The 144,179-nt window shown below is 41.8% G+C and overlaps 3 protein-coding genes across 3 annotated transcripts; 1 reads left to right on the plus strand and 2 right to left on the minus strand.

Moving 5' to 3' along the window:
• Positions 1-11,736: 11,736 nt before the first annotated feature.
• Positions 11,737-53,151, plus strand: Gfm1 (G elongation factor mitochondrial 1). The gene is made up of 18 exons (XM_051199464.1): positions 11,737-11,933; positions 13,259-13,411; positions 14,901-15,033; positions 17,459-17,663; positions 18,323-18,439; positions 20,446-20,596; positions 24,388-24,542; positions 26,019-26,103; positions 29,063-29,200; positions 30,708-30,809; positions 32,616-32,672; positions 35,698-35,835; positions 36,032-36,114; positions 45,715-45,877; positions 47,459-47,603; positions 51,613-51,773; positions 52,574-52,627; positions 52,790-53,151. The coding sequence occupies exons 1-18, from the start codon at positions 11,850-11,852 to the stop codon at positions 52,919-52,921; spliced, it is 2,256 nt and encodes a 751-aa protein (XP_051055421.1). The 5' UTR covers positions 11,737-11,849; the 3' UTR covers positions 52,922-53,151.
• On the minus strand, positions 36,148-42,054 carry Lxn (latexin). The gene is made up of 6 exons (XM_051199463.1): positions 41,657-42,054; positions 40,351-40,413; positions 39,355-39,532; positions 38,837-38,973; positions 36,736-36,798; positions 36,148-36,476 (listed from the first exon to the last, which is right to left on the minus strand). The coding sequence occupies exons 1-6, from the start codon at positions 42,023-42,025 to the stop codon at positions 36,378-36,380; spliced, it is 909 nt and encodes a 302-aa protein (XP_051055420.1). The 5' UTR covers positions 42,026-42,054; the 3' UTR covers positions 36,148-36,377.
• Positions 53,152-57,788: 4,637 nt separating the features above from the next.
• Rarres1 (retinoic acid receptor responder 1) lies at positions 57,789-92,088 on the minus strand. The gene is made up of 6 exons (XM_051199065.1): positions 91,624-92,088; positions 72,406-72,471; positions 67,912-68,095; positions 62,389-62,525; positions 58,804-58,866; positions 57,789-58,725 (listed from the first exon to the last, which is right to left on the minus strand). The coding sequence occupies exons 1-6, from the start codon at positions 92,071-92,073 to the stop codon at positions 58,576-58,578; spliced, it is 1,050 nt and encodes a 349-aa protein (XP_051055022.1). The 5' UTR covers positions 92,074-92,088; the 3' UTR covers positions 57,789-58,575.
• Positions 92,089-144,179: the final 52,091 nt, after the last annotated feature.

Below are 144,179 nucleotides of genomic sequence, written 5' to 3' on the forward strand. Positions count from 1 at the left end.
ATATATATATATATATACATACACACACACACACACACACACACACACACACACACACACCCTTATGTGCTTATCATGCTTGATTATGGTTCTGAACTAGTTCTGTAATTTAGTTCAGTACACAAACGTAGGATGTTAAAATAAAATTCACTCAAGCCGGGTGGTGGTGGCACATGCCTTTAATCCTCTCTGGAGGCAGAGACAGGCAGGTCTCTGAGTTCTTGGACAGCCAAGGCAACACAGAGAAGTCCTGTCTGAAAAAAAAACAAAAAATAAAATACACTCAGTGTCTGCTAACACCCACAGTAGAGTGATGCGAATCAAAATTTAGTTTTTCTCAATTTTATAATGTGCTATATACTTAGCTAACTTTTAAACCTTAAAATAATAAAACTATATTAGTCACTCAGGGAAGGTAGCTCACACCTCTGATCCAAACATCCTCGAGAGTGAGGCAGAATTGCTAAGAATTTGAAATCCTGAACTACAGAGTGTGAAACAATATCTCAGAACATTATATATACAAATATATATACACACATAATATACACCATTAGTATTTTATAAGAAATTATTACTTTGAAGAAACAAGAATAATGAGCTTGTTTTCAAGAAGATGTTTTGAATTGCTAATGTGTATGACTTTTGCTACAATTTCTGCATACAGTATAGGGTTTGTTCCATAGCACATTCATACAATTTATCATCATTTAAATATCCTTTCTCTTAAATTTTTAATGTTGCATATTTCTGTCTTGCCAGAGTTCAATGAGAGACTACATTTTCTTGTCTGAAAACTAGAATAATTGATTTTCTGAAAATTTGTTAGCTGTGTATTTCTGAACAAGTTATTAATAATTCAGCTGTTCCTCTTATAATTATACTATTTTAAAAAATCAGCCTTTTACTCTGGTATTCAAGCACTAATCTATCTTTATAGAAGTTGGGAATGAAGTTTTTAAGAATATAGAGATCTTAATTCTTTCAGAATTTTTATCAAGGAAATTATGACCAAAAAATCCAGTATCATCCTAAAAGCTTCTGCATTTTCTAATGAGTAAAACTATGCTCATATTTCACTAGCTGACTATAATATATGCTTTAATTGATCTTTGTATTATGTCCTTAATTGGTCATTAAAACAAAAGTGTTCATGTAATAACCAAAATTAATTATATATTAGTTACAATGTTCCTCTTGCATGGTTTACTAAGGCAATAACATAACATTAGGAAGTTGTTATATTGCATCAATGTATTTTTATTTTATGTGTGTGTGCATGTATGTGACAGTGCATATTTGTGTGGGGGTTCACATGCACAGGTGTTGTTCCTCAGTTGCCATTCACCTTGTATTTGAAATGAGGGTTCTCATTGGCCTAGTGCTCACCCTAAGTGCTCATTAAACCTAAGTTGTCTAGTTATCCAGCCCTAGGAATTTCTGTGCCTCCACTTCCCAGAACTTGAATTACAAACACACACCACCACCCTCATCTTTTTCACATAGGTACTCAGGATCCAGCGCAGGCCCTTGTGATCACAGGACAAGGCTTTTCCCAACTGAGTCATCTCCCTAGCTAAAAGGGAGATGACTTTGTTTATTTGGTTTTGTTTTTACATCCCAAAGTTTCCCCTCCCTCCCTCCCTTTCTCCCCTCTTTACAGTTCCTCTTCCTCCATCACAACCATACCACTACCACCACTCCACTGTTTTTCAGAAATAGGCAGGCCTCCCATGGATGTCAGCCAGCCACTGTATATCAAGTTGCAGTGCGACTCTTATTAAGGCTGGACAAGGCAATTAATTCAGTTGGAGGAAGGAGTCCAAAAGCTAATAGTCAGAGACAACCCCTGCTCCCACTGTTAGAAGTCTCACATGAAGACCAAGTTACACAACTGTAACATATGTGCAGAGGGCCTAGGTCAGTCCCATGCAGACTCCCTGATTGTAGGTTCAGTCTCTATGAGCCCAGATTAGTTGGTTTTGTGGGTTTTTTTTTTTTTTTTTTTTTTTTTTTTTGGTGGTGGTGCCCTTGACACCACTGGGTCCTACAATCCTTCCTCCTCTTCCGCAGAATTCCCTGAGATCTGCCTAATATGTGGCTGTGGGTCTCTACATCTCTTTCCATCAGTTGCTGGGTGAGGCCTCTCTGAAGACAATTGGGCTAGGCACCAATCTATGAGTATAGCAGAATATCATTAAGAATCATTTCATTGACTTTTTTCCTATTTGTGGTATATCCCTCCTCTGTGTCCTGGCCCTCAGGGGTGGGTGAGCCTCAATTAATAATAAAGCTATTGCCCTCCATTCCTAATAAGTACTAGCAAAAGCTTTTGTTTCTTTGATTAATATTAAATGATGGTTTAGCCTTTAAGTGCATGTTGGAAATACAGTAGAAAGAGGTAATTAAGCTTCATGTGTTAAATTGTTCAGTTTTAGTACAATGAAGAGATTTTCTTTGTTGATGAAAGACAGTTTTTACCTCAAAAGGAATAAGAGAAAATTTATTCTGGATCCATTTGAATGGACATGAACCAGGAATATAAATTCAGGTTACCCTGCATACCATCTTCCTACATGGCATTATTTCCTAAGTTTTGTAACTGAGCATAGAAAGCCATAAATCAAGGTGTTTTCCAAATATGTTGCTGAGTACATGGTATATCTTGCTGGGCAAGTCCGTGATATACACCTGATGTGAATATATGACATGTCTTGAAATTACAGAAATATTCTTGTTTAATAGCGACAAAAATGGGGGACTATTTGTAAAAAAGAAGGGAGGTCAGGAGAGGGACCAGAGAAGGTGAGGGGGTTAAATGTGAACAAAGTATAATTGTTGATGGTAAAAACAACTTTCTGTTTTTAAGATTTATTTTATGTATAAGTACTCTATCTGCATGTACAACTCTTGCCACAAGAGGGCATCAGGTCCTACTATAGGTGGTTGTAAGCCACCATGTGATTACTGAGAATTGAGCTTCAGGATCATCTTGAACTTCAGCTAGTGTTCTTACCTGCTCAGCCATCTCTCTGGGCCTGGAAACTCATCTGAAAAAAAAAAAAAATGGTGAGATAATTTATTCTGGAGCCAAATATGAGTGATTATGACCTGTGAACACAGATTCCAGTTTTCCCAAATACTGTGTTCCAACATAATAGTGCTGTGAAGATAAGACTTTTCAAATATGTCATTGAAAACATTAGGTAGGTGGGTTATAGCAAAATGGAGAGGAATGTCTGATGACCTTATTCTTAGCCTTTGGTTAATGGAGGTTACTGGTCTCTTAAATTTATATATTCCAAAAGGTTTCACCAGATAGCCACAAGCATGTTAAGTCAGACTCAGAGCCAGGCAAGGAATGGCTTTTAGAGGGCTAAAAACAGTCCAGGATAAATCGTGATTAGGCTCTGGACATTCCAACCCCTCCACAAACATTAACATTCTAGGTTGTTAATTGGCCTTACAAAAGATTCTGTTTAAGGTTTGGTTTTGTAACCAGGCAGAAGTGAAGATACTCTGAGGAGACATTTGTGCCTCTTAATCCACCAGGCCCTTCAAACACTGGGATTTTCCCAGGAAATCTATGCTAGCTACTTGGGGACCTTCCCTGTCAGAAAAAGGATGCCACACAATTCTGACAACTTATCAAAACACCTTACAGGATGAGAATGAAATCTGAAGGATGGCTCAGTTGTTGGGTCTGTGCCCAGATTCTGAACCCTGAAATCACCAAGAGACCCATTCCGATGCAAAAGCAAAGAGTTTTTTATTGTCGTTTGATGAGCTAACTGCATTAACTCGGGCCCTTCATCCATTCATTACTGCCGATGGTGGGAGAAGGACCCAGAGAAATTGTGAGGCTGAGGACTTATGGGCAGCATAAGGGGAGTGTCTAGGGGTCCGCAACAGTGTCAGGATTGGTACGCTTCTGGGCTTGGACTACTTGTCCTGTGCTGATCGGTCAATTGGTTGTTATGGCCTGTAGGCCCTCCCAGGGAAGTTGGTATGCTCTGCAAGTTACTGTTGTGCCACTTTTACCATAAAGCAGGCCCAGGGCTGTAAAGCACATCCAGAGTCTTGCCAGTTAACTTCTGATTGGTTCCTTGCCATGAGGAGGGTATCCGACCTCCTAGTGACTAGGGCAGGCCTGGCAAGGTCAGACATGTGCTGAGTCAGAGGACTACATGTCTTTTCTGTAGCCTGTCATGGCTACCAAAGCATGGGGCTGGTCCCTTCAGTTGGAGGCCCACTGACCAGGACTGTTCAGATGTGCATATCCTTGGTGCTCTGTAAATTTAGACCTCACTTCAATACTCTGAACATAAAGTTGAGTGTTCACTGAGTTTCTCGGTCCCTCTTCCCAATGTGGCCAAGTTGAGTAAATATCTTTGTTTTGCTTTCCATTTTTAATTTGGCTATTTTAATCAACTTTTTTAGGAAAGGTGCCTGGGCCTGTCTTGGTTCTAACTGAATGAAAATGAGGATATGTTCATCACACCGGGTAAGAATAAGACCAGCAACACAAATTTGAGTCAAATTTGAAGCAAGCTTTAATTAAATACTAATTAAAGCCAGCATAATGGATTCTGGCCAGGTCCATTCCAGAGTTCCCAGAGAATGACCCACAAGACTATGTACTTCCCTCCTTCATCCAATCGGAGGCAAGCATACATTTTGATTTACTTCCTGCCTACATACGATCAAGCACATCTGGTGCAGCTGCGGTAACCAGGCTTGTTTAGGGAAGGAAAAAAAAAAGGTGCTTGTTATCTTATATAAACCTCAGCCTTCAGCATCTCGTGTCTGTCCTTTAAGCAAGAGGTTTAGAGGGTAGAGACATTTTTGCTTTTTGGATCTCTTAGGCACATTAATTAAAACAACTTTGCCTCTTACACATGACCACTCCTAGGTGTGATTGAGGAGAAGGTTTTATTGTAGATCAGAGGCATCTGAAAAAGTCCAGACTGAACATGGCCAACAGAACAGGAAGGATACCAGGCCAGTCAGGAGCCAAGAAAGCACGTTAGAAACAAAAGAAGCTGTAGCCACGAGTGCATTATATAGGAATCAAAACTGGGGTGAAGAGAGTTAGGGTTGGGGCAGAATGGGAAGCGCTAGGAGAAGCCACAGGTACTGAGTGAGACTTGTCACAGGTTTCTTTGGGACCTGACAGTGACTCACAATCCCATCTCAAAATTTTATAAGTTTTTTTTTCTGAGAATTTTCACTCACAATATACATGTATGAAATTGCCTAAAATATATACGTAAACAACAAAGATGGACAGTGAATGGCTATTTTGCTTCAGACCTGCAGGAAATTCAGAGAACTTCTTTTTAAAAAGACTTGTAGGATCTTTAACACAAAAACTACCCCCCCCCCCCGCCCCGGGACCCTCAGTAACCAGTTGATCAAACATCACATTGTGTTTCCTATGGCACTAGGAAGGCCTATTGTTTGGATTTTTATTTATATTTTTAAAAAGCAGTCTTTAAAACAGAAACAAGTGGTAAAGTCACTAAAAAGAAATCCTTGGATCACATCAAATCTGGTTACCATGACCCGAGTCTGGATCTTTCTCCTGTCCTCTATAGCTGACATATTTGATTGTGACATATAATAGGACTATTACACCAAACATTGAAAGACTCAAGTGTGGCTGCACATAAAGATGGCTGCACTCCATCTTGGCACAAGGACAGAGAGTTCAAAGCTGTCAAGTCACAAGACCTAAAGGTCAAAGGTGTGGCTACAGAAGGATGTTTTTCGGCCGTCTTAGTCTAAGTAACAACAGACCTGAATCTGAGGTGTGGCTACTCCTGACCTCAAGGCCAGGGAAGGAGAAGTTGAATCTAAGGTATGGCTACTCCTGACCTCAAAGCTAGGGAATGAAGTTTAGAGCTAAGGTGTGGTTACTGAACCCTTAGAATAAGTGAGGAATAAAAGTCTGTTTGTTCCATATGCATGATACTGTTTTCCACTTCTTGGTTATGGTATATAAGAGTGGTGAAAAACTCATGACATGTCAGTCTTCCCTCCTGACATTTATTCTGTCTCTCTGACTTTATTGTCTATAGCTAGCCTTTCCCTCATCCATACTCCCCCACTCAGGTATGAACTTGGGGCTGCACGGCTGGCTCCAATTACAGCCCTGCAAAGACCGTTCCAAACACTCAAGAACACAATTACCAAAGAATAAAGTTAGCAGATGAAAGAAGCACATTTTAACCAGTTAAAACTCATGCTTTTAAACTAATGTTTCCCAAGTGTCTATGTGTTTTGTACTTTATGAAATATTTTGTGAGGGGTATTTAAATTATCTTTTCAGTTTTCTCTTTGCCACTTTGATTCAATTACTATTACTTCATATGGAGTAGCTGGGGTTTTTTCCACTTTTATTGAAACCAGTTACTTTTTTCTCATATACTATATCCTGGTCACAGTTTCCCCTCTCTCCGGGTTCCTCCCGACTTCCCCTCCCATCAAAATCTAATTCCTTTCTGTATTTCATTAGAAAAACAGGCTTTTAAGATAATATACTATAATACTATACAATATAATACATACCACAATTATATAATACAATACAATAAAATATAACAAGATAAAATGAAAACTGCACTGGAATTGGACCAAACAGAAGGAAATATCTGGCTGTAGGTCTTTATTTGTTCCCATCTTGCAGGAGGAAGCTTCTTTGCTAGTGTTTGAAACAGAAATGGTATTAGAAGTCATTTTATTGCCACATTCTTTTAGCAGAGCAGTAATACTTGGTTTTTACCCAAAGGTCTCTGGACTATCTAGTCTCAGGTTCGTGGTCACTCTAGCAGTGTTAGATATATATTCTATCTTGTAGAATCGGCCTTAAGTCAAATCAGATATTACCCCATGAGTTTTGTGCCACCACTACACTAGCATATCTTGCAGCCAGAACACCATCATAGATAAAATTATTTGCGGCCGAGTTGGTGTTTATGTTTCTCCTTTGGTAGCATCCAGAATGGCTTCCTATACCAAAGATACTAGAACATAAGGGTGAAGACTGTTCATAAATCAAACTATTTGTGGCCGAGTTGGTGTTTGTTTCTCCTTTGGTCGCATGCAGAATGCCTTCCTGTACCAAAGATACTAGAAATACAGGTGGAGACTGTGTAGGCACCACCTTGACTTCTCCATATTCAATGAATTGTAAATGTGTTATCTGCAAGAATGGGGTCTTTCTGTCAGTTTTTGAGAGCCACCTATAGTCTTGGCAACAGTCTGGATTGTCCAAAGGGACCTTTTCGGTCAACAATTCAATTAGATGTAACCCGGTCCCTAGACTGGAAGCTTCATTTTATATAAAGAAGTTGCCAGTTGGGGCTCTGTCTCCCCCATTATCTGGTGATTTCATTTATATCATATGTGTCTATATTTTAGGAAGTTTCTACTGTATTTGGTTTCCGTACTACCCCTCAAATGCCCCTTAACTGTCTCTCCACACGTTCCTTCCCCTCCGCACTTGACACTCCCATTACAGCTCCATCATCCATCCATCCATAACCATCCATTCTATTTTTCCTAATGAAATCTGTTTTCTGAGTCCCTTACTCTATTTACCCTCTGTGATACTATAGATTGTAGCTTGGTTATCATTGATTTAAGAGGTAATATCTGTATAAAAAACACCACATTTCTCTTTCTGGGTCTGGGGTAACTCTCAGTGCCACAGTCTCACCTGCAGCTGGAGTTGAGGCCCTGAGACTGAGAAGGGGCATTGGCAGAACAACTGTCTGACCACCTGATCAATTTCACATAAGTGGCTGACCCTGGCCTCAAGCCATCTTTATTTATACTTCAAAAATAAGCATGCTTTTTTGACCCTCCAGGATTAACCTCAGGCAAAAACAAATGTGTAAAATATGTTTTTTTTTCTCTCAATTTTTATTTCAAAACAACCTTTAAACCCAAAACACTAAGCATTTTGCTAGCTTGGCTAAATATTAAGATGGGCATAGCCTGTACTTAAAAAAACAAAGCTAAAAGATGATAAACATAGGCACACATTCTCATGAACAGTATTGTTCAAAACTTAACAAAGCATATTTACTTGCATACAGTTTGTATTTCTCTATTCCCTTGTCCCACAAAAGGGTTATACTGTAAGACCTGCAGAGCATGGACCTTCACTCTCCCACTCAGGAAAGGTGACAGACACCCCAAATCACTCAGGAGAAGCAGTCCTGATGCAAATAGCATGAGGAGTTTTTATTCCAAGTGCACTGGGGTCCGCAGACACATGCCACTCGGGTAGAGGACTGAGGACCTTGAGGGCAGAATTGAGATAGCTTTTATAGGATTTACATCAAAGCTAACAAGGCCAGTTTCAAAGCTAGCCTGCTATTTTCACTAGGCCTAAAAGCAAGGTTATGGGATAGTTCAAAACTTGGAATGGTTAGTAAGGTTTCCTAGGTTACAGAGACTTAGCACATCTGCAAGGTTAGGGGTTTTTTCTTTCTCAAGAACCAGCGGGCTCAGTAGCCTTGTCCTTGAGCGGCTGGGAGAATGTACTTTCCAGTCAGGGAGTTATCTATATCTATTGGCAGAGGCTCTTGTTTTCTCTGTCTTTCCCTTTCTGCTATGAGTTCCATCTTTTAGTTATTAATTTTCTTTGTGAACAGGGTGACCCATAATAGTTCCCAGACTGTTGTTGTGGATAACAACATTCTTCAGAAACTAGGTGATTATTATTATTATTATTATTATTATTATTATTATTATTATTATTATTAATTAATCCAGAAACCAGTCATCATGATCAAGCTATTTCATGTGTTTTTCTTTTTTCCTGAGCTTTGCATGCAGATAGGGTGATTTTTAAATACATGCTGATGGACTTTTTCTAAATTTCTAACTTTTAGTGGTCCGAGAGTTAAGCTGTATTTTCATCCTTTCAATACATGCCTGAGCCTCCCTATAAGAGACCTGAGGAGCATCAGTTCCCAAAGAATTTTAGGGGGAATTATTGGAGAAAATAAAATAGGTTTCTGGGAATGATCAAATTAGTTCCATGCATGACTGACAAAGTGACACTAAAAATCACAAAGAGAATCAACATAAGAGAAAAGAGAGTGTACAGGTCATGCAGTCCCAGCAATATTTTACACTGTCCCAAAGTCTACTGGTCCTTGCAGAGTGAGAAACCATCTCTATGAGCTTTGTCTCATGGAGACCCATTAAATAAGCATTTATATGATAATCTGAAACTTGGCAAAATGGCTCCCAACATCTCAGGATGATTTACCTGTGAATTTCATGATTTCACTTTTTAAAAGACTGAACATTCCTACATTATGTAAACATACCACGTTCTCTTTACCACACTTCAGGTAAGGGATATCTAGTAAATTGGTAAAGGGTTTCCAGTTTCTGACTGTTAGACTAGAGCAGCAATGAACATGGATGAGTAAGTGTGTCTGTGGTAGATTTAGCATCCTTTCGATATATGCCCAAGAATGATTGAAGGGACCAGACCCTCACCCAGACCCCTGTTAGCAGCCATGATAGGCTGAATAAAAGACTCAGCAACAGGTGTTTGCCTGACCTAGCCCCTCCTCCCAGCCACTAGGAGGTCAGATACCCTCCATGTGACAAGGAACCAATCAGCTGGCAGGCTTTGGACATTCTTTATGGCACTTTAAAAGTGGTGGAACAGTGCTGTTCAGAGCATAGCAACCGCCCTTGTGAGGGCCTACAGGCCATAACAATCAGTTGACAGATCAACACAGGATATGTTGCCCAAGCCCAGAAGTGCAACAATCCTGAGACTGTTGTGTAGCCCTAGACACACCCCTCTTGTTCTGTCCAATAAATTCCCCACCTCTTGGCCCCTAGGGGTCCTTCTCATTTCACCTGTGATGGCTGTGATGGACAAACTAAAGGCCCGAGTTAATAGTTAATTCCTTAATAACAAGACTCTTTGCTTTGCATCCGAATGGGTCTCTTGGTGATTTTGGGGGTTCAGAATTTGGTCATAACATGATGTAGCTGGATCATGAGGTAGATCAATTCCTATCTTCCTGAGAAATCACCACAGTGATTTCCAGAGTAGCTGCACAAGTTTTTGCTTCATTAGCAAAAGTGGGTAAGTGTTCCACTTTTGAACAGTTAATTTTAGGAAAGATTCGGACCTGGACTCAGGTAAAACCTTAACCTGGCCACAGAAAAGAATTTTAAGATGGAGGAAGCATGTTCCTGCCCAGAGCCATGAAGACGCACATGGAGGAGGCAAACCGTCCAGGGCTCTAAGTAGAAAAAATGGGCCCATCTGGTACCTTGCTGTTGGTGCCCTGCAGACAGGAGCACTATTATGGTGAGCAATTGTGTAGAAGAGAGAATGTTTCATTTCCTGTGGACAGAGGCACACCTGAAGAGGTGAAAGTAATGAGGTGTGGGCTGAGGTGATTTCTGGGCCAGGACCATGGTGACATCTGGGCTTGGGCTGCTGCTGGGGTCCATGTCGGCGTTCAAGGCCCTGATACAGCCAGGCTGTGTTGATGTCTGAGGCTCCTGTATCATGAAAGGTCAAGAGGACAGGGCTGTACACGATTAGCCCTGCCCCTCAGTGGCTGCAACACTAGGGAAAACTGGGGCTAAAGCACCCAGGAGAGAGAGTCTTACACCTCACCTGCACAGCACAATAAAGCTGATCCTGTTCACAGGCTGAGTTCTTTTGTTACAGTTATTGGAGAAAGGGGGGTGGTGGTCCCGAGTGGGGGTCCCAAGATAAGGGACCACTTGGGAGAGCATAGCAGGTTCCATAGCAGGTGAGGGTGACCCAGGCGGGAGGGAATAACAGGCCAGGCAGATAGAGCTTAAATGAGTTTATTTAGAAGGGGGAGTGAGGGGGAAGGGAAGAGACATAGAGACATGAGAACAGAAGAGAGGGGAGAAGAGAAAGAGCAAAAGAGAAAGTAAAAGAGAATGTAAATGAGCAGGGGTCTGACTTTTAAAGGTGTCCTTTACACCTGCCTGCAGACTAGTACTCATGGAATCCTGGGCTGACCAGAGAACTGCCTGCTTGCATTCTGCCAGGTGACAGGGGCAGGCCAGCATAATGCCTGAATCCTTCCAACAGGGGCATGAGTGAGACGGCCCTTAGGGAATGAGAATGGGAGAGCAGGTCACACCCTTTTGTCAGCCATGGGGTGACACTGGTGAGGGGAAGATGGTACCCTCTCCTCATCCCTTGACACCTGCAGCAGGTTGGGGACCTGACACAACCCATCACCAGCTGCAGCACTAAGGCAGATTGTGTACTTCTTCCACCTAAATTGTGATAAGCATTATCTTCATTGTTATGCTGGTTAAACAATCATATTTAAAATGTCCTGCTTTTTCTTTTTTCTTTCTTCTTTCTTTCTTTCTTTTTTTTTTTTTTTTAAGGGTCTCACTGTCTAGTCTTGTCTGGCTTGGAACTCTCCGTAGATCAGGCTAGTCTGGAACGCACAGAGATTCGCCTAGCTCTCCTTCCGACAAGTGGTTAAAGTCGCGCGCCACCACGCCCGGCGCAGTTTTTATACAGCGACCACTTCTATTTTATTTTTTTCCCTTTAGCGACAAAGGGACCAGACTACCTCCACTGCACCAAGCGCACTTTCTCCTCCTCACCAGGAGAGAGCGTGCTGCACCGGGAGAGCCTCTCGAGGCGCCTCTTCCTCTGGCGGCTCTCCTGACCTTCCTCCCGGAAGTGCTCTGCGGCCCGGGCTGCCGGCGTGACTTTGAGCACTTCCCGCTCTCCTGCCGGTGCTGGGCAGAGCACAGCAGAGCAGAGCCGGAGCCCTAGAAGTGGGTGGTCCAGGATTGCCATGCGGCTGCTGCGGGTCGCCACGGCCCTGGGGCGTGGGCCCCTCCCTCGGGTCCCTGCCGTTCTGGGCTGGCAGGGGAAGCAGGTACTGGTGCCCGGCGACCCCCTTTCCCTTACCCGGGATCTTCAGCGGCGCTGTTGGGAGCCCTGCAAGTCCCTGGGTGTCTGCACGCCAGCCCAGCCTTGAGAATTGCAGCCCTGTGCTGGGGTCCCCTGCTTCTTGATGGGTGTGCTCTACCTTAGAGAGAAGTGCCCGAGTGGAAGTCAGATGAGAAGTAGTGGCCCCAGGGCTCGAGCCCCGGACTTCTGACTCATTTCCAGTGTTCTTCTGACTGTTGATTATGGTTAGATGCTCTGAGCAGGTGCTGTGTTCTTAGATTGGCGCTCAGCTTCCCGGTGCTCTGCTCAGGTCATGTTTCCCACTTAGGTGTGTAAATTAAACTTTGTAAGCCTTTGGAATGAGGTACTCCAGGCAGGGCAGCCACTGGTAGATGGGGTGCTTTACCTGTTCATGGAGCCCTCGTTTGTTTTGCTGTCCTCTGTCCCTGTGGCTTAATCATCCAAACACTTGTCAACTGTTTGCTTTTCCATGTTGTCAGTTTCCCTCTTCCCAGAGGGAAGCATTTGAATTCCAAAGCATTTGAGTGTCAGTTTTGTTTTGATTCAACAAATACGTCCCCTGTCCCCGATGTAAAGTTAGCAGGAGCTACTGCAACAGGGAAGGGGGGGGGATACTTAACTGTTTCTTGCATATGAACCTAGGGTTATCTTGGGCAGTTAATTGTGTAGACGTGTATGTTCTCATATACCCTTGCTAGCTGTGAACCACAGGAAGGGGGAAGACAGAAACCCCAAGGTACAATTTAACTTAAAACTTGTATTTCTTACTAAAGTTCTTGAGAGATGTCGTTCTGATTTTAAAACTATGGTCTGGAGAAGACAAGATGGGCTCAGATGTAAGGGCAGTTGTCAACCATGACAACTTGAGTATTAATTAGTCTTAAGACTCACATGTTGGGGGGGCCTGATCGGACTCCTTCAAATTGTCCTTTTGACCTTTGCATGACTTCTCTTCCAAAGAAAGAGTTCAATTCCCAGTTTTCACATGTCTGCTCAGAATGGTTTATAACTCCAGTTCCAGGGGACCCAGGACCCTCTTCTGACCTCCTCCACAGAAAGACATGCAAGCAAAACACACAAAATAAACAGATCTAAAGAGTTTAAAACTAACCTTTAGCAATAGTGTCTGTCCTGCCTTTACTTTTGAGTATTATTGAGAATTAATTCCAGGGTTCTATATATAATACCCTTTGCATTGAGATTGAGAAAAAAAATCCATAGTTCCCATTTTTACTATGATCCCTTATGAAAGGTATGTTAAATTGAGCTTTAAAAACTGTTGTTTTTCAGGCAGATTGGAAGGCCTACAGATGGTGTTCATCAGGAATAATTCCTAATGAAAAAATACGAAATATTGGAATCTCAGCTCACATCGATTCTGGGAAGACGACATTAACAGAGAGGGTGCTATACTACACTGGCAGGATTGCCACGATGCATGAGGTGTGTGGCCAGTGGTTGGTTCCAGAGTGATTAAGAACTTAATTGTTATTGTTTTGTAGTTACAATTGTATAAGGGTCACAAAAACTGGGTCATAGAGTTTTGTTGGCCAAAGTCAGATGTACAAAGAGGGGAGGTCAAGCTGGCCTTATGTTACTGTGAATAATCTCCCTAAAAGAGAGTACCCTGAGTAAATGTTGAGTCAGTGTTATGGACTCTTACACAGCTGTTATAATAGCCTTAACCAATTAAGGAAGGATACTTGTTTATAAAGTTAAATGGGGAGTGAAAGGGTGCTGTTGACATTTAAAAAACATAGCTCTCATCTTAAAGGACATACAAGTTTACTCTAGAGCCATTCTGAGTGACCATGGCCCAGGACCACAGATTTAATTTACCTTGAATTCCATGTTCCGATATGGAAATAGTCTCATAATGTTTTAGTTATATAGAACAAAGAAAGCTGTATATCAAGGCAAGTTTAAAGTGCATTGGTGGGTACCCCAGAGAGGCAGCCATGGTAAAGTGGTAAAGTATGGGTAACTGTTCTATAGGCCCAAGATGCTCTCTGAGAACATTCTTTTATTATTATTTTTTAATCGTTTTTCAAGGCAGGGTTTCTCTGTGTAGCAGTCCTGGCTGTCCTGGAACTCACTTTGTAGGCCATACTGGCCACAAACTCACTGAAATCTACCTGCCTGTGCCTCCTGAGTCTTGGGATTAAAGGTATGCACCACCATCACCTGGCCCTGGTAACATCACCTGGCTGATCTTCAGGATCAGCAGACGCTAGTGTCCTGCTAAGGTAGTAGCTTCTGTGGGGTTTTATTTATTATCACAGGGTGTTAGGGCAGATACAGAGTGGGGTAAGGAATGGCTGGCTGTTCCAGAAGATTAAAACTAGCCCAAAACAAGGTAACTGACTTCTGAACCTACAAATTCCAGTCTGTATCGTAGTGAAATCTGATTGGTCCAGCAGTCTCTGCAGGCACAGACTCCTTCAGGCACATCGTTGAATATAAGCTATAATAAAAACCCATCAGAAAAAAAAAAAATTAAAATGTTGACATTTTAAAGATACTACCATACCATAGAGTGACTTAACCCTCCAGTAAGCTATTCTTCAGGTGAAGATCACCTGCTAAAGCATACACTTTAAAAGCTGGGCCCTAACCTTTAGTGCCTCAGAATCCACGTGGGACAGAGCTGATAGGTCCTGCTTCCTGAGTCTGGATTCATAGACTGTGCAAAGCCAGCAGACCGCAGTCTGGAGGGGAACTGGAGCTGATTGCCCCAGATACTCGGCAGCTGCTGAAGAGAAAATGCTAGCGCTGTAGCTGAGACACGGAGTCGGTCATCAGTTTGTGAAATGATACGGTTAAAGTACCGGGCTTACCTAACCGTTGTGTATGTTAGCTTCCTTGTCTGTTTCCATTTCAGTAAGGATTTCTGGGGATAAAAGAAAACTCTGAATTTTTGTCTCATGTTCAGGTGAAAGGTAAAGATGGAGTTGGTGCTGTCATGGATTCAATGGAACTAGAGAGACAGAGAGGAATCACTATCCAGTCTGCAGCCACCTATACCATGTGGAAAGATATCAATATCAACATTATAGACACCCCTGGTAAGCGGCCCTCTCTTTCCTACTTCCACTAGGCAAAAGTATATGCAGTTTTTTCTTCTGTGACACAATCCATCTTCAAGTATCACCTTTTAAAAGTACAAAACTGAATTCCTGTCAGATTTGGGATTCATCTGTATGTGGCCTCTTTGAAAAATAACACAAGTAAGTTGCCTTCAGCACATTCTAGCATTCCCCTAATATTCTTTAGAAGTAATCCTATTGAGCCTTGAACCTGATGCTGGTGTATAAAATTAGTGACATGAGGAGTCTGCATTACAATTTATAAGTGGGTGTAATGAGCATAGATTAAAAACTTTTAATTATGCTGTGCCCGGTTAGGTTAGTTTTTGTTTTTTTTTTTTTTTTTTTTTTTTTTTTTGTCAACTTGACACAAGCTAGAATCAATAGGAAGATAAAATGCTGCCATTAGATTGCTTCTGGACATGTCAGTGGGGCCTTTTATCAATTGCTGAGTGATAGAGGGCCGAACCCACTGGGCACAGCCCCCAACCCCCTCCTCACATGTGCTAACCAAGCCAGTATACAGCCTCCGCATTCTCTGCTTTAGTTTCTGTATCCAGGTTCCTGCTCTGAGTTTCTGCATGGTTTCCCTCATGGTGAACTGCAACCAAATAAACCCTTTCCTCCCTAGGCTGCTCTTTTGGTCATGGTGTTTTATCAAAAAAACAAAGAAGTGGGGTGGGAGGGGTCAGTGACTAATACAGATCTTGGGACAGGTTGTGGTTACTGCTGTGATAGACCTGACCTGTTGTTTCAGAGAGGATTATGGAAGGACTTTGGAACTTGAAGCTGAGAAAGCCATTGCGTGCTTAGAACTTAATGGGCTATTGTGGGTGCTTAGAAAGTAGGAATGCTGAAAAAGAAGTCGATGAGGTGTGGCTTGTGAGGTTCCAGAGGGAAACAAAAGCTGCATCAGGACCACTTATGTGATATTTTGAACTAAAAATAAGAGGGCTGAGGACTCAGTTGTGATTAAGACATATGACTGAAGTAAAACTTTTGCTCTGAGACAATCCATGCTGGTCAGCAGGAAGTGAGAGCTTAGCATGCTGAGGTGAAATCTTCTGGTAGTATTTCCCAGGCTCAATACACAAAAGCTGTGGTCCAGGGAGGACCAAGATTTCATGTCATGTTGGCACTGAAGTTGCTGATATGTAAGAGTCATCCAGGTAGAGCTGGTTTTGACAGCATGAAGGGGTCTTGGAGACAGCTGAAGCTTGGCTCTGTGAGAGGCCATTGGTGTGAGTGCAGCCCTAGGTGCAGTAGAAGACCCAGGATTGACAGGGTCATGAGGAGAGGTTGAGGCTTGACATCATGTGATAGGGTTATCCCTGAAGAGAGGAGAGGCTTTGGTGGGGTGCTGTCCAGTTTCAGTGGAGGCCCCAGCATTTTGGAGATGCCAGTACTGCAGGATGACTGCAGGGACAAATGGCAGCTGTGGATTGAGCCAGCCTGAACCTAGGAGAAAATCTGCGTCTGCTGTGGATGGTACAGCCGGATAAGTGGAGCTGCCCAAGCCCTTGGGGACTTTTACCCTCTTGAAGTTTGTTTGGTTTTGCTCGGATTTGATTGTGCCTGTGTGCTAACTCTTCCCTCTCAGAGTAAGAAAGTATGTAACTTGTGTTTTTACTTCACAGAACCCACAGTTAGGAGATAATGGCTATTTCAGAGAGTCTTTAGACTATTAAAAGACATGCTGCTTTGAAAGACTAAGACTTTTAAGTTTGTATTCATGTGCTAGGTTGACAAGAGATCAGTTGGTTGGTTTTTTTTTTTTTTTTTTTTTTTTTTTTTTCATGTTGACACAAGTTAGAGTCAGGTGGGAACAAAGACTTCTTTACAGAAATAACTGTCAGATTGCCTTTGGAAAATTCTGTGGGTGATTCGTGGAGATCAAGATTCACTAGACCAGTATAATTAAGGTAGAGTTCAGAGAAAGGACTTACACAAAACAAGTGACTGTCCTGCTCCAGCGATGCCAACTCTGCCACCCAGATGCTCTCTACAACCCGAAAGGGGCCTCTGAGCCCCCCCCCTCCTTTTCCTTTTAACCAATCAGGGCTGCACCTGCTACATGTGGGGTGTGGTGTGTGTGTGTGTGTATGTCACTACATGTGGGAGCATTTCTTAATTTCTACTGGGTAGGAAAGCCCAGCCCCCTGGGCGGAGGTCACCCCCCCCACACACACACAGGTGATTTGGGGGGTTATGGTCTCAGCCTCTGTTCCTGCCTTGAGTTTCTACCTTGGCTTCCCCAGATGGTGGGCTATAACCTGTATGCCAGGTAAACCCTTTACTCTCAGATTGTTTTTGCTTAGTGTTTTATCACAGCAACAGGAAACCTAACAAGGACAAATAGTTTGTATATTAAGTATTCAGACTGTTCTTTAAAACCCTCATTTAGGCCATGTGGACTTCACCATAGAAGTGGAAAGGGCCCTTCGAGTGTTGGATGGTGCGATCCTTGTTCTCTGTGCTGTCGGTGGAGTACAGTGCCAGACCATGACTGTCAATCGTCAGATGAAGCGCTACAACGTTCCGTTTTTAACCTTCATTAATAAGCTGGACCGATTGGGCTCCAACCCAGCCAGGGCACTTCAACAGATGAGGTAACTGAGCCTCCAGAGTGCTGATATAGACAGCACACCTTATGGTCATGACAATTCAGTTATTCAGTTGTATCCTAATTTTTTTTTCCTTGTTTCTAAAATGTGTGCAAATACTAGTCATGTCCTCTTAGCTCTCTGTCTGTGGTTACACATGGGGCCTTAGCTTACACTGAATGGTGCCACCAGAATGTATCTCTTCTCAAGGTGGCGCCCCTCCTGGTGACTGTGGTTTGTTCAGTGCACATGGGCAGTAGTGGGCTGATGTTTTCCTCTGGGAACTCACTCTCCAAATGATTGAATGGCTGTCTTCCTGTCTCTTGATTTAAGAATGAGAACTAGGCTGCTATCCTGCCGTCTTTAATTTCCTGGCTGTTGGTTTTTCTGTCCTTTTTCTGCTCTGGGTGAGCATATTCAAGGAGTCTGGGATAAAGGTTATTTTGGGTTCTTTATTGTTGGGGTGGGATGGGGTGAGGCTCTTTTTTCTTTTTAGCTCCTGCGTTTACTGTTGCAGGTACTTTACTTTACTTCTCTCTTTACCTACTGCTAGCATCCTGCTCAGTAATCTGATGTCTGCCATTCCTTTTTTGTTTTTTGCCTTTTGTCATTTCAGAATAATTTTGAGAGAAGAGTCAAACAAATTTTTTTTTTTTTTTTTTCAGATCCAAACTAAATCACAATGCAGCATTTGTTCAGTTACCCATTGGTTTGGAGGGTGATTTTAAGGGTATTATAGACCTCATTGAGGAACGAGCTATATACTTTGATGGAGACTTTGGGTAAGTGCTAAAATATACTACAAAAATCTTATATTTAAAAAAAAATCAAAGAAAAAGAAGATATAAGTTAAACATAGACTAATGATCCTTTTGAAATGTGTCTGAATGTCATTCTTTAAGGTTAATGACTTAGAATTAACTGCTTTTAGTATTCATTCTAGAGAGAGTATTAAGTCACTTCTTTGGAATACACTCATTTCACATTACATTGTCCATGCTTGAGCCCCTACTCCTGTTTGGGGGAGGTATTTCTGCTTAGCTCAGACTTAGCTTAGGCTTACTGTGTTGGGCTGGGAATGTAGCTCAGATGAGAGAGCACAGGCTAGGCTTCAACTCATTGTCCTGCCTCAGCTTCGCAAGTGCTGGGATTACAATTTGGAGTAAGAAACTGACAAAGCATAATGTATTCTTCAACCTTATCAGCAGTTCAGTTCTTGACTCATCTAGAGCCATGGTTCTCCACCCTTTCATACAGTTCCTGAGGTTGTGGTGACCCCCCCCCCAATGATAAACTGTTTTACTGGTATTTCATAAGTGTAATTTTGCTACTATTATGAGTCATAACATAAATATCTGATGTGCAGGATATTTGATATATGACCCTACAGGTTGGGAACTGCTAGCCTAGGGATTGAAAAGGAAAGTAATAAAATACACCAACCTGTAATAACTGAAAGTTATAACACACTTGGTATTTAACATCACTCTTAAAGTATTTCAGGCTATTTTTTCTAAAATGGAAAGCCAGATCTATGGTACAAGCCTATCAGCCTAGCGCTTAGGAGCTGAGTCAGTAGCAAGCTTAGGCCAGCTTTGGCTACATAGGCAAGATTCTGCCTCAGTCCACCCTACCCCATTCCACCCCACTCCATCAAGACAGGTGGCAGTAGTTCAGAATAGACTATAGGACTATTTTTACTGCTGTCTAACTGGAAAAAAGGCAAAGAGAAGAAAACACCATGTATTTAATACCTGAATTACAGCAACATGAAACTTCTGCTATTACCATGAGACGTTTCTAATATCTGCACTTTAAATGAGAAAGCTGGTTTAAACAAGCCAAGTCAGTGTCAGCTAACTTTCAAGCTAACCTGTTTGAAGCCTAAGTTTTTGAAAACTATGTTAACAAGGGAACTAAGATTTGAAGGCTGAATTCTTTTGTTTGTTTGTTTGTTTGTTTGTTTGTTTTTCGAGACAGGATTTCTCTGTATTGCTTTGGAGGCTGTCCTGGAACTAGCTCTTGTAGACCAGGCTGGCCTTGAATTCACAGAGATCCACCTGCCTCTGCCTCCCGAATGCTGGGACTAAAGGTGTGCACCACCACCGCCCAACTTAAAGGCTGAATTCTTTAAGATACTGAAGACTGTTGTCTGTTCTGAACCACTGCCCCCTGTCTTGATGGGGTGTGGTGGGCTCTGAGGCAGAATTCTGCTTGTGTTCTTTTTGAGACAGGGTCTCTCCTGGCTGGCCTGGAACTTGTCATATAGGCCACGCTGTTCTCAAACTTGCAGAGATCAGACTGCCTCTGCCTCCTGAGTACTGGGACCAAAGGCATGTGCCACCACACTCGGTTCCCAAGTCATTGTTTTGACCTCATGTTCTATGTCTCATTTTAATCTCTGGAATAAAACAAGCCAGTTGGTATTAAAATGGGTAGGATTTTATTTTTCATCATGTATCTATCATTCTGAAAAACTTGATATTCAGAAGAATAGGACATGATGCCTTATAACATCAAGGATACTACTTGAGTTTAGTTATCCTGCTGGTACATTCTTGAGCAAATGACTTGGTCTGTGTAAGTGGTTTTGCCCACTTTTTCTTCTGAATTGTGAAGAAGCAGTTGACGTATTTGCTGTTGGAGTGCTGATATACCTCAGAGCTTTTGTCAGAACAGCAACAAAACACCTTAGCTGTTAAGATGCCTTGGATGTTTATGTTTGACTGAACATTCCTAGAGTTACTACAGTAAAGCATTCTTTTTTTTTTTTTTTTTTTTTTTTTAGTCAGACCGTTCGATATGGTGAGATTCCTGCAGAACTGAGGGCTGCAGCAGCTGACCACCGGCAGGAACTTATTGAATGTGTTGCTAATTCAGATGAGCAACTTGGTGAGCTGTTCCTGGAAGAAAAAGTCCCCTCTATTTCTGATTTAAAGGCAAGTAGTCTCAAAATAGATTTTTAAAAAACATTTTTTAAAAATGGGTGTAGGTATTTTTTATTTTTGTTTTTGCATGCATGCAGTTCCTATGGAGGCCAGAAGAGGGCATTGTATTCCCTGGAACTGGACTTGCAGGTGATAGTGAATGGTGCTTAGATTGTGGGTGCTTAGAATTGAACCCTGGTCCTTTGCAAGAGCAGCCAGTGCTCTTAACCAGAGTGCCATCTTCCCAGCTCCTCAATTCTTATATAATGCAAAGGAGGTTGATGTGGAGGCAGGGGACATGGTTCTTTTATTAATGGGTTTTATTAATAAAATCTGATTTTAAAAATTAATATAATTGACTTTCATAAAAATGAAGATTCTTGCCAGAGACTTTTGAATCAGCATTTCGCCAAAGATATTCAAGTGTCAGTACATGAAAAGATGTTCTCCAGTATTAATCATTGTGATACTGTTTACTCCTATTGTTGGAAAAAATGCAAATCAAAGCCACAGTGAGATACCATTCATACCATTAAACTGAATCGTATAAGACCAACCAACCAACCAGCAAAAATCCTAAAGAACCCACATGTATTGATGGGGATGTGCAGCGCTCAAACCCTTGTGCCTTCCTGGCGGAAACATGACAAACACCCTGGAAGACAGCGGGGCAGCAAGCCTCTCCCTGGAGGCTCATTCTGAGAAGGAGGTGTCCCAGCTAGTGCAGGTGTGCCCAGCATCGACGGAAGCACTAACCATCTCAGTCAAGAAGTAGAGATGATCCTGGAATGAATGTCCATTAAAATGAATTGATTGTATGTGTATGAATTATGCTGTTTACACATATAAATAATTTTCATATCCAAAAATTTCTGAGGAATGTGACAACATAAATGAACTATGAAGACATTCTAGTGAAATATGCCAAGTTTCTAAGGTAGTTATTTTATGGTTTCATGTATATGGTATACCAAGAATAGTCAGATTCATAGAAAGTAGAACCCGGAGCTGAGTGTGGAGGCATGGGCCTGTAATCCCAGCACTTGAAAGGATGAGACAGGACAGTTCCTACTAGTTCAAGGTCACCTTGGGCTACACAGTGAGTAGCCCAGTCTGTGTTGTGAATACCCTGTCTCAAAAACAAAAGTAAGTAGTGATTGCATGAGTTAGAGAGAGCCTTTATTTGGGGGGATTATTGTTTTAATTGGAGAATATAAAAGTTTTGAAGGTGAATAATGATGAGAGCTGTATGGACAGAATGTGGTTGAGCTATATGCTCTAGATTGTTAAAATGGTACATTTTAATATATTTTTAAAAAGATATTAATCTTTTTAAAAACTTGGTATGCCTGGCAGAGATCAGATAGGTAATTATTGTATGTAAGATGTTATATTTAAATGTAAATTCAATAAATCAAAAACAAGAAAGGACCCTATGGTGGCTGAGGTGCCTTCCTGGTTTTCTTTGAAGTGTAAACTGGGACCCTGTCTTGTAATGTGAGTTCTTCGATGTTCTTAAAAGAGTTACAAGTTTAGCCCCGATGGGTAGGAAATACACGTAGATCATATAGGTCTAGCCCTAGATAGTCAAGTATTGTATATTGGAAACCACAATAGAAAGGGATGTGTGTATGTATGTCTTGTTATTAAAATGTTTCAAATTTTTAAGATTTTTCCATGTTTAGTAACTCCCTGGGATTCACAGAATTTAGTACATGGATGTACCTGCAGCTTTGATCAGTCCATGGAGAGAAAACGAAGTGAAGGGAAAAGGCACAAGAGATAGTCTGAAGGAGGCCATGTGTGAGCTTCCAGAGGAATCTCAGAATTTAGTCCTCCAGCAAAAGTTGTGACAGTTCCTGTGGATCTACCAAGGAAGCTCAGGCTGTCTGCTGTAGACACTGGTAACCCCTGCCCTGGGAGACTGAGACAGGAAAATCCCAAGTTTGAGGTCAGCTTAGGCTGCATAGGTAGGCCATGTCTCAAAAAAATCTAAACCAAACCGAACAAAGTGAAAACGAGAGAAACTCAGTGTCGAAGATGACTGTTGGGGTCTACTCAGCATGTACACAAGTTCTGGTCTCCTGAAGGAGAGTGCTTAATACCTCCATATTGTACCAAGCATCAGCTGAGCAAACAATTGCCTTCTCACAATGATTCGGATCTTCCTGAGACCTGTGTTCCCGGGTACCAGGGACTGTGCAGGCTGTGCTGTGCAGAGTGCAGTCCTGCATCTCCTCGGGTCATATAGACGCGTGTTAGCTTCTGTGCTGTGGTTGGATGGTTATTGAGGTATTGGAAAATGGCAACTTTAAATGTGAAAATGATGGTTACAAAACAGGGAGAGTTTTGGAAAATGGAAACTTTGTTAGACTGTTTTGTGGGATGGATTTGACTTATCTTACTTTCCCCCTATTTACCACCCTCATGTGATTCTGTGTTTTGTAGATGTAGACTAAGTATTGTAATGGTACTATGCCCCTATTTGCATATTAGGGAGAAATGGCAAGCTGTTATGATGAAATGACTTGTGGTAGCCTAATTGCTTGTCTCATAGTCATGTATGAGTCCTAGAAACAGCGCAAGTGTTTAAAGTAATTTCAAGCAGTAATTGCTTACTCTATATCTCTCCCTTTTTACATCCCTGTTCATGTGATCAGTTCTTATCCAACTTTTATTATAGTGATATTTAGAAATTGTGGCTATGAATGTTTTGTTTTAAGGTTTTGTGTTCATTCGTGAGTATATGGGTGTGCTCCGGTGCCTGGTGGTGCAGGCTTTTTATCACAGCACTTGGGAACAGAGGCAGGCAGATCTCAGTGAGTTTGAGGCCAGCCGGGAATGTCTAATGGGACCTAGTCTCAAAAAACAACAAAAGCAGTTTAAGGGACAAAGGGGTTTGGTTTATTTGCTTACAATTTCAGGTTCCAGTTCATTCTTACTGGAAGTCAGCTGGAACTTGGAAGGGCTGCTTATAGTATGTCCATTCATAAGCAGAGAGCAGTGGATCTCACAGTACATCCATTCAGGCATGAGCAGTGGATCTCATAGTGCATCCATTCAGGCATGAGCAGTGGATCGGTGTATGCATGCTGGTGTGCAATTCAGTTTTTCTACTTCATTAAGTCCAGGCCCAGTCTGTGATATGGTACCCACCCACATTCAGTGTGGGCCTTCCCACCACAATTAATGTTATTAAAATAATCCTTCAAAGACATTTTCAGAGGTTCACCCCTCCTGTGATTCTGACCTGTGTCAAGTTGACAATTTAAACTACCTTTCACAAAGGATTACAGAAATTCTCCCTTATCCCGTAAGACCATTTCTCTACCCAGTTCTAAAACATGTTTCTGATAAGTCCAGAAATTTGATTCTTTCTTTCCTTTGTTTTGTTTTTGAGGCAGGGTCTTACTATGTAACCTTGACTGGATGGCTTTATACTCATAGAGATTCACCTGCCTCTGCCTCCAAGTATTGGGATTAATAGTTTATGTTACCACACCCAACTTTGTGTGTGTGTGCGCGCGCGCGCGCGCGCACGCGAGTATGTGCTCGCACCTGCCTTTTTTAGTATCAAATAAAAAGGAACAGCCATCAAAAGTAATCATTCCATAAATCACTACTTGGCCCTAAGGAAAGCAATATTCTCCCTGTTTTTCAATACGTTGACTGAGTTATTGGGATGTTATTTTGTGTCTTCCCTAGAACCAGCACTCTGGAATATCAGTTCATTTTGTTTGTTAATAATAGACCTGAAGCATAAGTTGTTTTGCTTAAATGAGTCATTTTCTCTATATTCTTAGATGGCAATCCGAAGAGCGACTCTGAGTCAGTCCTTCACTCCTGTGTTCTTGGGAAGTGCTCTGAAGAACAAAGGAGTCCAGCCTCTTTTGGACGCGGTTTTAGAATATCTTCCCAATCCATCTGAAGTCCAGAACTACGCTATACTTAATCAGGAGTGAGTATGGCCACCTGGTCCTTGGTTTGTAAAAAGACACTTTAATACTTAAGACACTATGAAGAGGTTTAAGGTTCTGTCTTTCTTGTTTATTCTTATGATTTTCTTTCCTCATTCACAAAAATCACAATTTTAGTTGGATGTCAATTTTGGTGTATGGGAAAATATTTACTAATGATGTACAGATTAAGATGGATGGGATGAGGATAAACTATGGGTCATATATTTTATTCGGGGAGAAGTCACAGGAGAAACCAATGACCTTCAAGTCCTGCTCCAGTGATCCACACCCAGGCTGCTCTCTGTGACCTGACCAGAACCAAGAGAGCAAGCCTGTCCTGGACCTCAGACCAAATACCACACACTCACCTACACACCTGAGACCACGCCCAAATGGGCATGGTCAGTGCCACAGGTGCGGCTGGGTGGATCTCTCACCACAATTTACTATATGAGTACCCATATTATTTGTGATTTAGAAGTATGATTTGTGGGCTAGAGAGATGGCTCTCAGGTTAAGAGCATGGACTACTCTTCCAGAGGTCCTAAATTCAATTCCAAGCAACCACATGACGGCTTACAACCATATATAATGATCTGATGCCCTCTTCTGGTATGCAGGCAGAACATTGTATACATAATAAATCTTTTTTTTTAAAGTATGATTTGTTCTATTATCTCTCAAGCTTTATAGTATTAACTTCTTTTCATTTGGTATCATTTATTTTTAGTTATAGAATTTTTCAACTAAAAACAAAAAAAATGAATCTCAGGCCAGTGAGATAGAGCATAAGATAAGGTGTCTGCTACCAGGCTTCATGACCTCAGTTTGATTCCCATGAGCCACATGGCGGAAGGAGAGAATCAACTCACAGAAGTTGTCCTCTGCACTCTACATATATACCCATAAAATAAAATAAATAAAATGCAAGGCAACAACAAGGAGAGAAACCTTTTTTAAGGCTTTCATAAATATTACTTTGCATACTCTGGGGTGTTTGAACCCACCCTGGTTCCATCTATAGAGTTACAAAGCCTGCAGGACCCAAGTCTTATTGAATGAACCCTTCCAGTGAAACTCTGTAAATCAGAAGCTGTTGCCACTTTCCCAATGAATGAGAACACATTGGCATGGATGAAATATTAAGAGTGGGTAAGGTGTGCTTGCTGCCCAAGTGAAGACCTATGTAAGAAGCCATGTTTGATAGTGTGCTTGCATAGAGCTGTGGTAGTGTGGGAAGGGACAGTGTGGAGACAGGAGGGTCATGCTAGCTGGCTGCCAGCCTACGGCAGGTTCTGTGAGAAACCCTGTCTCAGAAGAACATGACGGAGTGATGGAGCAGGACAGCTGAAGTCATCCCCTGGCCTCCATCCGTGCATGCAGATACATACATACACACACGTATGTACTACCACATGTGCACAACGTATACAGATGTATTATGTTTTACAGCATTATATTTCTTTTATTTAAAGTGACTCAGTAGAGAAGACCAAAATCTTAATGAACCCCACAAGAGACAATTCCCACCCATTTGTGGGCCTGGCTTTTAAGCTGGAGGTAAGATGCTATCTAATGTATTTACTGTTGTCTGTAGTTTTCTCTTACTAGGCTCTTAACTCTATTATAAAATGACTCTGTATGTCCTTATGAAATACTTAGGGAAGTAGAAGACATAAGAATGGCCAGAACCTTTAACGGTAAGTTAGTAGTTCCTTGTTTTTAGATGCAGTAAACTTTTTGCAGTTTTAAAATGTAGTATTACAGAAACCGTACTCTGCATAATTTTACCTTGGTTTTTCTATTTAGCTATAGACATTATCCATGTTTCTATAAATTATTGGAAGATTTAATTTATTGTTTTGTCTTTTATATAGCCCAGGCTGGCCCCAAATTCACAATCCTCTTGCTACAGCCTCCTGAGATGTAGTATTACAGGTGTGTGTCATCATGGCCTGCTTAGTTTAAACATTTTAAATCGTGGTTTAAAATTATATTAAGTAGCTAGGGGGCGGTGACAAATACCTTTAGTCTCAGCATGGGGATTAATGCCAGCCAGAGATAGGCAGGTCTCTAAATTTGAAGCCAGCCTCGTCTACATAAAGAGTTCCAGGACAGGCAGGGTTATTCTGTCTCAAAAAACAAAAGTAAAACAAAAAAAGGCATACTAAGTAAATATGCCATAATTGACTTAAAATTATCCAAGTTTTAGACATTATTATAAATAAAAGTGGGTCAACTTTTAGAACAAAAATTTGTCCTGAGTCACTTATGAATGGAGTCAACCCAGCTCTGTTTTTAAAACCGAAATCTATAGATAGTTGTAAATGTATAGGTATTGCTGTTTGTGTAAGTAAATTGCAGTGTATCTTTACAATGTAATATTATTTAGACTTTTAAAATTATTTATTTTAATGATTGATTTATTTTTAGTTTATGTGTTCTGACTGCATGTATGTCTGTGTACCATCTTATGTGCAGTACCTATGGAGATTGAAGAAGGTGTTGATCCTCTAGAGCTGGAGGTACAGACAGTTGTGAGTTCCCATGTGGGTGCTGGGAACTGAACCTGGATTCTCTGCAAGAGAAGCAAATGCTCTTTGCTGCTAAACCATCACTCCAGCCAGGATACCAACCTATTTTTTGACATGGGAAGTTATTTGTGAATTTTAAAAGAACATATTTTAGATTTGCAGAAGAATCATAAAGATTTATACAGAGAATTCATTCATCCATTTCTTCTTAGTAAACATTATTACAACGAATGGAATAATATTAATTTACTATTAATAAAATGAATGGAATAATATTAATTTGCTATTAATATTATCAAATATTTATGGCTATTTTGTTTATATTCCCCTTTTGAAATCCATTCAGCAAGCACATTAGATTATGTTATCTTGTTTCCTTCAGTTCCTGTCATAGCTAGTTTTATGTCACCTTGACATAAGCTAGAATCACTTTGGAAAGGGGAACTTCAACTGAGAAAATCTTACCAGCTTGGCCTGTAGTGCATTTTCTTGAATGATGGTTATATAGGCAGTGCCATCCCTGAGCAGTGATCCTAGGTTCTATAAGAAAGCAGCACTACTCCATGGCCTCTGCATCAGCAACTGCCTCCAGGTTCCTGCCCTGCTTGAGTTCCTGTCCTGATGTCCCTCAGTGCTGGACTGCTGGAACTCTTTAAGTGGAAGCAAACCCTTCCTCCCTAAGTTGCTTCTGACCATGGTGTTTATCACAGCAATGGAAGCCTAAGACAGCTCTTGTAAACCATCCTTAGAATTCTTTTTTTCCTTGCTTCCCATGTCCTTGATATTTTTGAGAAGTGCTAGTCCAGGATGTCTTCAATTTGAGGTTTCCTGATGTTTCTGTGAGGATTAGATTGGGGTAAAAGGGTGGTAGGAGTATGACTGCAGAGGAACATATCATCCTTGACACCTAGCAAGCATGTAGCTTTTTACTGTTTTGATGACCTTGCTCACCCAACTTAGGTAGTGTTTGTCAGTTTCTTCCCTACAAAATTGCTCCCTGTTTTCTCTCCCTTTCTTACTACAGGCCTTAAAAAGAGGTTCTTGTGTTTGGCTGTTAAGTGACTTCTCAAGAGGAAAGAAACAAGCATCTGTTCCCCCCCAGATAGGGCACCAATGATAGAGGACAAACACATTTGTCCTCCTAAGTCTGTCTAGCTCGGTGAGCCATTGAGTTTCCTGGGGCAGCCTATAGGAGCACTGGGAGGGGAACGTGGCTAACACCAAAATCTGTCTCCCCCCCCCCCCCCATGGTGATGCCTCCTAAAAGCCATGTCCCAGGAATCTGCCCAGCTGGCAGTCAGATGCACCAAGGCATCCTCTTCCCCAGATACTGTTTCTGCTTAACCACAGGGAGGCACTTGTGATCTTAGAACATTTGGAGCTCTCTGCGTGTTGCAGGGTTTATTAGTTTCCTGGTCTCATGAGCTCAGCTCTTCTCTCCAGGAGGGAAGGTGGAGAAAATGCTTCTCTTTAGAGGAAATGGCTGCTTTCTATACGTTTATACTACAAATAGATTTAGTTTAAGATTTAATTAGCATCTGTGTGTGTGTGTGTGTGTGTGTGTGGGGTGTATGCAAAAGGAGTGCAGGGGCCTGCAGGGGCCAGAAGGAGAAATGAGATCCCATAGAGCTAGAGGTACGGGCGGGCAGCGTAAGCTGCCTAATGTGGGAGCTGGGAACTAAACTTGGAGAAAGCAGCAGGTGCCACTAGCAGTTTCTTTGATTTTGTATTTCTTATTTTGTAAATTTCAATGTCTTTTATCCTTTTATTATTAGTTTTACTTATGTATATAAACTTGTGCTAACACTTGATTTTTTTTTTTTTAAAGCAATTGGCTGCTTAAAATTTGTAATAAAACATTACTATTTATTTCCTGGTTCCGCTTCTTCATTGTTAATATATAGCTGGGATTTGTTTTGATCTGTGAGGCTGAATCTTTCTCTTTCCGACATTTGTTCTTCTAAAAATGCACTCTTGACTTGTAGGCAGGCCGTTTTGGACAGTTAACGTATGTCCGCAATTATCAAGGTGAACTGAAGAAGGGTGACACCATCTACAACACGAGGACAGGAAAGAAGGTGCGAGTACAGCGGCTAGTTCGCATGCATGCCGACATGATGGAGGCAAGTATATCCCTGCTGGCTTCTCCACCTGGGTGAGGCGGGTGGCCATCTGCGTGCCTGAGCTCCCCCAGAGCATCACCTTTGAACACATGCTTTCCTGCTTCCTCTGGACTCGGCTGCGTGGTAACTGAGCTAGCTAGCACCTTGTTGTAGGTGAAGTAAGTTGGCAGATGTTAAGAACTTGGTTTATTCCCCTAGAAGGTACCTCTGCTTCTCAGAGACCCTAGGATTCAGAGACTCTAGGATTCAGCCCAAGTACTTCCTCCAGAGCAATGAAAATACCAGCTGGAATCAAGGGCAGAATCACCAGGCCAGCCTGAAATGCATAAGGGGCCTTGTTGGGGGAGAGAAAAAGCATTAAGGCGCATTTAGAAATGTAGTTCTTGAAGATAATGAGCAATAAATTCACACAGTTTCCCACCTAGTTTGATGAATTTGCTTTCTGAAATTAGGTTGCAGTGAATGTACTGTTCAGTGTTAGAACCTATATCCCTGTTCAACATGGGACTTAGTACTTGACTCAAGAGCTACAAAGATGCTGGCAGTGAAGGTACGTGTGTTCAGGAAGCGAAGTTACGATTATAAGGCCAGCCTAGATTACATAATGCAAACTCTTGCAGGGCCATATTGCTTCCAGAATCCACCTGAAGATCTGTAACTTCTCAAGGTAAAGTCTAGATCTTTGACTTCTGTCTTGAATTGGCTCTGAATATGCCTTAGCCTTTTGGAGTCCTTATAGACAGGCCATGGCAGGAATGCTGAGTGGTAAAGCCACTCCTCTCTAGTCTAGCTCTGTATTGACAGCCTATTGGTTTAACTAAAAACAGGAAGTTTTTGGAAGATGTACTTTTTGACTCTTGGAAGATGAAATGGCAGTCACTAAACTTGATAGCTTTGCAAATTAGGCTGCAGGGGGCAGGCCAAAGGCTTAGTAATTGTCACAGATATTTCTTGCCAGCTTCAAGCAAATATGTGTCATCAAAGAAAGACACTCACCCCACAGCTATTATGAATGAACTGTGAGTAGGAAAGGACAATAACTCGGAAGCTTGGAGGCAGCGGTGCTTTGTTCTAGCTTTCCTGTGTTTTTGTAGTGCTCGCATCTGTGAGAAATTAAAAATATTTTTAGTACAATGGCTTCCATTCTTCTACCTTTGTTTACCAAACTTCCTTTGTAGTTTCCCTTGTATGTACGTCCTGCTGGGTCTCACTGTCCTGAGGCAGCAGAATGGATCCCCTACTTTTAAAACAGACTTAATTAAAGAAGCCATAGCTCTGGAATTTTCCACTGAGCGTAAAATCTTGTCTATTCAGATAGATATCATTTTAAAGACCATTTGAAGACATGTCTTGGCATGATTGATTGTTGGTGTTGGATTTGCTCATTGTAGAATTCAGGAAGACTTTCTGCATTGCTTATGTGCAGTGTGTTTACAGTGCAGTTGCTTCATACTATGTCTTGGCTCATTTTATGTGCAAGTATAATTTGCATTATGTCTTTATTTAGGATGTTGAGGAAGTGTATGCTGGAGACATCTGTGCATTATTTGGCATTGACTGTGCAAGTGGAGACACATTCACAAACAAAAATAGCAGTGGCCTTTCTATGGTAAGCCACCAACTGCAAAGCTACTCATCATTTGAATTTTAAGTGTGTACTTTTATATAGTATGTTTTATATTGCAGCAAAACAATGACAAAGGTTTGCATTGAATGCCACAGGCGAGTTCATCATGACCTGTGTTGGTGGTAGCTCTCTGAATATCAGCTAGATCAGTGTTTTGTGTGGGCTTACTTACCTACCTGGTTGTTCTTACTAAAAACATTTCACAATCTTCCAACATTTTAATGTGGAAGAAAATCTCTACTAGGTCAAACCTGGAAAATGTAGCTCCGCTCTTCCACCCTGAGGTCTGCTGCCCACTCTGGGAACCACTTTAATTATTGTCCCTATACTTACCAAATCAGTGACTGGAGCATGACCTCTTTCAGAAAGCTAGGAAACTATAAGGCCAGACTGTAATATGTAGAATAGACTTGGGGACAACAACATGTATTTGCGTAGAAGGGGCCTTAGTGCCAGGCAGTGCTTAATTCCAGCACTCAGGAGACAGATGCAGGTGAATCTCTGAGTTTGAGGCCAGCCTGGTCTACAGACTGTGTTCTAGGAAATCCAAGGCTGTTATACAGGGAAACCCTGCCTTGAAAACAAACAAAGAAACAAACAAATAACAGCAACAAATTATTCTCTGGGTTTAACAGATTATTATAAGACCATTCAAAACCTATAAATCTGCAATTTTAAGATCTCAGAAAGGACATGTTATATTTTAAATTAGGCCTATATAAGTGCTTGTCATGATCTGGAGAGATGATTTAGTTAGTGGGTGAGAGCTCTGTCTAATTTTGCAGAGGAACTAGGTTGGGTTCCCTGCATCCATATGGTGGCACACAGCTACCTAACTCCAGTTGCAGGGGATCCAACACTCTTTTCTGTCCCTTCCCAGGCACCTGCACAAACTTGGTGCACATACATACAAACACGTCCACAAAACACTCATAACTTATATACATAAGTAAATGCTTGCCAGTGCATTATGAAGTGGCTGGTTGTTGGGATTTGTTCACTTTTACACTGAAGGAAGTGGGTCTTGGTTAGCCTTGCTTCTGTCCAATTCTGCTTGCATGGTCCTTGGCCAAATACTTTCTTTTCCTTTCAAGCCTTTAGTAACTTGACTTGTAACATGAGGAAATAGTTTCTGCTTCTTAGATCTGTCATTGATCAAAGAAGATGTGTGTGTATAAAGACTGTGGGTCCCCTTTTGTTTCCCTTATTATAAGTAAAACATAATAAGATTGCAACAGGCAATGTAGAACAGGCAATAAGAATATATACCCACAAGCTGGGCAGTGGTGGCCCATGCCTTTAATCCCAGCACTCAGGAGGCAGAGGCAGGCAGATCTCTGTGAGTTTGAGACCAGCCTGGTCTACAAGAGCTAGTTCCAGGACAGCCTCCAAAACCACAGAGAAACCCTGTCTCGAAAAAAACAAAACAAAACAAAAAACAAACATACATACATACATACATACATACATACATACATATACACCCACAAAAAAGAAAAGAGTTCCATATGCCAACATTTAATTGACGTCATTGTAGTGATTATGTTAAATAGTTAGGTCAATAAATTAGAGAAGATAGTAGTTCATGTAAATGTATGTATGTATGTATCTGTTTACTAATGTTATATTCTTAATTTTTACTTTAATACAAAATAGATGAAGACTCATTGTCCAGCCTAAGATGTTGACTAGTGTTTGCCCTTTGTTTTGTTGTTAATGTAGTACGCTAGTCACTGAGTCATAAAACTGCTTTTTATTTTATGTTTTCTCTAATTTTTTTTTTTTAAGGAATCAATTTATGTTCCTGAACCTGTCATTTCAGTAGCAATGAAGCCTTCTAACAAGGTAGGAGTTGAAGCCTCACCAAATTGCTCTAAGCTTGTCGTTCTCCATGTTGTGTGTGGTGTCTTGCAGGAAACAGCACTGAGCTTGTTTCTGCTCCTGTTGTTGGTACTGAGATGGGTCTTTTCATTTAGTAGTCGGTCCTGATAAGAGAGTACTTTGTAATTCTTTATCGTTAACACTGGCTTCTGAATGGTCAGTTTACCTTCTTGGAGTCTTAAATTATTGAAAGGGGAGGAAAAGGTGTTTGTCTCAAGTTGTAGTGAAGCTTCATTGTCAGTACTTTACTACGGTGTTGATCAGTTAAACACTCTGTGGGTTATAACACATTTCTGGATTTTGTGGAAACATACCAAAGTGTCTGATGATGGCACCACTTCTGCTATAATTTCATATTTAGACTCTACATTTGCATAATGTTTTTACAGTTATATAATTAGGTTTGATATCATTTGGCATTCCACAAAGCTAAAATTGCTTGAATGCCTTGTGTGCATATTGCTCACCATTGGAATCAGTTCACTTTTTTGGTTTTTTGAGACAGGGTTTTTCTGTAGCTTTAGAGCCTGTCCTTGGAAGTAGCTCTGTAGACCAGGCTGGTCTCAAACTCAGAGATCCGCCTGCCTTTTCCTCCCAAGTGCTGGGATTAAAGGAGTGCACCACCAACGCCCAGCGTCAGTTCACTCTTGAACCATAATTATTTGGTTCCTAAATTGCCTTGTTGGAGTTAATTCATTATGTATTGAGTGAACACTTTAAGACATCTTGCCATCTGAGAACTGTCATTTGCATATTTGGGTATATTGTCCTCTATGATACATTATTAACAGCTGAGAACCTGTGGGATTTTTCCAGATCACTTTCCAATATAGGAAAAAGAAAGTCGAGGGGGGCAGAAGCCGTGAAAACAACCCATCTTCTCATAATCTCATGGGGGTAAACCTCTTTGAAAGATACCTTTGCTTGTTTCAAGTTCTTTCTAAGGCTCACTAGCAAGGTTAGGTAGGAATGCAAGGTGTCTCTGTACCGTCCGTTCCTACAGTCAGAGCTTCCAGTTAATAGCTCACAATGACAGAGGCAATCAGGTGAACCAGGGGATTTTTGGTGTTCTTGCCTACTTACACATGAAAACATTTGAAAGTGCCTTCTCACAAGTGAATTGATTTCAATCAACTGATGACATGTCTCCCACTGTAGAGCCTGGAGTTTTGAAAGCGACCAGGGCCGATGCTTCTGCTGAGTGGGGAGTGTCTGGCTAGTGAATAGAAAAGTCAAGAGTGACTTGAGTGTGCTAACCTAGAGACTGGCTGCCCTTGTGTGTGCTTCCTGTGTGGCCTTGAGCAAGTCCTTTAACCTCTGTCTACATATTTATGTTACAGTTGAATTTGAGATATCATGCACAGTAGGCATTAGAGCTCCGAGCATGTGATTAATGCTGCCACTGTTATTCCTCATACAGGACCTGTTTGTTTTTTATTGCTACCATAAGAAATGTCCAAAAATGTAGTAACCTAAAAATAACACCAATGTGTTTATTTTGTAGTTCTGTAGGTCAGAGACTGATATGATTCACTGCAGTTTAAATTAATCAAGCAGGGATGTATTTGTGTGTGTTTGTGTTTGTGTGTATCTGTCTGCCCCTTTTAGTGTGAATGCAGGCATGTGTTCATGAAGGCCATAGGACAACCTCGTGTTTTGTCCATCGCCTTCCATCTAGTTTACGAGAGGTTCTCTCAGTTATTCACCTGTGTGTGCCTGCTAGCTTGCCTGCTACCTTCCAATAATTCTCATGTCTCTGCCACTCATCTGGCCATGGGAATCCTGGGATTGTGCAGCTGGAACCAGTGTCACATGGGTTCTGGGGATTTGGACTCAACTCTTCAGATTTGGGAAGCAAGTGCTCTGTCTCCCCAGATCAGGGTTGTTCTTTTTGGAAGTTCTAAGGGAAAACCCATTTCATTGCTTACTCAAGTTTGTGGGGAGAAGTTGGCTCCTAGGGCTGTATGGTTGGGGTTCCCTTTCCTTTCCACCTCAGGGTCATTCCTACCTTCCAGAGGCTGCCCACCTTTTTATTTATTTATTTTTGGCTTATGACCTCCTCTATCATCTTTAGATGTCATGGATTTATTTTTAATTATGTTTATGTGTGTCTATCTGTGTATGGATATATTCATGTAGAAGCCAATGGCATCTGATTCCCTGGAGCTCTAGTTACAGGTGGTTGTGAGCCACCTGACATGGGTACTGGGAACTAAACTCTGGTCCTCTGGAAGAGCAGGGAGTCCTTTTTACCACTGAGACACCTCTCCATGGTTCCCTTTCCTCCCCCACCAATTTTAGCTGGCAGCAATGGGTTTGGCCTTGTTGCTGTTTCCCTCCTGCCTTTCTTTCATCATCGCATTGCTTTACACTCCCATCCGCTTCCTTCTGTCTGTAAAGACCTTGCATTATGTTGAGCCTACTCTGACCGTTCATAGAATGCTCCCTATCTTAAGAGTTGGGAGAAGTGGGTGACTTATCCTGCTTGCGGTGTAGAATTACATTAAAGTACAAAGGTGTATCAGATAACCAAGGAGATTGTTTCGAAACATCTTGCTGTGCTATTTACATTGCTGTTGGTCTTAACAGAGTAGTTAACGCTCTTGACTCTACAGAAAAGTCCTGGGAAACATGCTGACTATATTATATAGAGGGTCTCCAAAAGTGTCAGGCAATTCCTTTCACTAGACAGTTCCCACAGATGGATAGTTTGGTCTGTGTGATACAAAGTGACAGCTAAGCCTTGGACCCTTGTTTTCTGTCTTGGTATGAAGAGAAAATCCTGTTCAGCTGGCTGGGCTCTGGTCTTGGCTGTGGTGACCAAGGTTGTAGTTTTTCCCAAAAAGGCCTCAGTAGAACTAGATATGGACACTCTTTGTTTCTTAAGTGCCAAATGTATATGGTTTTATCCAGTAAGATCTTCTCAAAAACTGCAGGTGTTTTTCATGCTTAATCAATCATCTAATGACTTTTCTTCCTCTTTTTAAAGAATGATCTGGAAAAATTTTCCAAAGGTATTGGTAGGTTTACACGGGAAGACCCCACATTTAAAGTCCACTTTGACCCTGAGAGCAAGGAGACGATTGTGTCCGGAATGGGAGAGTTACACCTGGAAATCTATGCTCAGGTATGGATCACAGAGCAGCTCCGTGCAGCTGCCTTGGTTACTGTGTGTGCTTTGTTAAAAGTCGGTTATTAGATATCACATCTGATTGTCGTCAGTGTTCAGTTATTTACTGTATTTTATTGAATGCTACTAAGGTTTTTTTTTCATTTTACTTTATAAAATATAAACAATATTACTCCCTCCCCTTTCATTTTAGAGAATGGAGAGAGAATACGGCTGTCCTTGTATTACAGGAAAGCCCAAAGTGGCCTTTAGAGAGACCATCACTGCCTCTGTGCCGTAAGTATGCAGTTCAATCAAACTCCATGAGACTGAAGTGGACCTTTTATTAGGGGATATACATAGTACTGTTACTGTTGGAAAGACATCTTTATGTAGTAATACTCTTTATTATGGAATCTACACAGCTTGGAGCTGTAGCCAAGACAAACAAAGAGACACTGTGGGATTTACGTGGCTTATTAGGCTAGATGCCAAACGAGGACAGTCATCCACTTCATTAGGAACATGTTTCCATTTCATCTGGGTCTTAGGGTCTCTGTTTACTCTGCTCCTATTTCCTTTGGGAGACGGCTATTGTGCTTTACTTTTGTGCCGTATTGTGGATGCCACAAAACTTGCATTTGCCAGGGAATAATCTCCTGCAAGTAAAGAAAGTTAATGCTGTTATGAAATTAGAAGACATAATTGAGTTTATATTGTTGGCAATATTTCAAATGCCTTCATCAGGAATAGCAAACAGGTTCAGTTGGTACAAAAATGATACAATTTTAGTCTGATACCTGCCTGAATTTTCATTAACTCTTACTTAGAATCAAAAGGAATAAGGTAATTGTGTGACTACAAAAGAATTCTTGATTTTCAAACTAGCATCAAATAAAGGTAAGTCATATATGTTACCTGTGATGCAATGTCATGAAGTAGAACGGTATAGTCTAATTCAATGAAGTCATCATTTCTTGGCTAAGACAAAAAAAAAAGTGTTTAAACAATATTATGGCAAAATGATGTCTTAATTTTTTGAATTAATGTTGATTTAAAAAAAAAAAAGGATTTGAAGTTCATAATTGACTTCAATTTAGCCTGACAGAAAACTATTTTCTTACATTGAAGAAACAAATACTCTTTCAAACAGCATCTTAGAAAATCATTATTATGTATTTGTTACTCTAAAAATTGCTTTTTTGTGTTTTTACTTTCCAATTTGTGGCAGCTATTTGAGAGCATTATTATATGTAGCTTTTTATTTATGATCCCTTAGTGTCAACAATGGCAATGGGAATTCACATGAAAAGAAGCCAATTATATAACATTCTTTAGACAATAGACCATAGTTAAATGTAATTGACTAAGTCATCTGATTTTAGAATAAAGCTTTGGTCTATAGTGCTGTTACTTTAGGAATAAAAAGCATGTATGCAGTGAGCTACACAGAACCATCATCAGAAATGTACTGTGCCCATGAGGCTGACTGAGCTTCTCAAGGTTTGTCCTTTCTGTATTGAGGCTCCAATGGGCAAGCATGCCTGTGGGCTCCTCCAGTTAGCAGTGCTTATAAATGTAACCCAAGAATCACCATTCTTTCTTTTAAAATCATAATACAGTGAGATGTCACAGATTTTTTTTTTGTTTGCTTGTTTTTATTTTTAATAAGCTAGCTGGATATAGCTCGAGAATTCATAAGTATGGTTTTATGGCCTATACCTGGCCTGGCTTGATAGTTCAGTCCCCTCAAAGGAATGTTGTAGTCAAAGTTGGTATCTGGGAAATGCATTTGGAAAGCAGACTCTGTTTCTCAAAATGCTGCAGCATTTAGTAGGTTTGTGGCCTCTCACTCCGAGTGCTATAAATGCTGTACTACTAGCGGTTCTAGGTGTAGTAAGCGGTTACAAAGGTCCCTGAAGACACAGTGCTCCAGCTGTTTGCAGTGTGTCGCCTGCTAGCGGAAAGAGGTGGCAGGAAGCCATTTTCTCTCAGTTTATGGGAACTATCTTTTATAGTTCTTAGTACTCCTTCTTGTTTCCCATCAGATACTATTTGAATATCCCCCATCTTACCTCCAAGAGGAAAAACTAAAGAATTTATTCATATATATATTTCTGGTCTAGGATGATACATTTCTACATATCCATGGTATTAGGCTTAAGAAAGCATGAGGCTGGTAATAGGATGTGAAGTCGTAAACCATGACTAAAGATATTAGAGAAAAGAATCACGCATGCACCAAGGAATGACTAGACCTACTCCAAGCTTACAAAGACCACAGTGCTAGGGTTCTCTCTGGGAAGAAATGCAAGTCCTGTCTCTAGGTAGCCAAGGAGCCCCATTCAGTAGAGAAAAAATGCAGTTAGTTCAGAATACTTGACAATAGCAATTCAAATACACTGTTTGGGTTGTTAAAAAGGAAATATTCTGATTAAACTGAATTAAAAGAAATTAAAAAGCCAAATTTTAACCCACAGCTTCACAGTTTTAAAGTGCAGCTTTGTGACTGGGTAAAAAACAAAACAAAAAAAAAAAAAAAAATGGCTCTCGGGACTTTTGTAAAGCAAATTAAAGACAGGATGATTCATTAAAAATGAATACTGTGCCTGAGTCTTTGTCTAGCATATTTAACCCTTTTTGCTCTGGAAAAGGGGTCTGGATTGCATGAAAATGCAATCTAGAAACTACTCATTAGAAGATGTTTCCTAGGAAATCCATAGCTTGGTAATACTCACTGCCTGTGATATGTGACCAGGAAAAGCAAATGCAGCAGACACAGTTGTTGGGAAGATAGATGTTAGGCAGAGAGGCCTGTGTCTGGGCTCTCTCATAATAAGTCAAGAGACTTGGGGACCAGTGCTGTTGCTTTGGATGCTTCCCTTCAACTTGCCCATCATCAGTACCTTCACACTACCAGGTTCACTAGTTTAATACAAAATGGTAATAGGAACACTATTCAGTTATAGACATCAGTATTAACTGTTAAGAGAACGCTTTGTAGAGAGAAATTACATACCACTTGCTTGACGGTTTGAATTTGTGCCATTTTATACCACGTGTCTTCGGTCGAATTCTGCCACATTATATAACCACAGGCGACCCAGGCTAAGTGTTGAACTGGCTTCATTTGCGGAGACACATTTCCATGACTGTCTGGTAGAGGAAACATTTATATGCTAATGTAATATTAACCTTTTAGATTAAAAAAAAATCTTAGTCATGCTTCCTAGTGTTCTAATGTGTGTGAAAGCTAAATTATGCCATAGATGTTTAAAATTCCAGATTTTTTTTTTTTTTTTGAGACAGGGTGGTTTTGGCTGGCCTCGAACTCAGAGATCCACCTGCCTCTGCCTCCTGAGTGCCTCCCAATGCCCGGCCAGATCCTCATTTTTATTGCTGGATTAGATTAAAAATAATTATTTTGGTAAAAGTCAGTTTATTTCCAACATAGTTAACATCAAATTATTTTGAGCATGGGTAATAGAGATACATCTCAAGTTTGAAAAACAGATTTCCCATGCTTTATGTGTATACCTGGAATGTTTTGTGCTTGTAGTGGTTCCTTCATAGACATAAGTCTTTGATAAAATGTATTATCTTCTTCATCTGGGTTCTTGCCAATTTCTCCTTCAAATGTGAAGTTGACCTCTGGCGCAGTCCCTTGTCCCATTTGAGGGTAAAGAACTTCGGCTGTGCAGTTCACTGTAACTTGCTGTTAGAAACAGTTTTACAAAAGGTCAATCTTACAGATGGCCTCTTAAGTGACTAGGTGTCAGGATGTTAGGGATGCTAACCCTAAGACTGCTTATATTTCACTGTTAGTGGGTGTTGGTTTGCCATGTCAACTTTTAGTCTGACTACACACCAACACAGGACTGGACCCTTCTAAGTTTGTTCCTTACCCCCTTCCTCTCTGCTTCTGAAACCACTGTCTTTTCTAAATGCAGACACTGCAGGATAGGTGGTTGTCTAGCAGCTCCAATGCCTTGTAGGGAATTTCCTCTTCAGGGAGGGAGGGGGGAACTTTCCACAGTTTCAAGATGGCTATGGCACAAACTGCAGTTCTTTCTTTTAAATTTATTCTGTTAATAATTTGACAGGCATAAAATTTTTTCAAACTTCCCTGCCTCATTACTGAGAAATTATTGGAAGCACAGTTGGCCATTCTATTGCTCCTGAATTTCTAGGTATTTAATTTGAATACCCAATTAAAAGGCAGGCATAAAAAAAGCAATCATGACTGGAGAGTAAATCACTATATTCAATCATACAAGGCGTAAGTTCAGACTGTTCAGAATGTGTGATTTTTTTAAGGGTAATTTATTTGAACTGAAATAACTGATCATTTCTAAATAATTCAATAGAAAGAAAGAACTGAGGCAGTATGTGGCTTTGCCTGCAGGGGGGCTACCATTTATACTCAGAAACTTCTCAGGAGCCATAGGAAAATCCCAATATCAAACCCTTCAGCAAAAATAATGAGAATATGCTGATTCGAAATTTATTCACTAGACAGAGCATTTAACTTACTTTCTGGATAATTTCTTCCACAGAAAATTTAAGGTGATACTTGTGCCCTCTTCCTGGAATATCCTAAAATTAGGAAAAATGTAGCGAAGAAGATACTGTATTAAGTCAAATCTTTTCAGTTAGGGCATTCTTCTTCTTCTTCTTCTTCTTCTTCTTCTTATTATTATTATTATTATTATTACATGGCTGGGAGGGTGGCTGGTGTGAGGAAATGCATTTCAGCTTTGCATCTCTTTAACCATAACAATGGGTTTCATTCTGCCACTTTTCATGACTTGTATATATTGCTGTACCTCATTACCCCTCCCCCCAAGCCTTCTTGAGAAGGCCATGTCAACAAATATTTAGCATCTAATTTGGCAGTCTCTAATTTATTTTAGATTAGAGTAGAAGATGGATAGAAGCATACAAAGTACACAGATTAAAAGACAATAGTATACACCTTTGGAAAGGCTTATCTTAAAGCCCAGGGTCCCAGAGGTCCAGCGAATGAACTATTAGAGGTAGATTACTGCCCAGTGATGAAGACATTGTGTATATGTGCTGTTTGCGCCTGTGTCTCTTGAGCTGCCAAATGATACTTCAACAAATCTTATTAATAGATTTAGATATTCCACTTTTAATGAGAAAATAAATTTGAAGTTTACACCTAATTTATTGTATCTAGTACAGCTTCAAACATAAAAACCGTTTCTCTATAAGCCAAAACAAATGTTTGAGCAGTCGTGTCAGACAGATTATGGGGTGTGGTGGGGGGCACTCAGTAGGTGAGGCCTTAAACATTAGCCCAGCTTCAGCCCAAGGCAAGCATCATCTCAGACAGGATGTGGGTGGCCAGAGCCTGGCAGTAGCACACAATGCTTTTGTCCTCTTACAAGGGCTAGTTTCTCATGGTTTCCCATCGTTTTGGGTTAAGGGCCTATAAGCCTCTTAAAGAGTTGCCTTTAAAGTTTAGTGAGTTGTTTGGAGGCCATGAGCTTCTGCTGGCCAAGACAGTCAGCCAGCAGATTGAGAAACAGTAACAGCTTCCAGGGTACTGAAGATGCCTTCCCTCTAGACCTCATCTCCCCACTGGAAAGGGAAAGATGCCCCCACCTTGTGCATCTCCCCAATACCTTGAACTAATATGCGCAAAATCTGGGTCTGCGTGGGTTCTCTGTGGGACGGTGAAAGCAAATGTTTCTGGGCTGAGTCCCATACCGGGACCCCGGAGGAATGCTAGGTTCGGAGGCAGAGCCGCGCGGGCTGCAGCAGCAAAGGCTGAGAGTAAGCCCATCCCAGATCCCAGCCTGGACCGAGGACTTACCTCCTTGCTGGCCTGCTGGACCGTCTGCACCTGGAATACCTTGTGGGGGGTCCCCTGCTGGTAGTTGATGCAGTTCTCTGCCACCGAGGCGGCCCTGGAAGCTGCATAGTGGGTGGCTGGGATCTCCATCTTTGGGACCGGGGAGTGCGGGCTGCCTTGGTTTAACGGGGTCGCAGTGGATGCGGTGGGTGGTGGCCTTGTCTCCGGTGTGTAGAGAAGCCCAAAGCTGGGCTGGGCGTGTGTGAGCCTCAGCGTCTTCCTTCCCTCTTCCTCCTTCGCGCAGGAAACTGTTTGGGCTGTGGCTCCGCCGCTAGGAGTCCGGCCCCGCCCCGGGGTAGGCGGGTGCCTTCTGGAGAAAAGCCAGGGCATTCCCTCTGCCGGCTCTGGCAGGTGTAGGAAGGAAAAGGGGAATTCAGGAGGCAAGGTAGGGTCTTTCCAGCTTTGCCTCCGTGGGTCCTCTAGAGACCATCAGCTGTTTCTGGCTGTTTCACATACAGATTCGAGTATCTTTTCTCAAATGGGCCTCACAGGGCAAGGTACAAAGTGCTCCAGGTGTGATTCACCCTTACTTTTCCCGTTGTGAGCCTCCAGGAACTGGCTTGCTCACCCCAGCTTTCTTTGGAGTTAATCTAGAGTGGAGAGGCAGAAAAAACATGCTATATAGTTGGGGAACTAATTGGAATCAGAGGAAAAAATTTAAAATGTACGTGCAGACCTCCCTTTTTGCACTGATCTTAGAAATATGAGGTTTAGTAACTCTCTTAAGAATTTAATTTTATGATGTTTAATTATGTGTAAGTATGTGTATATGCACACATGTGTGCGGGCATCAGATCCCCCTGGAGTTGGAATTCTGTAAGCTACATAGTGTAGGTGCTGGGAACCAAACTCAAGTCCTCTGCCGTGCGCTCAACTACAGAGCCATCTCTCCAGCCCCATCTCTTTTTCTTAAAGGGTAGATTATTGAAGGCTTTTTTTTTTTTTTTTTTTTGCACAGACTACTATGTAAGTTCTCCTATAAATGAGGACTTTCTTTGGACTAAGTGGGTTTTTAAGAAATAATAAGCAATATAGCATTTCCCACTCTTCCCCATTACAATAGCCAATACAGAGTAACTAGGGGATAACAAGGTTATATTTTCCTCTTGAAATTGAAGATATTTGTCTTTTTCTTTTCCTTTGAATAAGTCATTTCTCTATGAACTGGTCCTTAAGAAATGTATGTGTGCTTGTGTGAGTGTGTGTGTGTCAGAGAGAGAGAGAGAGAGAGAGAGAGAGAGAGAGAGAGAGAGAGAGAGAGAGCGAGAGCGCCCAGGAAGGAGTGACTGTGTAGTTTGTGAGTCAGAAGGGACTCTGCAGAGCATGCAGTGTCATAAGCTACTAGATGTATGTCCTGTAATTACTGCAGACTTCTAGTCTGAGCAGTCAGGGCTACAGTGTGGGCTTCCCAAGTCAGCATTTTGGGTATCAGAAAGGTACTTACAATATTTATACCAACTAAGGATCTCTTAAAATTATAATTATTACTTTAAAGGGGAAGCTTATTTTCATTTAGCTGTGAAATAAGCTGAATTGCAAGAATATCATTCCTATATTTACTTTTTTCTAAAATGTTTTTAGAATATTTGCTTGCACATTATGTATGTGTACTGGTGCTCAAGGAAGTCAGAAAAAGACATCACATCCTCTGGAACTGGAGTTAGGGGTGCTTGTGAACCACCATGTTTATTGATTGCTGAGAACCAAACCCAGGTCTTCTGCAAGAGCAGCCAGAACTCTCAATCGCTGACCCATCTCTCCAGCCCCACTTGAGTCTTTAAGTCTTAGTTGCCTACTGTAACTTCATCATTGATAAATAAATATTCAGTCCGTTATACTCATTCAAATAATGTGTTGATTGTATTATAATATGAGCATCGAACAGGATAAAAAAACTGTGAAATACTGTGGCTTGTAACTTGAGTGTGAATATAAAGTCAAAATGGCCAGGCATAGTGGCTCACAGTTTTAATCCCAGTACTTGGGAGGTAGAGGCAAGGAATCTCTTGAGAGTTCTAGACTACCCAAGGCGACATATTGAGACCCTGTCTCAAAAAAATGAAAAAAATAAAGTAGTAAAAATGAGTCTATAAACTAGAGATAACAAGAAATTCAGCAGAGTTCTCATTAACATCACATTTGATATGACGTGGTTTTTGACGAAGCCGCCTCTTGCTGGTTGCCATCCGTGTGACTGTAGACTAGAGATTCTTTGGCCTTCAGCATGGCAGCCAACCAGTGTCCTCTTTATCAATTACTGCAAAATCTGTTTTCATCGAGTGCCCGCTTGGAGACCCTGCAGTGAACACGTGAGTCAGGTCCTGTTGGTTTACATTTTCTTACTAGCATTCTAGGAAACTGTTTGGTTAAGGGTATTGTTTTTGATGTAAATCCAAGCTGTGGTATTAGGTAGCAGTGACATTTGTGCAGTTCTTTGCTTCTCTGACCCTCAGGTCTTACACCTACTTATAAAGAGATGACTGGAAACAGGGATGCTTTCTGGGTTTAGTTCATGCAAAATGATTAACACAAACCTGGCACTTACATGTTCTATCACTTGGCCTCCTCTGGTTCATAAGTGACGTTGTTGCTAAAACTGTGTGGAATTACTTGGATGTGAGCTGATTCTTAGAACACTGTGCCTGAAGAGCTCAGCCATGCTGGATTGCCTTGTGTCTGTCCTGTGCGGTATTGTGGTCACTGTCTCAGGTGCTTGAGCACTTGAGTTGTTAAGTTGTTGAATTTTCCAGTTAGTTTTAAATAACTGTGGTTAGATTTACCCCTATAGCTAATCTATATAGTGCAGATACAGACTATTTTTCATTACAAGTTTACATACTTTATTTTGTTTTGAATGAGTGCAGGAATATGTGCATGCTGTGGCTGGCAGGTTGAACTCAGGTCGTCGGACTTGATGACGAGCTCACTTCCCTGCTGAGCCCTCTTCAGCCTCTACTATTTTAGAGAGGTAGTGTTAGATTGAAAACAAATGGCCATCTTCAAAACATTGAGCATGTGACAGGACCTTGGTTCTTGCACCTATAAACCCCTCCACTGTGGTGACTTTGTGTTTGTTTCACCCTCTGCTAACCTTCTCTTGCTTCCTATAGATGTTTTTCCCTCCCTGGGAAATTAAGTGTTTGCTCTCTGGGGTTTCCCAGCCCATCCTGAAGCTCTTGGCCAGCCGAAGGTTATTTATTAGAAGGCAGTTAAGTTAAACACTCACACTTAGGCTCTTTAGGAAGTCTGCCCTTCGAGGTGGGCATCTCCTGTCATTGTTTACATTTACGCCTTCTAAGTCACTTACAGACTTACCCATAAGTATCTGTACATTCAAAGTGATTGTCCTCTGAAAGTTTCAGGTTGAAAGAAGGAGCAGTATACGCACGCATCAGACGTTTTTCCTATGAAGTAGTCGCCTGTGCGCTTGCGTCTCCATGTCTGATAATTCTTGTAAAATACGCATTCCATCCATTGGCTCAACTTAAACACTAACTTGTGTTCATTTCTTTTGGAAAGCCTTTTTTATGCATTTTGTCATTAATTATTTTTAGGTCTTAATTATTACATCTGGTGCTGCCTTTTAGTTATCTATGCTTATAGTGCCAAATAGCAAAATCAAGTAGAAACTGCCTAAATAGATTAACAGTAGCCATCAGAATTCTTATTTTAAGTAACCATCATTGTTTGCTACCTTGTGTGACATGTCAGTGTTCCTGATTTGGATGAGCTCTTTGGATAGAGGTTATTAGAAGCCTCAGACTGATTCTTTTAGAGCAATGGAAAAACTTGATTGCTTAGGTGGTATGTCCCTCTTTCACCCTGAATAAGAGCAGAAAAGAAGAATCTCTTCTAAATAACTTCTGTAATAAACTCCATAGTATGGCCATCATAGTCAAAGGGAAAAGGAAAAAAAAAAAAAAAAAAAAAAAGCTGGATTTTTGTGTATTAGTGGGGATTTATTTCATTTTTCTAATTACTCATGCTCTGTTCATTTTCTCCTCCTAAATCATTTTCAGGTTTGATTTTACACACAAAAAGCAGTCAGGTGGTGCTGGCCAGTTTGGAAAAGTAATAGGTGTGCTGGAGCCCCTGGCCCCGGAGGACTATACTAAATTGGAGTTTTCCGATGAAACATTTGGGGCCAATGTTCCAAAGCAGTTTGTGCCTGCAGTTGAGAAGGTAATGTTTAACAAAGCCCTGGAGCATTTGTCTCTGTTTGAACGCAGGTTATTTGCTATTAAATCATACTTTCTATTCTGGTGTGCTTGTGTCTATCGTGGTTGCTTTTAGTTAAACATCCTTTTGTGTGTGTGGACTGTCAAATTTTCCATCTTCGAACCTCTGGTCCAGTTGAGGGCTGCAAACACATGACATGACAATGGTGGCAAGTTGCTCTGTCATCATATATGTCATCATCGCTCTTCATGAATTGATGCTACTGCACTGATTATAGTCAATCATAAAAGTATGGTAGTCTTTGGGTTATGAGAAGTTTGTGTGCACTGATGTAGGAATGCTTGTTTGTTAAGATTCCTGGCACCTGGGTACTTCTCTGGCCCATTTTTGCTGCTGGTGAGGGTGCTCTTGATAAATAAAGAGCTGCTTTGTTTGATTGTTTGTTTGTTTGTTTGTTTGTTTGTTTGTTTTGAGATAGGCAGTCTGTATGTAGCCCAGAATGGCTTGGAATTCAAAGAGGTCTACTTGCTTCTGCTTCCTGAGTGCTTTGCTTTAAAGTGTGTGTCACTTCATCCAGGCAGAAATAGTTAAATTGGGAGTAAACTACTTGCCTATCCCCTTCAAAACTGTTGAGGCCAGATAAGCTTTATGTGTGAAATGGCAAAGAGCTGTGCACACTGACAAAGTGTCAATGCTTACCTTGCTTACCCCTTTACTTGCTCTGCCATCTAAGCAATTGTTTAGTTTGTGGACAGCAGATTATAGTTTTGGTTTCAGTGGTGATAGCATTTTGTTGGTGGTGGTAATGTATTTCACTCTTACTTTAAGATAATCCTTTGCCATTCACACACTTCTCAATACCAGATGTCTCAAATTCACAGACGAGAAGAAGACTTTACATGTTTTTCAGCATACATAGTTTGCAGTTTTGAAATGTCGGAAATATAATCTGTTGGGTGTGTAGCTATGTGACTGAATTAGAGGAGTTCTAGATGTATTTAAGTGACTGAAAATGAGTTGCAAACTTGTCAGCTCTTCTTTAAACATACAGTTTGTTGTATGTAAATTATACCTTAATGTAACTGTCTTTTAAAAAAGAGAATTGCATTCGGAAAAATGAAATTCCCTTCAGTTCTAGTTCTTAACAACATCATGCAACTTTACACAGTGATTTTTATGATGTGATCTGCCAGCACAACAAAGTAGTAATGGATCTGTAATAGGGGCTCAAGCCACAGCTACTGCCTACACATATATTTTGGAAGAATTGATGACCTTAGTTTGCCTTTACTCCCTTTCCTCATTGTGTCTCTGTAAGAGAGTGAGTATTAAGTCATTCCTGAAGTTGAGGTTGTGGGGCAGTGGTGATAAGTGCCTTTAACTTCATTTTCCAGCCATCTCATACCTCCATGTACGGTCCTTTTCCATGGGATTGTTCATCTAAATGCCCAACTTACTCAGAAAATTTTCGAGAGGTGAAAGACAGCTTATATCTTAAGAACACTGCATTTCTGAGCAATAATGTGTTTTGGAATTTCACTCTGCAAGTGAAATCTCATTGTAGTTATATTCATTCATTATTAGGGGTTTTTGGATGCCTGTGAAAAGGGCCCTCTTTCTGGTCACAAGCTTTCTGGGCTACGGTTTGTTCTGCAAGATGGCGCACACCATATGGTTGATTCTAATGAAATCTCTTTCATCCGAGCTGGAGAAGGTGCTCTTAAACAAGGTATGCTGTGTCCCGGTGCCCTCCATATCTGTCTTCCCTGGGGGACCGTCATAGTAAGAAGCAGCGCTGTCTGTATTCTCCTCCATTTTGGGGTGGAGTATGGGAGATAAGGGACAAATATTTACAGACTAATGTGATGGGGATGGTTGTGTTCTCTTTCTTGAGTTCATATACAATCTGAAGTTCTGGTTTTAATAGAGAAGACAAATGCTCAGAACTCTTTAAAAGTATTTTAAAGATAATTTAACTAGTCATGTTATTTTTCTCATTTATTTAAATGTCAAGGAGTTCATAAATTTGTAAGTAATTTTTTCATATATCACATTTTAAGCTGTTAGGCATTATTAGGAGAATGGAAACATATTTGAAAGGATTCAGTAAACTTTATGCATGGGATAATACATTTTCTAAAACTGAACTATAACTCTGAGCAGTTGCAGGCAGGCATATCTGATTCTTTCCCCTTTTTTTCTTTTAAATGTATATGAGTGTTCTACTTTCATGTATCCTTCATGACAGAAGAGGGCATTGGATCCCATTATTGATGGTTGTGAGCCACCACATGGTTGCTGGGAATTGAACTCAGGACCTCTGGAAGTGCAGCCAGTGCTCTTAACCACTGAGCCATCTCTCCAGTCCCCTGGAAAGTGGGAAACAAATGACAACAAAGCTATTTGACATCAGAGAATTAATTTTCTTTGCCTTCTCATCCATATCTGCTATTTGTCAATTTCTTAGTAATATACATAAGTGTCTTTACATAATAAAATTAAGATTCATAAAACATTTCAAAAAATATTTCCTTCAAATAATTAAAATAGAGAGTAGAGAATTAATATTTCTTAATTATTAATTCCTAAGCATTCTGTAAATCAGAATTCTGTTGATTCTCTGTGAATTTTGAGCTTTTTGAACTCCTTTTGTTCTCAGTTTGCATCTGTGATTGATGTTAGGCAGTGTCTTGGAGGGCTGCTGTTTTCTAGACTAAGTTGATAATTTATTATTTTATTTAAAATTAGCAATTATCTTATGGTTTTCAGTTATGGAAAGGAATGGTCATTGTCCATTTCTTATATCAGCTGTGTGTTGTGTATTGGTCAGGCTGTGCAGTCTGCGATGCAGGGATTTCCTCAGTCTGAAGAAAGGAAATGATGTGGACTTCAGAGTAGACCGCCACATTCTGACCTTGAAAAGTCCACTTCTTTAATACATTTTAAACTAAGCGTTAAGTCACTTTAATACTTCTTAGAAATACAGTTGAATAAAAAGCACCAATTGTTTTATTGTGGTTCTTGAGTAGAAGCTTATAACTTTCTGGAAATAGAGGTTAGGTAAAGGTAAGATAAACTATTTGCACATCAGTTAACATATAGCTTCATCATTTTTAACTCTTCCTATATTTACAAGTAAATATAGATGCATATGGTAGAATATATAAATATACCAATGAAAAAGTGTGTTTCTGTGTCTGTGTGTTTAACCAAGTTGTGCAGACAAGCAAGGTGCTAGCATGAAAATAACTGATTCGGGGTTCCTCCATGTGATTCTTTTTTCTTTATGTTAAAGACAAAAAAAAAAAAAAAAAATGAAGCTACATTTTTCCATTAGTAAATACAAATAATTGCCAAATAGAATGCAATTTTAAAAAGAAAAGGCATTAAATTTAAATGTGGAATAAAAATCATGATTGGTTTTTTTCAAGTCCTTTAAAAAAAAAAAAAAAAAAAGAAAGTTTTAAAATGTTAAAATTTGATGCCATTAGCCCTGGCAGGCAGATCTATTAGTTCAAGGACAGCCTGGTCTATAAAGCAAGTCAGTACAGCCAGGGCTACCTAGAGAAATCCTGTCTTAAAATACAAACAGTTATAACTAATTGATTGATTGATTGATTGATTGATTGATTGATTGATTAAATCAGGGACAGAAAGTGCTCACCAAACAGTAAAAGAACTGATGCACATGTGTTGTTGATTGCCATTTGAGGGCATTGGGGTAAGACTGATGCTTGCTAAATGAGATCAGTATTAGAGTAGCCTGTGCTTGGGCTAGTGTGTCTGTCATGATATATAGTAAAATATGTAATGTAGCATCAGGGTTAGAAGATAATTTAGATTTTCATGTATACCAGTGCAAACCAAATTTTAACTGAAATACAAAACCAAATGTGCTTGGCCTGCTTTGGCCCTCCAGACATGAGTGTTGCTGTCACCTCCATAACTAGTTTTTAGTTACACTCCCAAGCACTGGCTTTCCAGCCATTTTAAACATCGACAGAATTGTTAGCTCATTAAACCCAGAGGGGGTCTTCTCTGGGATCTGTTGCCATTCCATGCTAGGGTGTGAGTTGGAGTCTTTCTTTCTCTTCTCCTTACTATATAGAAGTAGGTCAATCACTTGAACTTTCCCAGGCTGTCTGGGAACATTATTTGGAATGTTACTTGATAATGTACCTCCTGTTTGTGTGTGTACGTACGTGTACGTGTACATAGGTACATACACTTAGGCACACTGAATACAATTCTTCCTGTTATATTGCCTTTGACTTAGCATTATGCTATGCCCCTCATTTTCCAGCATGTTCACCTCGGTTGTTGTTGTTGCTCATAGCATTTATTGGTCCCTTGGGTATATTACAATTACTTAGCACAGGGCAGGAGAGGGTGGTCATTTGTAAGCTTCCCCTTTTCTAGGCTGAACAGTTCCGCTGCCTGACTGAAACTCAGGTTTTTGCTTCTGTCCTCTAACAAGTTATTGCTTCTTGTGAAAAGTCTGTCCAGGTCCTAAGCTTCTTCACCAATAACTAGAAACTACCGAACTACATGTTAACAGCCCCTTTAACATAAAACTCATTGTGTATTTTTCTGTCCCATGTAATACATAACCACTATACTTCTTAGTTACAAATACTTGCTGATATTTACGGAGGAAGTAAAATAAAACTTCAAATATTTATACTTAATTTAGTAGCTCACTAGAGTAGAATGTTTAGCCTCAGACCAGCTGCACTGTCCCCAAATAAAAGCTTTTGAGGAAAACACAGAAAAGACAATAAGAAGTTATTTTGTTTGAAAATAACCATAGTTTTCCCAGAGGCATCTGTCTGCTTGTAAGGAATTAATTAGCAACATCTCTTGTATATTTATTTAAGTCCCTCTAAAGACACCAGTCTTGAATGCAGTAACTGTTAGAGTGACAATGTAACACACTCCTTAATACCATAGGGGATTGGCACACCTCAGCTATGTACTAAACTCCACAGATGTTCAAATTCACTATAAGTCTATGTAATAGCTTCTGTTAATAACAATGGTGATTCCCTATTTCAATCCACTAGTAAAAACACTAGCATCAGCAGGCCAGGTGCTTAAGTGCCTGAATAAGGAGATAGTCAAGGGCTAGGACTAGTCTAGGTTTAACTTTAAGCTCCACCAAAGTAGTGTGTCAGCTCTTGGGCTATGAAACTAAATGCTCCAAACCTCAGTTCTCTCAGCTCTAAGGTCATTGTGAAGAAAGTACTCTCGTGTACACACACACACACACACACACACACACACACACATACACACACACACGCCAAGGACCAGTAAGGAAGGGTGGGTTTGTGTTGCTTTCACTTCAGAGCTTGTCTGTATGTGAAGATTGAAGAGATATCGAGTAGCACTGCTAGATAATTTCTCATAGTGCGGGATGCACTTGATGATTGATGTTTTCTGTGCTCTACAGTTTAATGAGATTTAAGGATTTTTTTTTAATAAAGTATGCTAATCAAAATGCTAATATCCGAATGAAACATTATCTCTTGGAATTTCCACAAAGATAACTATTACCATTACTATATTTAAAAAAAAAAAAAAAAAAAAAAAAAAAAAAAAAAAAAGAATCTGTGGGAAATTTGAAGCGTGCTGCTTGTGTACCTTTGGGAAAGTGCCACCTGTCACATGTAGAGCTGGAGAGAGTTCCAGTTTAATGACTAATATACTTTTCTTGTTGTTTTCATTTTTAAACCTAGCCTTGACAAATGCCACATTAAGTATTCTTGAGCCTATTATGTCTGTGGAAATTGTAGCTCCAAATGAATTTCAGGGAACAGTAATAGCAGGAATTAACCGACGCCATGGAGTAATCACTGGGCAAGATGGAATCGAGGACTATTTCACACTGTATGCAGATGTAAGTATGGTCACTGATGGTCTCCCAGGTTTCTTTGTTTTGTTTTTTGAGATACATTCTCACACTGTAGTTCAGGCTAGCCTGGAACTCACAATAATCCTGATGCCTCAGCTTAATGAGATAACCACCTCATGAGATATGTCTTTTTAGCCACAGAAGGAAGCCAGTTGGCTTTGGTTTTGGAAATTATAGAACAAAGTAAGGTATAGCTTTGGGTTTGTGGCTTCTGTTTTGTGGCAATTTGTATAATTTTCTATGAGAGCAACTCTTGTGCAAAAGCCAAAAGGATTCTTTATATCTTGGCTATGTGTTTTTGGTGAATTTGATTTTTTTTCTTAGATGTATAGATTTTTTTTCCTTGTTAACCTTATGTGTATAGCTGCTTTATTGTGTTGTAAGACTAGTATTTACTTCCCTGATCCGTACCCTGACTTGACTTCAATCCAGGGAGGAGAAAGTATCAGTCCCGTTGTAAATTACTCCAGAAGGATCTTGCTGTCATTGTATCATGTCAGTACCTAAAGGAGGGCTTGGTGCAGCTCAGTGGGGGTGCACATGCCAAGCATGCATGAGCCTCTGCCAAGGGGAGGCATCAATGGGATGCACTGTGAAATCAAAGATTTACTCTAATTATGCCTGTCAAAGTAATTTTAAAGTAGGGTTTCCTATCTGGGGTAAGACAGAAGCAACTCCGCCTCTTGATTCTTTTAAACCTAAAATTTTCAGTAGAAAACTAATATATTTTCTTCAAATGTTTTTCAACAAGGGGTACTAAAATATTTATTATGTTTGTTTTTTAGGTCCCCCTAAATAATATGTTTGGCTACTCTACTGAACTTAGGTCTTGCACAGAGGTAAGCAACATTAAAGTGGAGTGAAACCTCACTTCCTGGCTCTTGAGGAGAGCACCCTGCAAAGTAACTGCATTTGTGAAATCTAGACTCTCTGTGCTTGAGAGTTGTAAGCAAATAAATCTCTTCTCTCATCCTCTCTCTCTTTTCCCCCCAACCCCCCAGGGGAAAGGAGAGTACACAATGGAGTACTCCAGATACCAGCCGTGTTCACCATCCACACAAGAAGACCTCATCAATAAGTATTTGGAAGCTACAGGTCAACTTCCTGTAAAAAAAGGAAAAGCCAAGAACTGAACTCTGCTCACTTTGAACATAGTGACTGTTTGACTATTTGACTACAAGATTCAGAGATGATGGATTCCAGTGAAATAAATTCAGATGGCTGAAACAAGTTTTAGGAGCTCTTGCTGTTTCACATTCAGAAGCTTCTATGTATATGCAAAGATAATTATATATATATTTAAACTATTTACTATTTTATTGTTTAATGAAAGACCTTAAATAAAATTAGAGTATTACTGAAATATATTTTAATATTTATTTAAGGGGAGAAGATAATAATTTCAGCTTGGAATATATTTAAATTTACTTTGCAATTTTTTTTTTTTTGGACAAGGTCTATGTGTCTAGCTCAGATTGACCTCAAAATTCACACTCCTCTTGCCAAATGCTAGGACTGTGGGTGTACAGCACCGTGCCCCCCCCCCACATGCTAGGGCTGTGGTTTTGTGTATGAATGTACGTTCCAGAGGTTCTTTCTAATTGTCTTCCAACTCAGTTTTGAGATAACATTTCTCCCTAAGCCCCAAGGGTCCTCCTGCCCGTTTCCTTCCAGAGTGACTGACCAGCAGCCTGGGGTCCTCCTGCCTGCTTCCCCAACACTAGGATTGCAGCTGTGTGCCATGCCCAGCTGATTTTTCATGGTTCTGTGGGACTGAACTTGGCTCCTCATGCTTGCTTGACCAGCATTTTACAGACTGAGCCATCTCTCCAGCTCCCTAAATCTTTTTATCATGAGTTTCCAACATGCAGAAAAGCTGCAAAAAACAGTACGAAATAGCCATATAGTTTCTTCCATTTGTAGTCTAGAGTAAACACTTTTTTCAGTGGTTTATTTTTCAAATAAGTTGTCCATTGTCTCTGTGGCATATATTGATACTTTACAAGTTAATCTATTGAGACTATGAATGTAAACATTGTACATCATGATGTTTCCTGGAATGCCATTTAATGAGGCTTTCTGTTTACAAGTGAATCATGGTCTTACTAGAGAGCATTTTCAGATTCTTCCCTAGGCCATTAACACGATGAAGATGGCACTGGGCCATTAGCATGCTGAAGGTAGCAAGTGGTTTCAATTTGTGGCTTCTCCACTTGTGACACCCTCTGTATTAGAAGTACAGTGTATTTGTAGTCTTGCATTAGCTAATAACAAGGTGCTTACCTAAGTTCTCATTTATAGATTCTGATAAAATATAATTTGTAGAGTTGCCCCGCCTACATGCAACTCCTTAAATTTTCTCTCTCTCTTTTTTTTTTAACCTTAGGCATATTTATTTAATTTAAATTGAAACAAGTGTGTTTTACATGTCAATCCCATTTCCCCCTGCCCACCCCATCCCATCCCCTTTCTGCACCACAGGGAGAGTGATGCCTTCCATGGGGTAGCTTAAAAGTCTGTGGTGTCATTTGGAGCAGGGCCCAGGCCCTCCCCAACGTGTCTAGGCTGAGAGAGTATCCCTCCATAGGGAATGGGCTCCCAAAGTCAATTTGTATACTAGGGATAAATACTGATCCACTATAGACTATAGGTTTTCAAATGGATACTGTGGTTACAATTATTGACTAGCTCCATTTCCTCATGAATGCATTTTTCTGTACCATATCATCAAACCTGGGAAGTGGTTTGCTTTTGCTACTGTGAGTACATTCTTAGTAAGGAAATACTGCCACAGAATTTAGGACAGTCTTTGGATATTGAGAATAATCAGAAAAATTGATAAAACTGAGTGTTAAATATTCTTGTTATGCCAGAGGCAGAGGCAAGTAGATCTCTAGGAGTTCAAGGCCAGCCTGGTATCATAATGAGTTTCAGGACAGACAAGGCTACACAGTGAGACCTGTTTCAAGATGGGGGGGGGGAGTGGAGGGCTGATGGGGGGGGGAACGGGGGAAGAGAAGAGGTAAGTATCCTGGGTATCTAATCCATCAGCAGCATTTCATAGGCAATGGCATGGGTCCATGTGGCAGTGTGAACGGAACAGGATCCCATAGGACAGGAACAGAGCTTCATCTGTTGTTAACTTGTTAAATTAGTGATAGATGGGTAGTAACAACCAAACAGCCTATAGCTTGGAAAAGATTAATGTGGTGAAGATTTTTACACTACTATTATGAAGGATAGGTTTAACTAATTTAAAGAAAGTGTTAAGCTGGGTGGTGGTGGTATACACCTTTAATCCCAGCACCTGGGAGGCAGGCAGATCTCTCTGAGTTTGAGACCAGCCTGATCTGCAACAGCTAGTTCCAGGACAGGCGCCAAAGCTACATATTGAAACCCTGTCTCAAAACAAACCAAAAAGTAAAATAAAGTGTTTGTTTGTGTTGGGAAGAGGCCCCACTAGCCGCTGCTGCTGCATGGCTGCCCTCTCCTGACTCACTTCAAAATCCCCTGGAGCTTAAGTGAGGACCCAGTTCCATCTCTAGGTATCGGGCTCCCTAAATATTTCCAGGTGATTCCATTTGCATTTGATGTTAAAGACCACTGCAACGTCACCTGCACATAGACCCACAACATGAAATTTAAGCTTTTTTTGTAATTCTAATGTATAATATCAATATTCTTTTGTGAGATAACACAGTTGGGCTATTCTTTCAGCTTATAATTGACATTTAAAGAAATACAGTTATTTTTTCTGTTATTCTTTCCCTCCTTTTGCTTGTGAATCAACAAAATTTAGCATTTTTGAAAATTAGGAATTTTGTATTTTAACATTTTAATGCATTCTTAAATTTGGCAGCCACCAGAAAGGAGTGAATTGGGACATGTTGGAACTATCCCATTGAAGAAGGTAGCTCATTGCATTGTTGAAACTGTTGCGTGAGAATTTGAAGTCTTCAGCTGACTTATCAGTGCTTCACTAAAGACATCATGTGCTTCTAGAGAACCTGCTGGTTCACTTACCCATTCACATGTAGGCTGGGAAGCATGGCAACTGAGTCTTGTGTTTTGAAAGCTAGGAAAGGTCACAGAACTGACCAGAATTTTCTAAACTGAGAAAAGTCAGTGTGATAAACTATGATGTCTTGAAGGAATAACATTCAAGTCCAAAAATAGACATTTCAACTGACTTTTTGTTTTGGTTTTTCAAGACAGGGTTTACTCTGTGGCTTTGGAAGCTGTCTTGGAACTAATTCTGTAGACCAAGCTGGTCTCGAACTCACAGAGACCCACCTGCCTCTGTTTCCAAGTGCTGGGATTAAAGGCATGTGCCACCATTACCTGGCCTCAACTGATCTTTAAACAAACTGTCTTAGTGCTCTATTGTTGTGAAGAGACATGATCACAGCAGCTCATAAAAATAAAACATTTAAATAGAGTCTGGTTTATAGTTTTAATGGTTTGGTCCATTATCATCATGGCAGGGAGCATCGAGGCACAAACAGACAAGATCCTGGAGAAGTAACTGGGGGTTGTACATCTGGATTCACAGGCAGCAGGAAAAGGGGGACACGGCTTGGCTTGGGCCCTTGAAACCTCAAGGCCATCTCCACTGACACACTTCTTCCAAGGCACACTTGCAAATCCTTTCAAATAGTGCCACTCCCAGATGACCAAGCATTCAAATCCATGGAGCCTGTGGAGACATTCTCATTCAAACCTCTATCTAAAAAATTATCATTCAAATAGGAGAAATCGAAACTGAGTAGAATAGAATGAATTGCAGACAAAATCCTGGCACTTCTTTTGGTATAGCTTGAAATCCCGAAAGTTCTAGAGAAGCTAGATGAATGTGATGGTAAATATAACTGTCACTGACTTGGTGACTCGGAATTTACACTGCTAAAGAGGGCTTGGGGAATTTTGTTTTTCATTTTATGCCGAGGTAAATGAAGCACTTGCTCTGTTGTTAGCCAGTGAAATCAATGTTAATTAAATCAAGCTCGAGATCTCAGAGCTCATGTTAGAAAGATGTTCTGATAATGACACTGAGACACATTTAGTTGCTTTTACTTTGTGGCTTTTGCATATAATTCCTCTCCACACTCTATAGCAAAATCAGTCTGCTTAAGGGTTATATTTGTTGCTCACTGGCTGAGTTATGGTCACCTGTAAGCTTAGTGGAACATCTTTGGGAAGTAAGATCTTGGAGAAAGTTGAAATACCATTTAGAAGGATTTAAGGAATGGTTAGTGATCACAGAATGGCAATGTGTTGCAGTCTACATAATGCTCATGGGATCTATTTTGAAAGATTGTTTAGGGAACTAAAGTTAGAAAACTTATCTTTTTGCTTGATTCTGGCTTGATGCAATCATTACATATTGCTTTTTGGGTGTTTTGAAAAAGTTCTTTGTCTTTGTTATTGCATAAGTGGGAAAGCTGCTATTGCCCTTAAAAGATCATGCAGAAGGTTTAGGACTTGTTAAAAGGAGTGGATATGGGAGAGGTAAATGCAACAATTTGGGGTTTTAAATAGAAAATAAAATACAATTAGGTCTGCTTCTGGCTATTTTGTTAAGTGTCTCTGTCTAAAACCTTTCTCTGAAGTGTGCATTTCCCATTATCGAATAGTGCAGACCAAGTAATACACTCCAGTTTTAGTAGTTGTCTTGACACTGCTGTGAAAATGACATTCTTTCTGGAACACCATATGGACAGTTTTGGTCTTAGCTAGGAATAGATCATATGAGACTCTGGAAGTCTGGGACAGTGGCAGCAGGACACAGCTGTGCCAGCCACATGAGCACAAGGGTAAACAGCAAAGTCTGTGTGTTGTCAGGCTGGGTGTCAGTTAGGTTGATGAACTGCATTTCCAGCTTCATTGCGGACAACCTCATCCATCGTGAGGGTGCTTCTGTATGCTTTTTGACTGGGAAGCTGATGCCCCCTAATCAGTTACTGGCCAAGGAACCTGGCTCAAGGGTTTAAGACAGTGACATAAGGGTTCCATTAAGTTTTAATAATTGTGAGAGGCAGCTGATGGCAACATTTCCTGGATCAGTTCTTCCTGTCTTGAGGAGGTACTTCACTGAATTTGATTATTACATATTATGTTTGCCATTATAGATTACTTACACCAACACTGATACATAAAAAATACGTATCTAATGTACTCTGAGCTAGATCAGTGTTTGGTTAACTTTGTTTGCAGCTTTATGATGTGAGACCCTGTGTGCTGTTTGTGAGATTCCAATCAGGCAATATTGGGAAGTGATGTAGTTCTAGGTTAGTCTAAATTTTTCAGTGCATACAGAAGCTTGCAAACACACTTCATTATTTAGAAATACGAACATTTATTTGAAAGTTAAAATGGAATACTTGCCTGAAATTAGCAGTTAATATTCCCCTGCAATTTACTTTCATTGAAAAAAAAATGCTTGTTGTTGACATAAGTAGGAATGATTTAGCAACATAAAATAGCTATAATATGTCTAAAATGATGAAAAACACAAATTCAGAGATGAAACCTTTCCCCCAAAGCAATTGTTCACCCACCTGCCCCAAGCCTCAGCAATGCGCTCTGACTACTAAGCTCTGAGTAGATATAGGTACGCATCCACTCTCAGAGTTAAACACCAAGGCTGATCAGGTAGGACACATTTGCCTGTATCCACAGGTGTGCCTCGGTGCTAGGATGCCTGGACCTTTGCTTATATACAGCAGTGATGAAGAAGGCCAGTGGAGTCGTCTTGTTGGGAATGTGATAGGAGCAGATCTTTTTCTCTTTAGAAATTACTGAGCTCTGTTGGTGCCATGGCTGATGCTTCATCAGTTCCAGAGGCTTCTTCAGGGTTCTGCAGCTCTTGACAGTAGTACTGTACTTTCAGTGGTTTGCCAGGGTACCAGAACAAGTGAATCCGACAGGGAATGATTTCCTAGGAAATAAAAGCCTAAATATTGTAACTTGAAAAACTTGAAATAAAAACAGTTTGACACACAACGTTGATTTTTACCTGTGTTGAAAATTCATGAAGTAGAGCGGTGAAATCAAAGTCAATGCCATCATCATTAGTTTTCTAGAGGAAGGAAAATAGAGTTAACATAGTAAACACCAGGGGTTTTGTAAGGTCAGAGTGCTAGGCTGTGTTGTGTGTTCCTGTGGGTGGTGACACAACTCTTCTGCTGAAACACCTTGGCAGTGCCCGGATCCACTCAAGAAGTCATGGATCTATCTGGTTTAGGTTTTGTCATCCAGTTCTACAGAACTCCGGCTGAATGTCCTTAAAGCTTTTTTCTGTCTGGCATTTGTGGCTTTTGTTGAAGGCTGAAGTCTGTGAGGATAAGGAGACTCTTCTAGCAACCTCCGTGATGTATGTGTGCCTCTGACATGTTGGCCCTGCTTCCCTCTGAGAGACAAGAGAAAAGCAGAATATTTCTCCAGTGCTTACCCCATATGGGCCAGATTTTACTACTGGCAGTCAATACACATGACTCATGTGATTCTCCTATCTTACAGGATTAAAACTGAGGTCTGACCCCAGCCTCCACAGCCTTCATACATGCTGCATTAACACGCTCCCATGATGTCGCTAACCATTATATCAAAACCAGTGTGTTAGGTATGTTCTGGTGGGCGGGCATTCATCCTCACACCATTTACTAGAAATTTTAATAAGTCAATTTCCTAGTTCCCTTTTTATGTTTTTTTATTTTTATATATGGAAAGTACTTTTTAATAATAAAATAGTATTATTTTTAAAACCTTTTGTCTTTAGAATAAAATTTAGTCTACCAGGTTTTTAGTGAAACTACTAAAGAATATATGATATGACAGTGTGGGGGGGTGGACACTGAAAAAGAACCTGGTTTTAGGCTTTGTCTTTGCTTTTCTTATGGTGATGGAGATGATCACAAGCCGTGTGCAGTAGGTGAGGAGGGACTGTAGAAAATGCAAGAGAGGCTGGGGGAATCAGAAGCAGGCTGTTCTTGTATGGTGGCTTTCTTTCGTTACTGGGTAGGTTTCCCTCCAGCCTGGCAGGATACACAGGAGTGTTCAGACATCTGAGGCACAAGTCACAAAGTCGGAATTCATCAGGAAACCAGTCTTTCTCAACAGAATTAGTTACCAGCACTTATTACAGTTACCCATCCGAATCTGTAGGCTCTGTACCCATGTGCGCAACCAACTATTAATAGAAAATATAAATTCTGAATGTGTGGGCATGTTTTCATTTCTGTCTCCTAAACAAAATACAATAACAGCAGTTGACATAGCGTTTACAATGTACATAGGCAACCTAGAGAGAACGTGCGTGGGAGAATGTGTGGGGCTCACAAACACTGTGCTCTGTCAATCAGGTATTCATTTGGAGGTGTGTTTTTGCCCTTGCCTGGCCTTCATTTGTATGTTTTATCTTGCAAGGAAATGCTGACCTTTCCTAAGTTGTTGCTCATCAGTGGACTCCTGTTGACTGTCTAGGACTCCACTACCCTCTGTAATGTTCTCAAGGGCTGGCTTTACAATGTAATCTTAATTTTTTTAAAAAATTCTTTGCTTGCAGACATCCTCTCAAGGCAGTACAGTACTTTTTTATTCTGCTTTTGGAAATAGCATATTTTTAATGTGTATGTGTTTTGAGATAGGCCACACTGTCCTGGAACTCTGTAGTTGAGGTGGGTCTTGAACTCCTAACCTTACACCTCCTAAGTGCTGAGATTATAGGCCTGGCTTTCAAAGCAGCATTCTTTTTAATGAAATTATGGTAGTTTTCAAGTTTTAGGTAAAAGGGAGCTGAGCTGTACATAAACAGTACAACACCAATTTCATTTAATAAACTGTTTTGCTCAAACCACAGAGTAGGGCTTAGACTGTATGTAGTTCAATGGTAGAGTGCCTGCCTCGCATGTGTGAAACATGGGGAAGGCTCATTCCCTAGCAGTGACAAAAAGAAAGGTATTACCCATGTTAAATGTGTAGGTTGAATTATAATCCCCCCCATACTTGTATTTTCAGGAAGAAGAGCCCTTAAACCAAACCCAAAGCACAGCTGTTATAGAGCTGCAGAGGTAAACAGCACACCTCACAGTCTGCCCTCACCATGTCAGGCCCCGCCAAGAAGTCATTATTTTTAATATTATTCAGAAATAACCTCTTTGAAGGGGAGGAAAAAGCACATGGGACTAGGAAGATTTAGTCAGGGGAGGAATAGACTAGAGAGAGAGAGACAGAGACACAGAGAGAGACAGAGATAATAAAAGAGGGAGCCATTATATGTTTGAAGAGAATACTGACTCTAGAGAAATGTCCAGAGACCCCCAACTAGCAATTTGAGCAATAGTGCAAAGGCTACCATAAATGCCCTTCCCTGATAATGAGATTGAGGACTAACTTATCCACCATCATGGAGCCCTCATCTAGCAGCTGATGAAAACAGAAGCAGACACCCACAGCTAAACACTGAGCTGAACTGGAATCCAGATGCAAAGATGGAGAACAAGACCAGGCTATAGAAACCCACAGAAACAGCTGACCTGAACAAGGAGGAGCTTACGGGCCCCCAGACTGATAGCTGGGAAACCAGCATTGGGCCGACTCAGACCCCCTGAACATGGGTCTCAGTTAGAAGGCCTGGGCAGTCTAAGGAACCTCTGACTGTGGAAACAGGATGTATCCCTGGTGCAGGAAAGGACTTTGGGAGCACATTCCCCATGGAGGGATACTCCCTTAACCTAGAGACTCCACATGACTTGACAGATTTAGATGACCCCTCCTGGAAGGCATCACCCTACCTGTGGAATGGGGGGTGTGTGATGGGAGGGTGGGGGGATGGGAGGGTGGGAGAGAGGGAGAGGGAACTGGAATTGATATGTAAAATAAGAAAAAAAAACAATAACAAACAAACAAAAAAAAGAAAGAAAGAAAAGAAAAAGAAATAACCTCTTTGGCATCGATTCAAATCATCACAAATGCCAAGGGCTTATATTCCAGATTGATGGTGATTATTATTTTTATTTTTGTAACTTAGAACTTCAATCTTCCTGGAAACCATAGGGAAGGAAGCCTCTGATTTTTCACTGAGAGCACAGCAGAGAACTTAGACTGGCTCCCACCTGGGCAAGTGTCACCTGGCGAGTGTCAGCTGTGCAAGCACTGAGGCTTGCTGCTCCCTCAGCCATCACCCTGCTGCTGCAGTTTCCTGTCTCAACTAGCCTTCTGTCGCTCTCAGAACCTCTTGGCTTCTGTCCCAGCGACATCTACTTCCATTCGCCTTACTTTGACTAGGTAAGCTGTCTATCAGGGTCTTGTGTTTCTTCCTCCCCAGTTTGTTTCTCTCCACAGCGCTTCCCACCACTACTGGATACATTCTCATCAGTGCATGAGCTCTCTGTCTGGCTTCTTTCTAGAATTAGGTCTCACTGAAGTCAACAAATGTAGTTTTGTTTACTGCTACCTCCTCAGTCCCTAAAACAATACCTGAGCCATTGGAGTCATTCAAAGATTTGCTGAATGAATGAATGAAATGTAGTTAAAACTCTTGCCATGAAGGTAAGTATTCCTGCTGGGACTCCCCTGACCCAGCTAATTTTCAGCCTCTTACCAACTGCTTCACACTACTGATCTGGATCAAGTAGTAGTTCAGAAGCTGTGTTGTCTTCTCCCACATCACATAAGAGCTGCCGAGTAAAGCCAGGTCCCACAGGGGTCTCAGTGAGGGATCGATATGTCCATGACTATCTGAGAAGGAGGGGGAGAAAAGCACATTTGAACTAAGACATTTTAAAGAGAGAATCTGGGATATTTCAGTAATGAAATGAGGGATGTGGTACTAGAGCATCTCACGCAGTGTGTTGGTCTGGACATAAGGTCAAGATGGGAATTCTATGTTGCTGTGCCAAATGAGTATAAACTGACTTAATGGAAATTTGTAGCACTATGTAAGTGTGTTACAACAGTCACAGTACTAAACATTAATCTAGACATTTGTTGACTAAAAGTCCACTGCCCATCTTCTTACTTGCTAGCTTGGCTTAAAAGTCAGTGCCATTGTGTTCTTTAACCACTGTCTTTAAAGCTAATCAATGAGTTGGCAGCTTCTCAGTCAGGTTTTGAACACATGAAAAAAATTAGATGGATTTTTTTCCTGTATTGTTTGTTTTTTAACCTTTTATTTATATATTTTTAATTCAGCAAACACTGAAAACCCACTCAACATCAGACTTCAAGAGATAGGGAGGCGACAGTTAATTATATTTAGAAAGTCAAACCTCAGTGAATAATTTCTAGGGTACTATCACAGATCACCATTGTGTGCAGTTTAGTGGAGAAGCCTGTGTCGTGGCCCACCAGCAGTGTGGTACTCCAAGGAGAGCTTATTAGGAAACATTCTTCAGGTAAAGTAACATTTAACATTCATCCTGTTGGTTGGTAAAGCAGAGTTGCCTGATCTTGTGGGGACACCCCTTCTGCGATTATCCCTGGATGGCTGTGGGGCAGGTGGGTGACAAAGAAGTACAGTTGTTGCACTCCTAGAGACAAGTAGGCAAGGGCGCGGGTTATTTGGCTGGAGAGTTTGGGGGAAGGCCCCACAGGAATGAGACTGTTTTCAGGGCTTTGAATTCCAGTCTTGTGGGTGGAGGTGCAGCGAGGGGAGGAGTGAGCTTAGGAGGACACAGGCAGGCTCAGCCTCCATGGCTGGCCTTGAAGGAATATGAATATATGACATCATACTATGAATGCCATCCTGTGCCGAGCCAGGTGGACGTGGACTCTGTCTGTATTAAGTCTGTACAGGACAGACAGAAGGACAATGAAATCTAAGACCTGGGATGAACTGTTGCTGTAGTCCTATGGAAAAGGACCACAACAGTTGGCTGACCAAATTTGAAAACAGCAGAATGGGTCCCACCAGATGTTTTGTGGAGGTCATAGAAAGTGGCGATGACCAAATATTCTAGTAAACCCTATAACAGTAATGCAATTAAAGGCCAGAATATACAAACCTTGTTGGAAGAGAGGGACTTATTGAGGTTGGTATTAGATGTATGAAGTATGTGGTTAAGAAAAGCTACAGGAGTGGATGATGTAAAATGCTACAGACACATTAAGAAAATCCCAACAGAGGAAGTCCTGTTGGGTTTGGCATCAGCAGTCCTGGATGATTAGGGGCAGTTTCAGTTACAGAGTGTAGAAGATGCATTAGGAATGTTTGTATCTTAGCAATGTGAAGAGAGTCTCCTTTTGAAGAGTGAGGAAGGAAAGGGACAATGGCTCTACAAAGCACTTGGTCAACAGAGTCTCTGGAGCAAGATCAAGAGCTACTGGTGGACAGGAGTTTGAGAAGGATACTGATGGAGAAAGGAGAAGGATACTGAGGGAGAGATGAGAAGGATACTAATGGACAAAATCATGGGAGAAGCCAGAAAAATCAATCAAGGATATAAAGAAAATGATCTTGGGTTGGATAGTTGGTTCAGCAGTTAACAGCACTGGCTGTTTTTCCAGAGGACCTTGGTTTAATTCCCAGCACCTACATGGTAGCTTACAACCTCATGTAACTCTAGTCCCAGGGGATCTGATGCCATCTGGCCTCCATGTGTGTGCCCACATGTGCATAGATAGATAGACATGCAGGCCAAACACTTACATGCGTAAAACTAGAGTTTTAAACATTAAAATAAAGATCCTTGGATGAGAGAGTTTGGGGACATAAGAATTGGTGGAGCATAAACTTGTGGAAGCAATGGGCTGGGCATAGTGGTAGAGAGGAGAACTTGCCATGCAACCAAGAAGACCTGAATTGAATCCCCAGGTCCCATATAAAGGTGGAAGGAGAAAACTGACCTCATAAAATTAACCTCCATGTGTGTGTCCCATCATCCCTTCACCCCCACCCATGGAAATCAAAATGAGTGGAAGCAAATGCTCATGCTGAGTGAAGCAGAAGTAAACTGTCTCATTGCCCTGGCTGTTTTGTAGAGAGCAAGAAGACGTTAGACATAATGGGTTCACTGGGGGCCTGGCACTTGGCAAGTGCCTTTAGAAGAAACCTTGTTGAGAGTGAAGCTGAAAGGCCTTGGTTTCCTGCTCTGCCATCATCCACTGTTACATGATTCCTCTAAGGGTTTGGTCTCATTGTTCTCTTCTGTTGACATCCAAGCACCTTCCCGCTTAGAACTGAGCCCTGTGGTACTCCTATGACTTCTCAAGCTAACTTCTGTAGCCCAGTTGTCATCCTGCCAGAACATGTTAGTCCACAAGAAGCTGTGACTTTATTAATGTTATTGTAGAGAGGTTTCAGACTTCTGCTGCCTGGAAGAATTACTAGTACTTTATGAATGAATTTGTGGTTTCCCCTCGATGTGAGAAGCTAGCTAAATCATTAGGGTTCTAGGACATGTAATGGAAGACACCAAAGCCAACACAGTGATAGGAATGTCTCTGCCTTGGTCTACTGTGACAAAGTTCGGGCATCCTTTCCCCCTCCTCTTTTCCAGGGATTGAACCTTTCTTCATGCAGCGCACCAACACTTTCTTATCTTACTGTGGCTTTAGATTTGTGATAGGCAAAGATAAATGCATTACACTACTGTCAGTAGTGAGGGCATGTGACAGGATATGTGTGCTTAGCAACAAAGGGTGTTACCGATAATTTGAAGCTCCTCGGGTCTTTTCCTCTGCTCATACATCTGTGGGAAGTTTGTGAATTGACTGAAGAGGGAAAATGATGGGGAGCAGGATTAGATTGTCTTGCTTATTAATTAAACTGTGAATGTTCAGTGCTGTGGACTAACTAAATGCTGACTAGAAACTGCTAAGGCTTGAACTAGCTACTTCAAGCCTGTCTCCATAGTTGGACTCAATCTAAAGCCAACGCTTTGGTTTATTTTTCCTTCTAGAAATTTATAAATTAAATTTATTGCCATACATCCACTGTGTTACTTGCTTTTAGCTACTCAATATACCAAAAGTCATTTCCTATTGGAAAGTAGATAAGTATATTAAAAGGGCAGTAACAATGAACAAAAGTATATTTCTCAACAAATAATATAAATAAATTATAAATTAGAATATTAAGTAGGACTATATTGCATGACTTATTGAATCATAGCATTATTTTATAATAAAATTCATGTCTTTTAAACAAAATAATTATATTTTGTACCTTCCAGTGATAATTAGTACTTTCTAAGAATCTAGGGCAACTGCCTCATCAAGTTTTATCCTGCACTCATTCAGTGAAACTTGATACTATGAAACAATGAGTCTGTTAAAATACAGCTCACCTTAGAGATCTGTGAACTTTGAGCACAAATGTATCTGGTCACACTCAGACTAACTCTGGTGTATCTGTGTAGTAAACCAAGCCTTTAGATCCTAAGCAGATAGTTTTGCATACATGAACAGTAAGCACCACTCAGTGTCTGCTGAACTTACAGTCAGTGCAGAGCTCAAGTTCTGTTGATGAAAAGTGCTCACCACTATGAGTGAACTATTCATGTATGTGTGTGCATGAGAACATGCATGTATCTGTGTTTGTGTATGCACAGAATGTTCTGGTGTATGCACAGAGGCCAGAAGAGGTATCATGTCCTTTGGAGCTGGAATTAACAGGCGTTTGCAGGATGCCTAGCTTCCTACATGGGTGATGGGCTCCAAACTCTGTTCCTCTGATTGTGCAGCAAATGCTCTTCTCCATCTTTCTAGCCCCAAGACTTTTTGGTGTTTTATAGTAGCCAGCTTTAGGTATACTGTAGAATGGCCCCTGTGAGTACATAGGACTTAGTAAGTAAACAGGATCCAGTTGAATGGTTCTACTGAAAAGTATCCCAAAGATAATGATACTGTGGCAAATATTCTTGGGAAAGTTCTATCCAATGTCAGTGGTGAAGAGCCTGTACTGTTCTTGCAGAAGACCCTCACCACGCAGTCCCCTTCCACCTGTAACTCTGACTTTGGGGAGCTGATGCCCTCTTCTGAACTCCATGGTCACATGCTCTCCCATGTGCACATTAGTGCACATGCATGCATGTACATGTGAACTCTCACATACAAACACACACACACACACACACACACAATTAAAAATAAATCTTTTTATGGAGCAAATGAGCCCTATTTACCAAACTAAAGTGGAAACAAGATCCTCATACAACTGTCACTTTTAAAATATTAGTCACTAGTTCACTTATTCCAAGTATAATGACTATCTTCAACAATGTTCTTAATTCTCATAGTTCTTTGGCTTAAGGTTTGATCTTTGTCAATGAAGCATTAGGTGTGAGAATCATTGGAAGCCATGATATTAGCAGTGCAAACATTTAGTCAGTGTCAGTAAGTGGGGGCAGATGCAGGGAGAAATGGAGCCTGAGGTTCTCAGGTGTTAGTGAGGACTTGCCAGATATCTGGGCCAATGAGCAAAGTGAGAGAGTGTGGGAAGGAGAGTGCCAGAGTGGTCAGATGTCACGCTTATGCCCAAGTGCAAGTCCAGAGATGACTTCTGTGGTTTGGGAAATTGGATTTGCCAGTAAGTGCTGAATGTCTACTGCACCCACACACTCTGTTGAGTGCCAAGACAAATGAGCTGTCCTCCACTCCAGCTGAGTCACTGCAAAGGGCAGGGCACATCTCTTGGAGACGGCTCCACTGCCCATTAGCCACTGACCTGAAATGAGATAAACATGACCCCACTGCAGCATCCCAGAATGGCCGATGCAGTCCTTTAGCGAGCCCTGGGGCAGAGAGACTGAGCACAGAAATGGAGCATCTTGTCAGCTAAACCTTCCAGGGCTATCAACAAAAACTCCAGTCTCTAGACTCCCCTGCAATCTGCACTCTATTCTATGCTTTCTGTTTTTGTTTTGTTTGGTTTTTTTGTCTTTTACTCATAGAGTCAGCTCTTGTGTACTCATTCTATGATGTAAAATGCTAAACTAAAAGGACTCAGCTTTTGGTAGCTTTAGTATATTGTAGACATGAGCCTTGCTTAAATAATGAGATACATTCCAACCTATAGCTGAACTTTAGCACCTCTCCAGACATGCAAATGTAAATAATCATTCTTTTTAAGGTTTAGTGATTATATGTATTCCTGAATATAGGACTCCCAGCTACTTATTCTTACCAGGTATACGGATGATGTCCAGAGGATTCTTCAATTGCTTCACTTGTTTGTAAAGCAGATAATCTTTTTCTTGTCTCTTCATTTTCTCAGTGAGCCCCATGCAGGTGACATTAATGGCTGGTCTGGGTTTTTGATTCTTGAAAAACACCCTTGCAGAACACTTTCCCAGTTGTTCCTCACCTTCCTGAAATAAAGTTTTGAAGTTACCCAAGAAGGTTCCTTATCAACTATGCCCACTGTAATTCCCACAAACATGCAGATTGAGAATCCATGGCAGGCTAGCATCAACAGAGGGAGAGTAACTTTATAGAAGGTTATTTTTGTGCTCATGGCTTGAGGTTAGTGTGAACTGTAAACTGGCTAGAATACAGAATTACCTGGATCACAGAATATAGGCATGCTGGAGGTGGGTTATTTTGGTTGTATTAATCAGTATACCTGTTGTGGGTGTCTGTGAGCCTGAATTGGAGAAAGGGAGTTGAGAAGGCCACATAGTCATCATCCTGCTTTCTGATTGTGGATGTAGAGTGATTCCTACTGTGATGGACTTCCCACTGTGATGCACTTCCCACTGAGATGGACTATGTCCTTGAACTGGAGACAGGCAAACCTCTTTTCTCTTTTTGTTTTTGTATTTTAGCACAGCAACAGAAAAGAAACTAAGACACAGCAATGTAGTAGTCCTTTAGTTTTTCTGCCATTTCAACTTTTTGCCTTCTGATTTTGTCTTTACATAATAATGCTGCGCCTCTTGCAAAGAAATTGCATTGCTATCTATTGAGCCCTTCTTGGCTCACACTTCTAGGGTAGTGGCTGTTTCAGTCATTATGGAACTAACACAATGGTACTTGGACATTTTGATTATTAACTTGAATCAGAAGACGAAGCTGGTTCCCACTGACAAAAATACCAGCATGTGCAGGCATGAATTAGCTCCTTTCCTAAAGACCAAAATGCTATATTCTAAAAAGGAACTCACTCCATGTCTTTAGCTTGCATGACTCAAATTGGTTTCTATCTGAGCTCAGCTACTAACCCAGGCCATAATAATTCTGCCTCCCCATTCTGAGATCTCTTCCAAATTAAACAGCCCATTCATCCAGATAGAACAAATTCAGCCATGCTTGCACTCAGACTGTGGATTCTGTGACCATCTTTACTTATTTCAAATCCAAAGACTTCGGGTGTATGCTCATGGATAGTGATTCTTCCCCCATTTTGATCAAGGTTCTTTAACCTGACCAAAGCCAAGGACCTATCCCCAGAAAAACGCACATGTTATACCATCAGCATTAAACTTGGAACAAGGAGTTTACAGTCACTAGTCGAAGCCCCACCCACACCATGGGCTCCTAGTCAGGGTGTCCTATCAAAATGTGGCTGGTGGAAGAGTTGAAGCAATAACCTTCATTTCTTTTTAGTGATGTAAATGGCATCCTGGTTTTGAGGCAAGAACCAGAAATAAACCCGAAAGGTCCACAGTGAAAGAAATTATAATCAAAGTTCAGTCTTCAAAATAAGCCCACTTCTAGAACTAGTTCAACAAACTGAAACATTTCCATTGGGCAAAATTTTTCTAGGAGAGTTTATTTCAGATGGGAGGAGGGGTTTCTGGAGTGCATTAACTAGCAAGCTAATGATTGGTGCAGCATAGAAAAACTGAAAGGCTCTTTCAAGCTCCTATCAGAGAAGCACTCCCTCACTCCATCCTCTTTTGATGTCAACCATTTCCAGGGAAGAGGATGAGAGCCAGGTATTTATGTCCCCTCTGTGTACCTCCCATTGGACAGCTTTGTGGAAGCAGTGCTGTGAGATAAAAGTCTGACCTTCATTCCAGTTAGCTAGCTGCACTCTTAGAGTACAGTCCATCAAATCCAGAGGAAAATCCAGTCGTCATTAGCATTCAGCTTCAATACTTTAAATTTGCAAAGCTAGAAATCAAAGGCATCTTCCTCATCCTTTCAGAAAAATTAACTCTACAGTTAATAAGCAAAGTCTGCATGTATCGTGCTAGAACTTGCTTCTGAATCCTGATGAGCTTTCTTCCAGGGGCACTGGGTTAGGGATGCCATGCTTTCTCCTCTGAAGCTCTGATTCCCTGTGTGACACTTTGATGTGGGGCATGAGTCTTCAATTCCCAGGCTTCTGAGCCTCAGACCACCACTGCTGACAATCTGGCTGGTCTCACCACCCATGTTCTGGTTGCTGCCGCTCAGTCTGACTCCGCACAAGGACATTCATCTGCTTCTAATTTCCACATAGGGTTTCTGCTTACTCCTGTAAATGCGGCGAAGGAAACCCAGCAAATCACGGGCTGCATGCTGGGAACTTTAGGGAAGCAGACAGTGCTTGTATGTAGCATGCACGGGCACAGCCCAGTGTTTTATGTAATGCCTCTGTCTAAGTGGTTCTTTAACCTGATATGGAATTGGCCTCATGCTGTGCCAGCCTGCCAACTAGAAATGTCACCAGCTGACAGGAAAAAGAACATAATGGCATTTTATAGTGAATCATTCTAAAGACTATGAAGTGTGAGGAGGGACACCCAAGGGAGTGTGAAAGAGGGAAATGACAGGTATGTGGATGGTTTTAAGTGCAGACATATGAAACTGGTAATTGTTGAAGCCATTAATGAGAGATAAGAAAAGGGGTCCCCAAGCATGGTTCAGGAATTCCACAGAGCTCTGCAGCCCGGCATCTGTGACCTGAGCCTTTGCCAGAATAGACAGGTGGTCAGCCAGAATTCATCTAATTTGCATGGCCCTTATTTACATGTCAGAGATTGCACAACTGGAAATTATGTGCAAAGTGGCTCACAATAACTTCCCAGAACTGTACACCTGCCAGTCTGAACTGTCTGCCTTCACATGACAGGAGTTACACATCATGCAACGGCTCTCAAACATCATCTCCCAGAAGAAATGGGTTATTTAAAGAAGATGTAAGTGCTGAACATAGGAAAGCTCCCTGCAAATCACTGGTCAGGGAGGCTCCAGAGGTACTCAGAACATGGTAAGTAGCTGTTAGGACTCTACTACTGAAGGCTTCAACTATGGTTGCAGGGCATCAGGAGATCATTCTCAAACTGACCATGAAGCTCTCCCTGCTGACTGGTTTCATAGTACCGGAAGGTGCCCTGTAAGCTGCTGAGGGGGAAGCAATCAATAGCCTTACTGAGCACAGGATCCTGCAAGCGACAACACTGACCTGTCAGCAAAGCTGTACCCACTGGTACAATAGTGACCTGATGCTTACAGAGGCACCCAATCAGCTTCTGCTAGAATGTGAGGCCTGCTTCACAGGAGTGATTTCATGCCTGCTACTGTAAGCCTTGCCAAGAGCCCATGATAGAAAATCATAGGCCCCAAGGATGCTGTTTTGATAAATGGTTACATTGTCACTGTAACACCATCTTCTTAACTTTTAGCCTCGGTCACGGAAGCTTTTTTTTTTTTTTCAGGGAGTCTCATGACTGGTCAAAGTGCTGAGAAAAAAGGACTGTAGAGCTCAGCCATAGATGAGTAGGCAGGGCATCTATGTCAACTTCCCCATCCAAGGCTCAGGGAACATCAAAAAAGTGCACAGAAAGAATGTGAGTGCCAGAGGGTGAGGATGAAAGCTATGAAAATGCCGTTGTCCTAGAGAGATGCGCAGTGTTAGAACACAGGCTGCTCTTGCAGAGGACCCAGCTTTGATTCTCAGCACGCACATGCCACAACTGTCTATAATTCCAGTTTTAGGGGAGTCCAATGTCTTCTTTTAGCCTCCAAGGGCACCAGGCATATACACAGTGCACAGACATACATGCAGGTAAAATATCCATACACATGAAACAATTTTTTTAAAGGCTGACTTCCATGACCAGGCTGGTGCACACATCAACTCAACTCACAGCAGACTGTGACTTGACCCACACAGGGTCAAACCAGTCAAATTCTCACATGGATTGGGGCCCCATCTCTACTTGAGGGGTTACTGGCAATTAATAGCTGCTGGAGGGAGACTCACTTTTCTCTGGTGATGGGGCCATTAGAAGGCCTCACACACATCTGCACATGGTCAATACTAATTAGACTCCATGTGCAAACAATAATAATTACAATAGTAATGATGGACATGAGGTCTAGAGGGAGATAGTTGGTGGGTATTGGAGGGAATTGGAGAAAGGCACTAGAGCATGGAGAAGATCAAAACATGTCATAGAACTTTCAAAGAATAAATTAAAATATTTTAAATGAAAATTGAACATAGTGACTTAATAAAAACTGTAAAAGTAATTCCCCAGTGAGGCCCCACATCCTTACAGGCAGGCTAGATTCTAGTTACTCCAGCTTGCTGCCCTCTCTAGCATACTTGATTAGCTATTATCCTACTGTCCTGAGGCCTTTCCCCACTACTGTGGTGGGTACTCCTATTAAGATTCTCACTTTTTCCATTAAAGGTTGTATTTATAGATGTTGCTAATAGACTACACCACTAATTAGGGCAGCTTACCTCCTCTGGGTTGTAGCGCTCTGTGCTAAACACCAAGTTCACTTCACATTCCTCTTGAGAGTTGACCTGAAATACGGAAATACAGTGGAATCACTCACATTTTCATATCAAGAATCTTATTCTTGTTGAGTTGTAGTGTGGCACACGCCTTTAATTCCAGCACTCAGTAGACAGAGGGAGGTGGATTTCTGTGAGTCTGAGGCCAGCCTGGTCTACAGAGTGAGTTCCAGGACAGCTGGGACTACTTGTTTTAAAATAAAATAAATCATGTTCTTGAGGCTGGAGAGATGACTTGTGCTCAAGAGCAATTTCTCCTCTTTGAGGGAACCCAGGTTCAATTTCCAGCACCTACATTGTGGCTCACAACTGCCTGTTACTCCAGTACAGGAGATCCATGTGCCCTCTTCTGGCCTCCAAGGGCACCGGACATGTATATAGTGCACATACATACATGTAGGTGAAACACTCATAAGCACAAAAAAATTAAAAATATTACCAGCATCATGTTCTTGGCATGTCAGGCTGTCAAAAGGAGAGATCTCAGGCTTTGTGGTTTGAGACCCGCTCACAGAGTCAGAGCTGGGAATGGGTTATGGAGAACTTAGAATAGTCATTCAATGAGAAACAGGTGTGTAGACAGGCTGGGTGAACATCAGTTCTATCATCCCTTGAGTGTTGTGCACCTCCTGGTCCTGACCTGGGCACCCAGGCAACATCAACAGGAAGTCCAATAAAGGCTTCCTTGTATCATTATTGGCCAAACAGAATGCAGGCAACAAACGAATAATGAATAAAAAAATAATGGTGGTCAAGGGAGGTGCCTGAGATAGTGTAGTCTCCCAGCTCAGGGCTGAAGGGCAGTAAGGTAGCTGCCACGTCTAGCTCTGTGGATGTCTTTCAGGCAGAAATAACGAAGTTGTCCACAGGTCTTACGCTTCCTGGGGTAGTCTCAATATTAAGTGTTCCTCAAAGATTTTGTGCTAAGGCTTGGTCCCTCCAGGTGCCATTGGGAGAGGTGGGACTTTAAGAGGAGGGTCTGTGACACATCTGTAGGCCTGAAACATGCCATTGCAAGGTCTCTTCTCCTCTATCTCTTTTCCTTCCTGTCATGAAGAGGACAGTTTTGCTCAGTCACCTCCCCCCCCACACCCCACCCTTGCTGTGATGTGCTTTCTCCCCAAAGGCCCAAACACAGTGGGATGGAGCCATCGTGGACTGAAACTCTGAAACTTTGAGTCAAAAGTAAAACTTTTCCCTTTACGAGTTGACTGCCTTGGACATGTGCTGTAACAAAAAGCTATTGACACTTGTAATTTTCACAGGCAGACAAACAGACTCTCTAAGCTTTTCATATGCATTTTCAGATCTGAACTGATTCTAGCACATATTTTGTTTGAAGTAAACTTTTTTTGTTTTGGTTTGGTTTTTGTTTTTTTGAGACAGGGTTTCTCTGTATTGTTTTCGAGCCTGTCCTGGCAGTCACTCTGTAGACCAGGCTGGCTTCAAATTCATAGAGATCTGCCTGTCTCTGCTTCCAGAGTGCTGGGATTAAAGGCATGGGCCACAACACCCGGCTTGAAGTAAACTTAAATTATCTGGAATTTTTTATTATTTGCCACCATTTTTAAAACATACCAAAATGATCATTCGATAAAAGGAGTATTATTTAGAAAAAAAAAAGGGGGACCTTTGTGCTTCATAGAGCTGAAGTTACTTCACATAAGCTTGATTAAACGGAATTTTATAAACATCAATTTCCTTTGAATTTTGGCCCAAGGACACAATGACTAAACATGGCTATTTTACCTAAAAATAGATCATTCATTCCTACTATTAAAACTGAATAAGAGATAAGAGTGAGTAGCAATTATTTATGTAGAAAATATTTAAATATGAAAATGTATGGTTGTTTCTGGAAGAGAATGGTGTTTGTCTAGAGTTCATTTTAACCTTTTAACATGTTACCAAAGGCACACACAGAAATCTGTCTGTTCACCCGCTTCTTCTTTTCCACTTCTTACACCAGGCACTGGGAGCTAAAAGATAGACTACCCTGGCCAGCCTTTCTTTGGTGTGTGTGTGTGTGTGTGTGTGTGTGTGTGTGTGTGTGTGTGTGTGTAGGTCAGGGGACAACTTGCAAGAGATGGCTCTCTCCTTCTACCATGTGGGTCAGTCTCAGGGGTCAAACTCAGGTCTTTAGGCCTGGTAGTGTGATAGCTAAGTTAGTTAAAGCTACATCTTAACTTTAAGTTACTGTGTTTAAGAGATCTATAAAACAAAAATACCTGTAACCTGTAAGCCCTACTTGCCCAAGGACAGATAACTTTATAGAATGTTGGGGCTATTCATGCAAAATATAAGCCTGCCCATTTTTTACTTCTGTAAACAAGTTTGGTTGCATCCACTGCATAGGATATGTGCTTGATCATACGAAGGCAGGAGGTACTTAGGGAGGAAGTATGTCAGGGTGTATGCTTGTCTCTGACTGGATGAAGACAGGAAATACATAGTTTTTCCTATGAGTTTTTCCTTTATAAGCCCCTGCCTAATGCAACTTGGAGCCATACTCTTGGAATCCCAGGTATGCATCTGGTCAAGATCCATGGTTTTGGCCAGTATTTAATACAGCTTGCTTTAAATTTGGCTCAAAAATTGTGATAGTGGTCTTATTTTCACCTAGTTGGATTAACAGTGGCAAGCATTTATACCCACTAAGCTACCTCACCACCCCCTGAACTGAGGCCATTATCAGCTAGACAAAAATGTGCAAACACATATTGGGGGAGTGATCAGAGCCCACAAAAGACAACCCTCCTTACCCACAGAGTCTAGGCTTTAATAGCTTGCTGCCCTGGCTCTGGTCTCTGCCCTCCACATGTGACTTTGAGGATCTGGTCCCAGGCCCAGCATGTCCCTTGGGTGCTCTGATTACTGAGTGCAATTGTATCTGTGGGATCCAGAACCTCCCTCGGGTTTCCAGATGAGGGGGCAGAGATGGAGGGGGAGCCCTTTAAGTGGAGAGGATTGGAGAGGGAGCCAAGCATCTGAAGTATACAGGAGGACTTAGCAGAGGTGGCTGAAGTATGGAAGTGGATAAGGTCCTCCAGGGATGATAGAGAGAAAGAGAAAATGCAAGAGGAACATCCCATCATGTCAGCAACTGGTTGGAGCTGCTGATTCACCAATAGAAGTATTATTGAGGGTTTTTCTTATCCTTAAATAATTCTTCACATTTAATTTGTTTCTTGTTTGCTTGAGTTGGAGCCTCAATTGTAGCCCTGGCTAGTCTGGAACTCACTATTTAAAACGCACAAAGACCCACCTGTTTCTACCTTGGAGAGTCCGGGTTAAAGGCAATAGGGGACCATAAAATAGTCTTTGAATTACCAGATTTTTTTGAAACACATGAAGCTAAGTGAGGTTCAAACAAACTATTGTTTGGCAGGACGGGGGAAGTGACAACCATGGCCAGGTTCATCAAGGCTCCGATTGTCATAGCTAGTCTGTGTTCCATAAGGAAGGAGAGAGGCAACACTTAGGGATTCCAAGGGCTTTAATAAATCACCACACATTTGGGCTCGATGATAGGTCAGTGCCACAGGACAAGGTCTCGGGAGCCTTGCTTTTTCTGGCAGCCCCGTGCAGGAGCAGAAGTGCCGTGTAAAAGCATGAAAATCATAAACACTTGTTGCCAAGTTACAAGTAAAAATTTCTCCAATTAGGAGTCATAGACCAGGGGCTTTCCTTGTGTGTTCCATCATTGTCAACAGACACAGAATGGAAGCTTTTCAGTTCAACCAATCAGATTCATTTGTTCTTTCTTTTGTTGAAACAGTAATAATGTCTTAGAGAACTAGAGGCATGACAGACTGCTTCTATTATTTAAGGAGGAGGTTGATCAGCCATTGAAAAGTTCTCAGCTCCCCCAGGGCTTGGGAACCTTCACCCTATAGGTAAAATGGGGTCTGAAGTCAAAATGGCAGTACTTAGGACAAGATACTTTTGCCTGGTCCCTTCACAAGCTGAGTCAGTCCCTCTCTGAAGTGTTTCTGTCTTTGCTGATCAGATTGGCTTATTTTAACCAGGCACCCTTGAAAGCCTCCACTTTTCATCTCAAATAGGATTTTAGTACTTTTTGTTTTTGTTTTTTTTTTTTTTTTTATCGTGTATCAAGGCTGTCACTCTTATCTAATCTCCCCAAAGCCTCTCCCTCTTCCTTACCCCAAGTCACAAGCTGCTTTGCTGGCCCATGTGAGATAAGCCCCACAAGGCCTGGCCACCTTCAATTGGCAGGCAGCCTTTGCTCTTCCAAGGCACTGGCTCCAGAGTTACAGAGCAGCTGCCTTACCCCAAACCCTGTGCTAGGTGAGGGGAAAGCAGGCAAAAACAATACCATCGTCTGCCCTTAGGTAGTCTAGAGCAAAAAAAGATTAATTTATATGACACCGTAGACATGATTGTCTGGTTAGAGTTGACTTATGGGATCTGGATGTGACATTTGAATTCAACTCTGAAGATTGGCAAGGAACTGGAGGGGAGTGGCTGAGTCATTTCATACAGAGGGAGAAATCTAAAGGATTCAGGTATTATGTTGACCTGCCCCTGTCACCTGGCAGAATACACTCAGGCAGTACCCTGGTCAGCCCAGGGATCCATGGCAGCTACATCAGTAAGCAGTCTGCATGCAAGCACAAAGGACCCTTTAAAAAGAAAAACACCCACCTACTTCTGCTGTTTCCCGCTGTTACCTGAAGGGGTAGTGAGGACTTTTTCTGTCTCCCTCTTCTCTTCTGTCCTCTCTCTGTCTCTATATCTCTTTACATTTTTTTCTTTCCTTCCCCTCCCTCCCCCTTCTAATAAAACTTCTCACTTAAGCTATGTCTGCCTGGCATGGTTGTCCCTCACCCACCATGGAATCTGCCAAAGTCCCCACATGTTTTATTATAATGAAAGGGGCTGAGGAGTAGCCAGGCGAACTGGAGGACAGAAAATCTAGAGTCAGGGCCTAAGCAACTGACCAGGTGGGCGAGGGCTGTTCGGATGATGATGGAGTGGGGCTGGACTTTAAGAAGGTCTCTGGTGGGAGAGCAGAGGGGATACACAGGGAGAGTTCAGGAAGTTTCCTGAGGGGACACCAGTGGGGAGAGGCTTGAGCCAAGGCAGGGATTCCAAATGTGGACAGAAGTGCGTGCTGAGCTGCCACAAGTCCCATTAGAAGGTACATAAGTGGAGCTGGAGATGTGGCTTGGAGATTAAGAGCACTGGATGCTTTTACAGAGGACTCAGGTTCAATTCCCAGCACCTACTTGGTTCCCAACTATCCTTAACTCCAGCTCCAGGGGCTCTGACAATCTCTTATGACTTGTGTGTGCATCAGGCATGCATGTGATACACAGACACACACACATAAGTAAATCTAAACTTTTTAAAAGAAGGTACAAAAAGTTATGCACAGTAATATTTGGTTAACCATGGTCCACATATATGTGGTTCTATAAAATTATTATGCCACTCTATGTCAGATATATATATATATATGTATATACATATATATACATATATATATATATATATACATATATATACATATATATATATATATTGCACAGGAGCTTGGGAAATGGTTCAGTGATTAAGAGTACTACTGGCTGCTCTTTCAGATGACTCAAGTTTGGTTCCTAGCAGCCATAGCAGGGTTGTAACTCCAGATCCAGAAGATCTGACTCTCTCTTTTCGTTTCCAAAGGCACTCGACACACATGTACACACACACGCACATACAAATTTAAAATGTTGAAAGTGTAGCTTATCAAATTACATATAATCTGTGACCCTTGATAATAAATGACCATGTTCCCAGGTTATGTGCCTATTGTGATTTCATCATTTTAGAGTGTATTCCACTTATAAAAAGAAGTTTGTGGCAGAACTCTATGATGTACTAGGTTGGCAGCAGCTGCACACTATTTGTCTTCGTGCATCTCTTGGTTGCATTAACGAGCCACACCGAGTGACAGTACCATCTAGCTTTTTGTGATGACATACTCTGATGTTCATTCAGGGACAAATGGCCTCAGCATATGCTTCCATTGAACCTATGAGTGACCATAATTAAACACCAGAAATATATTTTACATTGAGACAACATGCGAACATCAAAGGTCATTTGAGATGTTCATGCATGCAGAATAGCAGACATCAGACTGACTGGGCCAGTGCCGGGTACCTTGTAAACAGTCTCCATGAGGTAAGTATGCTTAGGCAGCTCTGAAGGCCTGTTTGAGTGCAGCAGAAGGAAATGCTAGGTGAAGAAACTGCGAGTTGTCCCTTTACAGTTTCTAGACTACTAGCAATGGGAAGGTAGATAAGATCTATTGCAGGTCATGACTTGGGGTTACAACTGCCTTGCCTGGCTGGTGGGAGGCTAGTACAGCCTGGCGAGCAGCCATCTTCATAATTAATCAAATCAAATCTGTATGGGCATTCTCCAGTCTAGAAACCCTGCTCTGGATATCTCAAAGAAGCTGTGAGCAGGTTGATGAGGGACTGACTCATGAGTGTGTTCACTGAGGCACAGTGTGGTACGCAGCTACTGTGGGGGTGCCTCATGGAGTACTATACAGGAATCCTTGGGAACGAAGTAGGCACATACATGGCAACATGGAAAAATCCTAAAAACCTTGATTTATACACAAACCAATATAATTTCCCTAAAAATATGGTTACAAATAGAATATGAAGCTTACATTTGGAAATTGCTGCCAGTAGGAGTGATTTCTCCCTCACCGCTAAGGAAAGGTAAGTACGAACCTGAACCAGAAAGTTGTTTCTTTAGCATCGCACCACCACACCCTTCCCAAAAAAATTTACAGACAGGCCTTTAAAAAGATTAACAACAAACATGAAACCAACCCAAAGTGACTTGGTACAGGTGTCCCACCCCATGGCTAAGGTTTATATTTTCATTAGTTTTCTCATTGTTAGAGTGACTGGATCCAGGGATGTGGTAAACACAATGCAAGGTTTTGAATCTTGACCAATTCTCAGGTCTTGGGACAGCCCCTCATGGTCACCTCGAACCCCCTCTTGCCCACCATGCAGTCTCTCTGCATCTTGCACAATAGGCTTCTACATGCATGATGTCAAAAAATCCAAGAACATTCAATTCATTTTAAAAGAATTGAATTCAGCACTGCAGAGGCAAGCCAGACCCAGCTTTAACACCACAGGGAGTAGACTGCAGGAAAGATCTGAGTGTCTAACATGCCATGCCACCCAAACTGACCATCTGCAAAACAGATGAAGATGCCGTGCCACTTTCTTAAGCAAAGCCAGAGGTGGAATGCATTATTCCCATGTTTTCCAGAATAAAGTTCTTTGCTAAGAAAAGGCAAACAAAGCAAGTGGCCATGTGACCATAACACAAAGGAATTAGTAGCTTGCTACTGCAGACTTCTGCAGTAATTAATTGTGTGAGAAAGGAGAGTTTGTGTGCTACAGCCTAGAAGGAAATGCCTTACAATCTGGATCACTAGTGGCGCAGAGTTTATATTAAGCCCAGACTTAGTATAAACTCTGCGTGTAGGAACTTATATCACAAAGCCTTGAGGTAAATATTTCACTATTGCCAATTAATAAATGAAGAAACAGGCAACTTGTCCCAGAACAAAGAATTGTCCAATCAAGAGCTGTCAGTTGTAACATGTGACCTATCCGGAGCCTAGCCTCCCAAGACTACAAGCACAGAAGTTAAAAAAGCAAATGCCAGCAGCCCCTTCCAAGAAAAGGATGATGGCAAGCCTGCTGCTGGTGTGTGTACACCAGAGAGAGACAGAATGAACCCTTGGTCTGAGGTGGGCCTTGTGGTGGGAGACAGTCGCCAAGGAGGGCCTATGTGCTAGTTTGCTTGGGTTTCATAGCAAAGGACCACGTACAGAGTGACTAAAAACAACATATAGTTTTCCTCTCACAGTTCTGAAGACTGGAAGTCCAGGACCAAGCACTCAGCAGGACCAGCTCCACTTAAGCTGCTAGTGACATCTACCCTTGCCTCTTCCAGCCCCAGGTGGTAGATCCCATTCCATAGCATAGCTGGCTTGCAACTGTGTCACAACCTCTGCCTCTGCTCTGAAATGGTCTTCTTTCCTCTATCTGAGCCTTCTCATGACCCTTTTATAAGGACAACTGGATTTAAGGCCAAGGCTAATACAGTATGACCTCATTGTCCCTGGACTACATCTTCTAGGATTCTCTTTATAGTAAGGGAATATTCACCAGCTGGGGTAGGACTTTAACAAATCCCTTTGGGAGGAGGTGATACAATCCCTAACAGTTTGGACCTAAAGATGCTCTGAGACTGTAGGAGGAGCCCAAAGGGAGACCCTTTTGGACAAATTGTGAATGGAAGCATGGCTCAGGGTAGGTGTAGGAAGTGCCAGAAAACATTAGGAACAAGACAAGTAAGAGACAGAAAACCTGCTCCAAACAGGGTAGAGTGTGGCCCAGTGCACAGGAACAGCCCAGCTGGAGAGTTAGCACAGCAGCAAGGGATAGACTTGAGGTTGAGGTCATAGTGCTGGGCAGGGGCCAGGTTAGAAGAGGTCTCTTCTAAGGGCTTTATTCTGGTATTGTGGCTGTTCACCAGAACGCCCCAAAGGGGCTTGCTAAAACACTATGTGCTGGGCCCACCCACCATGTTTTAATCCAGTCAGCCTGGGGTAGGGTCTGAGAATTTGCATTTTAACAAATTCCAGCTGATATCAATGCTGCTGGTTGGTCCTGGGACCACACTGGGAAGTTTTTCTAGCTGCTGGATGGCTGAAGGGTAAGAAGTGACAAGTGCTTCGTTCAGTAGTAACGTGAAGGCACCATCAGGGTTGGTGATTTAGAGGAGTTATTTCAAAGTGTGGTCAGGGTAAATGCACAGAGTCTCCAGAGAATCAAGCCATGAAACTTCAGAAACCAAGGTGGCCAGTCTACCCTCTGCTCCAGCAGCCACAGATGGACTCTAAGTCTAGGATGGACTACTTTCTGAGAAGAGAGATTTGAAAAAGGCAGTCTGAAATAAAAATAATTTTTAAAGAAAATGTACTTCTTGCTTCCTGCTACAGGGGTAAGCACCTTGCTATATTGTAAGGAGGTACTTGCCCATGTTACCATGTATAGCTATGTGTAGGTGTCTTTGCTACTTTTTTATTGCTAGGACAAAGTACTGTGACCAAAGCAATTTATAAAGGAAAGAACTTAATTTCCTGCTCATGGTTCCAGAGGGTTAGACTCCATGGCCCTCATGCTGGGGAGCCTTGCAGCAAGCAGGCAGGCCTGGTGCAGAAGCAGGGGCTTCATCTGGATCCACAAGCAGAGAGCTAACTGGGAATGCTATGACACTTCTTCTGGTGAGATAAACCCTTGAGAATCTTAGGGTTCAAAGTTCTCTGCTCAGTAGGGTCCTCCCACACATCTCCATCCTAAGTTACAGGATCCCATCCCTTACTAGTTAGTGGCCTTACTTTCACTGGGCACCTTCTGAGGCTGGGATTTGAGTTTTTGTTGTAATTCAGCCAATCTCATAATGAGGGGGTTGGCTTGATTTTCTACAACTCGAACTAGGTGGCTGCTGGAGATTCTCTTCCCAGGAGCACTTAGAAACCTTTAGACTGTTTATACACACCCAGAGCCAGGCAATTGTATTACTGAGTTCATTCTTTCCCTTTGTTACTGTAGCCTGAGATACTAGACAGTGGGTTAATTTTATCACAGAGCTCATTCTTTTCTTTTGTTAATTTCTCTAGGGACACTAGAAGCAACCAGACAGAATCATTATTTTCTTTATTTTTTTCCCACAAATTGTCATGATTTATGTAGAGTTACCAAGTTCTTTGCTTCTCACAGTATGTGAATCAGGATAATGAAATGCATTTATCTCAGTTTGCTAATCATTTCACACCATGGACTTTCCATGCTCTTCATGCTGCTGCTAGGAGAAGCTGCAGTAACCAGAGCTATTGGTGAATTGGCAAGTCTATTCCAGAGGCTTTTAAATGGGATTTAGGCCAGACATGGTGGTGCATACCTTTAATCAAGGCAGAGGCAGAGGGGCAGAGAGGCAGAGAGGCAGAGAGGCAGAGTCAGGGGATCTCTTTGAGTTTGAGGCCAGCCTGGTCTATAAAGTGATTTCCAAGGCAGCCAGAGCTATGTAGAGAGATCCTGTCTCCAAAAAAGATTTGGTGTAGCCAGGGAATGGTGGTGCATGCCTTTAATCCCAGCACTCAGAAGGCAGAGGCAGATGGATCTGTGAGTTTGTCAGCCTAGTCTACAGAGTGAGTTCCAGGACTGCCTGTTGTTACACAGAGAAACTCTGTCTCAGGAACAAAAAGGGTGGAGTGGCTGGTGTTATTAGAGTGGCTTATAGGCTATGGCCCAGCTAGTTCAACAACGGCTGTCCCAAATCTGGTAGATGTTTAGCCCATGGGCCTGGCTGTCTCAGCAGTCCTTGCTCTATTAGTGTCCTATATGATCAGGTTTTAACACCAGTGAAGAAATGCCTCAGTGTCAGGGTGGATGGACTTGCCAACAAGAGTGAAGACAAGCAGGCAGAGTAAAAGCTTTCTTCTCCCATGTCCAGCAGGTGTGGCTCAGATTTAGGGTGGGTCTTCCCATCTCAACGGTCCAATCAAGAAAAATACCTCACAGGTAGTGCTTTGGGTTTTAGTTAATTCCAGATTTATTTAAATTGGCAACCAATATTAGCCACCACAGCTTTGAGTGTTCTAAGACCCTGACTGGATGCCTGAAAATACAGATAATACCAAGCCCCATATGTGGTATTTGTCCTATGAGTGCAGGCCTATGAAACTGTCATTAAACTAGGCACTGTAAGGGATTGGTGGGTTAATCTTAGTTATCAACTTTATTGGATTGAGAAATGGCTAGAAAATTGGTGTGTCCATGAGAATGTTTCTGAGGATAACTGGCATGTGCTGAATGGAACAGAGAAGAGAAGACATCCCGAACATGGGTCTAATAAGCTAGAGGTGCAGACGGAACAAAAAGATGAAAGGAGGAGGAAGCTTACATATTTGATGATTTTTCTTCCTTATAACCTGTGTAACACTTTGTTTAGAATTTATTTAAAATTCTGAAAGAAGTTGAGTGACTATTTTCAGTGGTAAATTTTGTTCTTTGATAATTCCACGTATGTACACTGTGTTCTGGTACATTCAGCATCCTGAGCAGGCATTCTTGTCTTGGCCATTACCTGTGGACTAGATTGTTCAGCCTTTGGATATGCCTTTGCATAGTCATTTTCTGGGCCTTCAGCCTCAGATTAGGACCATAGCCCTGGTATGTTATGTTCTTAGCTTTCAAGTCCTGGAAATGAGCAGCCACTGGCTTCACAGGTTTCCCATCCTACAGGTGGCTATTGTGGGACTATCTTGCCTCTAACTGTGTAAGACAACCTAATAAATCTCCACTTAAATTACATGTATATTCTATTGGTTCTGTCCCACTAAAGACCCCTGACTAATACAGCAAAAACTAACAATAATGAAATAGAATAATTGTAACATTCTACAGTAACATTTTATACTCTTGGGTCATTAGTAAATATTAGTTAAAAAAATTGCTTCAACACAAGCCCCATGGTACTGTGACCGTTGATCTGGTAACTTGTATAGCTGCTAAGTGACCAGCAGGAGGGTAGCATACACAGTGTGGATGCACTGGACACTTGGATGATTCACATATAGGGCAGGATAGAGTGGGCTAGCATGAGATTTCATATTATTAAGATAGCATGTAATTTAAAACTTAGCAATTATTCATTTCTGAAAACTTCCACTTAGTATCTCTACTATTGACTCTCAGTAACAAACCACAGAAAGCAAAAACCCACCATGGTAGTGTCACTGCTATATATAGCACTTTTATGTGGATCTCAAAGTAAAAGCACATGTTCTAAGTGCAGTTCTACCAATCCATGTCTTATTTTCAGTAAAAAGCTGTTCATCATCAACCACAAAGTTATTTTCATCCTAATGGATCAGAGACGTTTCCCTCTGTATCTGGAGCAGAACCTTATTAGGCTCTGACCAAGGTTGCAGGTTTCTTCTGTTCTGCTCTCTCTCTCTCTCTCCCTCCCTCCCTCCCTCCCTCCCTCTCTCTCTCTCTCTCTCTCTCTCTCTCTCTCTCTCTGTCTCTGTCTCTCTCTCTCTACTATTGTAAAAAAAAACATTGAAACATGAGGTATGAGTATTAAAAAGAAACCAAGGAACTAGAAGATGAATGACAGATAGTTATTTATTCTAAGAGCACAATTTACAAATGTAACTCTCCCTTTAAACTCATTTGCAACACAAGAACTTGGGTGATGAGACACCCAAAGCTCACAGGTAAATGGAAGCCCTGTGCTCCAGCAAAATACTCCCCCTTTCTCGATAAGCCCTGTTCCCATCATTTTGCCTTAGGGCCACAGCTGAGAACTGTCCACATTCTTCATGCTGGGGCAGTGGGCAAATGAGAAGTAGGTTATACTGTCAAGGGCTCAGAGGGGTTCTCCCCCTCTGAGTCTCCCCTCTCACCACACCAGGACTGCTTCTAAATGTCCCCTCCATCTTTATATTTGGTGAGAAAAAATAAATGTCATGCTATTCCCCCCAAAAAGCACACATCTCCACTTTATAAGGTTACTTTTATGAGTCAGACTTAGTTGGAAAAAAATAACTCATTTGTGAATAAAAATTGTTGTGCCATTCTTGGGTTCTGGATAAAGTGCATATTATATTATGCCCTGGAATTACATTATTGCATTTCCTCCTTTCAGGCGAGGGCAGATAAAGCAAACTGAGTTCATATTATGAAAGTCAGTTACCTTCAGAACAGGCCACAACCAGTGGAGTACAGGGAATCTACCTGTGGACACTCTGCAGTAGCTGCCTGACTTAGTGGTCCCAGACAGAACAAGGTTGACTTCCATTTGGCAGAATCTTGGTATGAGTTCTTGACCTGTGGTAGGAAGCTGGAAGGGAAATTGCCAGAACCTGTTCTCAGCTTGGTTCATCTATCTGTGGGCTCGTGCTATGACTAAGAATAAAAGCCTAGATGTAAGAGGAGCACAGCTTGCAAGGTCTCCCCTCTCCACTGAGCAGAAGGCAGAGGGCCTCGGCTTTCTCCTCCAAATTTCCCATTGATCTCAGCATCACTATTGTGATTTCGTTTAACAGTTATCTGAAAATTGTCTTCAGCAAGGCTTTGTGCTAGTGTAGTGCAAGAGCAGAAGTGGGGTGACACCTCCTGACCTACAGAAGCTTATAGTGTAAACCAAGAGGCAGACATGATCACAAAGAAGAGGAAAATGAACTATTCAAGAGCCAGGTCAAAGCAGTTTCTGATCCATCCCAAAGGGGGATGGGCAGAAGACAGATGGTTCCAATGAAAGCCTGCCATGGCTTCAAGAGCCAAGCAAACGGAACAAGGGTAGCCCTTTCCCAAGAACCCTCAGTGCCTGACAATGTGGGAAGTACATTCAAGGGTCCCAGCACTGGCGTGGTTGGGCAAACAATGACCCTACAGATTGTATGTAGCAAAATGGCATTTTCTCCAAGGTCATTCAATCATTATCATGAATAATCATTACATATGGTAAATCATCCTAATATGTCATAATCATTATGATGAAATTATCCTAGGTTATTCTGAAGACAGGGAATGTGACTCTGCTGGCTTTGAGGATAAGAGATAGGAACATGAGCCAAGGAGCACAACTGGTACCAAACAGAGGCAAGGGAATGGGGCTTCCCCTCAACCTCCAGGGCAGTGAGGCTTTGCTTTCAGCCCAATGTGACCCACTTCAGACCTCTGGCCTCTAGAACTGCAAGTGAATGTATCTCATGTTTTGAACCCACAAGCACTATGGTAATTTGCCATATGGAGATAGGAAGGAATATAGAGAATTAGTTGTGATCCCTAATGAAATGTTTGCTGTGGACGTGTGTCCTTGATGTGACTGTGGATTCATAGACATCTTCTTTACAAGCACACACAAGATTCCCTTTCATAACTTGGTTTTGGTGGGAATGATTTTAGCGGATGATATCCTGAGCAACGGTAACAAATAACCCAAACTGGACACGGGTCATGGCTACTAGCCTTAACCGTGTGGGGCTGGCTTTTTGCAGCCTGCAGATGACTTGCTCTTGCCCTGGCTACATGTGCTTAGCAGTCATTTTAGTATTAAAATGTAATCTTTTGGGGATTGAATATTTGTATTCAGTTTCCAGTGGAACCATAAAGAGCCTTAAAGGAGGATTCTAGGGTAAACTCATGTGAAGAGCAACCCTCCCTCCAACCAATAGTCCTTATTTGGGACACTATTAATACCACATGATTACAAACACCCTGGTTTTCCATGCAGAAAACAAAAAGTAAAATGTGTGGACAGGGGAAAGCATGAACAAAACCAACATATTACAGGGTAGTTGGGGGCATTCCTTCTTGCCTTCTCGGTATAGTCACTTGGGTGACTTGGAGCAAGGGGCAGTGAAAGCCACATCAAGGTTTTATACCACTGGCATTCCCTGCCCAATGTTGGTCACAGACTCTGCCCTCTAGGAGCTGGGTTGGTGAGGCAAGGACTGTAGTCTGTCTGAGCATTTTCAGGCCAGGGCAGGAGTGTGCCCCTCTGGTCTGTGTTACAAGGACTCCGCCTTAGGCAGTGCAGGCCTGGAGACAGCATGGTCCTACAGGAGTGCCTCTGATTTGGCTGCTGTACCATGACAGCCCTAAAGGATAAGACTTTTTTTCCAGTGGAAGAAAACATGACTTCACTTTGCCCTTTTATTATCTTTCCTCCTGTATACGCGTTGCAGTCTCTTTAATTCTCCAATTTTTGTTTCCACGCAATACGTTCTGCATAATGCATTGCTTTCCTATTCTTAATGATTGACTCTGAATTATTGACATTAATGGAGAGAAGGATTCAGGAGGAGTCGTAATTAGGTGTCTAATATTGTACTAAAGTGCTTCGTAGATTGAAAAGCGACGAGTTTCTTTCTTAGTGGAGTGCATGCACTTGGATCTGTATGGCCCAGGAGACAAATTCTACTCCTACTTCAGACCTGTGGTAGTCTGAATCCTGCAAGAGCAGCTGCTACTCTACCTTCGGACCTGACAAGAGTAACCTCATGTTTTCCAAAAACTAACTGACTTTCTTCCAGACTAGGTATTCAGGATGCACTTAACTACCTGATCAGGCACTGAATGTTGGGTGAGCTGTGAAGGGCAGGTACAAAAAACTGTGTCATGCCCACTGACCTATTTGCTTCCTATTGCTGTGACAGAGACCATGGCCAACTTGGGGAGGACAGGGTTTCTTTGGTTTACACTTTCCCATCATAGCCCATCATTGAGGGAAGCCAAGACAAGAACTCAAGGAGGGCAGCAACCTGGCGGCATGGACTGGAGCAGAGCTCATGCTGCCTTACCAGCTCCCCATGGCTTTCTCAGTGCCCCCCTCCTTCTTAAATACAGCCCAGGACCACCTGCCCAGGGTGGCACTGTTCACAGCGGGCTGGACCCTCTCACATCAACCATTATTCTACAGGCCAATCGGATGGAGACATTTTCTCAGTTGAGGTTCCCTCTTACCAGATTTGTGTCAAGATGACAAACAACCAACAAGCACACTCACAAAGTCCAAGTTCAGTGCTCCAGAAAGAACTGATGAGGTTGTATCTGCAACTCGTTGTTGTTTGGAGTGAGCCAAGATTGTGGAAGAAGAAGGGGAAAGGTAAGAGAGAAGGGTTATGATTCATGTCCTTTCTATGGTTCTGGCAGTGAATCAAGGTGGATTCTGAAATGATTGGTGTGTTTTCTTACTAGAAAGACCCCCATGGAGCTCCAGTTAAACAGCCCTATGCTAAAATAGAAGGGATACATTCATACTCACTGGTTGTTATTGGAATATAGCATGGGCAATCCCCTCTCCCAAAATACCTTGCCCAGCTGTTCAAATTGTTTCTGGTCCTGGATGGGAAATTGGGCACTTACCAATTTCCAAACAGCTGATTCCTGAATGAATTGGCTTTCTTAGGAAGTGTGTGCACACAGACATGCCCTCAAATGCACATCTCAGTGAAAGCAAAGTGTCCAGAAGTGGAGAAACCCCAACAGGCCTGACCCAGGACACGCAGTAGCGTAAGAACTTCCAGCACCCACTGGATTCTGCTCCACTCCAACTGTGGTCTTGAGGCTGGTCCACATCATAGCAGAAAAGTGGAAATTTTTTGGTCATGGAATGGTAGTGTATGACCAGGAACAAGGTGACATCAGGTTGGGATAGCAGAGAACACAGGCTGCTGGAAGGTCTCATCTTCAATCAGAAGACCAGAGACCATTTCCTTGCATGTTCTTAAACCATAATCTACATGATTACTGCATTTGACCACCAGAGGGCAACAGTGTTTCTAGCGTGAGGAATCTAAGAAAATCAAGGAAATCTCCCAGGTGGGATCTTTAAACATCATTTGGTTCCCCAGCATTCATGTTCTTTGTTTGTTTGTTTTTTTTTTTTTTTTGGATGAAGTCTACATCAAGAATCGAATCCCTCATGATGACCTAGTTTATGTGCGTATATTTGGATCACAGTGTTAAATACCACTCTTGCTTTTGTCATTCACTCTCATGATGTAGAGTACAAGTCATTTCATTACCTAAGTAAGACATTGGAGGTAGCAGCAGAACATGTGCCTAGCATGTACGGAGCTGTGGAATCAATCCCTGGAACCCAAAATTAAAACAACTGGACCCTCAGAAATTGATTTCATAACTTGCTGGTATTCTCACCCCTAACAGAAGAGGGGTGCCTATGGAGTTTTACTCCTCTCACTTAGATATCCACTTGTTCCCCTAGCTCAATCCAGGGTGAAAGACAGATACAATATAGCAACCTAATACTTTATCCTACCAAAGGGCCTATGGGATGCAGACTGTACCCTGACGGTACCCCTCTACCAACAGCAGATGAGTCCTCTGGGTACTGTGGCTTCTCTTGTCATTGAAGCCCCTGCAGCCACCTTTCTGGAAGCTGTCCTCATCAGGCTAAGTTTGTGTTCTTTTAGGTGGATGAGCACTTCAAAGCAAAAAGAATGCCAAAGTTGCCTTTCCTGAGGATGCTACCCCACATATGAATTAAGGTCACAAAATCTATCTTAATGCCTAACACAAAGTGCTCAAGAAATAGCTACTGGGTGATGAAATACCCAGGCCCATATTTTGATACTTTGCCTGCTTTATTATATGATACAACTTTTATAACTGCCTGGTGTTGGAAGAATTTTGATAGGTAGAGAATGCTTACATATAGGTTTCCAGGTTGTATGGCTCTTTGGAGGTAAAACGGAGCCAGTTTAAAGTATAAACCTATTGCTGATCCCAGGAAGCCAGATCAATGCAATTCCCCATCAGGAATCAGGGCCTATTCCTGGCCACTCCCCTTGGTTTCTGCTACCCTCATAGACCTTTGCATGCCCTTGTCAGATCTTTATCACCCCAACACTGGCCTGCTTGATCAACTTTTGTAGTGGGCCTTTCTTTAGTAACCTTTTAAGGAAAACAATTTCACTAGATTCTTGGCAGAAATTAATTCTTGGCACACCGACCTCTTTTCCTTGGCTCCTGCAATCACATGAATGCTGAAAACCATGGAGATAAGGGGGATTAAGGGGAAAGGAACATAACATCAGAGAATTGTTTCTTAGGGCTGGTGTCTTAGATCCACGTTTCATTTACTCTCTCACACACCCTTTGCAATTAAGAAGGGCCTCCTTAAAACTCAGGAACATTGTGCTATGACAGATGATAAACAGTACCAGAGCTCTTAGTGAAGGCAAAGGGAGTGGTTTTCCTTCAAGTTTTGAGAGTTAGTTTATTTCTTAAGGATACCAAGGAGTCCTTTTCTAAGAGGTGGCTAAAAGTACAAAGATATTTAATGTTTTTTCTTTAAATTTGCATTTATTTCTTATGTGTGTGCATGCATGCCATAGCAGGCATGTGGAAGTCAGAGGACAATTTAGGGGACTCAGTTCTCTTCTTCCACGCCCAGGCCAGAGGACCAAAGTCACATCATCAGGCTTTTCCCAGTGGCCATCTCACTAGCCCTATTTTATGATTCTTAAAAATCATCTTGAAATGATGGGAAATGATCTCTGATCTTTGAAAACTGGTGTACTTTGTCAGTCTGGGGTTTTTTGTTTTGTTTTAGTGGAGAACACTCCCCCAGCTAACCAGGGAGGCTGCCTTCAGGGATCCTCTTTCCTCCCTGAGAGGAAGGCAAGCTCTTAATGCGACCTCCTTCCTCTGGTGAACTACTGAAGGCCAGAACTTGGCGGAAAGGAGCATATACCTGAGACAGTAAAGATTTTTGTTTTTAAACAGTTACAGTAATTTGCCTTTTTCTAGAAATAAGGAACAAAGCTGACCTTCCATAGGGCGGCTCACATCATCTGATCTAGACAGAGGACAGTCTTTACCATCCCACCGATTAACACCTTATGCTCAGCGCCACATAAGGTTTATGGCCATGGGTCTGTGGCTTTGTGGAACATTCAGGGAGCCTCATTGCCTTTAGGCCTCTGCAGTTGAGTAAACTTTTTAAATCTGTTTGAAGAAGGGAGCCATGCAGCAGCTTCACTCACACAACTCTGCACCAAAGTCACAGCCTGGAAAGCACAGCTTTCAGTAAGTTCTGGCAGACTACTGTTGTGGCCCTGTCACTGGCTGGTTAGATGAGGACGATGCCAGAACTAAGTGTTCCCTGCCTATGAGGAATCTTTATCCCGACACCATACACAGTAGTCTACAATTAACAACCAAACAGAACAAAACGCCAGAAACTTGTCTGCATGCTGAGAGCTGGCTTAGACTTAGGACATAGCCTTTGGTAGAAGCCATTGAGTTTAAGCCACAGGTCGGTTGGGTATATAGTGCGCATCCCAACAGCAACACACTCTGGGTACCCCAACCAGGACTGCAGTTTGTGGGACCCTTTTCTCAGTTCCCCCAAACGTCCTTATCAAGACTTAACATGTTAAGTATCCCTGGCTTAGGAAAAGTCGGAAAGGCAGAGTCAGCGTTTGAGGACACCACACTGCCGCATGGCACGATCTCGGACTGGGAGCTCAGCTTTCCCTGCGCTTGTCCCTCCGCGTCGCGGCCCACTCACCCACGCGCGGCCCTCCTGCACGGCGGCCAGCACCCGCAGCGCGCTGGGCGAGCCGGCGCGGAAGTTGTAGAAGTGCAGCGCAGCGCGCGCCGCCAGCTGCAGGATCCCGCGTGGCAGCCCCGCCGCCTGGGGACGCGCGGGGACTTCGGTGTGCTCCCAGTCCCAGGGCGCCACGGCAGCCGCCGGCAGTGCGAGGCTCAGCAGCAGCCAGAGGCTCAGCAACAGCGCAGGCGGCAGGGCTCGACGAGGCTGCATGGACGCGGACGGCGTGGGCCAACGGGACTGCGTGGATGCGGGAAGCTGGCGTGGGGCTCCCCGAGTGGAGTTCGCAGTGCTCGCGGAAATAGGCCGCGGCGGCCACTCCCCTCCGCCCCCGGGTCGCCGCCCCTGTCCAAACAGAAGGACCAAAAAAGCGCCTCCGGGAAAGCGGGTCAGAGAGCGTGTCCCCATTATGCTTATGCGGTGAGAGGGGCCAGAGGGTAGTGGGGCGCCTCCTCGAAGGCACACCCCGCCCCAGCTCTGGGGACCTGGCTTGGTCGCCTGTGGCTGCTGCGATTTCGTACCCCTCTAGTTTTAGAGCGAATCCACTCCAAAGGTTAGCTGCAGGTAAAAGAGAGGGGTGACAGAGATGGGCTGCTTCAGGCCTTGTTGGGGACTTTCAGAAGAGACAGTTGGGGACAGGGAAAGTGTGCTGAAGGCATGAGCAGGTAGTGAGTGCTTGTGAGCCAGTCTGGAGGCGAGACAGGGAGGAGGGGCGGTGGGCAGCAGGACAGAGGATCTGAGAATCCAGTAGATTACTTAACACTGGTGAGAGGCCTTTTGTTGAAGCCAGATTCTAGAGCAGTGAGATGTGGATGCAACGGAGAGAAAGCCCCTGGGGGCGTGGGATGTTAGAGATAACTCAGTGAATTAAGGCTCTTGCCATTGAGCTGGAGTTTCTTCCCAGGTCCAGCATGGTGAAAGGAGAGAACACACTCAAGCAAGTTTTCCTCTGACCACCACCCATCCACCCACTACACAATAAAGTAAATAATAAGTGAAATGTAAAAGAGAGAGAGAGAAAATGAGAAAGCCCAGGGCAACCAAAGATACTCAGAGGTCTAGCCTATCTCACCAACAGTGGTCGCCCTACTGAAGGGCCAAAGAATGTTTGAGACCTAGCTTGTTAAAAACTGCCTGCAATGCTGGGGGAAACCTGACCGAGAAAGGGGAAGGCTGTTGGTTGGGTAGTTTCCCCGCCATTCTGACCTGCAGCCTACTATCTACCATCTGCCTTGGACTCCAGCACTCACAGATGAGATTCTGGAGCGAGCCATTCCACAGTCATCAAGCCACAGTGGGCAATGAGCAATCATCCAAACAGCACTCCGGCTGTTGCCTGTCTGTGCACTGTCGTTCATTCTGCAGATTTGTGAGACACCTGGGTCATGGGGAGATGAGGATGAGCAACCAGATGAACATCTGAAGCACGCCTAGGCAGGTGGGGCTCAGACAGTCAATGAGGCCAAGAGAATGTGTCCTGTGCTGTTTGCATAATACACTCTGCAGAAAATTGAGGGCAGGGCAGGAAGCCCTAAGATATTTAACCCTGGTCAGAGCTGGAAGTCATATCCAGAGGGGGCAGCAGAATCATTGGGGTAGAAGGACTGTTTTAAAAGGCCCATACATCCTTAATTTTCACTTCATTTTGCTCTCTTTCCTTGTCCCTATACTAAGCATGCTTAGTACCCACGTGTACACCTGGAAAGCAATCTGCTGTCGGAAAACATTTATCTCCTACATGGGTGAGAGGTGGCCAGATCACCTATCTCTCTCCTCCTGCCACAAATGCCAATGAGCAGAGACAGAACTTGGATCTTTATCTTGCACTTTATTCAGAGCCAGGCAGTTTGAGAATGCAGCAGATTAACACGCTGAGGACAAGTTGCCTTCCAACTCACTGAGCCAGGAGGAGGGAAACAAGCAGCCAGTCACCCTAGAGCTGTCATGGCCCTCTGCTCAGGTAGTCAGCCACATCTCTTCCATCGAACATCTAGGCTTGAGAACTGTCTTGGAACATGGACTCTAGTTGATGTTTTCTGGAATCCCCTGCATTCATCCAGGGTTGGGGAGTTAACATACAATGAATAAGCTATTCACTTTGTGTGTGTGTGTGTGTGTGTGTGCGCGCGCGCGCGCGCGCCTGTGCTAAACTGTTAACCATACACATGCAGATTCTTTTTGATGATACAGAACACAAAAGTGTCTGTATTTTTATCTCCTGTCCAGACCTCCTAGTGCCCTTTGGATATGCATGTATGTATAGAATACCTCTGGAAGAACCAACCAGAAACAGTCACAGTGGTTGTATTTGAAGAACAGAATGGAGAGGAAGCAAGGGGTTGGAGGGCTTATAATGTCTGCCTTTGGTCTGTGTTATTACCTCAGGTAATCCAGAGCCCAGAGCATGCAGTTGGAGCCAGGAAATTTGGGGTAAGGTGATTTTCTCCTGTTTATGTGTGAGTGACACTTCCTACCTCACTGAATGATTGTGAGGTTCGAGTATGCTAACATGTATGTGCAGATAACAAAGTACTGACTACTTGCAATTGCCATTGTTATTGTTGTTACTATCAAATGAAAAAGAAGATGGAATCCTGACAAAGAATAAACACAGCCATGGCTTTATTTTCATAAATGATAAAAGAGGTTGTGCTAAAAACAGATGGGCTGTTCAATAATGGCTTACACATTTCCTCCATATAATCTTTTATAAGCACTGTTAGCAATCAAGACATATATAAATCTATATTAGTTATTTCTTTCCTCTGGCAAAGATGAAGGTAGATGGGTTAAGCAGAAGGATAGGGGTAACCCATTTACCTTCATCTATAAACACCTTTCCCATCCTGTCTGACTTCAGAGAGTTGAAGCCTGTTGAAGCCCAGGAAGAATGGGGAAGATGTTATTTCTGAACCATGGAACCAGGGACACTATTGAGGAAAATGCAGCTCGTCTGATTCCCTGGGTCTTCGTCTCATATTTTAAGAGGACTTGGCTTTTGTTAAAGTTAAACCCTATGAACTTACACATTCTCTATAATGTGTTCCTAGCCCATGATGCCTGTCTCAAAACCCCTTGAGGAAGGCACTTGGCTGTTCACAGAAAAATAGGATTCCTACTTGATAGTGCCAATTGCTTTTCTAAAAGATATAGTCTTTGGTCTCTGCTCCCTGACCTCTGCCATGAAGGTACTTTGGGTTCATGGGGGACTTCATGACGTCTCCCACACTAAGCTCTTAGTGGCTGCAATGAAGCCTTAGGGGTACTCCTTGCTTAAGAGTAAAACCCTGAGTTTGGAGGTTCCGGCAGCTACCCACATGATCCCAGACTCCATAAGGGAGTCAAAGCCTGCAGTGCAGGCTGCTGACAAATCACTAGCCAGAGTCCTCTGAACTGTTGAAGGTAAGAACTACAGAGAAAATTCTTTCTGAAGGCTGAACTGGAGCCAAAAAAGGTTCATCCCAAAGAGATGCTGTAGGAAACAAGGAGCCTTGCATTGTTTTCTGCTACCAAGGAAAGATTTCAAAGAAGCTAGTATTTAGTCTTTGTACTTAAGAACCCAAGCAGGCAGGGCACGATCCAGTAGAATTATTTGGTGAAAATATTATATCTGTACTAAGTATGTGTAATTTCAGCTGTGTTTCAGATATGTCAAATCAGCTGAAGAACTGAAATCCTAATTTAAACTGATTTAAATATACTTGTTGCAGAGGTTTTTTTGTCCTGCCAGGTTCCATCACTTCAGCCCCAAAATGAACACACGGAGACACTATATTAATTATTAAACTATTGGCTGATGGCTAGGGCTTCTTATTGGCTAGGTCTCTCTTATTAACCCCTATTAATCTAAGTATTTCCACATGGTCTTATCTTACTGGAGAATGCCTGGCACGTCCTATCTTCCCAATTGGCTACATGGCCTCCCTCTTGCAGGCTCTCCCTGCCTACCTTTCCCAGAATTCTCCTCATCTCCTAGCCCTGTCTATCTTCCTGTCCCTACTGGCTATAGGCCAAACAGTGTTTTATTTGTTAACCAATAAGAGAAGCATATATACAGAAGGACATCCCCCATCATATATTTAATTATTTGTGGCTGGTGACAACTAAATTTGACAATTGAAGAACTGACTTTTTGTGGCAACAATTCTTAATGAAATGGCAGGTGGTATTTGGGAAGCTGTGCTCTATTTTCTCTCACTGGAGGATCTTGTAAATCTACAGTTTGATGGAGCGCACTGAGAACTAGAGAGGTTCTGTCACTCACTCAGGGTTTGTATCAGGAAAGGATGCCAGGTTCACTCCAGGTACTGTCTCATCTCTTCCACAACTGCAGGTGTCACCAGGGTTGTTTGGGTCAAAGCCTGAGCCCTGACAATCTAACCAAGCTAGACATGACCACCTGTCCTCAATATGTCAGTTATAGAGATAATAGTGAAAAACAGAGAGAGGAACTTAATGTGACCACACTGGGTGGAGGAACAGATAAAGAGGTCTAGTGATCTCCTAATCATTTTTCACAGTCCTGATCTAAGAGTTAGATTTGAATAGAGGGCAAGAGGTTTGTATCACCAAGCAGTCCTCTTCAAGGGGTGATGCTGCCCATGGCTTACCCGTCACTGTCTCTGCAAGGTGGCCTTATAAGGTGGACAGCCATGTGACATTTCTTCTTGGGAGGCAAACTCCTATGGTTTGTACAGGCATCTGCCAGAATGAGATTCCCTTGGGGGAAATTGTAACTCTCCAGGGATCACTGTTTCAATACTCAGAAACAAAAGGAGGCAAAAGTATCTCTCTTTTGTAATATATATATATATATATATATATATATATATATATATATATATATATAATTTCACATACTAGTGTGAGGGTGGAGTGGGGTGGAGCTCTACAGTCCTGACAGTTTTCACACATGCATATTTCCTGGCTTTGTTTCATCTTTTTTTGTCGTTGTTGCTTTAATAAAATTATACTACAGCAGCAAAGGTAAAAACTAAGAGCTTCTCCAGTTCTGGCTAAAACCTGAGTAAATTCATTTCATTTTACCAAATCGTGTTTCCTAATTCATTTTGACTTTAAAAAAAAAAGGCACTATCCTAATTTCTTTTGAAATACAGGGAAAGTAAGGTGGTAGGTTTATGTTCCCACCCAGGTCCCTAGTGACAAGCCTGCCTGGAGTCAGGTCTTCATGAGTCTAATCATGGTCCAGGAGAAGCTCACAGACTAGCCTTCAGGCACTCTGGGATGCTGCAAGACTAACAGACATTATAGAAACACCTATAGTTTCTACAGAAGATGGAAGTATTAAGATTCCTATGCTCAAATTGTTTCGTGATCTCACTAATTCAGGCACATCAAAGCTCACCACAGAGTCTGCATTTGCATGCCCCTGCTCTGGATGTAGGAGCATCTCTAAACATTTGATGATTAAAAGCCTTGCTATGCAATTTTGTACTCCGCTTAGCTGTGGACATGATACAATTCGTTTAAAATCCACATGTATTCATGCCTGAAGCTAAAAGTAACTTAAGTTATATGGATTTCAGAAAAAATGGTGTTAATTCAGAACTGATAGACCCATTTTGAGGTGTAATTGCCAACAGATGGTTTTGTTTTGTTTTTAATATAATGAAATGGAAATAGCCAATAACCTCTGTTAGATCTTGCAATTTGATGACGCAAGCCCTCAATTTTGGCATATCATGCTAGTTAAGAAGATGGTGTCTCTAAAGCCAAGTCATATGATTCTGGTGAATTTGGCATAGTATTTTGTTTTCTACCAGTCACTTAAATCAGGACACTCACCATTCTGAAAATGAATCAACACTACACCTTGTCTACATTACACCTTGTCATCTATAAACTGAGATGTCAAATATGTTATTCATTGAGATTACTTTAATTTTTGAGTCAACACTGAAATAAAGCTTGAAAAAACTATTGTTTTCTGGTTAAGAATCTGGCATATTCATTACAGAGAGGATTAATAAATTACCCACCCCCCCAAAATAGTATAGAACTTTATGTTCTTTAAAGAAAATTCTAAAGAAAGATCATGAATAATTTTTAATATTTGGATGCATGACCTTCATGGATTGGTTGATTTGGGAACTGTGATATTAGTGCTCTTAAGTTAAATTTGCATAGATTATGTTATCAAGGTGAATCAAAGCCAGCCCTTCATTCCACAGAGGAAGGTAGCTAACTGCCCACGTTCAATGGCCTAGATAGCAGCAATGGATTAGAGAGTGCATGATCTATTTTTCTCCTTCTTGCCATTCCTTCCACAGTGTGCATTGCAGGGTGTGTTTACACTAGTGGGAATAAACACAAGTGGCACTGATAAGGAAACCATCTGGCAAATAAGGAGATGACACAATCCCCTTGGTGACTTAGGACACACAGAGACTCCAGTGGGTTGAGTCCCTTTCAACGTAATGACACCATGGGTGGATCTTCATGTTAGGAAGCTAGTCAACAAAATCTGGGTTCAGGTTCCAGACAGAAGAAGGGCTGGAGAGAACTAGTTAAAGGGGCATCTGGAGGGATAATAATGAGGTTGGCTGGAACAAGGCTAGTAGCTTCCTGAGGTAAAGGAAAAGTTGAACTCAGGAGTTCCACAATGTATACTGTCTGGCAGATCTCAAAGGCTTCTATGTACCCAGACTACAAGAGCTTACACAAGGTTAACTCCATTCTGTGAACGCTGAACTCCAGTTCTAGGGGACCTGATGTATTCTAACCACTAAGGGGCCCTTGCACTCATGTGCACCTCACCTCCCATACTTGAGGGGAAAAATCACTTACAAAGAAAGAAAAGAGCTGAGAGCATGGCATAGCAGAATGGGGTCTGGCTCCAACACAGTTAACCTGATTGGTTCAGCCTCTTCTGTGTGGGGTGATGGATGTGCAGTGGATCCCATGATATTTGGAGGGAATGTCCACTGTGAAGCATCTTCACTCAGCGGTACCAACTCTCTGAAGAGAGCTTGGTTAAATTGTCTTTCCTTTGGACTAAGTAACATTTCCCATCTTCTTCAAGAAGCTATATTCTGACCACCATGCAGGTGCCATACATTGCCTTATTAGTAAGATATTTTAAGTTTTCAAAAATCCAAACTCAAAAAGATCAATAATTTTGATATGTCTATTGTTTAAATTAAATAAAGCTATTGAATGTTGGAAATTTGATGAGCTATACAACTCATTTTAAACTGTGTGAAAACTGATGTTGCAATCCAGACAGGTTAGGCTTATGCTAGGATAACATTGCCTGTATGATGGGGCTTATTAACAAAGGCCCATTGTTTATCTTACCACGTGTACATGGTAGTTTGGCTAGAGGCATCACTGTGTGATTTCCCATTGTCTTAATTTTATGAGGCAGGCTGATGGAGCAAACTTTAGTGGAGTATCAATCATTGCTATGACCAAATGAAAAAGGGAACATAGTCAAGGATAATTAGACTCTTAATGTTCCTGGCTAGTGGTGAAGCATGTTGCTTCTGATCGCCTTCTGTTATTCAGGATCAGCAATATGGCTCAGTGGGTAAAGGTGCTTGCTGCCAAATACCACAAGCTGAGTTCATGTCACAAGACCCACAAGGTGGAAGCAGAAAATCGACTCCCTCAAGTTTTCTGATTTCCACATGTCACATGCATGTGTGCACATGATAAGTATAAATATATACTTATATAAATATGTGTGCATAAATAGAATACAAACCCAGGTATCAAAAGAGACTGAGAAATAATACGAAGTATATTTAAGATTTTAAAATTTGCCTTTACTTCATGTGTATTAGTGTTCTGCCTACACATATGTAAGTGCATGGCATTCATGTAGTACCTGAGGAGACCAGAAGAAGGTGTTGGGTTCTCTGGAACTGGAGTTGGACTTGTAAGCTGCCATGTGTAGATGCTTAAAAACTGAACTTAGGTCCTCTCAAAGAGCAGCAAGTGATCTTAATCATTGAGACTTTTCTCAAAACAAAAACAAAAACAACAACAACAACAAAAGGAACACTTCAAGAATTTGCCTATAATTCTCATGCAGGACCCACACTAATCTCTGTATAATCCCTATTTTAGTATGCATTATTGCCAAAGTGAACACAAAAATATGAATTTTTTTTTATAAAAAGCATGTCACATAGTTATTGAAGTTGTCACAGTCAGAACCTTAGCTCAACAGTCCTAACAGTCGCCTATCCTCAATCAGCCAGTAAACAGACAACAGTAAAAACAGAGGAAGAAGGTTATTAAATGTAACAAATAAGGAAATCCAAATGACTATTTCAGTCTATCTTTGGGAGTCCATGTATGAGATTCAGGTTTAAATGGGGGGTGAGAGGTATTTACAACTAAGGAGTTTGGACCATGGTGTGGTCCTGCCCATCACTGTTACCCAACATTATGTCAGCTCTGGTCTCTCCTCTGAGGGGGGCTCTCACAACTTGTCAGAAATCTCTTCCAGAGAAGAATTCCTTCCCCAGCTGACATTAGGTTTCAGCCTTTCCTTCTCTCAGAATTGATAGATCCCTGCGGCTTCCAATTTCTCAGGCACAACTGTGTCAGTGGTCTGATGCCAAAGGGATGTGTTGTTATGTCTGCTCTGACTGATACAAAACACTGTGCTCATGACACTGCTGGCCTCACCTCCAGTTACCGCAGCTGAGCATTTGTGCTACTTAAAATATTATCAGTTCTCCACCTCCTGGAAAACAATGACACCTGGAAGAACTTAGGCATTGTCATAAGCCTGGAAGAAATGAAGATATTCTAAAGAAAACAGAGCAAGTAGGGGGGTCATCAGAGGCCCCTTCGGTACAGGGATTGCTGAACTACCGTTGAGCCCTTTAGAAATGATAATTTTCACATATAGAGCATGTTTAAGATTTAAAAATTTGCCTTTGTTTCATGTGTATTAGTGGTTTGCCTACACATATGTAAGTGTATGGCATCCATGTAGTGACTGAGGATGCCTTCAAACCTTCCTCTGGCTCATATGATCATTCTGTTTTCTGAGCACTTCTTTTCAGAGTTTTCAGAAACTCTGAGAAGTGACCTGAAACCTTCTTGTACTCCTCTTGCAAGGGATACACATACAGGTGGACATACTGATCTCCCATCATTAGGGGCTCTGCAGTCTCTCCCAATGCCTTCACCTGAATCTTACATGTGCAGTGTAATGGAGGAGAACACAGTATAATAATAGCCTTGCATCATCTCCCATTCCATCCTTCGTGGTGGTTATAAAGAAATGCTATGATTGAAATGAAAACAAATAATTTAACTGCAGGTATGAAGACTTTTTTCTAACTGTCTCACACTCCAAACTGTCTCTGAATAGAACAGATACAACAAAAATTCAAATGATGGGTGTACATGTAAGGGATTTTCTGGCACAAGGGCATCTTGGCTGTTGGGAGCCAAGGAATACCACAAAGTCACACTACAATAAACCCCAGACAAGAGCCTTATTGGAGAAAAGAACAGAATGGTGCCTGTCTTTGACCAGGCACAGAGACAGCAGAGGGCTGGTGAGGGTGGGCAGCCGTTCATAGGGTCTTTGAGACATGCACAGTGAGCTAGTGGGAAAGTACAAATTGGTTGGAGGTATTGCTTGGCTATTCATTCACATATTGTTTGCTGTTAACTAGCTTGGGGGCAGGCCAAGGGGAGGGTGATTTTACACTGGTTGGTTACTCTACGTACTTTTGTTTGTTTAATTGATTTTGATATTTCTTTTATGCTATATGTTAGAAAATCATAGACTGCTTATTTTCATTGAGTATTTACACTTAGACACTGATTTCAGCTAGTGCCTCTTAGACTTGAGTGTGCATCAGAATCCCTTGCTGAGCAAACCCAAGCTGCTGAGCCTGTCTCTGGGCATTCTGGGTCAATGGGTCTGGAATGGGATAAGATATCACATTTCTGGCAAGTTCCCAAGAGATATTAATACTGTTGGTCCCAGTTTGGCTACAGGAATTCAAGGAGCATGATGCAGGAAATTGTAGGGGAACTGCTGGGAAACCAGAAACCATATTACTATGTTTCCCCAACATTGGGTGTTTGAGGAATGGGGGTGGGAGGATGCCTTAGGCAACAGGACAAAAGCATCTAGCCAGAACTGTGAACTATAAAGGACCCAAGCAGGACTAGCTCTTCCGCATTTCTCAATCCCTCCACAAACCATTTAATACTGCTCACTCTTCACAAAGCCTGCTTCCTCTTGGCTGGCCTTACAGTTGCTTTGTTCTTGTTTATAGAACAGAGGGTTTCAATAAATCATTCTTTTTAAATATTATGCAAATTACACTAAAGTCTTGAGGGGAAAAAAAAAAGACTTAATCCTTTTTCTAGTTCTCATAAACAAGGCCAGAGTAAAAGCTAACTGCACTGGCTTCATTGGAAGTCTTGCAGCTCCTTGCCAAGCACAACACTGTGGCCTCTACCTGACTCCCCTCTTAAAGTCCTCTTTGGGATGGTATTACAGGGGTGCTCTCCAGGGCCACAAGTCCACATCTTAAAAGGAATCTGGGAGAGAGTTAGTAAGGGAAAAATAGATTTATTTACAGTTTTGTCAAACCAAGGGTTCTTTCTGCTTCTTGTAGTGTGAATTATAGCTGCAATTTTGTAGGGAAAAAAAATGAACCAACGCTAGGAAAATATTCATGTCAATTTGTTATCTTCCTGGGAGATAGATTCCCCTCATGGAACCTCAGTCTTTCCTTTTAACCAGCATGGGATTCTAGAGGAATTCTTTAGGGCCCATTGTTTTTCTAGTCTGATAGTGAGAGGGAGGAACCCAATCATTTCTCTTTAGACTGCTTTTCTTACCAGGGCCACAGTATGTTGCTTGCAGACTCTGCCTTGCCAGTATGAAGTCAACAGAAGAAGAGAGGGGTTGTAGTGTCATGAGAGTTTCCCTACCCCTGAGTAATATGATAAACAGCAGAACCATGTCAATGTTAACCAGGACTCCTTGGTTGACTTCAGGTTCTAAGGCTTAGAGGGTTTTTGTTTGGTTTGGTTTTTCAAGACAGGGTTTCCTGGTGTAGCTTTGGAGCCTGTCCTGGAACTAGCTCTTGTAGAAAAGACTGGTCTTGAACTCACAGAGGTCTACCTGCCTCTGCCTCTCAAGTGCAGGGACTAAAGGCATGTGTCACCACTGCCCAACCTAAGATTTAGAGTATTGATAGCATAGTCTCACAGTGTGCTCCATCCTGATGCAGGATAGTCTCTTGATCCTTTCATTAGCAGATAAGAACTGTTCTTTCAGGGCTGGACTGGGGTATACCCCTGTTATGAGTAAGGTTTTTCCCACTGCCTGGGCCCACTGCAGCACCAGCCCCAAATAATACACAGAGACTCTGTATTTGATATAATTCTGTTGGCCAGTTACTAGTTTCTTATCAGCTAGCTATGTCTTAATTATTAACCTATTTCTATTCATCTAAGTATTTCCACATGGTCTCATCTTACCAGAGAGAGGGCCCGGACCTCTGTTATCTCCAGTCTCTACATGCTGACTCCTCCCTACTACTTCCTGGAATCCTCCTTGTCTCCTAGTCCCACCTATCTTGCTTTCCTATTGGCCAAAAGTGGTTTATTTATTAACCAATACGAGGAACATATTTACAGAATGACATCTTCCATCATACCCCTTCCTCTATCTTTGAGAACATAACATTAGATCCAGCTCTGTTCAGTCCACAGAACCTGCGGCATCAGCCATTTCTCTCACACACATACTGGAAAGCAGCCTGCTGAGACATTGCTTGTGAATCTCAAGCGGATGGACTTCCTGGGGCCAAGGTTTCTTACCTGGGGAAGTGAATTGACACCCAAGTACATCCCATTCCTTGATCTCTTCCTTGCTTCTCTCCTGAGTCTAAGAGAGCATCGTTGTAGAGCCATGTCTGTATGTATAAGGTGAGAGTCAAACTTCGGCCATGTGGGCTCTCTTCAGAGCCCTTAGGATACTGTTGTCTCTGGTTCCAGAGCCTGAACTCTCCTCAGAGTCCCACCATGCTGTTTGTCTATCATGGTGTTAATAACTTCTCTTAACTACAATAGTCCATCTCAATGTCCTTGAACCCTTATCCCAAGACCTTTCATATCAGCACCACTACCATCTTTCTGGCTATTCTTGGAGGGCAGAGTTCATCACTTCTTCTACTTGTTTGCGTCCTTGCTCTCTCACCAGGATTGAGGACAGGCTGAGATCTGTTCCATGCTCCTATGCTGAGAGAATGGCATAGAACCCTGGCAAAACAGAAGAGATATTCTAAATTCTAAGATGCTTGTGCCTTCCACACAAAGCCTCCAGAGAAGGGAGATACCTGACAGCTAAATCTACATGTTTTCTGGCCTTTGTCCTGACAGCTAAATCTACATGTTTTCTGGCCTTTGTCGCATGGTTTTCTATCGATTGTAAAACAGCCACATGCACATTAAAGAGGAAATAGATTATTTTTCCTCTGGCTAAACTGTAAATAAATCTGCTTTCTTCACTAGTTTCTACTTCCTAATGACTTTTGGGATTCAGGGAATCTAAGATTATGGTTATGGATGGATCTGAGTGCCCGATAATGCTGTCTCTTAGAATTTTGATTCTTTGGTGTTACAAACATGTCTGACTGTCACCCTGTATCTTCCCTCTTCTGTTGGATGGCACTTTCCAGAACTCCTAAAGGTTTTGTGTAAAAAGAAGCAGCAAATGGAGACTATGTAAATGTAAAACACATGCAGCACACGGAGCCTGTGTATGTTATGAGGGAAGACACATGCTGCAAATGAAGCCTTTGTATGAATTAGACAGGCCCATTTGGGTATGCAGAAGATAATGCTCTATAATGTCACCTTGTAAGGACCATTCCATGTTGGTCACTATGTGAAGGAAACTCTGGAATGAGGCAATTCAAATTTGGAGTACTTGGGAAAGGGAGCAGCTGCTTACCCAATTCCAGCATGATTAATAGTTAATATTCCGTTCTGTGATGACTGTTTCTTGGTTGTCAACTTGACCACATCTGGAATTACCTAAAACCCAAATGACTGGGTACACTTTTGGGGGACCCTAATTAAATCACTTAAAGTAGGAAGTTTCTAATCTTGATCTTTGAGTTGGGGAAACCCAGCTTTAGTCTGGGCCACACCTTCTAATGGAAGCCTATATAAAGGACATGGAAGAAGGAAGCTTGCTTCCTCTGCCGGCTTGCTTTCACTCTTAGTAGCAAGTCCATCCCTTCATTGGCATTAGAACCCACTTCTTCAGGATTCTGGAATATACTAGAGGCCAGCTGAGACATCCAGCCTCATGGACTGAACAACTACTGGATTCTTGGACCTTCCATTGGTAGACAATAAATGTTGAACTAGCTGAACCACAGCCTGTAATAAGCCATTCTAATAAATCCCTTTCTCTAAATAATACAGATTTGGTACCAAGAGTGCATCTGCAGCAGCAGAAATGGAAGTATGACTTTTTTTTTAATGATCTGGAATAAGCTTTCCATTTGCCAATGGCTAAAGTTACTGAAGCCTCTTCTGGAAGCTCAGCGTGTGCTAAAAGCCCATAGTGTGAACTAATTTACAGACTTAGGGAGCCAAATGGATTTGATTATTCCAATTCACCAATTGTGAAAAGCAATGGATTTGGTGACTCTGTATATGAAACTTTTAACACTTTGTGGTAAGATGATGACACTATACTGGCTGGTTGCTTTTAACATCTCTGGATAAGTTGACAAAGGAAAGGAATGAACTCCATGATAAAATTAACTGACTTCTAGCATCTCAGGACATGGTGAAGGACAATGAACTCAGTGATAAAATTGACTCACTCCAGATACTCATCAGTGGTCTGAAGGGTTCTAAGTGTGTCCTGGGAGAGAATCACTCTCCAGCAGCCACAGAACTCTAAGTTTTGGAAAATCAAACCCAAACCCTCATTATACAGTTGGCTGAATTACAGAGAGAATTCCAGTCCCAGCCTCAGAGGATGTAGGCAGTTAAGGGCATTAACTGGAAAGAATGGGATCCTGTAACTTGGGGTGAGGATGTGTGAGGACCATATAGAGCCTGGGAACTTTGAACCCTCAGATTCTCAAGGGTTTATCTCACCTAAGGAAGTACTCACTCCAACCCTAGAAGATGTCCTCCCACCTCAATCCCTGAAATATTGCCTTTTTCATAATCCTTCAGTGTCTGCTAAATCAGCAATGACTTTCTCTGAAGTAGATTCCAGGCAAGACAACATTGATGTCCTTCAGCACCCACCAATATTTGCCTCTGGACCTATAACCAGACTTGAGGCTAAGCAGGCTCCTAGAAGGGAGATAGGAAGTGTAGCCCATGAGGATATGAGCTACGGTAATAAAGAGCTTAATGAGTTTGCTAATTTATTCAAGCAGAAATCTGGGGAATACCTGTGGGAATGGATTTTAAGGGTGTAGGACAATGGTAGAAATAACATAAAGCTGGATCATGCCGATGAGTTGAGATTCTAGGTTTAATGTGGAAGCTTGCACAGTTAAAGAAGGTGTGAAAAGCTTGTTTTAAGCTTTTGTCAGAAGATGGCCTACTGAAAAGGAGCTGGAGATACCTGCTTTTCCTTGGCTTAGTGTTGATGAAGGGATTCTAAGGCTTGAGGGAATTGAGTGCACTGCAAAACCTAGTCTTCCACAGTAGGAAGGCTGAGAAGACAGGCCATTCACCAGCACATTTGAAAACTCTGTTGTCACCCTTCTCTTAGGACTGGAGACACTGCTGCTCAGGTGGTTGAATTAAATTGGGCCCCAAAGAAGCAGAAGCCAGGTGGTAGCACTGAACCTCCAAAGGCAAGGTGATTGTAGTTATCTTAATGGGCAGCAACAGCAATTTTCTCAAGGCCTAACCTGTAATGGTCAGCACAGACAAAGTGAATTTTATGGTGCCATCACTTATATGGACCATTGGTACTAGCTGACCGATCATGGTGTTTTCCAGGCACGAAACCGATAAGAAGCTTACTGAATTCTTGTTTGAGCTATGTGAGTGGGAAAACTCTCAAACAAAAGAAAGCCCCCACTGGGTCATGACAAAAGGGAATCATGGCCCATGAGCCAATTTCCAGACTTGAGCCAGTTTGCAGACCCAGAGCCCCTTGAATGAAGGGATGGCCAGATTAACCTGAGAAAGGACCTTGATAAAACACCTAAGAGTTTTACTGTTAGCCTTTCTCCAGTCCTTCCACAGAGGTGCCTTATGGCCACTTACAAGGGTGACTGTACATTTGGAGAAAGGAAACAATCCGACTTTTTTTGGTCTACTGAATATTGGGTCTAAATTGACACGGATTCCGGGAGATCCCAAGAAACACTGTGGTCTTCCATTTAAAGTGGGGTCTTATGGAGGTCAGATGAGTAATGGAGTTTTGGCTGAAGTCTAACTCACAGTAGGTCCACTGGGGCCTGAACTCATGCTGTGGTTATTTTCCTAGTCCCAAATGTATAATGGGATAGATATACTTAGAAGTTATCAGAATTTCACACTGGTTCTCTGACATATGGAATGAGTACTATTATGGTTGGAAAGGATAAATGGAAGCCATTAGAATTGTCTTTGCCAAAGAAAATAGTGAATCAGAAATAGTATCACATCCCTGGAGGAATTGCAGAAATTAGTGCCACCATCAAGGACTTGAATGATACAGGGGTGGTGGTTTCAATCACATCTCCCTTCAACTCATCTGACAGTTGACTATCAAAAACTCAGTCAAGTAGTGACTCCTATTGGAGCTGCTGTTTAGATGTGGTGTCCTTATTTGAGAAAATTAACACATTTCCTGGAACATGGTATGTAGCTATTGATTTAGCAAATGCCTTTTTCTTGGTTCCTGTCCAGGACCACTGGAAGCAATTTGATTTCAGTTGGTAAGGTCAGGAGCATACCTTTAGTTAATATACCTCAAAGGTATATTAACTCTCCAGTCCTATGTTATAATTTAACTGTGGGATCTTTGTTGTCTGTCTCTTCCACAAAATATCACATTGGTTAACTATATTGACAACGTTATGCTGATTGAACCAAATGAGTAGGAGGCAGTAACTACTTTGGACTCATTGGTAATGTGTATCAGAGGATGGAAAATAAATTCAACCAAAACTTAAGGGCTGCTACTTTAAGAATCAGTGGTATGGTGCAGAGATATTCCTTCTAAGGTGAAGGGTAAGTTTGGCTTCTTACACCACCAAGACAGAAGTATAATATTTAGTGGGCTTATTTGGATTCTGGAGACAGTACATTCCTGATCTGGGAGCTACTACAGCCCACATACCAGAAAAGCTGCTTTGAGTGGGGCCTGGAACAGGAGAAGGCTTTCCAACAGGGATAGGCTACTGATGGGAGATGTCATTCTGTAAATATGTTTCTCATACTGGTTAATGAATAAAGCACTGTTGGCCAATAGGAAAGCAAGATAGGTGGAACGAGGAGACAAGGAGGAAAGAGGAAGTAGTAAGGAGGAGTCAGCATGGAGAGACTGGGGAGATCAGATGCCGGCCCCATTCCCCGGTAAGATGTGAAAATACTTAAATGGGTTAATAATTAAGACAGAGCTAGCCGATAAGAAACAAGTAACTGTCCAACAGCATTATATCAAATACATCGTGTCTATATGTTATTTGGGGCTGGCGTGGGACAAGACCATCGGAGGCCGGGGGGGGGGGGACCTACTCCTTACAGGCTACTTTTCAGAATACCCTACCACTTGGACCATATGATACAGTAGACATAATGAAACTTGAGGTATCAGTGGCAGATAGGGATGCTATTTGAAGCCTTTGTTGGGCCCTTTGGAATTTTGGAGTAAGACTCAACTACTCTGCCTTTGAGAGACCACCTTTGGGCTGCTATTAGACCTTAGTGGAAACTGAACATTTGACAATGGACTACCAAGTTGAAATGTGACCTGAGCTTCCCCTCATGAGCTGGGTTTTATCAGACACACTGAGTCATAGTGTAGAATGTGCACTGTGTCTTGCATTATCAAATGGAAGTGATATATACATGATCGGGCCCAAGCATGTCCTGAAGGCAAAAGAAGGTACATGAAGTTGCCCAAATGGTTTCTACTCTGGTTACAATGCTATCTGCTGCTAAGCATGTGCCTATAGCTTCATAGAGTGTTCCCCATGATCTGTTGACAGATGAGGAGGAGACAACGGCCTGACTTACTGATGATTCTCTGTGTTATGGAGGGACCACTCAGAAGTGGACAGTTATAACATCACAACCCTTCTGAGACTACCCTAAAAGACATGGATGAAGGGAAATCTTTGGGCAGTACACATGGTCAGACATTTTGTTTGGAAGGACAAGTGGCCAATGTGTGATTGTTCACTAATTCATGGGCTGTAGCCAATGGATCGTTTGGATGATCAGGAACTTGGAAAGAGAAGGATTGGAAAACTGGTAAGAAAGACATCTGGGGAAGATGTATGTGTGTGGCTCTCTCATAATGGGTGAAAGATGTGAAGTTACTTGTGTCTCATATAAATGCTCATTGATTGGTGACTGAGCTGAGGATGAGTTCCATAATCAAGTAGAGAGGATGATTTGTTCTGTGGACAGTCAACTTCTTTTCCCCAGCCATTCCCCTCATTGCCTCATGGGCACATGATCAAGTGACAATGGAGGCAGAGATGGGGGTTATTCATGGGCTTGTCAACACGGACTTCTACTCACCAAGGCTGACCTGGCTGCAGCTACTCCCGAGTGCCAGATCTGCCAACAGCAAAGATTAACACTAAGCCACAGATCTGGCACCATTCCCTGGCATCAGCCAGTTCCCTGGTGGCAGGTTGACTATTTTGGACCACTTCCTCCATGGAAAGAAAAACACTCTGTTCTTACTAGAGTAGAACTTATTCTGGTTATGGATTTGCCTTTCCTGCATGTAATGCTTCTGCTCAAACCACTGTCTGTGTACTTACAGAATGCCTTATTCACCATCATGGTATTCCACACAGCATTGCTTCTGGCCAAAGCATTCACTCCACAGCCAGAGAAGGGCAACAGTTGGCCCATGATCATGGGATTCATTGATCTTATCATGGTCCCCAACACCCAGAAACTGCTAGCCTCATAGAATGATGGAATGACACAATCACAATGCCAATTAGGTGGTAGCAGCCTGGAGGCCTGGACAGGGTTCCTCAGAAAGTGTTTTATAAGCTTTGAATCAACATCTGATATTTGGTATAGTTTCTCCCACAGCCAGGACCCATGGGTTCAGGAATCAAATAGTGGAAATGGAATAGTTTCACTCAATATCACTCCTACTGATCCACTAGGAAAATTTTTGCTTCCTGTTACTGCTACCTTAAGTCCTTATGGCCTAGAAGTTTTGGTTCCAGGGGTGAGAGCACTCCTGCCAGCAGTCACAACAAACATTCCATCGAACTGGAAGTTAAGACTTCCCCCTGGTCACCTTGGATTTCTGATGCCCTTAAGCCAACAGGCTAAGAAAGGTATAACAGCATTAGGAGGAATGATTGATCCAGATTATCATGGGGAGATTGGATTGTTTCTCCACAATGGAGAAAAGAAAGATAATGTCTTTAGTTCAGGGGATCCTTTAGGGCATCTCTTGGTGCTACCATGTCCTGTGATTAAAGTCAATGGGAAGTTACAGCAGCCTAATCCAGGAAGACAAAGGGCACAGACCTTTCAGAATTAAAGGTATGGGTCACACTCCTCCAGGAAAAAACCAAGATCTGATGAAGTGCTTGCTGAGGGTGGAGGAGGTACAGAATGGGTAGTAGAGGAAGGTAGTTCTAAATACTAGCTAAGACCACATGAACAGTTGCAAAAATGGGGATTATAATTGACATGAGTGTTTGTGCCATATTTTGTTAAAATGTGTTTGTACAGATATTTATGTTTTCTTTCCTCTACTTCCTTACAATGTGATGTAATATCAATTAAGAGACTATCAGTGGTTATCATGTTTAAGTTTGAGATACTGAAGGAATGTTCCTCAAGAGACATTGCCACCTACTGTAAATTTCTGATGTGTTTGCAGTTGTATGAGTTGTATATCATGTTAGGTATAATTACAACCTTATTTTTTTTCATTTGGAAAATAAGCATGACATAAAGAGATACGATTATGTGTCAAGTTAACAAGGAGTGGACTTGGATGGCTATTCTTGGTTGTCAACCTGACGATTAACTAAAACTCACAAATGATGGCACACCTGTGAGGGATTTTTTTGGCTTAATTCAAATATTTGAATTTCAAATATGGATATTTTGAAGTGGGAAGATGCATCTTTAATCCCAATTTTTTTGAGGTAAGAAAATCCACCTTTAATCTGTCCATACCTTCTGCTGGCAGCCTATGCAAAGAACATGGAAGAAGGAAGCTTGCTCTCTTGGCCTGTTTGTTCTTGCTAACAAAATCATTCCTTCATTGGCTTTAGAGCTTACTTCTTCAGGATTCTGGAATATACTGAAGACCGTCTGAGACGGCCAACCTCATGGACTGAACAACTACTTAATTCTTGGAACTTCTGTTAGTAAACAGCCTTTAAGCTGACACACAAACACACACACACACACACATACACGAATATTTATATTCGTGTATGTGTGTATGTATGTATGTATGTATGTATGTATGTATGTATGTATGTATTCTGTTCCTTCAGAGAACCCTGACAATACACTTTCATGTATAAATATTTTGTGGTAAGGAACAATAAACCAAACTTAATGACCAAAAGAGGATGACCTTGAGTAGAGCCTTGTTCCTTTTTCTGACATTGCCCAAGACCCTCTCAAAGGACAGTTAACTGTTTATAATAAAGGTGTGCTGCCTTCTTGTATCCTTATGGGTTAGATTTTTACCTTACTGATTATAATCCTGTCAGTTTTCTTCTCAGGAACCACTTGGGATCTGATTTAGATTCATGGGCATCCTTTTGAAGATGGTAACTTCCCACTTCACAGATGGAAGTGCCATCTGTGACTTCTGTAAAGACATCATGGAGACCCAGAAGATGTTCTGGGCCATGTCTTCATTCTGAGAGCCCCTCTTTTTGGGAACACAGAGGATGAGTTTTGCTATTCCTTTTCCTTAAGATCTACCCCCAACACACATGGAGTATTTATTTATCTTGAATAAATGTGGAAAAATAGTTTTCCCCAAATAATTTAGCCAGCCTTCTCAACATTATTTATTGTTCTAAATAATGAAACCATTTCTGTCATAATTGTTTTTCCATGTGTTAAGAACCCCATGTAGACCATTTGTGTCTATTTGTGTGCCTGCTCCATTTGTGATAGGATGCCCTTTAACGTCATTGGACTTTATAATGAGCCATATTTTCTGGGTGTGCTCCTCTTCCTCCCACTCTTCCTGTTCCTCATCAGTGTTTTTTCTTAGTGATTCTTTTCCTATTATTATTATTATTTTACTATTAGTTTGAGAATGAACTTGGCATGTTCTCTGGAAGAATACCTATTAAGATTTTGGATGGAATTGCTTTTCATTTAATGACTAATTTAAAGAAAATGTATGCATTTAATATGCTAAGTTTAATATTTCTTACCATGATGAATGGATTCACTTGTTACAGTTTGCATTCTGTCCTTCATTAATCTGTTTCATAATGTCCTCTGGATGTTACACCTGTTTGGTTGAGAGATTTCCTACTAGGTTTGTGATGATTAATTTTAACCTTGTCTTAGGATGAGAATTTCCTCTTCTGTTGTCATTTAATTAGTTGATTCTAGTCTAAATGTTTTTCTTTTTGTCCATTACCTATTTGGCAGCCCTATTAATCTATCACCTTAGTTATAATCATTTATAATGTATTTCTATGGATTCTTTATTTTGTGGTAAGCCAGAACAGCACCCAAGATTTTCTTACTGATATACACATACTACATAAAGTCTTTCCTGAGTTTATTATGGGATAGCCACTCTTGTTTTAGCCTAAGAACCCAGTTCTAACTGTGAAGGTGGGGGTCCCCCTGGTGGCTGTGAGAAGGTAAGCTGATAATGGACTGTGGGCAGCTTCAAGAGCCTGTGGAACAGGCAACAACAATTTAAAAAGTGAAAACAATTGTCTGACAAACACAAGCCACCAAATTCTGCCACCACCAAATAAACCTGGCCAAAGACAGCTGTTTCTAGTTGAGAAAAGAAGTCAAGTCCACCTTGACTGTGGACTTTGAGACCTGGGGCACAGAACAGATTTCTGGCCTATATTACTTTGAGATAATAAGAACATGCTTTTTTTAAGCTAATAAATTCACGATAGCAAGGGACTGGAGAGATTGCTTTGTGGTGAAGAGCACAGACTACTCTTCCAGAGGACCAGGGTTCATTTCCCAGCTTACATGGTGGATCACATACTTTCTGTAATGCTAGTCCCAGGGAATCCTGTGCTATTTCTGGCTTTCACTAGCACAAAGTAGGTACACACGTGGTACACAGATAAACATGCAGACAAAACAACTATAGACATAGAATTAATAAATCAATTTTTAAAAATACATGTCAGTAAGATGACTCAGGAAGTAAAGGCTTTTACTACACAAACCTGAGTTTGATCCCTGGAACCTGTATAAAAGCAGAAGGCAATAACCAACTTTACAAAGCTGCCTTTTGACTTCCACATTCATGCCGTGGCATGTGCACCTTTCTTGTATGATAGATAGATGATATGTAGATATTTAAAAGGTGTTAAATTTGTGATTTTTAACTCCGCAACAAAAAGCTACACATGTAAATGCAAATGTCTCTGCCATTAATAGTAAGATTGGATCTTCTTTTCTAACTGATGGTTGGTCCATCCCCTGCACTGAGGTCCTAGAAGGAATAAAAAAGAGAGGAGAGCTGAGTGCCAGCTTCCTGCTTTCACTTCTTCCTAGTGTGCAGAGATGTGAGCAAGCAGTTGCCACAGTTCCTGTCACCATAGAGCTACTGGCTACCATGGCTTTCCTGACATTGTGGGCTATATCCCTTTAAACTATGAGACACAAGAAATGCCTTTTAAGCTAGGTGTGGTGGTACACATGTTTAATCCCAGCACTTGAGAGGAAGAGGTAGGTGGACCTCTATGAGTTTGAAGCCAGCCTGGTCTACATAGCAAGTTCCAGGCCACCCAGAGCTCTGTAGTGAGACCCTACCTCAAAGAAAAACCAAATAAATCTCTTTTTTTTCTTAAGCTCCTTCTTGCCAAGTATTTGCTCAAAGAGTGGAGAACAATAACTCACATAGAAAATTGGCACCCATAAGTAGATATTAGGAAGAAACTCCAGAGACTGGAAGGGTTAAGAGGCAAAGAAAGTGTATTGAAGGGACAGAGAAGAAAAGGAGAGAAAAGAAAGTAGAGAGACAGAGAGCAGAGAAAAGAGAAAGAAAAAAAGAAAAAACGTGACAGAAGACAGGAAAAGAATTTGACTAAAATATCTTGGCTGCAGTGGTTAAAAGAAAAAATAGAGAGAAAAAAAAGTTAAAATATTTAAAACAGGCTAGGGAACCTGGGCAACAGTACCCCACTGGACAAGGAGGACCAGTGTGCATATTGTAAAGAAAAAGGACACTTGGCAAATGACTGTCCCAAGAAGACAAGGTATCGAAGGTCCTAGCCTTAAGAAAGGATAAAATTAAAGGGAGATGGGGTTTGGACCCTCTCCCTGAGTCCAAGGTAATTCATGGACTACCTGAAGAACAGTGGACCTTGGCGTGGGCTGGGTATCCCACTCGTTAGAGGTTTCATCCCACCAGCCAACTGCTTTTTGCCTTTGAATGGAAGGACCCTGACATGTGCAGAACTGGGCAGCTCATCTGGACCCAACTGTCCCAAGGGTTTAAAATTCCCCAACGATGGCCAGGCAAGTAAGAGAATTTCTGGGGACATCTGAGTTTTGCAGGCTGACTAAGAAAAAAAAAATTCTCCTGGACCCCGGAGCATCAGGAGGCATTTGATGCCATTAAAAAGGCCCAGCTGAACACACCCACTCTAAGCCTTTTGATGTAACTAACCTTTTACCCTTTATGTGGACGAGTGTAAGGGGGTTGCCTTTTTTTTTTTTTTTTTTTTTTTGTTGTTGTTGTTGTTTTGTTTTGACCAAATCCCTACGGCCATGGAATAGACCAGTTGCTTATCTGTCAAAGAAGCTTGATCCTGTAGCCAGGGGATGGCCTGACTGTCTAAAAGCTATTGCAACTGACAAGTTGACTTTGGAGCGTAAAGCAACTATAATAGCCCCCATGCATTGGAGGTCATTGTCCGGCAGCCTCCGACTGACCAATGCCTGCATGATGCATGACTCACCACCAAAGCCTGCTTCTCACTGAGACACTGAGAGGATTGTGTTCGCTCCACCAGCCAACCTCATCCCACCACTCTTCTGCCTGAGGAGACTGGTGAACCAGGGACTCAAGACTGCCATCAACTGTTGGTTAAAGAGACTGGGGTTTGCAAAGATCTTAAGGACATCCCGCTGACTGGGGAGATGTTGACTGGTTCACTGCTGGGAGCAGTTACGTTGTAAAAGGTTAAGAAGGGGTTGGGGTGGTGGTACTGCTGCTAGATGAAGAGAAGTCCATAAACATTAATGGGCAGCAGGTATGCTTTTTCAACTGTTCATGTGCATGGGGCTGTCTCAGCTGTGCTGGCTAAAAAATTACTGAAGAAAAATTTTCCAAAGATTTAAAATACCTAAGGTAGTAAAATCAGACAATGGTCCAGTTTTTTGTTGCCCAGGTAAGTCAGTCACTGGCCAAGATATTGGGGATTGATTAAAATTACATTGTGCATGCAGACCCCAAAGCTCAGGTAGAAAAAAAAAAAATAAAACCATTAGGGAAACCTTCACTAAATTGACCGAGGAGACTGGCGTTAATGATCGGATAGCTCTCCTACCCTTTGTGCTTTTCAGGGTTAGAAACACCCCTGGACCGTTTGGGCTGAACCACTATAAAATGGCTCTATGGGGGGGCCCTCCACTGGTGAAAATTGCCTCTGTACATAGTGCTGATGTGCTGTTCTCTTAAGCCTCTGTTTGCTAGGCTTAAGGTGCTCGAGTGGATGAGACAGCGTGGAAGCAGTGGCGGGAGACTTGGAAGTTTCACGTCACTTCCAAGTTGGAGATGCAGATTACTTTAGATGTCACCACACAGGAAAACTTGAGACTCAGTGAAAAGGTCCACTTTGCGTCTGGTCCTCCTCCTCTGGACCCACCCCCACGCCACTTCAGGTTATAGGACCCAGGGGCAGCCTCTTACAACTGCTCAGTTTTATTCCTCTCTTGTTGCTTACTGTTGGAAAAATTGTTACTTTTGCTAAAAATAATAAGTGAGTACAGTCCAGATTATGCTACTAACAGTACAGAACCCTCGGAGCTAAAAGGAGGCTGCCTCTTAATTTCCATGGCTCTAAGATTAGAACTATTAACAAGAGAAAAAGGGGGGAATGAAAGACAAAAAAGTAAAGTTAAAGAAACCCCCCACTTGAAATGAAGGATAGACTAACCTGGAAAGCTAACCCAGACCAATATTGTCCCTTAGAATTTGCTAACTTCCCCTCACAAGGCCCTGAGATAACAAGATACCAAGAATTCACACTGCCCCTCCTTTCTTGTGAGTCAGCAGGTGATGAATAGGGTCCTTAAGAAACAAAGAGATAACTGTACCTCCAGTTTGCCCAGACAAGATTAATTAGCACACACTGAGGCCCTAAGGTCTATTGACCCTAATCATCTGGCCTCAAAGGGTCACGTACTCAATGGACAGAGGTTCCCACCCCCTCCCTAAACTGGTGGGTTTGCCTTTAAAAACACCTGTGACCCGGGGGATGGTGCTTCTCTCTAGCCTGTGTGCTGGAGGAGCCTGTTTGTGCAAATGTTTCCTGTTCATTAAAGCTTCTTGCGTGTTGCAGCAATTGGACTGGACATTGAGTTCTTGGGGGTACTGACCGAAACTGGGAGACTCCTCATTCTGAGGGTCTTACACTATGATTAATTATTCACGTAATTCATAGGTATCCAAATAAGGATTATGGGGAGAATGTGGGAGAATTTGGAGAAATGAGCTAGTAAAACCTTAGAATATTGTAGGCAGATCTTGAGGGGCCATTTCAATGGGAATGCCAACAGTAGACACTGTACTATGATTTTGGAGGGGACAAAGGTCTTCATCAAGAAGGGCTCATTCGTGTCACATTCCTGCAAAATATCTGGATGAACTCTGGTTGTGCCTTGAAATTCTGAATAGGGCTGAATACAAATAAAATAATAAAATAAAAATAACAGTGTATTTTGGGGGAAGGTTAGAGGAAATTTTGAGACAGCATAACATTTAGGCTGTGGCACGCTTCATGCTTACTGCTATTGGCCAGATTTTCAGTCAGACAGAGCAGAAATATATGGAAAATATGCAGCTTGGAAGAAGAGTTTGAATGGGTTTTGAGCTGTGGATATGCTGGGTACAAATAAAGCATTTAAAATTGTTAAGGAGATTAACACCATTAATAAGAAGCTGGGAAGAGGAAAGATACTTTGGAGGCCAGACTGCATAGTAAAGAGTTCCATGTTATAGTAATGTGAATTCATTTAAAAAAACTTTTATTTGAAAAGAGAGGGACCAAAGAAAGCCCCAGGGTGTCCTGCTACAGCGTGGACCTGTTTTCTGGAGGTTCAGAGTGCAGTCTTGTGCTTCTCAAACCAGCAGCTTGACTATGAATGAGCTTTAGTTTTGTTAAATTTATTTTTAACTCCATTAAAGTATATTATTTCCTCTTTTAGCATGTTCAGCTGGTTACATTTCTGGAGTTAAATGATCATATTGTTTTTAAAATAAACCTTAATCTGGGTTAATATGATGTTTCAGTGGGCAAAGCATTTGTCAGACAAACCTGACAACCTAGGTAAAACCTGGATGGACACAGGGACACACACACACACACACACACACACACACAGAGAGAGAGAGAGAGAGAGAGAGAGAGAGGGAGGGAGGAAAGGAGAAAAGGAGGGAGGAGAAGAGAGAGAGAAGCATATGCCTCTGCAATCTCAGAGTGCTCCTATTGGAGTATAGGAGGCAAAGCTAAAATTCTGGAGGCTTACAGAGTAGCTAGCTTGGTATATGCAGCAGTGAACAAAAGAGACACTGTCTCAAACAAGGTGGACCATAAGGACTGACACCCATGGTCATCCTTGACCTCTACACATATGCCATCAAATGTGTGGGCTCACACTCACATACTCTTATACGTACAAATATAACAAACCGATTTGGTGGATTTAGTTTGCTAATTCTTCATTTAAGATTATTACTGTTTTGTTGTTGCTTTTTCGATTTTGAATGGAACAGACTTCATTAGCTCAGCTTTAGGTCCCCACTGAGGAGGTGCAGCGTTTTTGAGTGTCCATTGCAACTTGCGTGCACCACTTTTTCCACTACCAACGTACTAAACTGCTGTGGTCTGCTGATGCCGTGAGTCTACAGGGCCACATAACCAACGTGCATCGGCAACAGTAAATCCACCCTCGGTGCTCGTACGTTTTATGGGTTTGAACAAATGTGTAATGATATGTGTGGGATCATAGTTACAGAGCAGCTTCACCACCTCAGACTTCTGCTTGGCCTATTCATTTCCCTTCTCCTCAGCACTTAGCAACCACAGAGCCTTTTATGTCTCCATAGCTCTCCCTTTGCCAGAGTACAGAGTAGCTGTACATGATTTTCCTATTGGCTTTGACTGAGTGGTGTGGCTTTGAGTCTTCTCCACATAGTCACAAGGTGTGACTACTGCTTTCTCTTTGGTGGTCAGTAAGTTTCCCTTATCTGGATAGATGGAAGTTTATCCATTTGTTTACCAAAGGTCCTCTTGGTTCTCACAAAGTCAGGCAATTGTCAAGAACAAAGCTGCTATAAACACTTGTGTGGGGATTTTAGGGTATGAGATAAACTTATAGTTCATTGGAATACTCACCAACAGTGTGGTTGCTAAACTGTAAGAGGATATAGCTTTTATAAGACATCCCCACTCTTGTTTTTGTTCATTGTTGATTTTTTAAAAAAATTCCTTTTCTTTTTTCTTTTTCTTTTTTTTTTCTTTTGCTTATTTATTTGTTTATTTTTGAGACAGGGTCTCACCTTGTAACTCTGGCTAGTCTGCAACTCACTCTGTAGACCAGGCTGGCCTTGAACTCACAGAGGTCCATCTGCTTCTGCATCCCGAGTGCTGGGGTTAAAGGTATGTGTCACCATGCCTGGCTTCCTTATTAATTTTTACTTTATACATTAGCACTGATTAGTTTTAAATCCTTTCAGGTCTTTAAATTCTTAAGTTGATTTCTATTTATTTTTTTAGAAAATTGTTTCCATTTGATTTTCTACTTTTAGTATTTTAGTGCTTTAAATACTTAGTATTCTTCGATGAAATTATAAAAATTTTCCATCTTTTTATACTTAATTTACATATTTAGTATAGTGAATTTTCCAACTTTTTATATCTTAAAAAAGTAAAGTATGTCTAGGAGTGTGTGTGTGTGTGTGTGTGTGTGTGTGTGTGTGTGTGTGTGTGTGTGCTTTGAACCAGAGGAGACCAGAAAAGGGCATCATATCCCTTGGAACTAGAGTTGTAGATGGTGGTGAGCCTCCATGTTGGTGTGGTAAGCGAAACAGATCTACTACAGGACCAGCATGTGCACTTAATCTCCTAGCTCTCTTTTCTGCCTTTTCGTTTTCTCCTTTATCATGGAGTAATTTTATGAGATTTTTCTAGACTTTTCTTTATAAATTTGTCTGTATATGCTCAGTGTTAATTGTCAACTTGACAGAATCTAGAACAAACTGAGACACGGGCCTTTGGATACTATGTTTTTCTTTTTAAGATTTCTTTTATTTTCATTTCATGGGTAGGGATGTTTTTGCCAGCGTGTATGTCTGGGCACCACGTGCCTGTAGTGCCAATGGAGGCCAGAAGAGGGCGTTGGATACCATGGACTTGGAGTTATAGATGGTTGTGTGTTGGGGCGGGGCGTAGTAGCTGGGACCTTCAGAAGAGCAGCCGGTGCTCTTAACTGCTGAGTTCTCTCTGCCCTCAGAGGTAGCGGGATGAAACATTTTAATTGTGGAGAGATCATTTCATGGGCTGGGTCCTGGACTGCATGGAAAGGAGAGCATTAGCCGACCACAGACATTTATTGCTGTCTGCTTCTTGACCACAGATGCTGTGTCACCAGCTTCAGCCTCAAGCTCCTGCCTCTGTGACTCCCCACATGGACGGCTGTAAGCTGGAGCTGTGGCCCAGAATGAATCCTCTTCACCCTAAATTGCCTTTTCAAACTACGTTATCTCAGCAGCCAGGAAAAAAATCTGAGACAGTTAGCTTTGGGTTTCATTAAATCCATCTTTTTACTTAGTTCTTGGGTTTTGTTTTGTTACTCCATTCATTATGTTCTTACATTTCTTAGTTCCTTCTGCTTTTCTTCTCCATTTTATAATTTCTTGAACTGAAAGCTATCATTAATTTTTTATTTATTTTTCTCCTTTTTGAGTATGTCTGTTTTCATCTATGTTCTTCATTAGCCTGGATTAGTAGCTTGGCAAATCCTGGGTCCTTACAAGCTTCTTCTGCTAGCACACACTGGGCACATGGATTCTCCCCATGTTCAGTATGCTGCTCCTTAAGCTTGAACTGGAAATATTTAGCAACTTGATTGCCTTGGGAGGATCATTAGCAGTTTTCTTTTCCTTAGTGTACGAAAGAGCTACTGTCATTGTGGCATGCATCTCATACCCTGCTCACATTTCCCCCTTCTTATCCTTCCTTCCCTCTCCATGTGAGGAGGAAAGCTCTTGATGAGGATAAAAAGTTTCAAAAAGAATTTTTCCACTTGGGTGAAACCACTGAATGCATTTTTCTTATAGGTTGTGTGTCCAGAAAGGGCAGACTATGTTTAGATCACTTCCTACTCACCCAGCTAAGATAGAAAAGGACAAGCCACATCTCACAGAAGATGGGATCATGGAATAAATAAGCAAACAGACAAATGTTCTCTGCCTTGGGCTTCTGATTAAGAAAATGATGGGAAAGGATGAGAATGGGAGTTTTAGAGAAATTTCAGTCTGAAGAGCATCCATTACTTGCTAACATTGTCAGCCTGTACACTATGTATGATCTATTGATTTTCATATAACCCTAAGGAAAGAAAGAACAGAAAAGCAAGAAACTTTCTTAAGCCCATACAGTCTTATCTTATATGAAACCCACATCAGGACACTGAGAGATAGCATATAAGAGCCCTGCAGAGGGCGCCTCCTTAACAATAAAGGCCTTCAGTCTTGAATAGGAAGGAGGTGTGGGCCATTGTGTTCATCACTCACTCCCTGCACACAACCCCTGCCCAGAACTTGGTCTTCTTCATAGGAATCAAAACACCTTGATGGAATGAGATTCCCTGTCTTAACACATAGAAAAATCCCAGGATTGAGCTGGAGCAAAACAAGAGTGATTTCAAAACTTCAGGAGCCGTGTTGGAAGGATACAGGAACTGGCTCTGAGATGCTCCTGCTGCCTTTGGCCATATGAGCATCCCAAAGGAAAAGATGGTTTCAGTTAATGGAATAACTTAACTGACATCGTAAAACCATCATAGTGTTTCAAAGAAAGGTTAATATATAGGGAGTAGATGGAAGCGAGAGCATTGGTGTATGTTTAATGTTGCCTTGTTACAAGTAGGAAAACAATAAGCAGTGAGCTTTTATTTCTTCTCTTGGGTGGTATCTACTTACAAACCTTGGGTAGGGGTGAGTGCTTGTTTCTCTGTGTGTGAGGAGGAAGAGGACAAGGCTGGGCTTAGCACTGGCCCTGAAGCACCTGGGCCCTGTGTCAGTGGGAGGGTGTGCCTCCTGAAGGCAGCAGGATGATGGCGGGTACATTGGGAGGCTCATATGTACAGGGATGGGTCTGTGTCATAACATCACTGTTATATTTTAATTCCAAAGGCAACGATGTTGAAAACTGGCTCTAGTGGGAGGTGTTTACATCTTGCGGATTCTCTTCATGAGTAAACTAGGAAGTGAATTTGCTGTATAGGCGAATGCTTGTTCTCCTCTCTCATCCATGTGATGCCTTCTCTTAAATTATTTTACAACAACAACAACAACCAAAAAACCTTTTCGATGTATGTGTATGTATGTATAAAAATCTATTCAAGTGGCTTACTGGCTGTGGTCCAGCAAGTCCAACAATGGCTGCCTACCAAGTGGATAAAGGAGAGTCACATGTGACTAATTTGACTGTTTTGTCAATCACATCCCATTTCTCTCTGCTCCATGTAATTAGGTGATTGTGTGGAACTTTCCTGAAAGGAATGAGTGTCCTTATAAAAGGGACTGAAGGAAGCTTATTTACCTCTTTGAGATTAATGAAAATACTTCACCAGACAGATGCTAACATCCACAGCTGTGTGCAACAAGTTTGTTATGTGTAAGTTACCTAAGCTAAGGCATGTTAGAGCTGAAGGAATGGACTGACAGATATGAAGTTCTCAAGATCCTGTTAGAATGAGTTTCTGTTCTGCTGAGAGTGAAGTGGGTCGAGACCAGCCTATGTTTTGGAGATATAACATGGGCTGCCCTGCAGTGAACATGTGCCCAGAGGCAGAGGCTTCTGGAGGCTCAGTGAGAACAAGAAACTTAGGACATTCAGTCAGGCGAGCTCCTCCATCCCCATGCTGTCACCAGTGTAGAGGCCATCAAGTTACATGGCATCTGGAGAAGTTATCTTCTTCAGACACTTATTATGGGTTTGTGGAAAGGCTTTGAGGTTCTTCTAAGGCTCCAAAAGCTCCATAAGAGTGTTAAATCTTGTTATTACTGACTTACAGGAATGAGCTCTCCAAAACTCACACAGGTCCTGGGTCCTGCTACATCCTAAGTATTCTCCTAGAAGTGGCTTGTTGGAGATTTCTGCAACCCTAACTGCACTTGGCTTGAGCATAATCCAACAGCCCAAAGGGGATTGACTTAACACCATATCTCCAAAACTCTTAGTTTTTCTCACTGGTCTCTAGGTCTTCTTACATCTTTGGGGGCTAATTATAAATTTCCTGAGAGACATCCAAATAACTTATATCTAAAAAATACAGTTAATTTATCTAAGGAAATTATTGAGCTATTAATTTGTAGTGTTAATTTTTTGTTTGTTTTTGGAGACAGGTTTTATCTGTGTAAGAGTTCTGACTGTTCTGGAATTCATAGTGTTTATTTTTAATCACTGTTAGTATGGTACCAAATTAAAGCTTGTTCTTAGGAAATTTTTTAAGTCTAAAGAAAATATGATAACTGTGTGTTGTATGCAGTTGATTTAGGGACAATTTATATTAAAAAGCATTTTTCTGTTCACTAATTAAAGAGAGATGCTTGTCCTCTCAGAGAACACTACTTTAGTTCTTTCCTCCATAAGGCTTGGAAACAGCAAATGTACCTTGAAGGGTGAGGTCTGAGGTCATTTTTTTTTCTGGCTCTAAGTGGGAGCTCCGGAAGCAGAGGGACAGGAAATGGAAGAGCAAGTGGGCAATAGCTCTTTTTGAAATGGAGATGAAAAGGAATTCTATCTGGGCAAAACATAAAGATATAAAGAAAAGCATTGGCTCTCCATGGCAAACCAAACAGAACCAGAGTAACCAGAGAAAGGCAATGAGAGTGGATGGAAAGAGCAACATGATTCATTCTGAATTCCTAAGCTGCCAAGGCCATTGGGCACAAAACCCATGCATGCTGCACTCATCAAAGCTCAAATTCATGGAAAAATAAGCAAAATTGTAAACTCCCTGTCTTCTTGGGGAGGTATCGGATATCTGTGTTGAAAGGAACAAACATAGGCAGTGGACCTGTTAGGTCAGGACGTCATATTTAGCTCCCCTTTCTGACCTGTTGTTTCAGGTCTTGGGAGAAGCCTGTCCTTGGCATTTGTTCACAGGCCACCTACTTGCTTCCCTGGTGGATCACCGCTGGCTGCTTTGACCTAAGTCATCTTTCATAAGTCCTTTCCAAGCTGATGTTTGCAAGAGATGAAACCCACCCTCAGAATGAGAACTGCTCAGATGGAGTCAACACAGTCAGATGGGTGCCTCCTTTTTCTTGAATAACCATTAAAAGAACTGCGTGTCCTCAGGCAACTTGAACCCAACAGGACCACACTGCAGCCATCTTCACAGCTTTCTCCCAACCTGCTCTTCTGTGGACTCTTGCTCAGGGGACAGCACCCACACTATTCCAGTAGTGTCTGGTCTGACTGGACCCTCCTGTCACCTGCCATGTACTTTCCCATGATCTCCTGAAAGACTCTTACTGCTGTTGCTTATCATTGCCACTGCTAAGCTGCTGAGTCAACACCTCTGGGAGGTTTATTGAATGTTATCTGTTTTGCTTACTTTCTGTGTTTAAATGGCTTGATGATTCTCATGGTGGCAAGTCTCCTTAACACCAGCCTCTGTGATCTGCACTTCACCCCTGTGCCTTCTATTATCCTAACACCACCCTTTGCAATCTGACCCCTTCCATCCATATGCCTTCCATTATTCCAAGCTGCTTCCTCCCTTTGCACTCTGTGCTGTGGAGGGTCCTGATACCTGCTGCTTCCTGCTTGTTCACTTTGGCTTGATGATTCCCACTCTCCAGTTTCATCTCTCACAGGTTACTTTGCGGTGGTCTGGACCACTAGTCTCTCTATGTGTCTCCATAGGATGCTGCAACCCTCAGCTTTTCTATAGGATTATGTTTCCTGAAAGCAAAGCTTATGCTCATTAGTTGCCTCAAGGTGTTTGGAGCAGGGCTTATGGGAACCATTTTTCTGTGACTTCTGTCCACACAAAAATGTTCCTAAACATCATATCATACTATAGAACTTGGGTGGATTGTGGGAAATGGTAGCTGGAGCCTCATATTCATGTTGAGTACTTGTCAAAGGAAATTAGAGAAAGCAGGCTTTACAACCTCCCAAAACTGAGACCCTGAAACTTACACTACACTATCATTTCCCAGAGTAGGTTTAAGTAAAGTAAATTGAGTTCACATATGTTGACAAGATGAACAAACTAATTTAAAGCAGAAAACTCCCCAACATTCTCCTACTGGGTAGGATAAGCTTGTGATGACCAGATGCAAGATTTTAAAATGTTCTTCATTCTAAATTACTTCTGAGGAGTCTAATGTGTGTCAAGGTCTCTGTTTAGGATGGATGTAGTTTTTTAAAAAAAAGCATTCCAACACACACACACACACACACACACACACACACACACACACACACACACACACACACAATGTTTACAAGTTCAAGAGCCTTGGAAAGATTGTACTGTTGTCCTTTTTCCTAGCGTTCAGGTGCTGGGGCTATACTTGCTAAAGAGGAATATTTAAAAAATTGAAAGGACATTGTACCTTCTGACATTTTCACAAATGTAAGAGCAAAAGTCAGAGCCAAAGAAATGAGTTAGGTAAAGGCCCCACAACTGAAAGGCCAAACAAGTGATGAGTGAGATCAAGAGTTCTTTTGAAGGGCTAGACTGACATGAATTGATGGACCCAGTATTGAGCCTCAGGGATTCCTGAAGATACAGGGGAGGGGATGCAACATTCCAAAGCTGGAAGTCACCAAATGAAGTCAGACAAATGAAGCCTGCCACAGTACTCCCAGATAGTGTAGGTAGGCATTATCTTAGTGGGGCAAAATGTCCTGTTGATATCGGCAGCCACTATGGAAATAGAGCAGCAGAGGCAGCTGGCAGGGGCCCCTCCCACTATCCTTCTTCTGGGAAGGAAAGAGAACAGCCGCTTCTTGGTCTTAGTTAAAGCACAAGGGTAAACATGAGAAAACTTCTGGGGTGTCAACCACATTTGTGCTTTGTGACCTGTCAACAACAGTGTCCCTTAGTGGGACAATGTGTTCCCACCCTCAGCATGAACATAACCCATGAGACAGATGGTAGATATTTGAAGGCAGTGGTGGGAATTTACACTTTCTCTTCCAGTACCCACTGAGGGGGTCAGTCAGGGCCCACAGTTGTTAAGAGTAGTTTTTCTGCTAGCCCAGTCCCACCACCGTGACAGCCCCAATTAACACACAGAGACACTGTATTAGATATAATTCTGTTGGCCAGTTACTAATTTCTTATCTGCTAGCTCTGTCTTAATTATTAACCCATTTCTATTATTCTAAGTACTTCCACGTGGTCTTATCTTACCAGAGAGAGGGGCTGGCGTTCTACTCTCTCCGTCCTCCATAATGAATCTCCTCCCTACTCCAGAATCCTCCTTGTTTTCCTAGCCCCGCCTATTTTGCTTTCCTATTGGCCAAGAACAGTGCTTTATTCATAACCAATTTACAGATTGACATCTCCCATCACACAGTTGTTTCATTCTCTGTATTCATGGCTTGACTGCTTGGGTGTAAGTTTATATTTTACTTCATTCACATTTTGCACAGTACTGTTGGGTTGTGATATCTTTGAAAGCAGGAGTGCCATTCAGCATCAGGAGTGCCCATTTCATGCAACATGATGTATGAGGTCACTGCATTTCTGAGAGAATCAGAAAGAACAGTTAGAGACGAAGAGTGTGGTTCCTCACACCAGCTAAGCATTCACAATGTGGAAGAATAATAAGGCTGTTTGTTGTGCATCCATTGGCATTTTTATTTATTCAGATGTGTAGGGGGTTCTCTGTACAATGGGTCAATGGAGAAGGTACTCACAGTTCATCAGGTTGGTAACAAAAGTTGATGCAAAAGGCTTGTGGAAGAGATCCTTGTACTCATTCCCCCACAGCAATGTCCCCTTGCTGTCTGCTGTGACACCCTTGGAATAGAAAAAAAAATACATGGTCAGAGTTCACCCAGAGTTCACTGTGCCTGGTTGTGAAATCCCTAGGGCCCACATGTGGTGATCCTCAAGGGAGAACTTTGGCTGACCTGGGTGAATCTGAGGGAAAAGAATCTCAGTCAAGTGGGCTTTGTTGATGGAAAAACTCCTTGTGGGCTGAAGGATGACCATTACCCACCCAACCACCCACATCAGAGAAGTGAAACTTGCTTTCAGGGGCTGTGGCTTCTGGCCACTCCCATGTGGTGTGTTCATACAATCCCCCTCTGTGATGATCCTTCAGATTTAGGGTGCACTCCTCTGAGAGGTGAGTGTTAACTCTTTGGTTCCGTCCCTTCTTACAGCGTGTAATAGCATCTTTTTGTTGTCATTGTTAAATTAAGCCTTCCAGGTTTAACTCTAATATTTACAGGACTGCTGTAAATATCTTCCCCAGCTAAAGTATTTCCTTTGTTATCTAACATTTTCTTTTTCTTGCTGCAGTTAAAAATTAATGCTATGTTTTGATTTACACCCAACCCTAACACTGCTCTGATGCCTCACCAGAATCGTCAAAGTCCTCTTTATATTCAGACACACCAGGAAACCCACTGGTGTTTAACTTCTAATGTAGTCCATTAGAGGCCCACGAGCCTGGGGTTTCTTACTTGAAGTATCCTTGCTGAGTCCTGTGTTAGCACTCTCTGGTTTGTTCCCACTCATTTTGGTGAGAGTTGTCCCTTTTTTTGCTTCCTCCAATATAAAGTGTACTTGGGTTCTTTGACCTTTGCTTTTTCTGATATGTCTCTCTATAGACATCTATCTATCTATCTATCTATCTATCTATCTATCTATCTATCTATCCATCCATCCATCCACATTGCTGGTGGACTGATCAAAGTTTACTCAGCACTCCTCAGAGACCTGTGAACTGGGTTTTTTGTCTGCCAGGCAGGGCAGCTTGCCTTGTCTCTTCCAACCTCAGTTAGGCAAATGGGCTATCTAGTTATGAAAGCAAAGCAAGCTGGACACTAACCCATAGCCCCCCCTCCCCAGTTCCTATTAACTTGTATCTGTTGTATCTTGGGTACTACTGTCCATTCTTGCCCCAGGCTGCTTAGTGACCATGCTGGCAAAGCTCTGCTGTCTTCTCTGAGAACATGAGCAGAGCCTGTGTCCTGCTATGAGAAATGCTACCTAGGAGTGGTCTAGGAAGTTGAAGGAAGTCAGACAGGCCTTAAGAGGGAGAGAGTGGAGGAAGGGGAGGGAAGAATTGCTTGCAGAACTTAGGCAAGAGGGTCATATTTGACCACTGGAGAAGGGTGAAACATGCAAGAGACCAATGGTTCCTTGAGGTGTTTGGAGAAGTAACTTAATAAAAGTCAAAGCCTTTGGCCATAGATGACATCATGGGCTGATGCTGTATTATAGGTTGATACAGGGCCACATTGGGACTCAGGAGCCTCCAAGACTGCAACATATGTTATGTGGAAGTTTACCAGTAGCTAAACCTCTTTCATTTCTGGTATTCAAGGATTGAAGGGTAAAACATGTCTCGGTTCCTCTTGGGTTGCTTGACACATTAGTGAAGCCCCTGACCGCGAAGTCCACTCATTTTTAATCTTAGACTTGCTTCTGAAGGTACCTTGCTAATCAAGTTAAAAAGCAAAAGCCAAGTGCAATGAGGTGCACTTGAGATCCAGAGCTGGGGAAGTGGGGACAAGGGAGTTTCTGAGGCTCACTGGCCAGTCAGCCTAGCTTATTTGGTAGATTCCAGTCCAGTGGGACCATGTCTCAAAAAAGCAGACAGAATGATCAAGATTTTTAAAAGGCATTTCAGGCTAGATATGGGGTGAGGAAAACATTCATCCATTGCTGGTGGAAGTGCAAACTTGCACAGCCACTATGGAAGTCAGTGTGATAGCTTCTGAGGAAGCTGAGAATGGATCTACCTCAAGATCCAGCTATACCACGCTTAGGCATTTTCCCCAAGGACTCTACATACTACTACAGATATATATGCTCAACCATGTTCATTGCTGCTTTGTTCATAATAGCCAGAGATTGCAAATAGCCTAGATATCCATTAACAGATGAATGAGTCAGGAAAATATGGTATAATTGCACAATGTAATGTTATTCAGTTGTTAAAAATGGAATTAGGAAATTCACAAGTGAATAGACAGAGCTAGAAAAGAAATCATCCCAAGTGAGGCAACCCAGACCCCAAATGACAAATATGGTATGCATTCTCTTATATATGGATGCTAGCCTTTAAGTCTTCAAAAGCATGCTACTATATGAATACTATAGAAGTTACGTATAGAGTAAGGAATGAGAGGGGAGTGAAGGACTTCCCAAGAGAAAAGGAATAGAATATATATCTAGAGAGAATGGAGGAGGGAGACTGAAATGGGAGGATTAAATGGAGAGGAGACAAGGGATAGTAAGGGAGGGAGTATGGAAAGGGACAACTAGCACTGGAAATCATATGAAGGCTCACATGAAAACCCACTACAGTAGAAACTTCTTTAACATATGAGGGAAATTTAAATGTAGCAGGGCAAAAGTTTCTCTATCTTGTCTCAGCTATAACCATCTTTGGTTTAAACTGAAACTGGACTCCCTTTTCTACCCCTACCATGAAAAGTCCTATGCGAAAGCACCTAACCCATCCTAGAAACTCAGGGTTGAAATGCCCCACTAGCTGCATGTTCTTGGTTTCTGTTAATCTGCTTGCTTGCTTCCCCATGCAACTGTCAACCAGAATGTAGATTTTCTGTGTTTAGAGTGTGCAAAGAGTAAGGTATCTTGGAACATTTAGTCTTAAATGTGATGTCTCCATCAAATTTCTTTCCTCAAGGCTCAGGAAAGAAAAGACAGAAAGATAGTAAGAATCAAAGGGCACATGGAGGACACCGAGGAAACAAGGCCTAGATACAACAGGACTGGCATGCATATGGATTCATAGAAACTGTAGCAGCATGCATAGAACCTGCACAGGTCTAAGCCAGATGGGTCCCAGCACTGAGATAGAGAAGTAGAAATTGCATCCTCAATTAAGAGATTGTCTTTAATTAACAACTGCTCCAAAGAAAAATTATTTTCTCCAATGGAGTCTTTTTGGGCATACAAACTACACTGAAGGACAGGTCCTATGTCCATCAGTAGCTGGCCAACACCAAATCAATTCAGTTGTGTTTTCTATATCTTTTTGTCTTATATTGCTTTATTTAGGCATTAGAAAGAAAGGAAGGAAGAAAGGAAGGAAGAATGACTTCTTTTTATTCTTGAAAATTTCACATATTGGGGCAAGGAAATATCATATCCACCCACAGTTCCCCCAAACCCCTCTCTACATATCCCTCTCTCCAGATCATGTTCTTTCTCTTTTTTTCTAACACCATAAAGTCCCACTAGTACTGTCCATATGCATGTGGCTGTAGGGCCATTCCCTGAAGCATGAGAAATCTACCCGTGGCCACATAAATGAATGAATGAATGAATAACTAAATAAATAGATTCTCCCTCCCCTAGCAACTCTCAGCTGACAATAGCCCTCCAATATGTCATGGGTCCTGAAGATCATCTACCCCTTGTGTGCTGAAGCTGTGGCTGGCTTGTTCCTGTGCAGCTTTCCACAGTTGGTGTGAGTTCATGAATGGGACAGCTATGCCAGGTCCACAAGCTTGCATTCCACAGTCCTCCTCATTGTCCAGCCCTTCCATTATTTTCTGCTTCTCTTCATGGATGTTCCATGAGCCCTGGTGGTGGAGGCAAGAGACAAGGGTTGAGAAGGTTGTCCCACTGAGAGCTAAGCACTGAGTCTCTGATTCTTTCACTGTGCCTAGTTCTGCATCTCCCTCTGACTGCTGCCCACTGCTGACCATGGCTGAGAACAGCCCAGGCCTATGGATACACACACATTTACAAGACCACTTGACAGCATGGCAATTTAGAAAAATAACAGCTGCCACCTCTATCTTAGAACCTAGGACCTCCCAAGCCATGGGCTTTAACCAAGATTGCAATACTGGGCTTCAAATTCCCACCTCAGTGCTCCCATCCTGGGATGCTGCTTCTGGGTGTTTTGATGTCTTTGCTGTTGCTCTTTGGTTTCTCAGGAGATAACTTTTATTCTATTTACTTCTCTGAGCCTTATTTGTCTTGGTACATGTTTAAAAGACCATTGCACCTTCTTCCATTTCCTAGTCACTGCTTTACAAAGAAGATTCTCCAATGAGTTCAATTTCACCAGGTTATTTTAAGAACTGATGAACATAAGCACAAAATAATTATTTTTTTCTTTAATTAAAATCTTTTTTTTTATTATCGAGGATGGAGAGACTGCTCAGTGGTTAAGAATGCATACAGCATACAGTTGTTGCAGAGGACTGGGGAGGAGTTTGATTCTTAGATGGCTCACAGCAACCTGCGACTCCAATCCCAGGGGTCCAACACCCTCTTCTAACCTTTGCAGGCACCCCACCCGCCTGTGTGTGTGTTTTTGCCCACATGCTTGTGAAGGTGCATGTACACACACACACACACACACACACACACACACACTTAAAAATAAAATGAGTCTTTAAAAATTATTACATCCTACCCCACTTCTTTTTTCTTCAGTGCTGGTGGTTCAGTCCAGGGCCTTGCAGGTTCTAGGCAGGCATTTTACCAATGAGGGGGTTTCGCAGTTTCACTCACTTTTTGTCAGCATACTAGCTATGATATTTTAACTATAAATAAAGGAAATCCAACTTAAGGTGGTTTAAGTAATGCTACTTACTTAAAAACCAAGAGTTTTTTCTAAGAATGGGGAATCATTCAGCAGCAATATTTAGGATCCAGCTTTTTATTATATTTCAGCTCTGCCATTCTCGATATATTTATCTAACATCTTCAATTCTCATCGTTGCAAGATGGCTGACATAACATCAGACATCAACCACTCCGCCCAACCATGTTTAAAGGCAGCAAAAAAAGGTAGTTCTTTTTAGAGAAGTTCCTTTGATTGGGAGAGAAAAGCATTTTAAAAACTTCCTTTTCAGGTTTTCTTTGGAGCCATTACCTGGAGTTAGGTCACATGCCTTAGCTGCAAAGGATCTGGGAAAATGAAGACATGATTTCAGTCCTTCATAGTAAAATGCTTCTGCCAGCAAGGGCATAGTATTTTGGAATATTATGGCCCTTGGGAGGAACACAATGTGTCAACTTCTTTTTGTCTTCTTATGTTGACCTTGTATTCGTAGAACTGTTCACTCCCTAAATATAGCAGCTGAATGACATACAGATATCTCAAATGAAAGAAGTTGTCCCTTTTTGCTGCCTGTTGTTCTCGGCTCTTTCTTGTTCTCCGTCTTAGGGAGAAGTACCACTGCTTAGCCAGATGTCAGAAATGTGGCTCTCATCTGTCTGTCTCTTGACTCTCTGCCCCTTCAACCATCTCTGACCCCTTTAGACCTCTCACACCTCTTCCTCACAGCCTAACTGCCACTATCTTGTCTTGCCCACAAGAATCACAGAGCAGAACTTAAGACAGTCAGGGTACTCAAGGAAGGAGAACTAATTTGGTTTGGGGAGGCATAGGTGTAGAGAAGGACTAAATAAGGCTTACTGTTTTGATCCTGTGGGTCCTCTGTCTCTTGCATGCTTCCCGCAGGAAAATGGTGCTGTCTTGGAGGTCACAGTTGAAGTCAGTAAAACTCCGAAGGCCAATTTTGATTCTCAAGTGCATTGGCTATCTAGAATTCCAGTGGATTTGATGGATCCAAGTAATGCAAAAGAGGGAACCTCCAGCCCAGGCTTTTATGGCACCCATAAAACACATTTTACAGTTTCTGCTCAATTTTATGCTGTTAGGCTAAACATTTGACATCATATGGCACTTTAAGCACATTGATGTATGGGGAGTCAGCAATTGCATCTGTAATAAAAAGTCTGAAGTATAGGTTTAAAAAGTAATCTAGTGTATTTATTATTGACATAAACAGTTACCTGTAGTTCATTTGAACACCATCTTAGATTTAACTCATGTATTAAAGATATTATGTTCCCTACTTGCAAGGTCACAGCCAAGGTGAAAACCATATGTGGTTGAAAATGAAAAAGATCTAATGTATAATGATAAATATGTAAAAAGTAGTATATATGATTTTATCTCAGTATAGCCCGATTAATAATAATATTCTGTTTATTCCCTTTTTTAACTCTACCCTTGACCCTCAAATCTTCAAATCTGGAAAACGACTAATTTGTTTTCCATGTCTAGAATTTTGTTCTTTCCAGAGTGATATATAGATGGAGTCATGTAGTTTGCAGCCTCTGAGCTTGGCCTTCTTATTGTTTTAATCTTGGTATAATGCCTTGGAGGTCTGTTTAGTTTTGTGGGGTTGTCTCATACCTGTTTCAGTATGGTAGCCACAGCCAGGGCAGAATAATTCAACTAACTGAAAATTACTTCACCACAACCCCAAGCACTTAAAGTCAAGGTCATTTCACAACAAGGGACTATTATTTACAACTGAGTCCCCTGAGGTGAGTAAGGAGGGTTTATGTTACAGTGAGTTTTCACAGGTATGCTTTTTGGTTCTGCTGAGAGCTGGTAGACAGCATGTATAATGGCACCTATTTTCCTAACACTTATTTAAGAGATTCTTTAGTGAAATATTCTTTAGTCAGACTTTAAAAAAAAAGTTTGGAGAAGGCATTGATTTTGCAATGCACATTATAATCACTGAGGTCATCCAGCATACACAGACGGTCCAAAATTTCCAGAGGAAAAAAACCTGCATGGAACCTGTGCATGTATTCTAATGACCTTTTGCTGTGTGGGAATGTGTTTCTTGCTACAATTCTTGATATATTTGCATGTGGGGTTAATTTTGTTCTTATCAATAAATGAAAGTTGACAAAGAGATTTTTTTTCAAAACAAACAAGCAAACAAAACCCCTGAATTTTGAGCAAGGACTGAAGTTTGGCATACATTTTCCTGGAGGGCTGTCAGGTGGTGTCTGGGTCTCTAAGGCCCCCAAGGTGTCTCCAGGGGGTGCCATGGGGCCCAGTGTAAGTCAAACTTAGGGTTGTGGGTTGTTCCAGACATAGGAGTACAGGATATCCTCAGCAGGGATACATGGACAAAAAGAGCAGCTAGACAAATATAGGAGATGGGCGAAGTGGGGGAGAAAACACAATTTCAACACCAAATCCCAACAATAAGAACTTTATTATTTGTAAACATCATCTTAAAATTTCAACCCACTGTACTTACTAACAAGATCGGTGTTGTGATTTTGAGACATTGATAATGACAAGACTTAAAAACATTCCTTATTTAGCTTAAAATTTAACCTTCCGAAATTGTCTTCTCTGTGTTTGCTTTGTTGTTACAATAGGGATTAGGTACATAGGTACCGGAATACATTTTGAAACTAAATAATACACATGTGTGGTAGTTTGAATGTGATTAGCTTTCATAATCTCATAGAGAGTGGCACTATTAGAAGGTATGGCCTTGTTGGAGCAGGTGTGGACTTTTTGGAGAAGTGTGTCATTGTGGGGCAGGCTTTTTTGCTCCAGATGTGTTCAGTGTGACAGTCAGTCAACTTCCTGTTGCCTGCAAGATATAGGGCTCTCGGTTACTGCTCCAGCACCACGATATCTGCCTGTACATTGCCATGCTGCCCTCCATGATGATAATGGACTGAACTCTGAAACTGTAAGCCCCCACAATTAAATGTTTTCCTTTACAAGAGTTGCCATGGTCATGGTGTTTCTTCACAGAAATAGAAACCTTAACTAAGAAAATGCATTAGGGATGTGTAGTCAAACACTGCCAAAACAGTCCATTCCCAAACACAGATTTATTCATTTTCTAATACCGGTATCAGCCTAATAGCAAAGTCACACAAAGACTTGGAAAAAAAATGAAAAAGAAAACAGTGGACCAGTGTCTTGAACACAGAGGGGAAAGTTAACAGAGCACTAGCAAGCCATACCCAGATATTCAGAGAAACCATTGGATACCATGTACAAGTAGGACTTATCCCAGTAGTGTGGGATTAGCTTATCTTATGAAGTCGAGTATCACAATACACTCTAATAATAGAATAATGGGAAATCATATGATCATTTCTATAGAAACACATGCCCAAACACAACATTCTTTCAAAGTAAAAATATTACCAAATAACTAGGAAAAGGAAAGAAAGTTTTTAATATAATAAAGGAACTTCATGGTTGACATCATACAGATGGTGAAACAAGATAATGCTACCCCTTTATTTAGTGCTGTGCAGGAGGCTCTAGTCAGAGAAGTTAAGCATGAAAAAAGAATAAGGTAGTAGAATTAAAGGAGAAAGCAGGGCTGGAGAGATAGTTCAGTGGTAGAGGGCACCTGCTGCACTTGCTGAGGAATGGGGTTCCGTTCCCATCACTCATGTTCATGCTGTGGCTCACACCCATCTGTAACTCCACTTACAGGGCATCTGATACCTCTTTTGGTCTCTAAGGGCCCTAGCCATACACATGGTGCACATTTGTACATAAATAATGTAAAATGAATACATCTTTAAAAAATGAAGAAAAAAAGAGAAAACAATTATTTTCATGCCATATGATCTTGTGTATAGAAAATTCTAAGAAATTTACTGAAAAATTATTAGAAAATAGAAATGAGTTCTGTAACTTTGAAGGATACAATATCAACTTAAAAATATTGAATGTATTTTCACATACTAGTAAGGAACAATCTGAAAATTAAAGATACTTTGAGTCATAATTTGAATAGAAGACTAGAATATTTGGGAATAAGTTAGATAACTATGTAAAATTTGTATAATTAATAGCAAAAACATCTTTGAAAATTTGCATAAAATGTAAATAGAAAGGTATTCTATGCTCATAGATCAGAAGAGGGAATGATCCTAAGATAACACAACTACCCAAGTTGATTCACAGACAATGCAGTTATCACCCAAAATTCCAGTTGAATTTCCTTTAAAAATAGAAATTGGCAAGCTGATTGCAAAATTCACACACACACAAAAAAAATGCATGGAACCTGTAATAGCTGAATATTCTTGGGAAAGCAAGCCAACAAACAAACAACAATACAAATACTTTGGAGGAATCACAATACTTTATTCCAAAATTTATTACAAAACACTATAGTATTGTTAAAATGATAGAAATACATATTAATGAGATATGATTGCCAGACAAGAGATAAACTATTATATTTATAGTTCACTGATTTTTTTTTGACATGGTACCACAACAGCACCATTGGTGGAAAATAGCTTTTACAACAAATCATGCTGGGTAAACTAGACATACAGTGCCACAAATTTAAGTTAAACTTCTCCTCTTATACACAGTAACTGACTTAAACTAGATTGAGGCTGGGTGTAGTTCTGCCCTCATTCATCCAATGAACATATGTATTTACTTAAAAGAATTTTAATTTTCATCTTCACTTCCCTTCTTCCAACCCGTCCCTTGTAGAAGACATGGATTTTAAAAGAAAATTATTATTCTAAAATAAATCAACTGAGAGGATGGGAGCTGTGAAAGTAGTCTTAGAGTGACATCCACTGGCGGCAGGACCTTAGTGACTAAGTGACGGTGACAGGACTCTGATGAGCATCCCAGAGATGATTCAAAGAGCTGAGCACATCCACCCCAAGCTGAATGATTTCCACTTTAAAAACAAAACAAAACAAAACCTCACGTCTGTTATTATCCTGGTGAAGACAGAGGCTGGTGGCTCTCTGGGACTCCCTGGCTAGCCATCCTTGTCTCCATGGCAAATTTCTAGCCAGCCAAAAACTCTGTTTATATCCAATATTACAGACATCCTCTTTATTTCTGGAAATGTGTACCACATGTGCAATTGCAGATTGGCAAACATTCAGGAGCATCACAGTCTCTTGTTTGTAGTTGTGGGAAAACAGAGATTTTCCTTGAACTTTTTGTAAGCATAGAGTTTTAAATTGTTGTTTGTTAATATGTGTGGTAGAGGCTTGAGCAATTTACATTCCCACCAACAGTGTATAAAGGCTCCTTTCTTCACCACCTTGCTAGCATTTGTTTGCATAGTTTTCTCTTTTTAAATAATACTTTATTTTTGTTTTCATTTATGTGTGTGTGTGTAAGCTAGAGGACAACCTTGGGTGTCAGTTCTCACTTCTCTTGTTTGTGTCATGATCCCTTGTCCACTACAGTGTGAGCCAGGCCAGCCACCTGAGAGCTTCTTGGATCCTCCCTCCCTCCCTCCCTCCCTCCCTCCCTCCCTCCCTCCCTCCCTCCCTCCCTCCCTCCCTCCCTCCCTTCCTCCCACCTTGCCACAGTTAATTCTGGAGTAACAGATGTGCACACCAAATGGGTTATGTTAAATCAAACTAAGTTCCCCCTGTCTGTCCCACACTTCACTCACTCAGTCATCCCTGTGGAATCTTAAGGTAATTTTAATTTCTCTGATGACTAAGGGTGTTGAACTTTAGTCTTCTGCTGTGCTGTTTTGAGAACTAACTGCCTGTTTCCTTACTTTGCTCATTTACAGATTTGGCTATTGTGTGTGTGTTTTGTTTTGGGGGTCAGTTACATATTCTTGATATTAATCCTGTGAGATAAATGTCTGATAAAGAAATTTTTCCATTTTTAAACTGTCCATTATGGCGATTGTTTGTTCCAAAGAAGCGGTTTTATGTCCTGCAATCCCATTTGCTAATTTTAAAAAATGTTTCTTGAGTGAATTGAAGTCTTATTTAAAAAGCCACCATGTATGGAATATTTTCTACATATGTCCCTCTGGTGGTTCCAAGGTTTTGGGTCTTGAGGTTTCGCATCTGTTTTGAATGCCTTCCATGCAGGGAGAAAGATAGAGATTTAGTTTCAATATTCTGCTTGTGTCTGTCCAGTTTCTCCACCACCTCCTGTGAAAGCAACTGGTTTCTCCAATGTGTTCTGGGCCCTTTTGTTGGGACTCAGGCGACTGCAGCTGTGTGGGCTTATTTATGGATTTTCTACCTTATTGGTATTCCTGTCTGTTTTTGTCCCAGTACCATGCTAAAATGGTGATTTTTATAAAGCAAAATGCTGCTACAACACTTCTCACGGAAAAATTTGGCAACACTTAGCAAAACTCACTTTTACTTCAACCTCTGAATCCCGCCTTAGCCTAAATTCACAATTCCTTCAGATAACAGAAAAGTAGATGCACCCAAGATTATTGCAAAACATATGTTGTAATAACAAAATACTGGAAAGGTACTAAATGCACTGCCATCCAAGACAACTGTACCTGATGAGATATTATGGGGTGGAAGAATAATGAGCATCTATATAAACTGGTAAGAGAAATCTATGTGAAATTCTATAGAATATTTCCCAAAGTAAGATAGATAGTGCTAGCTTTTAACATTCGACAATGCTGCTTTTGGACAGAGATTGATATATAGCCCAGAAACACACACACACACACACACACACACACACACACACACACACTCACACACACACACACTCACACACACACACACACACTCACACACACACACACACACACACAGAGAGAGAGAGAGAGAGAGAGAGAGAGAGAGAGAGAGAGAGAGAGAGAGAGAGAGAGAGAGAGAGGTGGTCAGGAATCAATTATGTTTTTAGGTTTTGAAGCTTGGGCGTGAGGAATAGTTGAGGTGGCTACGGAAGGTTTCTCAGGCTAACTAGATTATCAGCCTTCCTGACATGCTCACCAAAGGTAGTATGCTGAAACACAGAGCAGAGAGATAATAATTAGTGCGTGGGTTGAGGTGGAGGAGTTGAACCACACTCGAACCTGCTGTGTTCTCATAGACAAGTCGTGCTGGCGTGGGTGGCAGCAGGAGACCAGGGCCTGGAGAGTCGGGCTTCATTTCTCATTAGTCCCTCTGTATTCTGACAAGCTGAGTGATGGCGCCACTTGAGGAATTTCCCAGGTATAAACTGCTTCTGAAGAGAAATTCTCCTGGGTGCTGTCATTCCAGTGGCATTTAAAAATACTTCTCATCCAGTACTCTTTTCTCGTTGTGTCCCAGAGATCCTTTGTTGTTGTTTTAATCATTATGCACATAGACTCGCGCACACACGCGCCAAGACTCAGTTTCCATTTTCACTTAGAAGAGCATAGCATGAGCTTGGAAATCTGTACTATGCTCCAGCCTCAGCCAGTGACAAAGGCGGGGCCCCTCCCTCTGGATGTCTTTCCTGCGCCATCTACTGGCCGAGGTGAACATAGTACTGGTCAGCAAAGGAAAACAACACACAGCCCGGGGAAAGGGGTCATGTTGGTTGCAAAGACAGTAAATCCATAAATCCAAAACCCTCCTGAAGCTTGATTAGACACTCCACATAGCTATTCCTGTATCAAGTTTCTTTTTCTCTTCAAAATGTAATCCACTAATATATGTGCATCGTTTTCTTTGCTTAATGTATAATGGTGTGTTTCCTCTACCAATCTAAAAGGCTTTAAAAAACTTTCCAGGACACTTGCTCAATTACATTCATAGCCACTTTATTTGTAATAACCAGAACCTGGAAGCAACTTAGATGCCCCTAAGCAAAAGAATGGCTAAAGAAATGGTACATTTACACAATGTTCAAACAATGACATCAGGAAATTTGAAGGCAAATGATGGAACTAGGAAAAAAAAAATCATCCTGAGTGAGGTAACCCAGACCCCAAAAGATAAACATGGCATGTATTCACTCATAAGTGGATGTTAACTGTAAGGATAACCATGCTACAATCTATAGTTCCAGAGATGCTAGATAAAAAGGAGGATCCAAGTGGGGACACATGGATCTCCCTGGGAAGGGGAAATAGAGGAGATCTCCCGGGTGGACTAGGGGTAGATGGGCTTAGGAACTTGAGGGATTGGACTAGGGGGTAGATGGAGGGGGAGAGTGCCGAGAGAGATGACTAGAAAGGGGGGATTTACAGGTCTAGGTAGAAGCCTGATGCAAGGGAAACTCCTGTGAGTCTACAAGAAGCCCAGCTAAAACTCCGGGCAGCAGTGGACGGGTAGTCTAGTCTGAATAAGCCATCCCCTGTGATCCGATTATCATCAGAGAGCCTTCATCTGATTGAGCAGATCCAGAAACTCAAGGCCAAACATTGGGTTGAGCTCAGGGAATCCTGCTGAGGAGAGGGAGAAGGGATTGTATGAACCAGTCAGAGGGGTCAGGAACATTACAGGAAAACCCATAGAAAAGGCTAGTCTGGCTCATGGGAGCTCACAGAGTTTGAACTAACAACCAAGGAGCCTGAATTAGACTGTCCTAGGCCTTCTGCATATATGTGACAGCTGTGTAGCTTGGTTTACATGTAGGACTCTTGGTAATAGAAGCATGGCTGTCCCTGGTGCTTTGACTGGCTCTTGGGAGATGGTTCCTTATGCAGATTGCTTTGCTTGGCCTGAGTACAGGGGGAGGTTCCTGGTCTCGCGGTAGCTTGATAGGCCATGCTTTGCTGATGCCCAAGGGAGGCCTGCCCCTTTCTGAGGGAACATGGAGGAGGGGTGGATTGGGGGTTGGGAGAGGTGGGGGAGGGAGTAGGAGTGGGAGAGGCTGTGATCAGGATGCAAAATAAGTAAATAAACAAATAAATACATAAATGAAACAACTTTCCAGTTAGAATCTAGAAAAATGGCTTAATGGGTAGAGGGGCTTGCTGCCAAGTATGACAAACCTGGGTTTCATCCCCAGAATCCACAGAGTGGAAGAAGAAAGCTGTCTTCTGCAAGCTGCCACCCTACCATAGACCAGTTTATAAAGAAATGAGTAACTATAAACATTCAGATTAGAAAGCATTCATGATTAACCCCTTTTCTCTCCCTTATAGGGGAGGCAAAATGTAATTGTTTTTGCAACTGACTTTAATACAGAATTTCTTGCATCTAGATAGGGAATCCAGCAGATAGCCATATAGATTAATACACAAATGGTTACATGGGAAACAGGAGAGAAAACAAATGCAAGTAGGGGGAAGGAGACAGTACGTAACATCCATAAAAGGCATTTAAAACCTGATCTATTAAAATTGAATTCTGTAGGACACAAATTTAGACATTGGTAAATATTAGGAATATGAAATACTCTGCACAGCCTCATTTGTTTGCACAAGTTGTGCACAGATGTTGACATTGTTTTGGGGCATCATAGAGTGGCTGGGATGTGTGACCTAGTAACAGAAGTTAATGACTTGGAAAGACTTGGAAGATGGTGTCTATTTGGGATTCCAGATGGCTCCTTGATTCCTTGTTGTTACTGTAGGAGCTTCTGGTGCCTGTTCCAGACACCATGCCTTCCTTGTCACAGTGCACTGCATTCTTTCATGTTGTGAAGTAAAATAAATGTTTTTCCTTAGCAGGCTTCTCTCAGACATTTGGTCACACAATGAGGGAGGTAGCTAATACAGTACCTGTCATCATTTCCAACATGCCAGCCTTCCTGTTCTTCAGGACTTAGCAATTGAGTATCTTCAAGGGTACACAATTTCTCTCTCTTCCTCTTAAAAAAATAAAAAAAAGTATATGTGTATTGTTCCTACATGTAGGTATGTACACCACATACATGCCTGGTGCCTCTGAAGGTCAGAAGAGGGCACTGCATCCTTGGAACTGGAGTTAGAGATGGTTGTGAGCCACTATGTGCATGCTGGGATCTGAACCTAGGTACTCTGCATGAGCAGCAAGTGATCTTAAACCACTAGGCTCCTCCCCAGACATCCTCCCCCAGACCAGCTTTTCAAAACAGATGATAGGAACATTCCAGACCCACCTACCCACACGGACTATCCTGAGTCCCTGTCCGCCAAATCTTTGACCCTCATCACTGGGCCTGTGCTAGAGGTGAGTCTGGGACCAGTTTGGGTTGAATCTCCTGTCCCCAGTGAGAGTTTTCCTGGTACTCTGATACCCTCCCCAAAGAGCTTGCCCCCCCCCACCCTGTGCCATACCGTGCCTCTCTGGTTGAGCACTGGAACAGAGGGTGGATCCAACAATCCCATCACCTTTGAGGAACTTCCTGGAGCTTATCTGAGCACACTAGACCTGCCTACCCATTCGGAACCACCCTGCCTCATCTCTGACCCCCACTGACTCCAGCAGTCCTCTGCCAGAGTTTTGGGCCCCAGCCAGAGACCCGATTATCCCTGCAGGACCATCCTGAGTCCCTGCCTGCCAGATCTTTGACCCCTATCACAGGGCCCCTGCCTGAGGAGAGACTTCCTAGAGAGCTTGGACCACCCAGAGCTACAGACATAGAACTTCTGACACACCTAAGCCCACTGGTGGGGTAGCATAGAGAGAGACCCCACCTGCACTCACTGGAAGAAGTGATGGGAATATGCCAATACAAGAAAACACCTAACAACAGAAAGACAAGCATGACACCACCAGAATCTAGGGGCTCTACACCAACTAGATGAGGCAGAAGAAAACGACTTAAAAACAATCTTCATAAAAATAATAGAGGCTTTCAAAGACAATGTGAGGAAAATCCCTTAAAGAAATGGAAGGAAAAACAAAAAAATTGGAAGAACTGAACAAATCTCTTAAAGAAAGTACGGAAAGCCAAGAAAAAACAATTAAACAGGTGAAGGAAACAGTTCAAGACTTGAAAACTGAAATAGAGCATTAACAATCAATGCTCCTTACTTTCCCTCAACATTAATGTTCTTAACTTTCCTATAAAAAGGCACAGGCTAACAGAATGGATACAAAGACAGAATCCATCCTTCTGCTGCATACAAGAAATACATCTAAGCTTCAAAGATTGCCCTGTCCCGTGGGGCAGTCAACGACGAACTGGGGAATCACAGGGTAAAGGAGAAGAAGAACAGCAAGTCCATATTCTGATCAAGCTGTCAATTTTATTTTCTCAGGGGAGGCTTATACAGGACCATGGGCAGGATGTGAGCAGGGTTTGCAAGTGGGCAGGGTGAAAGGGCCAGTAGAAGGAACGCCCTGAACTAATCTTTATCTGGTAAAACTGTAGCAGGAGGAATATCCTGAGCTATTCTTTACTGGTTATAAAACTGCAAGCCTGTATCTAGGAATGCTCTGCTAAACATTCTATTTATTTTTCAAGAGGTGTAATTTTCTATCTCAGAGGCCTGAGGTAGTGAGGAGGGTGATGGTCCCCAACATCTTCCCCTCTGGTATAATAATAGAGAGGAGCAGCCGAGATGTTTCTCCAAGAGGACCTTAGGGCTGATGGCTGCCTGTCTTAGGATCATTCTGAGGGGCTCTCACAAGTACTGTCTTTGGATATCTTTGCCAGCCATCGAAGTTCCTGTCTTAGGGGGGTTGAGCATCAGAAAGGTGCCCATCTTTGGTGAGCCACCACTGGGAGAGAGATCCTCATTTCTATGGGAGGAGGGGCCTTTCTAGGTCCCCGGCTGGGGCTGTGCAAGGCCATTTTGGCCGGGGGGGGGGGGGAGGAACAGTGCTTTTTAAAAGCTAAGTGGGACCTGGGAGTGTTAGGCGAAAGTTGCCTTCCCCATTGTCACCTTCACTCATGGCCAGCCTCTGATAGTGCATTTGAATTGGCTTTGCAGCAAGGCTATCTGTGTGCTGCTCTGTCAAATACCTAAAGGCCCATGGGCCAAAAGAAAAAAGCAAATAAGACCTACAAAGGGGCTCAGAATACTAGGCAATAAAGTGGATCACCAAGGGGAGGTAGAGAACCAGTTTTTGTACCAGCTTTCATGTTGCTCCCTCTCTCTTTCTCTCTCTCTCTCTCCCTCTCTCTTTTCTAATCCTTCTCTAGCCTTCCTCATACTGTCCTTTACTACTCCTGCCTTGCTAGTATAAAAGCAGCATTCCTCCTCCAGGGCAGCACAGAGACCTCCCTGCTGCAAGAACAGGGGATCAAGTCCCCTCCTATTCATTTTCTTTCTGCAAGAAAACACAGACATGTCCTCGACCCCCCTCAACCCCATATTAGGACAGGGTTGGGCCCTATTCATAGTCTCGTGCATGGATCTTTCCATTTGACTTGAGTAAAAGTCTCTTGAGTTCCATCATATCAGAATCTGTCTGCCACAGATTGCTCATAGGCATCCACATTCAAAAAATTTAAAATGAAGAGTGCATGATTTAGTGTATCATGTGGAGACTGGGGACATGACTCCCTTCCATTTTTAAGGAGCTATGAGCATGCTCCATAATTCTTTACTCTTGAGGGTTAAAAGGAATGTGTGTAATTTTTTATTGGGCACAAAATGTTGAAATGCGTTACTAGTATATCCAGATCCATTTTCTGTCGTTATAATTTTTTGGAACTCCCATGTAGGCAAAAAATTTTAAACCGTGACTTATCATATGCTTAGTGGCTTCTCCAGTTTGTGCAGTGGCCATTAAGAAGCCTGAATATGTATCGACTGTCACATGCACATACTTTAATCTGCCAAACTTTGCAATATGAGTAACATCCATTTGCCATAAATGATTAGGAAGCAGGCCTGAGGATTTACTCCTATATTAGTTACAGGTAAATATTGTGGACACACATCACATTGTTTGACAATTTGTTGAGAAGTCTCTGTAGTTAAATCAAACTTTTTTTTTTTAAAAAAAAAGACTATTATTATTTT

This window comes from Phodopus roborovskii, unplaced genomic scaffold (assembly GCF_943737965.1).
Source record: "Phodopus roborovskii unplaced genomic scaffold, PHOROB, whole genome shotgun sequence".
NCBI lineage: Eukaryota > Metazoa > Chordata > Mammalia > Rodentia > Cricetidae > Phodopus > Phodopus roborovskii.

Bases quoted from the DNA above. Each gene is read 5' to 3' on its own strand.
- Gfm1 (XM_051199464.1), top strand. From the start codon at position 11,850: ATGCGGCTGCTGCGGGTCGCCACGGCCCTGGGGCGTGGGCCCCTCCCT. The intron at 20,597-24,387 runs GCAAGTAGTCTC...CTATATTCTTAG, and splicing joins CCTCTATTTCTGATTTAAAG to ATGGCAATCCGAAGAGCGAC. The intron at 47,604-51,612 runs GTATGCTGTGTC...TTTTAAACCTAG, and splicing joins AGAAGGTGCTCTTAAACAAG to CCTTGACAAATGCCACATTA.
- Lxn (XM_051199463.1), bottom strand. From the start codon at position 42,025: ATGCCCTGGCTTTTCTCCAGAAGGCACCCGCCTACCCCGGGGCGGGGC. The intron at 36,799-38,836 runs GTATGTAATTTC...TTTTTGTCTTAG, and splicing joins TTCAAACCGTCAAGCAAGTG to CCAAGAAATGATGACTTCAT. The intron at 36,477-36,735 runs GTAACATATATG...CTTTACTTGCAG, and splicing joins TTCATGACATTGCATCACAG to GAGATTATTCCCTGGCAAAT.
- Rarres1 (XM_051199065.1), bottom strand. From the start codon at position 92,073: ATGGGGACACGCTCTCTGACCCGCTTTCCCGGAGGCGCTTTTTTGGTC. The intron at 72,472-91,623 runs GTGAGTGGGCCG...TCCGTATTTCAG, and splicing joins TGCAGGAGGGCCGCGCGTGG to GTCAACTCTCAAGAGGAATG. The intron at 62,526-67,911 runs GTAAGAATAAGT...CCTCCTTCTCAG, and splicing joins GGACATCATCCGTATACCTG to ATAGTCATGGACATATCGAT.